Source organism: Culex quinquefasciatus, chromosome 1, assembly GCF_015732765.1.
Source record: "Culex quinquefasciatus strain JHB chromosome 1, VPISU_Cqui_1.0_pri_paternal, whole genome shotgun sequence".
Lineage (NCBI taxonomy): Eukaryota > Metazoa > Arthropoda > Insecta > Diptera > Culicidae > Culex > Culex quinquefasciatus.
Window position 1 is genome coordinate 67719994 of NC_051861.1, and position 144179 is coordinate 67864172.

The following is a 144179-nucleotide window of genomic DNA, read 5'->3' on the forward strand; positions in this document are numbered from 1 at the left end:
CAAAATTCGTGGTTTTTGATACTGAACATGAAAATGGCAATTTCGACAGTAGTGGCCACAACCTGGAGAAGCCGGTGCCCTCATGGAAGGTTCACCTTGGGGCAAAATAAAATAATCTTATTCTAAATTTCACTAGCAATCCAAAAACATCAACAATATCATTAAAATTGTTTGGTCCTATATCTTTCGCTTATGTCTCTGACATACCATCTTGAACTTTTTCAGCTATGTTGCTAAAATGCCAAAGAGATTTTTAAAAAACGATATGAAAAATTTGAATGGAGGCGCCATAATGACTAAAACATTTTTATGAAAACTATGAAAATTTAACTCGAGGCGCCCCTAAGACTTATTTTTTTCAATACGAATATGCAATATAAAAATTTGACTGGAGGCGCCCTACTACGCCTTAAAAAATCATGCAAATTCTCGATATGAATAATTGAATGGAGGCGCCCTACGACTTTAAAAAATCATACAAATTTTGTTATTAAAATTTGACTGGAGGCGCCCTTATGACTTTAATAAAATCATGCAAATTCTCCATATGGAAATTTGAATGGAGGCGCTCTAATGACTAAAGTATTTTTATGAAAATTATGAAAATTTAACTGGAGGCGCCCTAAGACTTGATTTTTTCATTACGAATATGCAATATAAAAATTTGACTGGAGGTGCCCCTACGACTTTAAAAATCATACAAATTTTGTTATGAAAATTTGACTGGAGGTGCCCTGATAACTTAAAAACTCATGCAAATTCTCGATATGAATAATTTGACTGGAGGCGCCCCTATGACTAAAATTTTTTATGAAAATTGTGAAAATTTAACTGGAGGCGCCCTAAGACTTAATTTTTTCAATACGAATATGCCATATAAAAATTTGACTGGAGGCGCCCTTATGACTTAAAAAAATCATGCAAATTCTCGATATGAAAAATTTTACTAGAGGCGCCCCTATGCCTAAAACATTTTTATGAAAATCATGAAAATTTGACTGGAGGCGCCCCTACGACTTAATTTTTTCAAATACAAGTTCACAATATATAAATTTGACTGGAGGCGCTCTTATGACTTAAAAAATACCATGCAAATTCTCCATATGAAAAATTGAATGGAGGCGCCCCTACGACATTGAAAAAATCATATTAATTATATTATAAAAATTGATTGGAGGCGCCCTTATGACTTTAAACAAAAACATGAAAATTCTCGATATTAAAATTTGATTGTAGGCACCCCTATGACTAAAACATTTTTATGAAAATTCTTGATATGAAAATTGAATTGGAGGCGCCCCTACGACTTAAATAAAAATCATGCAAAAACGATATGAAAAATTGAATCGAGGCTCCCTACGACTTTAAAAATTCATGCAAATTCATATGAAAAATTTGACTGGAGGCGCCCCTATGACTAAATTTTTATGAAAATTATGAAAATTTAACTGGAGGCGCCCCTAAGATATATTTTTTCCAATACAAATTCTCAAAAAATGAATGGAGGCACTCTTATGACTTAAAAAATCATACAAATTCTTATTATGAAAATTTGACCTATGACTATGAATGATACATTTTATGAAAATTCTCAATATGAAAATTTAACTGGAGGCGCCACTACGGCCTAACTTTTTAAACATATTCTCAACATTTAAACTTTGACTAGAGGCGCCCTACGACTTAAAAAATCATGAAAATTTTCGCTATGAAAAATTTAATGGATGCATCCCTACGACTTTCAAAAAATCATACAATTTCTTATTATCAAAATTGACTGGAGGTGCCCCTATGAATTAAACATTTTTTATGAAAATTTTCAATATGAAAATTAAATTGGAGGCGCCATTATATATCTATCGACGGTTTTGTTCGAACGCGAATCAGTTCAATACGGAGCGTCGGATCGAGTAGCTTTTTGATGCGTCTAATTGAAAACTAAACTAATTGACATTTTGGCCACTCTGGAACCGATTCCGGAGCCTCTGCAGATTGTATGGGAAAAGCTGCGTAAAATAAGCAAACAAGCAAGAAACGTCAGCAAACCAAAAAAGGGCAGGACGAAGTTTGCCGGGAAGTGCTTGTGACTTAAAAAAAATCATGCAAATTCTCGATATGAAAAATTCAATGAACGACTTACAAAAAATATTATAAAAATTGACTGGAGGCGCCCTTATGACTTTAAACAAAAACATGAAAATTCTCGATATTAAAATTTGATTGTAGGCACCCCTATGACTAAAACATTTTTATGAAAATTCTTGATATGAAAATTGAATTGGAGGCGCCCCTACGACTTAAAAAAGATTGTGCAAATTCACGATATGAAAAATTGAATCGAGGCTCCCTACGACTTTAAAAATTCATGCAAATTCTCAATATGAAAAATTTGACTGGAGGCGCCCCTATGACTAAATTTTTTATGAAAATTATGAAAATTTAACTGGAGGCGCTCCTACGATTTAATTTTTCCAATACAAATTCTGAATATAAAATTTTGACTGGAGACGTCCTAACGACTTAAAAAAAATCAGGCAAATTTTCGATATGAAAAAACGAATGGAGGTGCTCTTATGACTTAAAAAAATCATACAAATTCTTTTTATGAAAATTTGACCTGTGACTATGAATGAAACATTTTTATGAAAATTTTCAATATGAAAATTTGACTGGAGGCGCCATTACAACCTAATTTTTTTTTAAACGTATTCTCAACATTAAAAAATTGACTGGAGGCGCCCCTACGACTTAAAAAAATCATGCAAATTCTGGATGTGAAAAATTGACTGGAAGCGCCCCTATGAATTATTTTTTAAAATACATATTCCCAATGTAAAAATATGACTGAAGACGCCCCTACGACTTTAAAGGCATATTCTCGATATGGCAACTTGGATTGAGGCGCCCTTATGACTTAAAAATATCATACAAATTCTTATTGTGAAAATTTAACTGGTTGCGCCCCTACGACTTAATTTTTTTAAACAAATTTTCAATATTAAAAATTTGACAGGAGGCGCCCCTACGACTTAAAAAATCATGAAAATTTTCGCTATGAAAAATTTAATGGATGCGTCCCTACGACTTTAAAGAATCATACAATTTCTTATTATGAAAATTTAATTGGAGGCGCCACTACGACTTTAAAAAAATCATACAAATTTTGTTATGAAAATTTGATTGGAGGCGCCCTTATGAGTAAAAAAATCATGCAAATTCTCGATATGAAAAATTTGACTTGAGGCGCCCCTACGACTTAAAAATATCATGCAAATTCTCGATATGGAAAATGGAATGGGGGCGCCCCTATGACGTAAACATTTTTATGTAATTTCTTAATATGTAAGTTTTACTGGAGACGCCCTTATGAGTGAAGAAAAAAAATGGGGAAAATATTGAAAAAAAAAAGTTGAATAATCGGTGCCCAAAACAGCTTAAAAATGATAAAAATATTTTAAAAATAAGATTTTACTGGAAATGATATTATGACATAATTAAAACATTCAATAAAAAAAAGTTTGACTTTTGACGCCCCTTTAGCATCATAAAGAGTGTTTAATAAGAGCCAAACAAAGTTTGGCGTGCGGTAACATAAAACATAAAAATTCTGTTTAGCGTTCTAGCTACAACAATTTTTGCGCGGGTTGGCAAACTTTGTTTGACTAATTTCGAACAGTCTTTATAGCTTGAGAAGCGCCGATTGTCAAATAGATTGGCAACCCGGCCGTCTACGTGCGCGCACGCGATTTTTCTTTGTTCCTCAGACCCGATTTTGTTCGTGTATTTTTGTGTGATAATCGGCATTTTTAGTCAAATTCCGTAAAACAACTAATTGGCTAATAAATAGTGCTTGGAGGAAAATATAAATTTCGAGGAAATACCCACAAAAAAAGTGCTTTTATACAATTTCCTTTCCCCCTGTGAGGAAGCAAAAATCATGGCGTCTCTGCTGGCGCTGCGCCCTCCGGCTGGCAGTCAACAAAGTGTTTAGTGGTGTTGGTGACATGTGCTTTTTTATCCAAAGAAAAAAACAAGGACGAATAAGAAGAAGGAAACAATCAACAATCAGAATAAGCATTCGGACTAAGCCAGGAAATTTTGAAAATCTGTCCGAAATTCATAGAAAAATATTATTTTGGTTTAATTTTTGGCCGTTAGACTTTATCTCGTGGATCGACGCGTATGTGTGTTTGCTGGAGTGGTCTTGGTGTTCGTAGTGTCACTGGAGCCGTTTGAGAATGGGAGCGCAGGTGGCGAGCTTCTGGCCGTTGGCTGGCCACCTGGGATTGCGCCTGCTAAAAGCAACGGACTGGTCCCGGAAAGGCACCGGCTCATGATCGTCACTGCTCTGTACACAGGCTGGTTTTGTATTTTGGCCTGGTGACAGCAGATGGATTCTGCTGCTGGATGACATTTGAAGATTGAAGAGCAGTTTTTGAAAAGGGACAAATGGGTGCATGCAGACTTTTTGCATAACTCGCAGATTTTTGTTTTGTTTTGGAGTTTGGGTTTGTGCGTGGTGGATAGTGTGATAAGCGAGTTGTGGCGCTATAACCACGGAATATAATGTCCTGGGCATTTGTGGAAATACAATGTCCCATCCCTGAGGGTCCCGGAGCACCAAAACTTCTTAGCATGGTGCTCCCAACGATTAATGGCCTAAACAAACAGGAACGTGAGCGGGGGATCCCCACGTTTCTTCCTCCCCTGTAGATTCAGAACTGTATTGCTGTTTGAACATTCGTGTTCAAATCAATCCAATTCAACGAATCATCTTTGCGGTTAACTTTACGCAGTTGGTCTGGCCGCTTTAACGTTTGTGATGTTTCAAAGCAATTTATTGCATTGGGGCACTGCAAATGTTAATAATGACAAGAAGAGTGCTAGGCGTTAATCAACCTAAGGCATTTTCCAGGATGCCCTCGAAAGACTGGCTGCGATAGGGTTAGATTAGATTAGATTAGATTAGATTAGATTAGTGCGTGGTGGATAGTGTGAGGAGGATGGGGTTGTGAGCATACACAATACACGGAGCTGTGAGGCCAACGACAAGCGGATTTGTGCGGTGCTGCAATCGTCGGGCGGTGTGATCGGGTTGCACCCGATTTCGATGCTGCGGCGGCGGATGTAGAATGGCGAGCAGTCTCCAGTCTTCAAGACCCCAGTGAGCTCGTTCCTTGATGACATCTCAAGCATGTGTGTGTGTGTGTGTGTTTTTTTTTTACAGGGGCGGAATCTGCTACCAGAGACCTGAGAATTCATTTCTCAGGTAGTGTGGGGTTGAGAAAAACGAATTTCCCGACCCACTAAACCAGTCCTTGAACGCCATGCCCTTTTCCCCCCGGGACCACCTTGCGGTATAACTTCGGGGGGAGGCGTTGCATTTTCTGCACTAGTCTACTTACAGGATCCATGCCGGGTACTAGAACCATTTCCTGTTCATATGAGTCACATGCGAGGGTTTAACCGCGCCCAAGAATCGCGTTGCTTTTGATCGGCTAGTTAGTTGGCCTTCGACTGCTGAAGCGTAAACAAGTCGGTAACGTTTGCTCCGCACTTCTCGAAACCGTGTAAAAAGCGTTGCGTTTTTCGCGTAAGTCCGCGTCCCGAGGCGGACTAGAGGTAGCTGGCTGGAGATTAAAACCCGTCATCTCAAAACAGCGAGATGAACAACCGCCGTTTCCGTGAAAACACGTTTCTGGTGGACTTTGGGAATATCCCAAAGAAACCATCCTCTGAGGAGGTCCATACCTTTATCGGCCGCGAGCTTGGCGTCACTCGAGAGCAGCTCGTCCAAATACAATTACATCACATCGATGATTGTGTGTACGTGAAGCTAACCAACCTGCTGCTGGCTCAAAAAATCGTGAGTGACCACGACAACAAACACGATTTCGTAGTTAAGGAGTCAAGTACAAACTTCGTCTCCGTATGGCCGATGGGGCATCGAGGTCAAACTGCACGATCTTTCGGAGAACGTGGCGAGCGAGCAGATTAGCAGGCACATGACAGCATATGGTGAGGTCCTCTCCATTGACTGGTTGGTGTTTGGTGACAAGCACCACTTCCCAGGATTGAGATCCGGAGTGCGACAGGTGAAGATGGTGCTAAGGGAGCTCATCAAGTCGTACGTAACTATTGCGGGTGAGACTACGCTTGTGACCTATCCCAAGCAACGGCAAACTTGCCGTCACTGTACCGAGTATTTGCACATCGGAATTTCTTGCGTACAGAACAAGAAACTCTTGGCCCAAAAAGTCGGAGTGAACGAGCGTCTCAAACCCAAATCGTACTCGAGTGCTGTGCGTGGGTTTGGTTCGGAAATGTCTCCGCCGATAGTACTCGCTGAGCAAATCAGCACCGAGAGCGTAACGCCGGCGTCAGAGAGTTGCGTAGAACAACTCTCCGCCAGGGCAGCCGGATCGACGCTGCAAAACCCGTTGGAATTAAGACGCCCAAGGCCAACAATCGATCTGGACAGCTCACCGCCACCAAGCACGATGAGAGACGTCTCGCGCTCTCCCATCAGATTGGTGGCTACGACTGCCGAGGGGAAGAGGACCACCGACCAGACAACTACTGAGCCGAATGAGGAGATAGCAAACATCAAATTTGCGGCTTACCAAGCCGGAACGGCGACAACAGCCCCTGCCACGAAGGACTTTACCGCGGCGACAGAGGGACAGGAGACGATGGAGTTTGCTGAAGGGAAAAGTAATGACCCGCCGGCCACGGTGAGTGCCGAAATGGCAAATCGTTCTCTACTAGTTGCACTGCCCGGGGACGGATTTGCAATTACAGAACTTACGTTCAAACCACCGAGTCAGGGCTCCCAGGTGAGGTAAGCGACGAGTACGTCGAAGTTAAGCGGCGCCCACGAGGTCGCCCATCTGCGGGACAGCGAAAGAAGTAAAAATGGCTACACAAAGTTACAATCTCGCATCTATTAACATTAACAATATTTCCAATACTAACAAATTAAACTGTCTGCACAGTTTTTTTGCGTACACACAACGTAGACATTGCTCTACTTCAGGAGATAGAAAGCTCATAATTCTCTATTCCTGGCTATACCACTATCACTAATGTTGACAATACTAACAGAGGTACAGCAATAGCTCTCAAACCTCACATTCGCTTTTCACACGTAGAACGAAGTCTTGACTCTCGATTAATTGCTCTCAAAATCCATGATTCTGTAACCCTAGTGAACATCTACGCGCCTTCGGGTTCTCAACACAGAGTACAAAGAGAAGAGTTCTTTAACACTACACTATCTTACTATCTCCGGCAAAAGGCTGAGTTTTGTGTAATTGGAGGTGACTTTAACGCGGTAGTACATGCGAAGGATGCCACAGGGGAGAGTAATTACAGCTCAACTCTCAAGAACACTACCCAACAGCTACGGCTAGTAGACGTCTGGGACTCTCTTCATCCAGGAAGAACTCAATACACCTACGTTACACATAACTCTGCCTCACGAATTGATCGAGTTTACGTGAGTTCCAATCTGGTGAGTCAGTTGAGAGAATCAGCTACTCATGTTTGTTCTTTTACTAATCACAAAGCGTTTTTTTTTTAATTTATATTTATTAAAATTATCGTTCTCTACTAGTTGCACTGCCCGGGGACGGATTTGCAATTACAGAACTTACGGGAAACGTTCAAACCACCGAGTCAGGGCTCCCAGGTGAGGTAAGCGACGAGTACGTCGAAGTTAAGCGGCGCCCACGAGGTCGCCCATCTGCGGGACAGCGAAAGAAGTAAAAATGGCTACACAAAGTTACAATCTCGCATCTATTAACATTAACAATATTTCCAATACTAACAAATTAAACTGTCTGCACAGTTTTTTTGCGTACACACAACGTAGACATTGCTCTACTTCAGGAGATAGAAAGCTCATAATTCTCTATTCCTGGCTATACCACTATCACTAATGTTGACAATACTAACAGAGGTACAGCAATAGCTCTCAAACCTCACATTCGCTTTTCACACGTAGAACGAAGTCTTGACTCTCGATTAATTGCTCTCAAAATCCATGATTCTGTAACCCTAGTGAACATCTACGCGCCTTCGGGTTCTCAACACAGAGTACAAAGAGAAGAGTTCTTTAACACTACACTATCTTACTATCTCCGGCAAAAGGCTGAGTTTTGTGTAATTGGAGGTGACTTTAACGCGGTACATGCGAAGGATGCCACAGGGGAGAGTAATTACAGCTCAACTCTCAAGAACACTACCCAACAGCTACGGCTAGTAGACGTCTGGGACTCTCTTCATCCAGGAAGAACTCAATACACCTACGTTACACATAACTCTGCCTCACGAATTGATCGAGTTTACGTGAGTTCCAATCTGGTGAGTCAGTTGAGAGAATCAGCTACTCATGTTTGTTCTTTTACTAATCACAAAGCGTTTTTTTTTTAATTTATATTTATTAAAATTTCTTTTCCATGTACATTCATTCAGTTAAAATATTATTGAGTGTCCAATCACAAACGATGACTTTTCATCTCAATTTTAAATACTAGCAACTTTCATTTATTCATGAAATATTGTAGCTTTCGCTATTCAGTGATTTCAAATGTAGGAGGTCCTTGTAACTATTGGATAACTAGGCCAACGGCTAACTCAGGTTAAGGCATGTGGCACTTGAGGGATTATCTAAGGGTCGGCTGCGCTACGGTCGTCAAACAGAGGAGATCGCGGACAAGGACTTAAACGTTCACTTTTCTTTGTAGGTCGGGTTCAATAATTTAACAAATAGTAATTCGTTTTAAAGTGTTTAATTGTAAGTGTATGTGTGTGTATGTGAAGGGAGGGGGTTTAGACGCTGCCGGTACGTACCGCTGCTACCTTGACGACAACGACTTCTGGGCCGAATCCGTTCGACCGGCGAGCGCTCGCGTACTGGTGGACACCGGTTCTCCGGAACAGTGTCGACGGTGGTGGTGGTGGTGGTGTAGAGCACGGCTAGAAACACAGGCCTTCCCTCTTTGGCGCAATCGGGCGACCTGGGACCTGCCCAATCTGGCCAACCCGAGAGGGGAATAACGCTCCTTGGGAATTAGGACCAGTTCCGGTGTGAGCGTGCTCCTTGGTGATGATGGCCACCCTGGCCAGAGCGAAACGACGATCCTTGACGGGTTAGACGTAGCAGCTGGCTCCTCCGCTCTTACTGCTGCTAGGCCGAGAGTGTGCGATCGGGGTGTCGGACCAGCTTCCTGCTGACCGACAAAATGGCCGTTAAACGGCAACACAAAAGGTCCTGAACGACGTGAGGTGTGAACTTCCGGAATTCCACCAAATCACTCTCACTACTTTAGTTTAAGCTCCACAAAATGACTTGTTGATCGCACACTTGCCTGATTGGAATCGACCGATGGCGGTCTTCCAAAGATTCCTTGAAGCCTCTGATGCCAGTGACACGGCATGACGTCACAGAGGGAGGTCACACCACCCTCTGGAGTCGTTCCATTTTCCACCCACCGGAGATAAATTCTGTAGTTTGTTATTCTTGTTGATATTGGTCCCACCTTGTTGTTGTGTTGTATCAGTGTGTTAACAAATTGTGTTTTTCAATCGTTTTGTACCAAATCCCTACTAGCTGGTTTATAATATTTTTCATTTCCCTGTTTCCCTACTAACCATAACCTCAAAGATCGTGAACGTTCGTATTTAAATATTTATAAATTAAGGAAACCTGTAACAACGGTTACACTATCCCCACTTCGGTTAATAATTGAACTGGTTAAGTTCAATTATTATAACCAACGGAAAACTATCACTCAACTTTGAAAGCTATAAAATGGTTAAGTAGAACTTGTTTTACCGCGTAGTAGTTGAAAATCGATGAAAACAATAACACTCACTAAATAAATAACGAATTAAAATGAATAAATAAACTGAGCATGCAAACAAACAAATTTAAAATACTTATAAAAATAATCCCGAAAATTGGGTAGACAACTCCATTTTATGCTGCGCAGCAAACTACAAACATGCAATATCTATGATTAATTTACATTTTAGATCACTGTCGATCCGCGAGGGGTGATTCAGATCAAAATAATCTAAACCCCTGCTGCACACTGTCCTGCAGTTGACAGAGTGCAAAACGTCAACGTCACTGTCACACCGAACTGTCACCAGCATAACTGTTTGTAAACAAAGCAGTTAGCTGTAGTTCGGTTCGATATGTGACCGCGAACATTTTTATCGGTGGTTTATGGCCAATAGCCACCGATTTGACGAACGGTATGTTCTGGTAAGTACGTACTTTCATTGATTCACACGAAGAACCTCTTCGTTAAAAACGTTTTCTTCACATTTCAGCTCAATTAATGAGTGAAAGTGGCGGGTGTTTTGCTGCCAGATCTGGTTCTTCCCGAGGAAGAACAGACTGCAGAAACCCCAATAATCCCGGGATTACCGTGATGGCCATCTTGCCAAGCAAGAAGCACAACAGGTAAGTGTTTACAAATTAAAAGTTGCAACTAAAATTTGATCAATTAAGATCGTAAAAATGGTGATTTAATGATCGTAACCATTTCAATTTTGACCATGCAGGTCGTTAGGCACTTCACTCGCGACAGCTCCACAGTCGACACTCAGACAAAGGGCGAACATGACAATCCCTTAGCCTTCTGTCGATCTGCCAGTGCAACTATGAAGTCCCAACATAAACATAGTTGGCACGCTCTCTTTGTTTACAGCGGTACCACTACTAAACTGATTGACTCATTTATCACGACTAGGGTGTTCAATACCCACCAGTCTTATGAGTAAAAAGTTCACAAAATGTTTTCAAACAAACAAATATAAAAATCTTTCAGACAAACAAATAAATTAACGAATATTTCAATAAATTAACACAAATGCAACATTTATAGTACGGTGTAATGAATTTTTGCTTTTTCTATCTTTCAGATGCAATCCGGTAATCACTCCTGGAACTGGCCGGTCGGTGAACGATCGAGGACTATGACGAGTTCCGAGGGAAACAATTTAACCCCTCGCCAACTACTAACGCCCTGTCTCGCCAACCTATGGCCAACCCAGAGGATCACTGCGGATGCTCCTAGATTTAATTGAGAAAATTTAATAAAGTTTTTGAATAAATTTGGCGGAGAACCTTTCCAGTTCTTCTGCAATCGGGTAATCGGGATCAACGACGAGCAACTCCGAAATCATTGCCCTAATCTTGGCGTAATCCGGGTCCTCATCTTCAGTTCCGTTCAACAGATTGTTGACGAATTCTTTGGCTTGTTCCTTGATTTCGTTAGTAGGTTCCTTCTTTTTCTTGGTTTTGCGGTGTTTGGATTCGTTCGTGGGGTTTGGTCGGTTCATCGGGGAATGTACACCCGAATCAGACGACCTTTCCTTTTCATTCTTAGTTTTCTTTTTCTTTCCTTGTTGTTTCTTAAGTTCCGGTCGCTTCTTCGGGGACATTCCCACCGATTCCGGCGACTTAATCTTCTTCTTCTTGGCCTTCGTGGCCGGCGATCTCTCCAGGGTCAGACGATCGTCCTTCGACGATCGTCCTTCGCCGGTATCCGACCGACGGTTCCTACCTTGGGCCTGGCACACGAATCGTACCGCCCGTGCGTCCCGATCCCCAGAATCGGAACCAGAGGTCAATGAAGGACCTCGCTGTTCCGTGGGTGGATCATCGGACGAAGCCGACACCGATGTTGGCGGCTGTCTTGAGGTGACGGCCTCAAGAGCTAAGTTCAGCTCGCGCCGGAACATGGTAACCAACCGGGTAATCTTGGCGACGTCCACCGGCTTCACGGTTCCTTCCGCGCGTAGTTGCTGGAGAAACTCCAGACTGAATTCCACATCTTGTACTGCCCTGTGAAGAGGGTAATTCTTGTGGCCTGGGTCGACTGGACAGGCCATCTCGGACGAACCTTCCACGTCCGAGCAGTCCGCGTCGTACTCCTGTTCTTGCCACTCCATCTTTCCGTATTCTGTTTTGTTCTTCTCTTTCATCGTTCGTACTCGCGTGAGTAGGACTAGTGTGCACAATAAACAATATCAATTACCGACGGCCGATCGGCGGCTAAACGATCGGTGCTCGTCGCGAAGTGCAACGCAAGATTTTGTTGTTATCTTTATGTTTGCTCTTCGTGTGCTGATTTATCAGTATGTATCGCTCAGGACCTTTTTGTTAATGAAATGCTATTCAATTTTAATTTGTTATTCTAGGGATGTTCATTAAATCACTTTTAAACTTCTAAATAAATATTTTCGTGTTCAAATACCACCACTTTACCACAAACAAAATTAAATAATATATTTTCTAGGCAACCTAAGTAGAAGTTAGAGACGGATCCGACTCATCAAATGAAGTTTGATGAGTATTCTCCTCCCGCTCGAGTTGAAAATTTGATTAAAAAATTTGAATCGATCCTCTGCTGATTTTCGCGATTTTGTGTTGGGTGCCAATTGTAACTATTGGATAACTAGGCCAACGGCTAACTCAGGTTAAGGCATGTGGCACTTGAGGGATTATCTAAGGTTCGGCTGCGCTACGATCGTCAAACAGAGGAGATCGCGGACAAGGACTTAAACGTTCACTTTTCTTTGTAGGTCGGGTTCAATAATTTAATAAATAGTAATTCGTTTTAAAGTGTTTAATTGTAAGTGTATGTGTGTGTATGTGAAGGGAGGGGGGGGGGGGGGGGTTTAGACGCTGCCGGTACGTACCGCTGCTACCTTGACGACAACGACTTCTGGGCCGAATCCGTTCGGCCGGCGAGCGCTCGTGTACTGGTGGACACCGGTTCTCCGGAACAGTGTCGACGGTGGTGGTGGTGGTGGTGTAGAGCACGGCTAGAAACACAGGCCTTCCCTCTTTGGCGCAATCGGGCGACCTGGGAGGTCACACCACCCTCTGGAGTCGTTCCATTTTCCACCCACCGGAGATGGATTCTGTAGTTTGTTATTCTTGTTGATATTGGTCCCACCTTGTTGTTGTGTTGTATCAGTGTGTTAACAAATTGTGTTTTTCAATCGTTTTGTACCAAATCCCTACTAGCTGGTTTATAATATTTTTCATTTCCCTGTTTCCCTACTAACCATAACCTCAAAGATCGTGAACGTTCGTATTTAAATATTTTTAAATTAAGGAAACCTGTAACAACGGTTACATCCTACATGTACAAAAGGAAAAGGGATAGCTTAAAACTAACTTATAAACTATATAAAGAGCGGATCAATGCAGCTGAAGACTGCAATGATTTTTGTCGAAATGCATCAATTATCTTATTGGACATAACATCCAAAGTGTCAACTTCGGCTAATTGATGAAGTTCACTGGTGCAGAACCAGGAGGAAGTTTCAGAATCATTTTCAAAATTTTGTTCTGAATCCTCTGAAGTTTTTCTTCTTGGTTAAGCAACAGCTTGTCCAGATCGGCACAGCATAAAGCATGGCAGGTCTGAAAATTTGTTTATAAATTAACAGTTTATTCTTGAGACAAAGTCTAGAATTCCTGTTTATAAGTGGATACAAACATTTAATATATTTGTTACATTTAACCTGGATACTTTCAATGTGATCCTTGTAAGTAAGGTTTTTGTCAAAAGCAAGTCCAAGATATTTCACTTGATCCTCCCACTTTAAATTTACCTCATTCATCTTTTGTTGGAGCCAACTGAAACAGTGGATGGTCGCACCTTTTCCACACGCCACTGGACTCGCGGTTGACAGCCAAGCCTGTCAAGCCTCGACTGTCGTGACAGTGCGTTGAGCAAGATTGACAGTTGTCACCAAGAGGAAATAAATCATTACAGTTTAGATAGAGAACAAATAACACGCGTTTTATTACTTGGACAAGTCTCGTCCTTTTAATTGTTAATTTAATTATCTTTGTGCCCGCGTACCACCTCGGCCACCGTGGGTACGTTTGGGGCTACAAAAGTGGCGACTCGGTGATTGTTTTGACCGAGTTTTCTCGGTCGAAATTTCGCCCACGCGGAAAAGTTTTCTCCGGGAAGATCCGGACGCGAGATGGACGGTGCGTCCTCCATGGACCAGCAGCCGGCGGGTCAGCAGCAGCAGATGCCGGGCGGCGTTGCGCCAGTGGAGCAGCAGCCGGTGCCGGACGGGCAAGTCGCGGCGGGGCAACATCAGCAGGCGTTCATCCGTTCTCCTCTCCATCCTCCGCCAGAACTCCAACGCTTGCTGGAACAACAGCGAGGTTATGTGCACGAGATGTTTCGGCAGCAACACGAGGTGGTCAGACTTCAGCTGGCACGGATTCAGCAGCAGCAGCTGGAATTTATGCAGCGCCAAGGCCACATTCTGCGAAACATCGTCGCGGCGGTGAACGAGCAGGTTTCGCCGCACCCGGAGGCTCAGGAGTGCGCAAAACTGAGCCACACGATGGGCAACTCCAGGAGGGCTGAGGAGGTTAGGTTCGAGCAGCAGGAAAGCAACATCGCCAGTTCGATCGTTGAGGGTGTCAACACGGGCAGTGATGGAGATCGCCGTAAGTTTGTGCCGATTGTAAACAACAAGTCGGCTCGTGTAAATCTTGACACGGGATCTGCCACCACTAAAGCATCGACCGGAACGTGGCGCAAAGTCGGCTGTCAGCCGATGTCAACATCCGTAGCGGAAGCGGTTGCGGCCCAGATGCTGGAGGTTGACGGGAAGTTTTACTACGAGATGACCGTCGGCGGGTGGACATTCGTTGGTCTGGCCCGGGCGACGCGAAAGCAGTTGTTTGGTTGCGACACGACTGACGGTTTCGGACCGTCGCAGGTGCCGAACGTAAACATCTTGCAACAGGGTGGCAACTCATCTCCAATCGGTGGTATTTTCAAGGCGGTGATGAAGGTGGACTCCGGCTGTTTGAGCAGTTTCGTCGACAGAAAGCTGGCAGCGGACGTGGTACCTGGGTTCCGGAGTGCGGAACGCCGAACAACCGCAAAGTATCGACCCCTGGAAGACGTGCTGGACCAGCTCAAGCAAGATCTGTTCTTCTCACCCGAGGCCATTCCGGAGCGATTTCTGGTTGTGCGGGAGGAAGGTGAGCGGCTCCAAGGCAAGTACACATGTCGTCGCCAGTACAAACATCAACAACCAGGCACGACGGCAGTGTTGGAAGCGTCGCAGCAGCTGACTGAACCGAAGCTGGCTGGACCGTGGAGAATTTCTGGTCTCCTTGATGACCTCGAGGAACCGCTAGCAGTGCACAAGAACGAGGCGGGGAGGAGCATCACCACAATCCAAATGCAAGTGCTGGTAGTCTGTCCGAAGGCGTACGGTAGCATACCGAACCGACAGGGTGTCGGCTGTGCTTCGCCTTCTGAAGCGGTTTTGGAGCGCATTCGAACAAAATTGGAATTTGAACCGCCACCATCAACAATGTCATCAGCTCTTGCAAGCGAGCGAACGAAGCGAACTCGAATGTTTGCGCGACATGATTCGGTGTATTCGAAGTACACTGACAGCAAGAGGCAGTGGTCAACAGGTGTGGACTACGATCGAAGCAACATGGTGATGGACGACCGACGACAGATTGAACCACATGCTGCCCAGCCACGCAGTTCTGCCGATTGGGATCCAGGACCAGAAACTGTGAGGAAAGCGGTCGCAGCGGCCGGGGAGACTGGAACGTTTCTTGCGCTCGGGCTCTGGCTGTCTCAACAACCTCTTACCAACATCACGATCACCCCAGCAGTCCGTGTCGTCAAGGAACGGACCTGCGCCATCGGTACCGGTGCCATGCTGTTCTTCAAGGTTGAAGGAATCTGCAGTGGTTCGACCCGTACCAGTTCAATTAAAGCGGGGGGATGTTGGAGCCAACTGAAACAGTGGATGGTCGCACCTTTTCCACACGCCACTGGACTCGCGGTTGACAGCCAAGCCTGTCAAGCCTCGACTGTCGTGACAGTGCGTTGAGCAAGATTGACAGTTGTCACCAAGAGGAAATAAATCATTACAGTTTAGATAGAGAACAAATAACACGCGTTTTATTACTTGGACAAGTCTCGTCCTTTTAATTGTTAATTTAATTATCTTTGTGCCCGCGTACCACCTCGGCCACCGTGGGTACGTTTGGGGCTACAAAATCTTTATAATGTGATGACTTTTGGTTTAAGAAAATCAGCCCTTGGTTTGTGAGGGAAAATAATAAGTTGAGTTTTTGCAGCATTTGGAGTAATTTTCCATTCTTTCAAATAAGAATTGAAAATATCCAAGCTTTTTTGTAATCTTCTTGTGATGACACGAAGGCTTCTACCCTTGGCGGAGATGCTTGTATCATCAGCAAAAAGTGATTTCTGACATCCTGGGAGCAAATCAGGCAAGTCAGAAGTAAAAATATTGTATAAAATTGGACCCAAAATGCTTCCTTGAGGGACGCCAGCACGTACAGGTAGTTGATCAGATTTGCTATTCTGATAACATACCTGCAGAGTACGATCCGTCAAATAATTTTGAATAATTTTTACGATATAAATCGGAAAATTAAACCTTTTCAATTTCGCAATCAATCCTTTATGCCAAACACTGTCAAATGCTTTTTCTATGTCTAGAAGAGCAGCGCCAGTAGAATAGCCCTCAGATTTGTTGCTCCGAATTAAATTTGAAACTCTCAACAACTGATGAGTAGTTGAATGCCCAAGGCGAAATCCAAACTGCTCATCAGCGAAAATTGAATTTTCATTAATGTGCGTCATCATTCTATTAAGAATTATTCTTTCGAATAATTTACTAATAGATGAAAGCAAACTAATGGGCCGATAGCTTGAGGCTTCAGCAGGATTTTTATCCGGTTTCAAAATCGGAATTACTTTGGCATTTTTCCAACTACTGGGAAAATATGCCAAATCAAAACATTTGTTGAAAAATTTGACCAAGCTACTTAAAGTTGCTTCTGGTAATTTTTTAATTAAAATGTAAAAAATGCCATCCTCACCAGGGGCTTTCATATTTTTAATTTTTTTGATAATAGATTTTATTTCATTCAGATCCGTATTAAAAACTTCATCTGATGAAAATTCTTGTTCAACAATATTCTGAAATTCTATTGAAATTTGATTTTCAATAGGACTCAAAACATTCGAGTTGAAATTATGAGCACTCTCAAACTGCTGAGCAAGTTTTTGAGCTTTTTCCCATTAGTTAATAGAATATTATCACCATCTTTTAAAGAAGGGATGGGTTTTGAGGTTTCTTAAGAACCTTTGAAAGTTTCCAAAAAGGTTTGGAATAAGGTTTAATTTGTTCGACATCTCTTGCGAACTTTTCATTTCGCAGGAGAGTGAATCTGTGGTCAATAACCTTTTGCATAGATTATTAATTAGCTAGATGTCTCACTTCGGGATTTTTCGATACATCAAGTTGGCGACACCCTTTAGCGCTCCGAGCGCCACCACAGTCGAGTTACAGGTACTAAAATGTTTGGAAAAATCTAAGCATCCTGTGCATTTGCCTTGATGAAAGTTTGTTTTGTTTTTGACAAAATGTCATCGGTTTTTTTTTTCACCCTAGAACAATCTGTTTTTGTAATTATTTTTGTCAATCCCGAAGCATGGTATATCTCGCCCGCTAGTCGTACAACGATCTTGACGACGATTCCTAACAGCGAATCAAAACACGATCTGAAGGAGGTGACCCACCTTAAGACGATCACGAACAATGCCCGCTCGATTGCAAACCCGCTTTGAACTGTGCTGCTCCTGTGTGGTCCCCACCAGCTGGGAGAAAACGTCTCGTTTGGTGGCACCGACGGTCACCAAGCTGAAAAACAATCCGCGCTACGTGAAAATGTTTGTTTGATGAGGGTGGTTTGAAACAGCATCTCTACAGCTACATTTTACTTTCTTTCAGATAAAAAAAGGCAAAAAACTTTAGCAAGGTCATGCCTTTATGCTGGCACATCAAGAAAACAATAAGCTTTGACACTGTGAATCGTAATGAGAGCGTCCGCCACCGTCTCCCACACAATAAGGCTGACCAGTTGAAGCTCAGAAATCATATAGAGCCTCAAAATGGAAAATATGAACAGCTTGATATTATAATTCATCTTTTTATTATAAACGCTTACTTTTTTAAAGCAAAATAATAAGAAAACATTGTAAGAGAAATTAATTCTGCATAATGTGGTTCTTCCCAGTCACGAAATATTCTAGCAGAGCAGGTTCTGTCAGAATCCTGCTAGATTGGTGGAACATTTCTGCTAGAATGCTCTAGGAATATCCAGCTCAGTAAGAACTGTGCTAGAATTCAGCGAGAATGCCGTGGCTGGGTTGGAACGTAAAGCCTCGACAAAGACTGCCGCAGAGTATAATTATTGAATGGCGACTTGTTGTTCGTTAGTGTTAAATGTACAGATCCTTTTTTAACACTCTGGTTCGTTCCATTTCCGTAAACCGCACTTCTTGCTAGTGTTTAAGGTTGGTGACGGGTTTCCGCGTGCCTGCAGTCGGTAATTATATACTTCTTGGGCTTCGATCGCAGTGGGACACTACTTGGTGCCTGTTGGGGAGGATTTCGGACGCCGTCTTTTCAGCGGATCACACCGGGTTTAGTTGGTAGGTAATCGCTAAAAGCTAATAAGTTTTATTAGTAATAATTCTTCTTTCTTTACAGGTTTTACTCACTATTGGTTTCCCTGCTCCAATCCTCGGATCTACCAACGTGAGCCGTGCCAGCAATAGCGACTGTAGGTAAGTTAATTCAATTATAAATAAGTTCATTTTTCTATTTCTAACCTAACATTTTTCGCTCTTCTCTAACTTACAATTTCCTTCTTCTTTCAGGACCGTTCCCGACTTTCCGTGCAGCTACACCGTCACCTGGAGTCGCAGCAGCTCCGTATCAATCACGCGCAAACTAAACATTTCAATAATTAAATAACTGAATCTACAAATGTGGTTCTCAATTTTACCTTTTTAAAGAAAACCAAATTTCCACCACTTTCTACCTTGGCTGTATGTTTACGTTTGATTTTTCCTTTCCCTACGTCACTCGGTCAGACAATTCTTCGCGCAGATGTAAATCGGCATAGCGGTCAACTTCACGATTGTTGATCGGGACGAGGGGCTTCGTGCGTTGACATTGGTTGCGCCGCGCCGGAACAGTTCCCCGACCCGTTAAGCTGGTCCGAAACTTCCGGTTCAGGCTTACACCCTTCCAGATCCAAGCGCGCCAGTTTTGCCACCGGTCGTCGTAAGAAACCATCCACCGTCTGCACAACCGCATCACGTACTCTTCCATCTCGTCCAGGGCTGACCTCCACAACCCGTCCTCGGATCCAGCCGTTCCGTACCTTCTCCTCCACCACGATCACCAAGTCGCCCACCTCGATCGGCTTGGCCTCCTCCAGCCACTTCGTTCTGCGAGCAATCGTCGGGAGATACTCGCGGATCCATCGCCGCCAAAACTGATCCAGCATCATTTGACAAAGCTGCCAATCTCCTCTGCATGCCAGCCTTGGTTCTATCGACGTCTTCGGGGGCTGGACCACTCCGCGGGAGCTTAGCAGTAAGAAGTGGTTTGGCGTCAAAGCCTCTTGCTGTTCCGACTGCAATGGGATGAACGTAAGCGGCCTTGAGTTGACGATGCTCTCTGCTTCCACCAGCAGAGTCGCCAAAGTCTCCTCGTTTGGTACCCTGGAGGTGTACATCGCTGCCAACGCCGTCTTCACTGACCTCACTAGCCGCTCCCAAGCGCCTCCCATGTGGGGCGCAGCTGGCGGGTTGAAAACCCATCGCGTGTTGGTGTTGGTGAACGTTTCCGCCAGTTGACCGTCCAGCTTGTTCATCTCCAGTCGCAGCTCGTTGTTCGCTCCTACGAAGTTCGTTCCTCGGTCGGTCCGTATCTCCGCCGGCGCGCCCCTGCGTCCAATGAACCGCCGAATTGCTTGCTTGCAGGACTCGGTTGTCAGCGTGTGCACCACCTCGAGATGCACGGCACGCGTAGTGAGGCACGTGAACAATGCGATCCACCTCTTTGGCGTGCTGCGATTTACTCGTACGGCGATCGGTCCGAAGTAATCTATACCAGTGCAGGAGAACGGCCGCTCGAAGGCCTGCAGCCTCGCTGCAGGGAGTGGGGCCATGCGTGGGATAGCCAAAGTTTTCCCTTCCATCGCTCGCTTCAGCTTGCACAGTGGACACTTCTTTGGAATTTTTCGCACCTCCGTACGCAGCATGGATACGAAAATCGCTGTCTCACTTCGTTCACGACCGTTTCGCCGTTGGAGTGAAGAAACTTCCGATGGTACCAAAACAGCAGCACGTTCGTCACCTGATGGCCTTTCGGTAGGATAATCGGAAACCGAGTGTCGTGCGACGCAAACGTAGCTTCGGAAATCCGAGAATCCGACCGAATCACTCCCGCTTCGTCCATGAACGGCGACAGCTTCCGGATCAGACTGGTTCGCTCCAGCTCCACCTGACGTCTCGGCGTCCGCTTTCCGCGCGCTACGGACAAGGTGGCCACCTCGTCTGGATACGCTTCACTCTGCACTGTCCGGAAGATCGTCGTCTCCGCCACCAACAGTTCCTCCTGCGTTAGCAGTCCTTCGTTAGCGGTTGCTTCCGGTAGTTCTCTACGAAGTTCTGCTTGTAACGGAGAGCGTACGCCACCGCCCGCAGCAGCCGCGTCCAGTCAGAGAAGCGTTGCCAGTCGATTGTCAGCTTAGTCACCGCTTCGCTGTGGACCAGACAGGCACGCAACTCTTCCTCCGTCGTCTCCTCTGTGGGATTCACGTCCATGGGCCACTCGATTTCCCGCGACAGGATGAAGAAACGTCCGTACCACGGGTAATCCGGCGAGAAACTTGGACCCCTCGGGCCCCACTTCGTGGCCAGGTCCGCTGGATTCAGTTTTCCAGGACAGTGGCGCCACTCCGCGGCGTCCGACTTCGACAGGATCTCACCTACCCGACACGCCACGAACTGCCGGTAGTTCCGATGGTCCGAGTTGATCCAGGCCAGCACCGTTCTCGAGTCGGTCCACATCACGGTCTTGTCACTCTTCAGGCTGTGGCCATTCGTGATCGACTTCCGCAACCGTACTCCGATAACCGCACCGTTCAGTTCCAATCGGGGTATAGACAATGCCTTGAGAGGAGCCACTTTAGCTTTTCCCCCGATCAGCGCTACTTGAATCGTCCCGTCAAAGTACACCGCGCGAAAGTACGCTACGCACGAGTAGGCTTCCTCGCTGGCGTCACAGAAAACGTGCAGCTGGAGCGACACAATGTCAGCGATCGAGTACTTTGAGAAGTAGCAGCGGGAATGCGCACCTCGCTCAGATGCTTGAACATAGCAATCCACCGCATCCAGCGCTCCTTCAGCTTGTCCGGAATCTTCTGGTCCCACTCGGTCTTCGCTCGCCACACCTCTTGGATCAGGATTTTGCCGTGGATGATGAAAAAGCAAAGCAATCCCGCCGGGTCAAAGAGCGACATTACGATCCGCAGCGCTTGCCGTTTCGTAGGAAGATCGGCATCGAACGTTAGCGTCATCGTGAAGGTGAAGACGTCTTCGTCCGGCTTCCAGTACATTCCCAGCACTCGCTCCATCGGGTCGTTCTTGTCCAACTGCATGCACTTCTCGAGAGCAGGATCGTTCTCCCCGACCCGTGCGAGAACCTCCTTGGAGTTTGACAGCCAGTTCCGGAGATCAAAGCCGCCTAGAGAGTGTACGTGCTTCACTTCCAACGCCAGCTTCGTCGCCTCTCCCACCGAATCGGCACTGTCCAGGTAGTCGTCCACGTAGTGCTTTCGGATGATGGCTTCCGCAGCTTCGGGGTAGTCGTGCGCGTGCTCCTCTGCATTCCGGTTCTTGACGAACTGCGTCGAGCATGGCGAACATGTGGCCCCGAACGTCGCGACGTCCATCAAGTAGACTTCTGGTTCCTTCGTTGAGTCGTCACGCCACAGCAGACGTTGAGCGTGCCGGTCTTCCTTCCGAATCTTGACTTGGTGAAACATCTCCTTGATATCGGCGCAAAGTGCCACTCGCTTCTCCCGAAAACCGAACAGCACGTGCAGAAGGGTCTTCAAAAGATCCGGGCCTTTGAGCAGCATCGTGTTCAGCGAGACTCCGTCCACTTTGGCGGCAGCATCGCAGAAAATGCGGACCTTCGACGGCTTCTTCGGGTTCAGCGCGACACCTAGCGGTAGGTACCATGTGCGCCGAGGGTCAGCTTCTTCCAGTTCTGCCGGGGTGGCCTTGTGGATGTACCCTTTTCCTGGTACTCGGACAGCTGCCTCACGACACTCGCCAATCACCGGATCCTTCTGGATTCGTCGTTCCAAGCACTGCAGTCGACGCTTCGCCATAGGATAGCTGTCGGGAAACTCGAAGCAGTCGTACTTCCACAGCAGCCCCGTTTCGAATCGCTGGCCGACCCGCTTCGTCGTTTCTTGCAGGATCTTGTTCGCTCTCTGGACTTCATCAGATTCCGGACCTGCTGTCGCTTCCACACCCAAGCTTTCAACCGAGAAGAACTCCTTCACCAGTTCGTGCAGCGTTTGGTCGTCCTGGCATTCGCACACGTGAAAACTGTGTACGCGTCCAGCAGTATGGTCCTGCTTACCGTACACTGTCCACCCGAGTCGGGATCGCGCCGCAATCGGTTCTCCAGGCTGTCCTTCTCGGACCTTCAGCATCGCCGTGACGTGAGCGTTGTCATTCCCAATGAGAATGCGTGGATCAGCGTTAGCGTAGTCCTTCACCGGCAGGCCTTGCAGATGTGGAAACGTCTTAGCCAGTTCTGCGTACCGCAAAGACTGTCGTGGCAGATCCAGCTTCTTCACCGTCCGCACGTCGTTAAGCGCAAACCTGGCCTCGTCTTCGCTACCGGAAATCTCCAGCGCGATCCGCTGAGACTCCGATTCGGTGCGCTTCACGTTCGCCGTCCACTGTAAGCACAGCGGAAGCACCTCACCGTCGACGCCGAGCTCCTTGGCGATCTCCTCGTCCACCATCGTCCTCGACGATCCGTCATCCAAGAATGCGAAAGCTGACACCGTACGGTTGTTCCCGTGCAGCTCTACTGGGATGATTCGGAACAGCGCCGTCTTCCCGGCGTAGTGATGGTTGGTAATCGCGTTCGCTCCTGACACCTTCGGTTCGTTCTTCTCCCGCTTCTGCTCAGCGCGCTTCGACTCCGTGGCTCCCGACTTCTGCTTAAAGTGCAGCAGAGCATGATGCTGCTGTTGGCACCCGTCAATGTCGCATTTGTCGCTGCTTCGACACGGCTTCTTCCCGTGAACACCTAGACAATTGCCACACAGTCTGTATTCGTCGACTATCCTCCGACGTTCTTCCAGCGTCTTCTTCCCGAACTCGGCGCAATCCTTCACGCGGTGTTTGGGGTCCTTGCAGACGAAGCACGCCGGCGCCGCTTTCTTCTCCGTAACCTCCTTGACTGGCGTCCGTGACACGTCTTCGGAGGAGTGCGCGCCGCAGAAGTTCTTGTCCTTGCTGCTCTTGTCCAGTTTCGCAACCCGCGCCTGCTGTTGTTGCTGCTTGGACCCATAGCTAAGCGTTACGTCCGAGGCTGCCTTCACCAACGCTGACATGTAGCACGCAAACGTCGTCAGGTTCACCTGGCTGCAACGCTCCTTGTACAGCGACCAATCCAGCTTCGCGTTCGCAGGCAGCTTCTCCACCAGCTCGAACAGCAGCATCGGGTTGTTCAGGTGTGCCTCGTGTCCTCCAGCTTCCAGATGATCGCAGAGCAGCTGAACCGCCAACCCGAAATCGATGTAGGTCTCAAGCCGGTCCGGCTTTGGCGCTGGCGCGTTGTGCACCTTCTGCAGCAACGAGTGAATCAGCATCTCCGGCCGTCCAAAAAAGCATCTCCAACGTGGCCATAGCGTGCGGCACTCCCCGCCGGATGAAGCAAGCGTCCTTGCACCCTTTCGTACGCGTAGCCTCGAACATACTTCTGCAACCTGGCCAAATTCTCTGCATCCGAAAACCCGCACGCGTTCGTCGTGTTGACGTACGCGCTTATGAACAGCGGCCAGTCCTCAGGATTTCCCGTGAACACGGGCAGCTCCTTCGAGATCACCTGCCTGGCAGCGAGCTGTTGCGGAGTCGGTCCGTAGTAGTCCGGTGTGTCATCGTTGCGTTCCACCTGGTTTCCATCTACCCGTGGTGGTTCTTGCAAACCCGGAAGCTTCGTAAACGACTGCGGTCGCCTCCCAGTTGTCTGCCCTCCTCCGGTCCCAGTGTGCGTCTGCGTAGTTCCTCCTGCTGACTGCTGCGGACCCGGTTGAGTTTGCGATTGTCCTCCAGGATTCATCTGCTGACCGTTCCCTTGACCACTACTCGCACTCACTTCCGAATTCAACACTGGCTGTCTTGACAGAAGACTCTGGATCAGACTAGTGGGGGGTTGGGGTTTCCCGTTCGCGGGAGTCGGAGAAGACTTAATTGGACTTGGAGAAGATTCCGCGTTATTTGTGCCCGGTGCAAATGGATTTTGAGTGGCATGCTTCGAAACTACAGTCTCTGAGACTCTCCCAATAAAACCTCCTAACGTAGACTGCGCTACTGTGTCGTTCAGGGAAATCCCGTCTAACGCCCTATCTAAAACGGTTCGGTTTCCACCGGCCGGTTGTCCCACCTGACCAGCGACTGTTCCAGATGTCGTCGGGTTCCCCGCTCGTTGACCAGTTCCAGCTGAAGTCTTCGTTGGTCTCATCAGCGTCGAGCTCTTTACTTCCTGGTTCTGCTGCCACCTCGTCACCTTGCTGCGCGAACTTTGCTCCGAAGCCACGCTTCTGCCATCGCCGTCCTCATCTCCGATTTCCAACTCCTCGAGCAGTCGGAACGTCTCTTCCAGCGCCTCCGTTTCAACCTGTAGCTTCAACGCCGCTAGCTCCGCTTCCTGCACCTGCTTCTTGGCAGCCATCTCCGCGTCTCGCTGCTTGCTCTCCAGCTCCAGGCGTTGTAGCGCTAGCTTTTTCTGCTCCTCCAGCTTTTGGATCTTCAGCTGAGCCAATCTGGTTCGTGCACCGACGCCGGACTGCACCGAACTTGCCTTGGAACCCGCCTTCGATCCCGCTTTCGACCCCGCCTTGGAACTCTTGGCCTTGCCATCGTGTTTCTTGCCGAGTTCTTCCACCAGTGGCTGGGGTTTTGGTGTCGGCCTCTGGCATGGAGGGCAGAAGAACGAACGACTATGCGCCGCGACGCTGTCGTTGACGCCCACGCACTCGTAGTGCATCCACGATCCGCAGACACAGCAGCCCACCATCCGGTCCGTGTTCGGAAAATTGCACAGCTGGCACTCCATCCTTCCAGTGGACAATCGGGCAATACTTTTAGATTTGTTGGGGAGGATTTCGGACGCCGTCTTTTCAGCGGATCACACCGGGTTTAGTTGGTAGGTAATCGCTAAAAGCTAATAAGTTTTATTAGTAATAATTCTTCTTTCTTTACAGGTTTTACTCACTATTGGTTTCCCTGCTCCAATCCTCGGATCTACCAACGTGAGCCGTGCCAGCAATAGCGACTGTAGGTAAGTTAATTCAATTATAAATAAGTTCATTTTTCTATTTCTAACCTAACATTTTTCGCTCTTCTCTAACTTACAATTTCCTTCTTCTTTCAGGACCGTTCCCGACTTTCCGTGCAGCTACACCGTCACCTGGAGTCGCAGCAGCTCCGTATCAATCACGCGCAAACTAAACATTTCAATAATTAAATAACTGGATCTACAAATGTGGTTCTCAATTTTACCTTTTAAAAAAACCAAATTTCCACCACTTTCTACCTTGGCTGTATGTTTACGTTTGATTTTTCCTTTCCCTACGTCACTCGGTCAGACAATTCTTCGCGCAGATGTAAATCGGCATAGCGGTCAACTTCACGATTGTTGATCGGGACGAGGGGCTTCGTGCGTTGACATTGGTTGCGCCGCGCCGGAACAGTGCCTGATGAACCGCTCCTGGAGTGGAGCTAGGATTTCGGTTGGGGGAAAGGGGGAGCACAAAATTGCGTCAGTGTTGATGAGGATCCGTTCAGCCGAGCGAAATCCCTGACACTCCCGACTAGCAAGTCCGAGCACCTCGTCCTGGTGGTCACTCCTGGTCTGGTTGACCTTGAGAATGGGTTGAGTTTCGTATGAATGCATCGATGTGCGCAGTGTTTCGTGTTCGCTCGACGGCCTGGGCTTCCATTCCAGTCCCAAGCTTGTCCCCTGACACCGAAAGCGCTAGTTGCAATACACGTCCCACTCCGCTGGCGGTGCTCGGTTATGGTTCCCTGGCGTCGTACCCGTAGCGTCGCGATGGACCGATTCCCAGTCTAGGAAGGGGGGAGTTTAGACATCATCGCCATAGATAGATCTCTCATACTCATACTCATACTCATACTTACAGGTGTCTCTGTATGAGGTTTGCGGCGTGCCGATTTCTCCTAGTTGGGTTCTTGTCCTCCACGTGGTGTTCTTGCACGTAGAGCCACACTCCTGGTCCAAGTCTCTGCTGGTAAGCTCGCCGGGAAGGACTTCAGCTGGCTCATGTATTGGGCACCCTCTCGAGCCGACGAGTGACTAGGGATCCGCATTCGTATGATGCTTGCAGGCACGAGGCGGGGGAGGGGGTGGAAGCCTGGAAGTCATCCCCTGGCTACGGCACTGAACCGGGCATTACCAAATTACTCTTGTTGGAGGTGAGCACATCGTCGAGGAGTTTGTCCCTAGGAAAATTTTAAAGAAGGCGGCAGTGGTTTCTCGATCCTGAAAATGCGAGACGGCTTATAATTTTTAAACGTCCTCGGATTTTTTTTGTTGAGTTTTCTCCTCACACATCTGCATGATCTGCATACACGGCTCACACGGATTCATTGGCAGCAATTGGATTGGGAACAATTACAGAAATTTGGCAGGAACTTAAATAAACGGCTCACTGGAACATTCGAGCGAACTCTCGACTTTTAACACAACAATGTCAACAAAGTTTCGAAATAGCAGCCATGGTTGCTATGATATTATAGAACACTGAACTAAAACCGGGGAGAAAAAATTTTCCCTTCGGAAATATCCAAAATAAGTACCTGTGAATTGCCACCAGGTGCAATTTTGGCGTGGCGGTAGTGTCACCAGTCCCAACAGGGGAGTGGCGTATCTATATATAATTAGTCTATGCCTTTTGCAAATCTTTTTGAATTCTCTTCAGTGCAGGATCACGAGAACGTTGATACTGTCTTCGGCGAACATTTTTCAGACGAATCAGAAGCCTTATTCTTCTTATTCTTAAATTCTTAAATTCTTAAATTCTTAAATTCTTAAATTAATAAATTCTTAGATTTTTAAATTCTTAAATTCCTAAATTCTTAATTTTTTAAATTTTTGGTTTTTAAAACTTTTGAAATTTTAATGCTTAATTTTTTGAAATTCCTTAATTCTTTATTTTAGAATTTAAAATTTGTGAAAAAAATAGAGTTGGATGTAAGAATTTCTTTATTTCAGATTTTTAAAACTTTGGAAGTTTTGACATGCAATTTTCGAATTTTAATATGTTTGAGCTCACGTTTGAGCTAGTAAATTTATAAATACTATAATATAAAAAATATTATTCAATTCTCCATATTTTTTGAATTGCCTAATTTTTTTAAAATAAAAATGGTTGAAATTTCCTTTTTTTATTTCTGACATTTCTGAAATGTTTATTGTCCGTTTCTCGCAAAGATACACGCCGCGCAGCATTTCAGAATGTACCGCAGACACTGTTGTCAGCGGTTTTCAGCGATTTTCCATTTTTTTTTTTCATATTTTATTATATTTTTGTTTTTTTTTTTTTTAAATAATTATTTGTACTGTCATCGTCATCAATAATGGGAGAATCAAATTTGACTTGGACTTTTGGAATAGCAATATTCCTGACATCCAAAATTGCATTAGTTAAAGATTCCAAGGCTGAATCAATATCAGCTTTGGTTCCTAAAACAAAATCATGATTCAAATTATTCTCAATATGATGCTGATACCTGTCCCAATTAGCTTTGTGGTAATTAAACACAGAACTATTGGGTCTGGTAACTGCTTCATGAGAAAGTGAAAAAGTTACTGGAAGATGATCAAAATCAAAATCAGCATGAGTCACTAAAGGACCACAATACTGACTTTGATTTGTCAAAACCAAATCAATAGTTGATGGATTTCTAACAGAAGAAAAGCAAGTTGGCCCATTCGGGTATAATACCGAATAAAGACCAGAAGTGCAATCTCTGAATAGAATTTTACCATTGGAATTTACTTTTGAATTATTCCAAGATTGGTGTTTGGCATTAAAATCACCGATGATCAAAAATCGAGATCTATGCCGAGTAAGTTTATTCAAATCCCCTTTGAAATAATTTTTATTTTCCCCAGTGCATTGGAAAGGCAAATATGCAGCTGCAATCATAATTTTCCCAAAAGAAGTTTCAAGTTTAATGCCCAAACTTTCAATAACTTTTAACTTAAAGTCACGTAACGTGCTATAAGTCATACTACGGTGGATAACTATTGCAACTCCACCGCCATTTTGATTCATTCGGTTATTAGTTATAACTTTATAATCTGGATCACTTTTCAAATAAGTGCCAGTTTTTAAAAATGTTTCGGTTATAACAGCAACACACGTTATGAACTCGTAAAAAGTTGAAAAATTCATTTTCTTTCGCTTTTAAAGAGCGAGCATTAAAATTCATAATATTGATGGAATTACTTAGATCCATGATTAAACTTCAGGGTAAGAACAACATCATTCGCAAATTTAAATCCAATCTGGATAGCTTCCATCATGGATGTAGCATTACTCATTGTTTGAATCAAACCAAACAGTGAGTTTTGCAAAAAAGTCATTTTTTCAAACGTAACATCGCCGAGATCAGAAGATCCCAAAGCGTTGCCAGCAGAAAAATTTTCAAATGATATTTGAGGTACCTGCCCAATTTCAGAAAGATTGGTAGAGGATTTAAAATTTGTGGATGAACCCGAACCCGAAACGACGTTAGCATAAGAAATGCCATTGTTGTTACCTAACTTTTCCACGGTAGGGGTATTTCTAGCATTGTTCGAGTGAGACAGCACGAACGTTTGATTTAAAGATGCAGGTACAACCTGACTTTGAGAAAATTTCTGTTTGGATTTCGGCTGATGCTTAGCACGAGAATCCAAAACCTTTTTTCTGATGGGGCAATCCCAGAAATTTGATTTGTGATTTCCACCACAATTTGCACATTTAAATTGGGTGACTTCTTTCACGGGACAATTGTCCTTGTCGTGAGAAGAATCCCCGCAAACCATGCATTTTGGAACCATGGCGCAATGATCAGTACCCACTTTACCCGTACATGGAACAAAAACTGAACTTTGTCCAAAAGTTTCAAATTGTTGATTTCATTTCTGTTGAAATGAATCAGATAAAATTGTGAAATCAAACCAAAGCGAGAAATATTCCCGTTTGATTTTTTCTTCATTGGTATTACTTGGGATGGGGCAAAGCCAAGCAACACCTTAAGTTCGTTTTTGATCTCATCCACCGACAAGTCGTTGGAGAGACCTTTCAAGACCGCCTTGAATGGCCGAGCATTCTTGGTCTCATACGTGTAGAAATTGTGTTTGTGGTTTTCAAATAACCAACAAAAGTTTGGTGATCTTGTAAAGATTCCGTCAACAAGCGACATTCTCCTCTTCGACCAAGCTGGAACGAAACCTTCAAATTGCAAGTTTCCTTGCAATTCTTCAGTTGCGTTCGAAAGCTGGCCAAATCGGAGACGGAAGTCACTACAATTGGCGGTGCCTTTACTCGTTTCTCGACGGCAGAAGGCTCAGTACGAGGAGAAGGTTCCTTGTCATCAGTTTCGGATAAAACACCGAAACTGTTTGTCAATGGAATTGGAGGATTGACCTCACATTCAGAATCAGACCTCAGAAGAGGCTGTTTTCTTTTTCTGTTTCCGTTAGCCGGTTTAGCGTTCAAACGCTTCACCGACGTAACGACCAAATCTTCAGAAGATTTGCGTTTACCTTTGTTTTGACGCATTTTGCAAGCAAAGTTCTCTTAAAATGATGGCTTCGTTTGTAAAATACAACAAAATTTCAGGTGGTGTTAGTCTTGAAAAGACTGTTTAGAATTTTGGAAAATAACTCAGGTAGTCTTTAAAAAGACTGTGAATTTTGTTTTGAAATAACTCTGAGCTTAGGTAGTAACAAATACCGCAGCTCTAGTGTCCGTTCACCACGAAGGTTCGCAAGACACTGATCACAAAGCGTTGACGGTTCGCGTATGCCTACCATATCTTGGTCGAGAGAAGGGTCGAGGGTATTGGTCAATACGGCCTCACGTTCTCACAAGAGAGAATATGGATGAGTTCCAACACAAATGGGATTATTGGACTAGACTGAGACGAAACTACTCATCGTGGATGAATTGGTGGGTCGAGCTGGCTAAGCCGAAAATCAAAAGCTTTTTTCGATGGAAAACAAGTCAAAAATATGCGTTTTTTAACAACGAACAGCAACGGTTATACGTTCAGCTCAGGGAGGCTTACGATCAGTTGTACGGTAACCCATCAATTCTCTCTACAATCAATCTTATCAAGGGCAAAATGTTACGTCTACAACGACAATTCACTGAGCTTTTTATGTTCATCAACGAAACTTATGTGTCAGGTGAACCCCTATCTCCCTTTCAGTTGGGTGAACGCCAAAAAAAGAAAACTGCCATCACCCGACTTGAACTACCAGACCGTGTTCTGGAAAAATCTGAAGAAATTGAAGAACATACGTTCCATTACTTCCGTAACCTCTACGCGGAACAAGAACATTTGCGAACCGACGATTTTCACTGTGGTAGACGAATTCCACCGGACAGTATATCTAATGCGAGTTGCATGAATGAAATCACTACCGGGGAAATTTTCTCTGCAATTAAAGCAAGTGCATCTAGAAAATCTCCAGGGCCCGACGGAATACCAAAAGAATTTTACGTTGAAGCTTTTGATATTATTCATTGTCAACTTAACCTCATTATGAACGAGGCTTTGAGAGGAAATTGTCCTGAAAAGTTTGTTGAGGGGTCATTGTTCTCGCGAAGAAAAAGGGCACAGGCAATACATTCAAATCATTTCGTCCGATCTCTTTATTAAACTTTGACTTTAAGCTCCTCTCGCGGATGCTAAAACTACGCCTTGACAACATTTTCAGAGAGCACTCACTCATCAACAACTCTCAAAAATGTTCGAACGGAAATCGTACTATTTTCCAAGCGACTCTCTCCATCAAAGATAAGCTTGCTTGTCTGCGTGCGAACAAACGAAAAGGTAAACTGATTTCGTTCGACCCCGATCACGCCTTCGATCATGTTGATCGCCGTTTTCTGTTTCGTACGATGACTTCGCTTGGGTTTAAGCCCGAATTTGTTGAGTTGCTCTCCAAAATTGGCTCTGAGTCATATTCCCGAATGCTCATTAATGGACACCTCTCACCTGCTTTTCACATACAACGTTCTGTACGACAAGGCGATCCCTTATCTATGCATTTGTTTGTGCTGTACCTTTTTCCTCTACTCTCACGACTTGAACAACTTTTGAATGGACCAGATGATCTCCTGGTCGCTTACGCAGATGACGTCACATTGATTTCCACAAGTCCTAACAAAATCGAGAGAGCAAAACGGTTGTTCGACGATTTTGGCGAGTGTTCGGGAGCTGTTTTAAATCTAAATAAAACAGTATCACTCGATGTCGGATTGATCAGAGAGAACGATCGCCTAACGATTCCATGGCTCCAGACAGCTGATAAAGTTAAAATCCTTGGAATAACTTACGCTAACTCAGTTCGTTTGATGGTTACACTGAATTGGGATCAAATGGTAGCTAAATTTGCTCAAAAGCTCTGGATGTGCAAAATGCGTACTCTTACATTACACCAATAAGTAATTGTTTTGAACACCTCTGTCACTTCACGCTTATGGTACGTTGCATCAATCGTCCACATAAACAATGTTCACATAGCCAAGCTGACTTCTCTAATGGGGTCATATCTGTGGATGGGCCACCCAACAAGAGTTTCGATCAATCAGCTAGCCTTGTCGATCGAGCAAGGTGGCTTAGGCCTCCAATTGCCGGCATTTAAATGTAAAGCTCTACTACTGACACGTCATCTACGAGAAACTGAAGAAATGCCTTTCTATAAATCATTTTTAGAAGTCGTGCAAAATCCCCCAAACATTTCCCAAATTCCTCCAAATTGTCCTTGCTTGCGTTTTCTTTGCCAAGAAATTGCTTATTTGCCAAGGGATGTCTTGGATAGACAGTCTGCCCTTAGTGCCCACTCTCACTACTTAGCTTCGATCGACGCACCTAAAGTGATGCGTGAAAACGTGTGCGATGGTTGGAAGCGTATTTGGCGGAACATATACTCACGACAGCTCTCATCGTTCGAAAGAAGTTACTATTATTTGTTAGTAAATCAGAAGCTAGTACATCAGACACTACTGCACGGAATGCAGATGACTAACTCACCTATTTGTATACATTGTAGCTTAGAAGATGAAGACTTACCCGAGCATGGGTAAATAACAAGGGAAATGCGTAATAATACCTTTCTCTGGTATCAATACCAAATTTTGGTATTCCTGGACCCTTAAAAATTTGTCTTAAGGATTATGCAAGAGCAAAATGTGGTATCATACCAATTTAAGGTATTGTTTTAATATTGCAAAATTGCAGAATTTTTCAATGGTCGAACACCACATTTTGGTATTAAAGTGTTTTACCAAATTCCTCTGAAACTATGGGAAAATTTTGACCAATTTTGACAAAATAATTAATTTTGCGCTAAAATGATGTCTCAAAGCGAATGCTTTCATTGAAAACCGGAAATTTCAAACTTGATTTTAAACATTTTTGATATACCCCCTACAGAAATGACTTAAAATTGTGGAAAATTTTCTAAGTCAGGATGGCACATTTTGGTATTATTTTGGTATTAAAGTGTTTTATCAAATTCCTCTGAAACTATGGGCAAATTTTGACCAATTTTGACAAAATAATTAATTTTGCGCTAAAATGATGTCTCAAAGCTTTCATTGAAAACCGGAAATTTCAAACTTGATTTTAAACATTTTTGATACACCCCCTACAGAAATGACTTAAAATTGTGGAAAATTTTCTAAGTCAGGATGGCACATTTTGGTATTATTTTGGTATTAAGGTGTTTTATCAATTTCCTCTGAAACTATGGGAAAATGTTGACCAATTTTGACAAAATAATTAATTTTGCGCTTAAATGATGTCTCAAAGCGAATGCTTTCATTGAAAACCGAAAATTTCAAACTTGATTTTAAACATTTTTGATATACCCCCTATAGAAATGACTTGAAATTGTGGAAAGTTTTCTAAGTCAGGATGGCACATTTTGGTATTATTTTGGTATTAAAGTGTTTTATCAAATTCCTCTGAAACTATGGGAAAATTTTGACCAATTTTGACAAAATAATTAATTTTGCGCTAAAACGAGGTCTCAAAGCGAATGCTTTCATTGAAAACCGGAAATTTCAAACGTGATTTTAAACATTTTTGATATACCCCCCTACAGAAATGACTTGAAATTGTGGAAAATTTTCTAAGTCAGGATGCCACATTTTGGTATTATTTTGGTATTGAAAGGTTTCATCAATTTTCTCTGAAACTATGGATTTTTTTTTAATTTTTGACGAGATAATTAATTTTGCGCTAAAATTACTTGAAACCCAAAAATGTTAAAGCTGATTTAAATTTTTTTTGTGATGTACCCGCTAATATTTTTTTTTAAAAACGTTGAAATTTTTCTAAGTTGGGAAAACCAAATACTTTGAAAAACGAGTCAATCAACAAATTATTGAATTTTGGAGAATTTCAATCCAGTTTCATTTTAATAATACTTATTTTTCAATCTTGTTATTTTTCAGAAGCTTCAAGAACTTCAAGTACAGCCGTTCATCAATGACAAATGCATTCGGTGTGGTGAAGAATATCACTAAAATCAACATGGAATCATCAGGTGAGTAGATTTGGTTGTTGCATAAGGATCATTTACGTTTTTTTCACTAACTGCAACTGCTGCACTAAAAATGGTATGAAAATAGCAAATTTTGGTATTACTTGTGCAAATAACAGCGACCAAAATGTGCTCTTGGTTGCCCAGTAATAGATGATAAAATACCATGAAATCAAACCAATATCATGTTTGTGGAAGACCACAGGAATACCAAAATATGATTTTCCAAGGGCAGGAATACCTAAAATTAAAACCATGACAATACCAAGTTTTGGTATTCAAGCAATGTTCAAAAATCCAGAAGACCTCAACTTGGTATTGAAATGATTTTATTTTGTGGTATTATTTTACCTTTGGAATAACATGGTATGGTATTGTTGTGCCCTTCCACATACAAGCTTTTGGTATGATTTCATGGTATTTTACCATCTATTACTGGGCAACCAAGGGCACATTTTGGTCGCTGTTATTTGCCCAAGTAATACCAAAATTTGGTATTCCCGTGTTATTTACCCCTGCTCGGGTAGCACACCGGTTTGTTAGTTGTTCACGAGTAACTGCTGCTTAGACAGTCTTGCAAACAGAAGTAGCCAGACTGCAAAGTACCACTTTCTCTTTTGAAAGTTTACGTTTCCCAGATTTAAAATTACCTAATATTGTAAAATTTAAAATATTAAAACTCTTTATAAATTATATTATTTTTGGCAACCAAGGTAGCACTGAAGTATTGTTTGCGCATCTAAATATGCAATCAGGTTAAATTATCCTATTTATCAATGTTTTCAAAATAATTGTTACTAACTTTTGAAACGAGTCGGAGTTAACCATTTGTTGAAAGCTGGAGTCGGAGTCGGAGTCGGCTAGAGTTTGTAGGCCGTTAAGTTTCGAGCTGAAAGCCGGAGCCGGAGTCGGCTAATTTCAAAGCCGGAGTCGGAGTCTTTGAAACAAGTCCCGACTCCGCAGCCCTGACTATATCTACGCTTCGTTTTTAAACTTTTTTGGAAACTCTAATATAAATCCACGAATTCAAAACAAGATGGTTTTTGTTAAGTTTTCTTAAGGTCACTAAATGTATTTTTCTCGAAATGTCAGAAACCTTAAAAAAAAGATTTTGTCGAGCGAAAATAAAAAACAGAGCAATTCCTTTTGAATCTTTTATTTATTGCTGACTCAATCCTATTCTCTCACGAGTTATATGAAAACCATGAACTTAGATTTTTTTTCAAATTCATCCTCCCTTTATTAAAAAGCTTTAGCTTTGCTTGAGTAGGAACTAAACATAATTATTAATTCGCGATTAAAAGCTTCATAATTCCGACAGATGGCGCAAAGCATCGAAGAATGACGATTCAAATTTTCGCTGTTCGGTTATATAGGAATGCAAACTTAAACTTGAATTTACAGCTCTTAGAACATCTTCTGAGAAAAAATTCAAGTAGTATGAGTGTAAACTTTTCCCCTTTATAAATTAAAGCAATAAAAAAGATTTTGGAAAAAAAATTGTTTAAAATGATAGAGCATCAAAAATAACAAAGTATAAGCTCGAATTTTTGCTCAAAAGTTGTTTTGAACGCTGAAATTTAACAAAACAAAATTCGAATACATAACCTCAAAGGGCAAAAATTTCAATCGACATCCTTCGCTCTGTTCTGCTACTCAACACTAGATGTCGCATGTCGTCTAGCTTATGAATGCCAATCGCCAGATAATATTTCCATATGTTAACAAACACCCGCTAAAGAAATAATGTAAAAATATTTGACTTTTCGTTTCATTTTCACTTCACTCGAGTAAATTACAGCTTTTATTTGTCCTTATTACACTCCTTATCGTATTCCACTCCGTCTTTTTTCTCAGTTTTGTCGTCCTGAAATTATGGTTGAAATGTTAGTTTAAAAATTTGAAAAACATAATAATGATGCTGATAAATCCTTACTTTGTTATGCTGACGAGCTTTCATGGCCCATGACAAACTCATTAGACGATATCGCTCCTTTATTCGTCCACGTAGTTTTTGTGGGATCACAAGCATAGTTGTTGTTGTGTTTCCAACGAATAAAATAAGGAACAGTATGCTTAAAACTGCAATCTGCAAAGGCAAGAAAAAAATTTAACAGTTGTAGAACGGAAAAAATCCTGAAAATCTCTGTTTGAAATCCTGAAAATCTCTGGACATAATATTTGAACAAACCCAAACCGAAAAAAAAGTTCTAAGATCCTAGGGTGGTTAAAAAATAGCAATTTTCGTCATTTTTCGCAAAAACAACTTTTTTCAAAAAAAATATCACCGCGCCATTACATCCGACTTTAGCTGTCTTAGATGCAAAAGAAAGGTGATGAGTTTGGCTTTTTGGGACAAATAGTAAGAAGTTTCAAAAATCTAGCTTAACAGTTAAAAAAGAAAACTTATGAAAACTTAAAATGGTGTTTTGACCGTGTCTGGACCAAAAATATTTTTATCGGATTCCTCGGAAAATTTCACAAAACTTTTATGAAAATAGTAACTTACCAAAACAAAAAATAAATAAAATAGTGTTAATATGTTGAAATATGACACTATTTTTACAAATAAGCATCAGAACAACTAAAAAATCAACCAATGTTGCATTAAACGTGATTTGTGAACCTACCAGAAGCGACATAATCTATTTTACCAAAATTTCATAACTTTGAATGTTTTCATAAGGCAGGAAAAGGGTGGTCCATTCTGGGTTGGCGAATGACTGGACATGGCGTACCATAGGTACTTCGAGTACCGCAGGAATAAAATAGACCCACCAAGCGGTCCATTAGCCTCTTGTCCAGTAACTCCGATACCCTGGCCTCCCCGCGGCGCTAGCCGGGATACTAGTAATCATTGGAGAGATCGGGTAACCAACCCCGGTGGGAACTATGGTAGTATGCTGACAGGGAAGGGGGGCTCCATCCTCTTCGGAGGGTGTAGCTATGCCGTTAGGCCTCGTGAGAAAGCTGGGTCTGGGTAGCTTCAAGGTGGAAGCCCCACCCCGAGACTAGGTATCACAGCCCCAATCCGGCTGCATACCGAAAATCATATCATTACGAACAATCAAGAAGGAATAAGGATCCGGAACAAACGGCATAGACCTAGGCATGAAAAGGACACCGATTGGAAACTCGGAACATGGAACTGCAGATCGCTACGTTTCGATGGGTATGAGTACGCTCTGTTGAACGAGCTCAAACCCCGCAACTTCGATGTTGTAGCACTGCAGGAGATGTGCTGGAAAGGAGCGAAGATGTGGGAGGACGCTGCTTTGGAGCTCACCATGTACCAGAGCGGCGGAGCCGAAAACAATCATATCCCGAGCATGGGTAAATAACAAGGGAAATGCGTAATAATACCTTTCTCTGGTATCAATACCAAATTTTGGTATTCCTGGACCCTTTAAAATTTGTCTTGAGGATTATGCAAGAGCAAAATGTGGTAACATACCAATTTAAGGTATTGTTTTGATATTGCAAAATTGCAGAATTTGTCAATGGTCAAACACCACATATTGGTATTCTTTTGGTATTACAGTGTTTAATCAAATTCCTCTGAAACTATGGGAAAATTTTGACCAATTTTGACAAAATAATTAATTTTGCGCTAAAATGATGTCTCAAAGCGAACGCTTTCATTGAAAATCGGAAATTTCAAACTTGATTTTAAACATTTTTGATATACCCCCTACAGAAATGACTTGAAATTGTGGAAAATTTTCTAAGTCAGGATGGCACATTTTGGTATTATTTTGGTATTGAAAGGTTTCATCAATTTTCTCTGAAACTATGGGATTTTTTTACCAATTTGGACAAGATAATAAATTTTGCGCTAAAATGACTTGAAAAAAAACCAAATACTTTGAAAAACGAGTCAATCGAAAGATTATTGAATTTTGGTGAATTTCAATCCAGTTTTATTTTAATAACACTTATTTTTCAATCTTGTTATTTTTCAGAATATTCAAGAACTTCATGCACAGGCCGTTCATCAGTGACAAATGGATTCGGTGTGGTGAAGAATATCACTAAGAACAACATGGAATCATCAGGTGAGTAGATTTGGCTGTTGCATATGAATCATTTCCGTTTTTTCACTAACTGCAACTGCTGCACTAAAAAATGGCATGAAAATACCAAATTTTAGTATTACTTGTGCAAATGCCAGCGACCAAAATGTGCCCTTAGTTGCCCAGTTATAGATGGTAAAATACCATCAAGTCATACCAAAATCATGTATGTGGAAGACCACAGGAATACCAAAATATGATTTTCCAAGGGCGCGGGAATACCTAAAATTAAAACCATGGCAATACCAATTTTTGGTATTCAAGCAATGTTCAAAAATCCAGAAGACCTCAAATTGGTATTGAAATGGTTCTATTTTGAGGTATTATTTTACCCTTGGAATATTGCGCGTATTCCCGAAAAGACACGCGGCATACCAGCCTCGAAACGACGCGCCGCACTTTCGGCAAATGCGCGCTGTCAAATCCCATACTGTGCGTTTTATTTTTGTTGATCTTCTTCTTCGAATTGCATGGCATTGTTGCCGGGAATGTTTTTTATTGCACCAAAAGTGCAGAAAATCGCTGGCAACAGTGTCTGCGGCACATTCTGAAATGCCGCGCGGCGTGTTCCTTCGAGAGAAACGGACAATAACATGGTTTGGTATTGTTGTGCCCTTCCACATACACTCAACCCCGGTGGTTGGTCACTTTTTCGTTTGACACTTTTTAGTTTGTACCCCGTTAGTTGGTCAAAGTCAAACTAAAAAGTGACGAACTGTCACTTTACACGGCGCTCACGCACACTATCAAAACAAGCGTTTGGTAGTTTGTGTGAACTCCGTGTAAAAAGTGTCAAACAAAAGTGACCCCGTTCGTTTGACAACAGTTGGTGTCAAACCATCGGGGTTTGAGTGTACAAGACTTTGGTATGATTTCATGGTATTTTACCATCTATTACTGGGCAACCAAGGGCACATTTTGGTCGCTGTTATTTGCTCAAGTAATACCAAAATTTGGTATTCCCGTGTTATTTACCCCTGCTCGGGATAGCGGACCCCTTCCAATCGCACCAAGGGTTACGACAAGGTGACGGCTTATCCAATGCGCTGTTCAACATCGGACTTGAGGAGTTGTGTGAAGAGCGGGTATAGACACGAGAGGCACGATTTGAAACAGGACAGTCCAACTTCTTCCTTATGCGGACGACATTGACATTATAGCGAGAGACTTTGAGACGGTGAAAGGGGTTTACACCGCCTTAAAGACGCAAGCAAGACGAATTGGATTGGCCATGAATACGACGAAAACAAAGTACATGAAAGGGAGGGCTCAAAGGACGTTAACCCCCAAGACTCACCCCTTTAGCTGTGGATGCCCTGACTGAAAAGTCCGTCGGACGTCCGTCGTTTGTCATCCGTGCAATCGTACGACGTCGCACGAGAATGTCGCGCGACTATCGCACGAATGTCAAACGTTTTTGCACCAAAATGTCGTATTTGTCGTGCGATCGATAATCGAAATTGTACGACATTGTCGTACGACATTCGACCGACGTCGCACGGTTTTGTTATTTAGAATGTCGTGCTATTGTCGTGTGCTGTCATTTCAGATTTTTGGGTTATGTTGCAGTTGAAAAACTGTTGTTTTGTTTTATTGATTTTTTTATTCCAGCTGTCAAAATTTCACAAAAATATTTATTGTACACTTAATTTCACTTGTGGATCGCCGATTCTTCCCCAACTTGGCTTCCTTCTGGATTTGCCTTGACCGCAGCTTCCGGCTTGGGTGTTGGTGTTCTTCTGAGGCGGCCGTGGCAGCATCTTGGTCGTGTTCCTCGACGAGCTGATCAAAACTCGGATGCGACGCCTTGGCGACGATCTTGGATCTCCGACGGATTGATGTTTACCGGAGTACGAGGAAACGTGGGTTTTGTGGAGTACGAGTACGAAAAAACGGGCTGCTTCCGTGGATTCTACGGAAGCCACGAGAGACCACACGGGAACGCATTCCGGTTTCCGGCAGATTCAGATTGGAATATGTTTGTTGCCTGAAAAAAATATATCATCAATCAACAATCGGCAAGAATTTATAAATTAAATTCAGATTTCAATAATAATAATAATTATAAAAATTTCAATTCAATAAAATTTCAAATATGTTGTGAACTTTCAAAATTTAAACATTTAAAAATAATTATAAATAATAGATGTCTAGATAGATGATAGATTTAAATTTAAAATTATTGCAATTAGTTTTGAAATCCGAGAATATTATTATTTGAAAATTGTACCTGATTTAAGAATGCTAAAAAATTCTAAAATTCTAAAATTCTAAAATTCTAAAATTCTAAAATTCTAAAATTCTAAAATTCTAAAATTCTAAAATTCTAAAATTCTAAAATTCTAAAATTCTAAAATTCTAAAATTCTAAAATTCTAAAATTCTAAAATTCTAAAATTCTAAAATTCTAAAATTCTAAAATTCTAAAATTCTAAAATTCTAAAATTCTAAATTCTAAAATTCTAAAATTTAAATTTAAAATTTAAAATTCTAAAATTCTAAAATTCTAAAATTTAAAATTCTAAAATAAAATTCTAAAATTTAAAATTCTAAAATTTAAAATTCTAAAATTTAAAATTTAAAATTCTAAAATTTAAAATTCTAAATTCTAAAATTCTAAAATTTAAAATTCTAAAATTCTAAAATTCTAAAATTCTAAAATTCTAAAATTCTAAATTCTAAAATTCTAAAATTTAAAATTCTAAAATTCTAAAATTTAAAATTCTAAAATTCTAAAATTTAAAATTCTAAAATTCTAAAATTTAAAATTCTAAAATTCTAAAATTCTAAAATTTAAAATTCTAAAATTTAAAATTCTAAAATTCTAAAATTCTAAAATTCTAAAATTTAAAATTCTAAAATTTAAAATTCTAAAATTCTAAAATTTAAAATTTAAAATTCTAAAATTTAAAATTCTAAAATTTAAATTCTTAAAATTTAAAATTTAAAATTTAAAATTCTAAATTCTAAAATTCTAAAATCTAAAATTTAAAATTAAAATCTAAAATTTAAAATTTAAAATTTAAAATTCTAAAATTCTAAAATTCTAAAATTCTAAAATTCTAAAATTCTAAAATTTAAAATTCTAAAATTCTAAAATTCTAAAATTCTAAATTCTAAATTCTAAAATTCTAAAATTTAAAATTTAAAATTCTAAAATTCTAAAATTTAAAATTTAAAATTCTAAAATTCTAAAATTCTAAAATTCTAAAATTCTAATTTAAAATTCTAAAATTCTAAAATTCTAAAATTCTAAAATTCTAAAATTCTAAAATTCTAAAATTCTAAAATTCTAAATTTAAAATTTAAAATTTAAAATTTAAAATTCTAAAATTCTAAAATTTAAAATTCTAAAATTTAAAATTCTAAAATTCTAAAATTCAAAATTCAAAATTCAAAATTCAAAATTCAAAATTCAAAATTCAAAATTAAAAATTCAAAATTCAAAATTCAAAATTCAAAATTCAAAATTCAAAAATTCAAAATTCAAAATTCAAAAATTCAAAATTCAAAATTCAAAATTCAAAATTCAAAATTCAAAATTCAAAATTCAAAAATTCAAAATTCAAAATTCAAAATTCAAAAATTCAAAATTCAAAATTCAAAATTCAAAAATCAAAAATTCAAAATTCAAAATTCAAAAATTCAAAATTCAAAATTCAAAATTCAAAAATTCAAAAATTCAAAATTCAAAAATTCAAAAATTCAAAATTCTAAAATTCTAAAATTAAAATTCAAAATTCAAAATTCAATAGTTCAAAAATTCAAAATTCAAAATTCAAAATTCAAAATTCAAAAATTCAAAATTCAAAATTCAAAAATTCAAAATTCAAAATTCAAAAATTCAAAAATTCAAAATTCAAAATTCAAAAATTCAAAATTCAAAAATTCAAAAATTCAAAATTCAAAATTCAAAATTCAAAATTCAAAATTCAAAATTCAAAAATTCAAAATTCAAAATTCAAAAATTCAAAATTCAAAATTAAAATTCAAAATTCAAAATTCAAAATTCAAAAATTCAAAAATTCAAAATTCTAAAATTCTAAAATTCTAAAATTCTGAAATTCTAAAATTCTAAAATTCTAAAATTCTAAAATTCTAAAATTCTAAAATTCTATAATTCTGAAATTCTTAAAATTTAAAAATTTTAAGTTCCGAAATTCGAAATTTTTAAAAATGAAAATTTACTGAATTATAAAATTTTTGAATTTTAAGGTGCCTCAATACCAAAATCATTTATTTCAATTCGTGATATTTTTTAAAATTTTGACCTTGTAAAATCCTTGAAAATTTTCAAAAGTTAATAGATTTTTTTTACTATTTAAAAATTTAAGAATTTGTCGAATTTTTTTTTCTGAATTTTTAAAACTTTTCAATATAAAAAAAAACAATTTTAAAACTTAAAACAAAACTTGAATTTGTATTTTTTTTAAATTTTGTAATAATTTTTTTAATTTTAGTTTGTTAAAGTACTTTTAATTTATTGAAAATTTAAAAAAAAAATAAGATCAAAAAATCATTTTTTTTTATTTTTAAAATTTTAAGAAACTTATTAAGTTTTCAAATGCGTAGAATTAAAAAATAATAATCTTTGAAATTTAAGAATTCAAAAATATAAATTATTTCAATTTTAGAATTTACAATTTTGGAATTTTAAAACTCATAATTTTTAGAATATTAGAATTCAAAATTCCATTTCGTGCGTCCAACGTTTTGGGAATTTAAGAACTTTATAATGTTAGATTTTTTGTATTTATAAATTGAAGAATTTTAGTACTTAAGAATTAAGGAATTTTAGTGTTTAAGTTTTTGTCAATTAATTTTTTTTCTTATTTTTGAATTTCAAATTTTTTCAAAAATATTTGAAGACTTTGAGAATTTGAAAAAAAAAATTTAGAATTTAGGAAAAGAATACTAACAATTTGCATAATATCAAGAAATTAAATAAATTTAGAATTTTCGAATTCTTACATTTTTATGTTCTGAAATGCTAGAATTTTACAACTTTACAATTTCAGCGTTTAAGTTTTTAAAAATTTTAGTATTTTTGATTTTTTATTTTCAGTTTGGAATTATTGGATTGAAAAGTTGAGAATTTGTTATGTTCCATTCATCCTATTTTTAATTTCGATTGTCCAATCGCACTTCCAGCACACCTCCATCGTTTCTAAAACATGACTCACCAGTTCCATTAGGTATGCGTCGCAACCTCCCGCGGACGGTAAAACACCAAACACCAAACACCAACCGCTTCCACGATCGCAAACTGGTTCCTTCCCGTCCCGTCTTCCGGAATGGCCCGCCGAGTAAACCATATTTCCCGTCCTCCTCCTCCTCCGCCACGAAGACCGAAATCTGGAACAAAAGACACTTTGATTCGGTCGCTCGCCCACTCCGGCCGGAACTTTCCGGCAGAAAAGTAATTGAACCTAGTAAACAACTTACCTATTAACTGTCCAAAATCCTCCAAAAGCCTAAAAGCAACAACAACTGGTTCGACTCGGTTGCAATCAAGTCCGAACAAGATCAACAGAAGAGAACTGTCAAACTGTTTGCGTCGACGATAATCGACGTCGAATTGAAGGTAAATCGATTGAAAAAACCATGTCGAGCATGTCGAGTGTTTGTCGTCCGTTTGTCGTCCTTTCGACCAATCGATATCAAAACGGTAAAATCGCAACCGTGCGACAACTCGTACGACGTGCGACATTTTTCAAACAGGGTGGCGATGTGCTGGAGGAGGTGAGCGAATTCGTGTACTTGGGATCGCTGGTAACGGCCGACAACGACACCAGCTTAGAGATCCGCGCCTTCTTTGGATTACGGAAAACCTTGACATCTGATCGAGTGTAACGCGCCACGAAGCTTACCCTGTACAAGACACTGATTAGACAGGTTGTCCTCTAAGGCCAAGAGACCTGGACGCTGCGGTAAGAGGACGAACGAGCCCTTGGAGTTTTCGAACGGAAGGTGCTGCGAACGATCTACGGTGGAGTCCGTACAGCTCAGAACGAGTACGTACTCGTTTCACTCTCTATTGACGCCATTTATTTTTTATTTATATTTATTCCGTTTTTTTTTCTTCCATGTACATTCATTCAGTTAAAATATTATTGAGTGTCCAATCACAATTGATGACTTTTCACCTCAATTTTAAATACTAGCAACTTTTATTTATTCATGAAATATTGTAGCTTTCGCTATTCAGTGATTTCAAATGTAGGAGGTCCTACATGTATAAAAGGGAAAAGGGATACCTTAAAACTAACTTATAAACTATATAAAGAGCGGATTAATGCAGCTGAAGACTGCAATGATTTTTGTCGAAATGCATCAATTATCTTATTGGACATAACATCCAATTATCTTATTGGACATAACATCCAAAGTGTCAACTTCGGCTAATTGATGAAGTTCACTGGTGCTGAACCAGGGAGGAAGTTTCAGAATCATTTTCAGAATTTTGTTCTGAATCCTCTGAAGTTTTTTCTTCCTGGTTAAGCAACAGCTTGTCCAGATCGGCACAGCATAAAGCATGGCAGGTCTGAAAATTTGTTTATAAATTAACAGTTTATTCTTGAGACAAAGTCTAGAATTCCTGTTTATAAGTGGATACAAACATTTAATATATTTGTTACATTTAACCTGGATACTTTCAATGTGATCCTTGTAAGTAAGGTTTTTGTCAAAAGCAAGTCCAAGATATTTCACTTGATCCTCCCACTTTAAATTTACCTCATTCATCTTTATAATGTGATGACTTTTTGGTTTAAGAAAATCAGCCCTTGGTTTGTGAGGGAAAATAATAAGTTGAGTTTTTGCAGCATTTGGAGTAATTTTCCATTCTTTCAAATAAGAATTAAAAATATCCAAGCTTTTTTGTAATCTTCTTGTGATGACATGAAGGCTTCTACCTTTGGCGGAGATGCTTGTATCATCAGCAAAAAAGTGATTTCTGACATCCTGGGGGCAAATCAGGCAAGTCAGAAGTAAAAATATTGTATAAAATTGGACCCAAAATGCTTCCTTGAGGGACGCCGGTACGTACAGGTAGCTGATCAGATTTGCTGTTCTAATAACATACCTGCAGAGTACGATCTGTCAAATAATTTTGAATAATTTTCACGATATAAATCGGAAAATTAAACCTTTTCAATTTCGCAATCAATCCTTTATGCCAAACACTGTCAAATGCCTTTTCTATGTCTAGAAGAGCAGCACCAGTAGAATAGCCCTCAGATTTGTTGCTTAGAATCAAATTTGAAACTCTCAACAACTGATGAGTAGTTGAATTCCCAAGGCGAAATCCAAACTGCTCATCAGCGAAAATTGAATTTTCATTAATGTGCGTCATCATTCTATTAAGAATTATTCTTTCGAATAATTTACTAATAGATGAAAGCAAACTAATGGGCCGATAGCTTGATGCTTCAGCAGGATTTTTATCCGGTTTCAAAATCGGAATTACTTTGGCATTTTTCCAACTACTGGGAAAATATGCCAAATCAAAACATTTGTTGAAAATTTTGACCAAGCTACTTAAAGTTGCTTCAGGTAATTTTGTAATTAAAATGTAAAAAATGCCATCCTCACCAGGGGCTTTCATATTTTAAAATATTTTGATAATAGATTTTATTTCATTCAGATCCGTATTAAAAACATCATCTGATGAAAACTCTTGTTCAACAATATTCTGAAATTCTATTGAAATTTGATCTTCAATAGGACTCAAAACATTTAAGTTGAAATTATGAGCATTTGCAAACTGCTGAGCAAGTTTTTGAGCTTTCTCCCCATTTGTTAAAAGAATATTATCACCATCTTTTAAAGAAGGGATTGGTTTTTGAGGTTTCTTAAGAACCTTTGAAAGTTTCCAAAAAGGTTTGGAATAAGGTTTAATTTGTTCGACATCTCTTGCAAACTTTTCATTTCGCAGGAGAGTGAATCTGTGGAATCCTTTTGCAAATCTTATTGAATTCGCTTCAGTGCAGGATCACGAGAACGTTGATACTGTCTTCGGCGAACATTTTTCAGACGAATCAGAAGCTGAAGATCGTCATCAATAATGGGAGAATCAAATTTGACTTGGACTTTAGGAATAGCAATATTCCTAGCATCCAAAATTGCATTAGTTAAAGATTCCAAGGCTGAATCAATATCAGCTTTGGTTTCTAAAACAAAATCATGATTTAAATTATTCTCAATATGATGCTGATACCTGTCCCAATTAGCTTTGTGGTAATTAAACACAGAACTATTGGGTCTGGTAACTGCTTCATGAGAAAGTGAAAATGTTACTGGAAGGTGATCAGAATCAAAATCAGCATGAGTCACTAAAGGACCACAATACTGACTTTGATTTGTCAAAACCAAATCAATTGTTGATGGATTCCTAACAGAAGAAAAGCAAGTTGGCCCATTCGGGTATAATACCGAATAAAGACCAGAAGTGCAATCTCTGAATAGAATTTTACCATTGGAATTTACTTTTGAATTATTCCAAGATTGGTGTTTGGCATTAAAATCACCGATGATCAAAAATCGAGATCTATGCCGAGTAAGTTTATTCAAATCCCCTTTGAAATAATTTTTATTTTCCCCAGTGCATTGGAAAGGCAAATATGCAGCTGCAATCATAATTTTCCCAAAAGAAGTTTCAAGTTTAATGCCCAAACTTTCAATAACTTTTAACTTAAAGTCACGTAACGTGCTATAAGTCATACTACGGTGGATAACTATTGCAACTCCACCGCCATTTCGATTCATTCTGTTATTGGTTATAACTTTATAATCTGGATCACTTTTCAAATAAGTGCCAGTTTTTAAAAATGTTTCGGTTATAACAGCAACATGCACGTCATGAACTCGTAAAAAGTTGAAAAATTCATTTTCTTTCGCTTTTAAAGAGCGAGCATTAAAATTCATAATATTGATGGAATTACTTAGATCCATGATTAATCTTCAGGGTAAGAACAACATCATTCGCAAATTTAAATCCAATCTGGATAGCTTCCATCATGGATGTAGCATTACTCATTGTTTGAATCAAACCAAACAGTGAGTTTTGCAAAAAAGTCATTTTTTCAAACGTAACATCGCCGAGATCAGAAGATCCCAAAGCGTTGCCAGCAGAAACATTTTCAAATGAGATTTGAGGTACCCAATTTCAGGAAGATTGGTAGAGGATTTAAAATTCGTGGATGAACCCGAACCCGAAACGATGTTGGCATAAGAAATACCATTAGTGTTACCTAACTTTTCCACGGTAGGGGTATTTCTAGCATTGTTTGAGTGAGACAGCACGAACGTTTGATTTAAAGATGCAGGTACAACCTGACTTTGAGAAAATTTCGGTTTGGATTTCGGCTGATGCTTAGCACGAGAATCCAAAACCTTTTTTCTGATGGGGCAATCCCAAAAATTTGATTTGTGATTTCCACCACAATTTGCACATTTAAAGTGGATGACTACTTTCACGGGACAATTGTCCTTATCGTGAGAAGAATCCCCGCAAATCATGCATTTTGGAACCATGGCACAATGATCAGTACCGTGACCGAATGCCTGGCAACGCCGGCACTGGGTCAGATTCTGGCCATTACCGCCATGTTTCTTAAAATGCTCCCACTTTACCCGTACATGGAACAAAAACTGTACTTTGTCCAAAAGTTTCAAATTGTTGATTTCATTTCTGTTGAAATGAATCAGATAAAATTGTGAAGTCAAACCAAAGCGAGAAATATTCCCGTTTGATTTTTTCTTCATTGGTATTACTTGGGATGGGGCAAAGCCAAGCAACACCTTAAGTTCGTTTTTGATCTCATCCACCGACAAGTCGTTGGAGAGACCTTTCAGGACCGCCTTGAATGGACGAGCATTCTTGGTCTCATACGTGTAGAAATTGTGTTTGTGGTTTTCAAATAACCAACAAAAGTTTGGTGATCTTGTAAAGACTCCGTCAACAAGCGACATTCTCCTCTTCGACCAAGCTGGAACGAAACCTTCAAATTGCAAGTTTCCTTGCAATTCTTCAGTTGCGTTCGAAAGCTGGCCAAATCGGAGACGGAAGTCACTACAATTTGCGGAGCCTTTACTCGTTTCTCGACGGCAGAAGGCTCAGTACGAGGAGAAGGATCCTTGTCCACAGTTTCGGATAAAACACCGAAACTGTTTGTCAATGGAATTGGAGGATTGACCTCACATTCAGAATCAGACCTCAGAAGAGGCTGTTTTCTTTTTCTGTTTCCGTTAGCCGGTTTAGCGTTCAAACGCTTCACCGACGTAACGACCAAATCTTCAGAAGATTTGCGTTTACCTTTGTTTTGACGCATTTTGCAAGCAAAGTTCTCTTAAAATGATGGCTTCGTTTGTAAAATACAACAAAATTTCAGGTGGTGTTAGTCTTGAAAAGACTGTTTAGAATTTTGGAAAATAACTCAGGTAGTCTTTAAAAAGACTGTGAATTTTGTTTTGAAATAACTCTGAGCTTAGGTAGTAACAAATACCGCAGCTCTAGTGTCCGTTCACCTCGAAGGTTCGCAAGACACTGAGCTCAGAACGAGTGGTGAAGGCGCATGAACCACGAACTGCACGCGCTGCTGGGAGAACCGACAATTATCACCCTGGCGAGAATCGGGAGGCACAGGTGGGCCGGACATGTCGCGAGGATGGACGAAGACCATCCTGTCAGGACGCTTTTTGACCGCGCGCGACCGGATGGCGGCTCAGGCCGAAGAGCAGGAGCACAGCGTGCACGATGGGGAAATCAGATAGAGGCGGACCTAAGAAAGATCTGCAACCTAGGAGACTGGCGAGCTGCAGCCCAGAACCGAGCAACATGTTCTAAGCTGATTGGTATGGTATGGTATTCTGCCCCCAAGTGGATTTTAATTTAACACTCCCACCACCAAGCCTCCAAATGATATGAAGGTTCCGTTGGTTTTTGATTGAAAAAACGGAATCGACGTAACACCTTATAATCCTCTTAAACCTTTTGCGGTTTCGTCAACGGATCCACAGGCGTGTATCGTTCTTTTTGCGACAAGACTCCGCCTCCCGGGTCTCCTAAGTGTGAAGGTATGGCACGGGGAGAGGGCACCGAATACCTATTACTTACACTTAGATTTTTATTGCGTCTGCCTCGGGATTCGAACCGGCGACCTCTGGATTGTAAGACCAGTGCGCGGTCCGATTGATCCACATTAGGGTGCCCAGAATATGGGACTTTTTTTCAAAACCTCGCTCCACAAGCTGAATATTTTTCCTTGACCTATTTTAGGACTCTGGGCCAAATATGAGCAAAATCGGTCATCATTTACCCATTGATACTCGGAGGTGAAGTTTGTATGGGAAAAATCGAAAAAATGTATGGAAAACCCAAGATTCTTACGGTTTGGTCTGCATGGGGCGCTACTTCCATCCAAATATTTCCAAAAGTGAGATTCTTATTGAAAATTTAATGCTCTACAACTTTGTAGAACACACCAAAGCTGTAAAACTCGATCCTGAAAAGTTATTAGCGCTTTAAAAAAGACATTTTTGTATGAAAAACATTTTTTTCGCCGACTTTAGGCTCGGGTATCAATGGGTTAATCTCATCCAATTTCGCTCAAAATTTACACAGATGCTTAAAATAATCCAAAAAACCCTTTTTCGCTTGTGGAGCAGGGGTCATTTTTCTGGGCACCCTAATCCACATTGGTTTTTGATTACCTTCGTAATAGCTCCTGGTAACATTATAAACATTGAACAAACTTATCCAAACAATCTAACTTTCGAGAAAGATTATTTAAGAACCTCGAAATAAACAACATTTGCGTGGTTTTGTCAATAAATTTACATTTTTGCTTTTAATTCGAAAAATACAATGAATTCAAACGTCGTTTTCGGTGTGGTGATGTTATTTGACGTCCTTTATAAGACCCTTGCCTTACAGTTGGTCTTAATACATTCTACAGCCCAAAACCAAGGTTGGCCCATTCTGCCCCCATGGTCCATTCTGTTTAATTTTTCATACGATTTTTTTAAATGTTAAGCTAGATTTTAGAAACTTCTTACTATTTTTCCCAAATAGCCAAACTCATCACCTTTCTTTTGTGTCTAAGACAGCTAAAATCGGATGAAATGGTGCGGAGATATGATTTTTTGGGAAATGTGTTTTTTGCGAAAAATGACGAAAGTTTCCATTTTTTGACCACCCTAACACGATGTAAAAAAAAAAAAAAATACGGGACTAATTATTTTGGCCCAGGAACCCCCACAAATTTTTTTATCCCTATCGGAGACCTTTTTTTTTGGTTTAGGGGAATTGCTGTATAGGTAGATGTTACCTGCCAGGTTGCATCTGGATGTTCAGTTAGTTTGTATAATGTCCAAGCATTGTATGCCTGGAAAATGTATCCGATGAAGAGGAATGGAATAAGAAAGCTCAATCCGCGCCACATCCATGAATGGAAGCCTTCAATTGTAATGTCCATATCATGTCTCTCGCCAAGTGCTTTCAATCTGTACAACACTCCTTTCTGGTAGCCGAACTGCATGTACTGTACTAAACTTATGTAAACGTTAAAGTACATGAACTGAGTCCGGAAAAGTTGCCAAGGTTCCCCTTGTGGCCAGATTAGTAGAACTCCGGCACTTGCAGTAGAAATAAAGTGATGTAATCTCCACCATCCTTTGATTCTTGATCCGTTCACCTGTAATTTTAAATAAAAATATATTGCACAAGAAATCTCACAATTTTTCTATGCCATTAATCTTAACGTTGTATATCAAATTTGCCCTTCATGACGAGTCATTTGAAAGCATTAGGTTAAAGATCCCAAGAATCGCCTTCTGTGGAATGTCTTTGAAAATTAGACTGGAGACGAGCAGCATTGTACAGAATTAGTTTGGATAAGATTTGCTCGGCACTTGTACTTTTTTTTTTAAGAAAAATTCCAATAGAAGGTGACAATATGACAACTTTTATGAAGCTTATGAACTGTATGATGAAAAAATACAATTACCTTCAAGATAGATTCCCTGATTGTCAGTGTACAGTAGTACCATACCAGCAAAAATATGAAGGCCAGTTCCAACGCTCTAAACCAATAAATAAGAATGTGTTATGTAGCTTTACAAATATTGTGTTCATACTAACCGATAGTTAATAACAATGTTTAAAAATGATAGCAATAAACCTATCACATTTAGAATAAGTTTAAATTTTTCGTAGTCATCTTTGTAGCGCACTTTGTCACTTCTATTTAGGATAGAGACATTCACATCACCAAGAATTATGTTTAGATAGAGGCTGTTTTTCTGGGGCAGTCCTTGTTCGATTTCATGCAATTGAGCTTTCCGTTTTAAAATATTTTTGTTCAGTTCAGCCAATTTCTCCGATTCTTCTGGTGTACTCTTTTTGGTTTTAACATACCTGAAATTAAAAATAATAAATATTGTTCATACTTTGATTTAGAATATTATGCTTATAATGCATGTTACTGACCAAAAACCTCACGTATATGAGGTTTTTGGCCAGTAACATGTTTTTAAGTGAGTGTTGCTCGTAGTTTTCGTTGTATAGCTTGTGGAAATTAGAAATATAAATTAAAAACAAATGAACTTACATTTTTTCGTTTTTAATCAAAGGCATGAGATATCCCAAGTAACCATCTAGCACTAAAAGAAATCATAAATGAGCTGCTAAACAGCATTCACCAGCTTATCAGTCATAAAACAGCTAAGGCGATTGCAAATTAGTTCTAAAACAACTGCTCTAGTAATAGCCGGAATAGTGCTGATTTGATGCTGCTACTAGCAACACTGCAACAAAATATTTCATCAAACTGGCAATACGATTTTGTTCCATATAAGAGCGAAAGAGAGAGCATCAACAAACAAAATAAAAAATATTGCTTACTCTCTCATCCATTAAACCAAAACAAATCGTTCGAGGAGAAAAATGCAGTCTGCTGAGAATTTTGTTTAATGATTGGAAAAAAAGTTTGAATCATGTTGGTATGATGTTGGTAAGTTTAATTTTATTATTTTTAATTCATAATTATAAAAGAACTACTAGCGTTCTTCTACTACCGTTGCAGTGGCCACCAGCAGGTGACGTTAACTTACGGATACGGAGGAATAGTGGCACATTAATGCATATTTCGTGAAACCAGGAACATCCGGCTTCGTGTACTCAACATGGGCATTTCCCGGTTGTCCAGAGTAGTGATTAAAAGTGGCGATTGAAGGGAACATCCCGAGGAACGTCCTCCAACTCTCCGAGATGCGGTGGGTCGGTGGGGTGGAAAAGTAAAATTAAACGGCTTAAGCAGTTATGGAGGCTGTGAAATGATTGTATTTAAATTTTAATGAATTATCCAGAATCTACAGAGAAATGTCTTTAAAAATGCATAGAGAAAATCCCTAGTGAAATGGTCGACTGGATTATGTCCATATTTAGTAGAGTCCATGCATTTAACAGCCAAGGCAACAGCACTGTTTATGTAGCTCTGAAAACCATCCTGGGAATCCATACCTCAAATAGCCGTGAGGACACGGGCTCAGGATTCATCGAACAACAGCAGCATCCAGCATCATATCGACATCACCCGCAAATTCAATCTAATCTAATCTAATCTAACCCTAGCGCAGCCAGTCTTTCGAGGGCATCCTGGAGAATGCCTTAGGTTGATTGACGCCTAGCATCTTCTTGTCATTATCAACATTTGCAGTGCGCCATTGCATTAGAATGCATTGAAACAACACAAACGTTAAAGCGGCCAGGCCAACTGCGTAAAGTTTACCGTAAAGATGATTCGTTGAATTGGATTGAGTTTGAGCACGAGTGTTCAAACAGCAATACATTTCTGAATCTACAGGGGAGGAAGAAACGTGGGGATCCCCCGCTCACGTTCCTGTTTGTTTTGGCAATTTATCGTTGGGAGCACCATGCTAAGAAGTTTTGGTGCTACGGGACCCTCTAGGATGGGACATAGTATTTCCACAAATGCCCTGGACACTATTTGCCATGGTTATAGCGCCACAACTCGCTCTCTGTTGATGAGATAATATTGGAATAATTATTAAGAAAAGACATAAATAAACAGAACATACACATTTCAGCCAGATTGAACTGATTAATAAAAAAAGATTTGAAGTATAAAAAACAAATATTATAAAGTGTACACATAAAATTAACTGAAAAAACTGGACTAACCTTGGTAAATAAATAAAACGCCAAATCACTCTGAAAACTAGAAAAACTTACCTCTAATCACAGGTCTTCTAGTCCCTACCGTTGTGAATTTCATCCATCTCTCGCTCACCAACTTTGAATCGGTTATCCAGTCAAGGAACTTTTTTTGTAATTTATCGCTGCCTTCGGACTGGAAAGCTCCTTTAAACACAGGCTCGCCTCTTCCGCCTTCGCACGACTTGAGCAGTGTAAACGCTGAAGCCCAACACAGCAAATAAAAATTGCTTCCAGTGCACCCTTCCGATGCCGACTTTGCCCCACACTCGCGAAAAAAATATTTACCTTCGACGGCCTACACGATTTAAACGAAACTTCTTCTCTAGTGAAACTCCTTCCGTTCAAGTAGGGGAAATTCTCGTATGTTTGGCAGGTTAAGCACTCGCTCCTAACTCCGTCCAATTGGCTGATTTTCACTATTTAAACAACAAATTTTGCAAAACTTTTTGAAGAAACTTGCTTGCTCACTTCCTATTGAGCTATTTATCACTCGATTTCAGTTGAAAACGCTTTTAATGAGCTGTAATTGAATGTCAAAGAGCTGATATGGCAACATTACAGGCACGCTGGAATTAGATGCTGTTCCCCTATTTTTATTTATTTTCACAATAATTCAAATCGCACTCGTCGATAGTTTGTTTACCTAAAATAAACGTCACGTGCTGACACTTTGCCCCACAGCAACTGAGCAACCCATCATAGACTTGCTCGCTCGGCCTTGAAGTTAGCCCCTGACAGTCGACATAGCTGCCGACAAAGTGAAAAGATTGTTTAGGGACTAAGAAGAAGAAGACCTTCTCTGCCCAACAATTCAATGCTGAATTTAACAAATAATCCTGCCTAAACGGTCAAAACTCCATGCAACCAGGCAAAAAGACACTTCAAACTTTTCTCTAACAACACACTCGCGCCCGAAAAATCAAAAAAAAACACGCAAAAACGCGAAAAACTTATCGGAGTGACAGTTCAATAAACCAGCACCGATCACAGACATGCAGACCCTCCCTATCGACATCACCCGCAAATTCAAGCAAATAATTCAACTTCCCCTCTCAATCAGCTGAGTCGACAAAGTAGAAAACAATCCAAAAACAGAATTAAGTTGAAGCAGAGACGAGAGAGGGAAAGGGACAACAACTCTTAGATTTTTTGACATTTTGCAAGGGTGGAGCAACAACAGTAGAGGCTCAGCTGTAAAACAGAAATATAAAGTCCAAAACCAGCTGCAAATGTGTTGTAAAAGCGAATTTGGTGCAGATGTCAAAACAGTTTAGCTTTTTTTCCCGCAGCTGTAGGGGAGAGTGGGAGACTTGATCCCCGGGGACACTTGATCCCAAGCCTGTATCTCATCAGCATGTGGGTAAAATAATTAGCTTTGTTCTAGAAAGTTGTGCGAAATTAACTAAAACTCATTATAGAAAACAAAGAAAAAAATTAAAAAATGTTTAGATTGAGTTACACACATTTTTCTAAAACGAGCTGCAAAAAACTTCCAAGAGATCTTTTTTTCTTTTTCTGATATGCATAAAAAACACTAAAAAAATATTCAAAAAAATATTTTTTGTATATGAATTGTTTGATAAACTTATCAACTTCAAAACCCTTACGCATTTGATGTTAAATTTATCGTCATACTATTTTTACAATCAATTGTTTAAAAAGTGCGTTTAGGAGACTTGATCCCTGCATTTTTGCAGTCACTGGAATCAGCCTCAAGATTAATTAATGGAACACCTGACGGGGTGTTTCACCAAACTGCCGCCAGGTTCGCATATTTTGTACGCTACATCCCTCTGGTGGTACATTTGATGAACTAAATTTTAACCAATAGATAGCACCACTGTGGCGTAAACAGTTACCGTACGGAGTAGTTACATTGGTTTTAAGTAAGTTTAATCAAATTCTCTATTTTTCAAACAATTTTTAAAATCAGCTATGTAAAAGTTTGCAGAACTGACATATCTACAGTGCAATATTTTTTTATTATCATATTATCGTGATATTTCCTTAAAACAGAAAAACATATTTTTTATTTCAATGCCGTATGGTGGTACTGTACGGTAGGATTTGTTTATGTTTATACTGCTGTTGTTGTTTTTTCTCATTAAATTTTCAGAAGCTGTGCTTTGAGTTGGTGGCCAAGGATGCGTCGGAGAATGTGATTTACCGGATCGATATTCCTACCAACCGATCTGCTGTGCCTAGAGGGACTGGCGCGTGTGTGACATACAACCGCATCCCGAAGACTTTTCCGGCCACAATGCACATCGCCCGGCAATACCCCCTGAACAAACTGACCGAGCAACTCCGTGAACAAAATGGCCCAAGCTGGATTCACCGACGGCCTGACCTTTACACTGTCCTCGCGGGACGACATCGCCGGCAAGCTGAACCGGGACATCGAGAAGATTCCGGCCATTCACATCGCCAACCTAATTTCAAGTCGTGCGAACCACGCTCATCCCCGGACTGCTCAAACCCCTGACCGCGAACCGCAAAATTCCCCTTCCCCTTAAGCTGTTTGAAATGTCCGACATGGTCCTGGCGGATTCCAAGGCCGAAGTCGGGACCAAGAACGAGCGTTGCGTTTGTGCCGTCAACTGCAACAAAACGGCTGGCTACGAGTTCGTCCACGGGCTGCTGGATCGCGTCATGCTGTTGCTGGGATGCCCTGGGATAAGGAGCAGGGTTACTTCCTGAGGGGGAGGGGGTTGGGGGCGTTCGAGCTGACCACGCCCTGCTCGGTCGACATGGAGTATTTCGTTAGTAATTTAATCGGAGTTGCTTTCGAAAGTTGAACAATCGCGTTTTCCCCAAGTTCTGCCGCGTGTTTAATTCCCCCGATTGGACGTTCCCCGTAAGGTAATCTATCACCCGGCCTCGCTAGTGCTCGCCACGCAGGTGCACTCCTCGAACTCGCCTCCTAGTGCTAAGCTGGTTTCAGATCTACCAGCCCAGTTTAATTGCCCCAAAAATTGCGCCACGCTGAAATCGGTCATCCCCCACGGAAACGCTCCCGAATGGTGATAAGGTTACCCAGCCCGTGGGCTGCCCCCCGAAACCCCGCACCCGCAGTGTCCCCCATCACAGAGAGTTTGTACCGTTGTACTTCCTACGCATCATTTTCCTACCGGTGGATTGTCGCTGAGACGCAACTTACGGTTTCGTTTCGCCACCTGGTTCTACCGGAGAAAAACCGACGCAGTTTATAACAGTAAGGATTATTTGTTGGGGCGTCGACCGAGTTGGGCAAAGATGACGATTGCGGAATTTACAGCAGAATCCGCACGATCGGGTTGTTCATTTCCAGAGTGGTCTCGCGAAACGCTCTGGCCGAGGTGATCTCCATGGATTGGCACCAGAAGTTTGGCCACAACTCGGGATGTAAGGTGGTCAAGCTGACGGGGGAAACCGGAACGGACTTGAAGCTGATCGCCAAGGGACAAATTATCGTGACCACGGCAGACAAGTGGAACACTTTGTCGCGACGTTGGAAGCAGGGGAAGATCTGGATCATCGCCATGTTGACATCGCTGTCGTCCGACAGCGTTTCAACTTTACGTACAACGCGTCGAGGATTGCGGCCATGTCCAAACCGGTGTACAACGCCGTAACCAAGTTCAGTCCTCACAAACCGGTGTTTGCGAGGTCGCGAAAGCTGGATCGCATCACGGACCGTGAGTCACGGCGATTGATGTTTTAACGCACTGCGCGGCCGAACTCCAACCGAACTGGTTCGTCTACGCCGAGAAGGTGAACACAAGCCGTTCCTGGATCGCATGGCGAATAGAACGCTTAAGGAGACACTCTCGCAAGGCGTTGCGTACATCCATGAAGGCTTGACAGAGTCGGATCATCACATCGTGGAGCAGCTGTTCGATTTCGGAGCGGTGTAGATTTCCGTCGTCACGCGCGATCTGTACTGGGATTTGAACATTTCCGCCCACTTGGTGGTCAACATGATTTCTACAACGACTACCCAGTCACGGATGTGTCGAAACAAACAGGACGCCGTTGATTACCGTTCCTGTACCGGCGACTCACCCAGAACCCCAACTCTCCGATCTCGAGCAGTCCAAGTGCATCAGCGTGGAGGATGAAATAGACTGCCGCTGAACCCGGGCAGTACTACTACATAAACTTCACCACGATCGAGCTGTTCAACTTGTCGTTGAATCCAAGGCCTGCTGGAGATCATCTCAAGGACAACATTTTGATGAGCTTGGCCGCGCGGCTGCCAAACAAGCTGACCGGATCGATGGCAACGTTACGATCTATCCGATGTCCAAGGACTGCGTGGACGAGATTCGAACTGACTGGGTTTACCCCCGATCAGGTGCATTGCTGCCGCCTCGATGCGTTAGTTGTGTTGTCCTCTGAACAGCAGCTGATTATGGCACGTGTTCTGCTGGGTCTCTCTTCCTGGAGAGTCGTGCATTAGCATGGGTTCACCAACGTCCGACAAAGATTCGGAGTACGATCCGCTGGCGGATCTGCATCACGAGGATCCGGAACGGGTTTCGACACCAACAGCGGCCGCAGCTCGAACTCCGCTGGACTGGAATTCAGCGACGCATCGTGGTTGAGGCACTCCCCCTGGCGGGAAGTGACGAAGGCCCGTAAGAATCACATTTTGTTCAATAATAAAACAAAAGAAGAAAACAACCTTGAGACCCCCCCCCCCCCTCTCCCTTCTTCCCCGCTCATATTATTTTAATATTTAATATTAATATTTAACAAGTAAGCACACATTTAGGTTACGAAGATCGCGGCGCGGATGATCAGCTTCGCGATGGCGATCGTGTACAGCTTGAACTAGGCTCGAAGGAAGGTCGTTGAACGCCTCGAGGAGCTCCTGGCGGAGGCAATTCAGTTCATGTTTGGTTGATCATGAAGCTGAGCTCTTTGCAGTCATTGCTGAGGAAGTTGATGTCTGGCGGAAGCTTCGCAGCAGGTCCAGAATATAGTGGCCGGTCATCGTTTTCGAAGATTCTCTGGACTGGTCCTGATCCACGCTCGTGGCATTTGGAACATTTTCCATTTGTGCCCGTTTGAAAGTTGCGACGACTCGCCTTCCAGATGAGCAGCCTGATATTATGACAACGGCGCGATTTGCGACAAAAACAGCTTCGACTTGTCTTCTTCTTCATCGTTCTTAGAGCAGTTCTCTCAGATTTCGGTCATTCGATTTTATTGTATTTTTAATCCGACTGAAACTTTTGTGGTGCCTTCGGTATGCCCAAAGAAGCTATTTTGCATCATTAGATTGTCCATATAATTGTTCATACAAATTTGGCAGCTGTTCATACAAAAATGATGTATGAACATTCAAAAATCTGTATCTTTCGAAGGAATTTTTTGATCGATTTGGTGTCTTCGGCAAAGTTGTAGGTATGGATACGAACTACACTGGAAAAAAAATACACGGTAAAAAAATGTTGATGATTTTTTATTCAACTTTTTGTCACTAAAACTTGATTTGCAAAAAACACTATTTTTAATTTTTTTCATTTTTTGATAAGTTTTAGAGGACATCAAATGCCAACTTTTCAGAAATTTCCAGGTTGTGCAAAAAATCTTTGATCGAGTTATGAATTTTTTAATCAATACTGATTTTTTTTTTTAAAGTCGAAATACTGTTCGCAAATTTTTTTCAACTTCATTTTCCGATGTAAAATCAAATTTGTACCTTAGTGAAATTTTGATAAAGTGCCCCGTTTTCAAGTTAAAGCCCTTTTCAGGTGACTTTTTTTACATTTTTTAAAATTAGTGCACATGTTTGCTCACTTCTGAAAAAAATATTTTTGAAAAGCTGAGAAAATTCTCTATATTTTACTTTTTAGAACTTTGTAGATACGACCCTTAGTTGCTGAGATATTGCCATGCAAAGGTTTGAAAACAGGAAAATTGATGTTTTCTAAGTCTCACCCAAAACCCACTATTTTCTAACGTCGATATCTCAGCAACTAATAGTCCGATTTACAATGTTAAAATATGAAATCTTCGAAAAAAATATTTTAAAAATTTTGAAACCAAAACTAACATTTTAAAATGGCGTAATATTGAATGTTTGGCCCTTTTGAAATGTTAGTCTTGATTTTAATTTTTTTTAAATATTTTTTTCGAAGAGATCGGAAAATTTCACATTGTAAATCGGACCATTAGTTTCTGAGATATCGACATTGGAAAATACTGGGTTGTTTGGCTGAGACTTAGAAAACATAAATTTTCCTGTTTTCAAACCTTTGCATAGCTACATCTCAGCAACTAAGGGTCGTATCAACAAAGTTCTAAAAGGAAAATATAGAGAATTTTCTCAGCTATTCAAAAATATTTTTTTCAGAAGTGGGCAAACATGTGCACTAATTTAAAAAAATCTAAAACTGCGACTATTTTCAAAAAAGTCACCTAAAAATGGCTATAACTTGAAAACGGTGCACTTTATCAAAATTTCACTAAGGTACTTTTTGATTGCAAATTTGATTTTACATCGAAAAATGAAGTTGAAAAGTTTTTGCGACCAATATTTTGATTGTTTTGAAAAAATAGTATTGATTAAAAAAATCATAATTCGGTCAAATATTTTTTGCACAACCTGGAAATTTCTGAAAAGTTGGCATTTGATGTCCTCTAAAACATATCAAAAATAAAAAAATTAAAGTAGTGTTTTTTTTGCAAATCAAGTTTTAGTGACAAAAAGTTAAATAAAAAATCACCAAATTTTTTTTACTGTGTAACATTTTTTTCCAGTGTAGTCCGTATCCATTCCTACAACTTTGCCGAAAACACCAAATCGATCAAAAAATTTTTTCGAAAGACACAGATTTTTGAATTTTCATACATCATTTTTGTATGGACAGCTGCCAAATTTGTATGGAAAATTATATGGACAAACTAATGATGCAAAATGGCTTCTTTGGGCATACCGAAGGCACCACCAACGTATCAGTCGGATTAAAAAATACAAAAATTAAAATTGAAAAAATACCGATTTCGTAGAGAATTGCTCCTTAGCGGAATCGGTGCTAGGTGACATTCGAGCAAGACCTGGCCGATCATGATCAGGTTCATCTCCACCACCATTGACTCCCCGCAGAATGCTCTGCAATCAAATTGAATAAATATATATTTTTAATTTTAACTACTTCCATTCAACTCACCAACTTGTTCTAAGCGCTAAAGATCTGCTGGAATCAGGCGAGCTTCTCTGGACGCTCTGCATGCGCTCGATCTCGTGTGCATATTGCGGCACAGATTTTGATCAGAACGATGTACTCGAGGCACGAGTTGAATAGCAGCGTTAGCTTGTCTGAAACGAGCATCTCCGTGATGGGTTTCAGCGAGATCAGCAGGTCGTGAAGTCAGCTCGATGCGATGGCCGAGCACGGTGAAGAAGCCCAGCTTGAGCTGTTTGGCGATGTGGGGGTCCGTGAGTACTTTTACCACTTTGATGACCTGCTTGAAGTCGTTCTTGGCCTCCGTCAACGTGTACTTGATGGGGACGATTCTACGACCGCGCATGACAGAGCCCATCTCGACGACGGCCTGCATCCGAGAAACGGCACGCTCAATCGGCAGGTCGAAGTACTTCCTATTTGAAGTGAACATCATCTGGAAGTGCACACTTCCTCGATATTCTCCATGTTCAGCTGGCGCAACCGCTGAAAAAAACTCCGTCAGGAAGGGCGTAAACGGTCATTTGCACCATAGCCATCAACACGTCGTACAGCGTATCCAACTCGTGGTAGTTATCCTCCACGCCAAACTCGCCTTTGATACGCTTGCGGTTCATGTGCACATACCAGTCGGTCAGCTGATCGATGGACTTGGTCAACCGCGGCACGACCGTGTACAACTGGTACGCCTTCATCTCCTTGGCCACAAACTCCAGTAGCGACTCTTTGAACGATGTATCCACACGTCCATCACCTTCGTCAAGCTCTTGCTTGCGTGACGACCCGCGTCATATCGATAAACAATCTTGTCCTCCTTCTCGAACCGATCAGTATTCTGCAACAGGAAGCGGAACGCGTTGAACCACGGCAGGAACACGTCCTTGATGATGTCCTTGAAGCCGTCTTCCTTGAAGCTGAAAGAATCATCATTATAAGCAACGACTTCTAAAGCAACGCTCAAGATTACAAACCCACTGCAAATTCTCCGCGCGCACAACCGGCGAATTGATGAGGTACAGTCGCAGCTCGTCCGCCCCGTATTTGTGGTGCACCTCCAACGGGTACGGGTAGTTCTTCTTGCGCTTGCTCATCTTCTGCCCGTCGGCGGCCAGCACCAAACGGGTGCAGTTCGGTCTGGGTAAATCTCAGAATTCCATAAAGTTTGGCTGGTGCGCCATCGTCACCTTCAGCTTCTGTCCCTCCACTAGGCGACCGTTCATCTGGACCATGGCCTTGGCGGCATCGGCCGCCTCCACGTACTGGATGTTACCGAAACCCTTGGAGCGTCCCGTCTCCTTGTTAATCACGAGCCGGAGCGCCGTAACGGTTCCGAACGGAGAGAATTTCGCCGCCAGCTGCTGGACGTTGATGTTTCGCTTCAGATTTCCCACAAACAGGACCTTTCCCTTGGTGGATTCCTTCGGGGCCTTGGCCTTTGCAGCAACGGGACTGGCAATCGGAGCAGGAGCCTTCCGACTTCAAGACGGGCGCCACGACGGATTCCGGTGGTTAGAGCGGTCATGCGCACGAGTCCATCATCCGTAAAGGTGGCCAAAACAATCCGACTGGACGTGCCATCGAACCGAGCCTGAATTAACTTAAATTGGTTAAATTTCTCAAGTATTTCAAACTTTTTAGCAAACTTACGTAGGGGAGAAAACTCGCGAGCAGCAAAACGAAAATCGTACGGAAGCAATCTTATCCTCCTTCTCGAACCGGTTAATGTTCTGCAACAGGAAGCGGAACGCGGATCTTTGAGGCCAATTCGGAAGCGTGTCAGTTAGACGAAACTGAGGATTACTTTCGCGTAGCAGACCTTGCGGTGGCCACTTTCTTTTGCATTTTCTTCGACGCTTCCGCCAGTTGCTGGCAAGTTACCTTCCTGCAGCCACCTTCCCGTAGATTATGCCCATCTTTGGCAACCATTAATCAAGATTTTTTGTCGATTCCGACCAGTTAGAGGTTGATTCCAGTGAGAAAATTGTAGAAGAATCACAAATATTTTTTGCCGGACACATTCAAAACAAAAACAATGGTTTGACAGATCTAGCTGTCAAGAGCGGGGAGAGAAAGAGAAAAAATGATGATGGCGGCTGCTGTCACGCTGGTAGTAAGCGATTTAAAAAATGTATGGGGGAAATCAATTTAAATTCAATATTTCCCAAATTAAAGGTCAGTTAGAGATAAAATTTGACCTGGTGAAAGCTAATTTTTTTGCGAATCAGCAGGTCAAATTTTGTCACCCTACGATTTGTAGTTGCTGAGATATTCACTAAAAAGTAAATTTCTCAGAGCAAATTTGAATTTCTTACTACCAAACGAACAACGCCATCTATGAGAAATTTTGGCCCGTCGGGTAATCCATTGGGCTGGGATTTCATACTTAGTTTCCTTTAGTATAGTTGTACATAACTTACTGCAGTTTGAACCTTTTTTCAAAAGTTTTGTAAACAAAAATTTCCAGCTTTTGTAAACATGCTTAATTTTGATCTAAAAAAAATATTTTAAGTTTTTAAATATTTTATATACTAAACTTGTTAAATTTTGAACACAAACGTACAGGTTTAATGTGAAATTGCTGTAACTTATAGGAAATTAAAAGTTTGGATGAAAAAGAAATATTTTGCTTAAGATTTCTTCAAAATGTTGAAAGGGGGATCAAGTTACCCCTAACATTTTTAAAATGCCGGTTTAAAATATTTTTTTAAAACGCTTGGCATGATTTGAAGAGTTCATCTGATGAAATACCCTTATTAGCCAAACATAGATGAATGTTTAAGCCAGTGTTCCCACGAGCCTGAGCCATCGGCTCGGCTAGGTTCATTTTTCTGGCTCAGGTTCACACCACGCGTCGGCAAGCATCGTCGGCTCAGGCTCACCGAGCGCCGTGAGCCATGGTTCATTTGGTTCAAATCAGGCAAGCTAGCCAAAATGAACCATTGGCTTGAACCAGGCTTGAACCTTATCAAAGAATGTTAGGCTAAACGGTGAGCTGTGTTAGACCGTGACACCGTAGCATTGTTACACCGTATCATTGTTACACCGTAGCATTGTTACACCGTAACCGTGTTACACCGTAACACTGTAACGGATGTCACGGTGTAACGGATGTTACGGTGTAATGAATATTACGGTGTAACAATGTAACGGTGTAACAGTATTGCAGTGTAACGAATGTTACGGTGTAATGAATGCTACGGTGTAACAAAGTTACGGTGTAACAAAGTTACGGTGTAACAAAGTTACGGTGCAACAAAGCTACGGTATAACAAAGTTACGGTGTACCAAAGTTACAGTGTAACAATGCTACGGTGTAACAAAGTTACGGTGTAACAAAGTTACGGTGTGACAAAGTTACGGTGTAACAATGCTACGGTGTAACAAATGTTGCAGTGTAACCATTGCCGTAACATTTGTTACACCGTGACATCCGTTACACCGTAATATCGTTACACCGTAACATTGTTACACCGTATCATTCGATACACTGTAACATTGTTACATCATCAATTTGTTACACGGTAGCATTGTTGCACCTTAACACCGATGCATAGTCATGGTTTTCATTAGCCTGGTTAGCCTGGCTTAAGCCATGGTTCATGGTTCACTGAACCAGGATTGAACCACAAAGGGAGGTTTAAGCCGAACCAATTTTATTGGTGAACCTAGCCTAACCGGTTCATTTGGGAACTCTGGTTTAAGCTTTCAATTTATGCAAAAAGTTTTTAGTTTTGTGAGTAATTGACAGAGTTATGTGCGATACAAAAAAGGGGATCAAGTCTCCCACTCTCCCTAAATGCGCTGTGTCCCTCCCGTGTGGATCAATCGGACCGCGCACTGGACTCACAATCCAGAGGTCGCCGGTTCGAATCCCGCGGCGGACGCTCTATAATTCTTTGTGTAAATATGGGTATTCGGCGTCATAGCTCCGTGCCATCCTGGCGAAGTCCTTGTAGATAAAAAGGAAGACACTAGTGGTTGGTACTAGCAATGGTGGCCGACAGCTATAAAGTCAACTTCGTTTTTGTAAATGCGCTGTTAGTGCTGAACAGAGACTTTGTTTAGTGCTGGATGGTTACTTGGGTAAAGATAGTTTTAAGAAAATAATTAGAAGTTAGAAAACAGTCTGTTCAAGATGAAGATAAATTAATAAATAAATTAATAAAAAATGTCGGTGAGCATGAGCATGGTTGTCCTTCTTCGTTGCTGAACAGGACCGTAATATCCTATCAATACAACCGACCGTACGCTTGAACGATCTAATTGTGTTTCCCTTATCAACAGCATGTACGAATGCGCTGAAACTAGATCTGGAGCAAATAGGTAACAGTCATTGGCAACCAACGGCGCCCGCCATGTCAGTTTGTAGATCTCGGGGGGATTGGAACGGAAATGTTAGTTAGCATAGGTTGCTACAAAGGGTGGGTTCTATACGATATCCACACCCCACGTGTGCCGAAAAAAAACTACTTCTACTTGGGATTTCATTAGTGGGTAAGGGTAATGGCCAGGAATCATCATAGAGGATGATGCGAATCAAAAAATGTTGTTTTATGCTGTGATGTATTATGCATTCTTAAGGCAAACAGTCGGATGATGGGGATGAGACTATTCCCGGTTATTTGGTGTTGATTAAGAATAAATGATTCAATCTTAGACAGCCGGCTGTGGAAAGATCAAACCAAAAAATATTCGAAAACACGAAACCACCCGGATCACAAAACACTCACAATCGGGGAAACAACAAAGACGGAAACGGCAACGAAAATTTTGCGTGATGACCGCGACGTGCACTGTTCAAAATCTCCAACGCAACTGTCAAACTTCGCGAAACCGCCCAGATCGAAAAACAAACACAATCGGAGGGACAACAAAGACGGAAACGGCAACGAAAATCTTGCGTGATGACCGCGACGTGCACTGTTCAAAATCTCCAACGCAACTGTCAAACTTCGCAAAGCCGCCCAGATCGTAAAACACACCTAAATTAATTTAAAATGTCGGTGACAATTTTAACTATACCCCAACATTTTCAGTTTATTTTTTTTACAGAACGATTTGCACGATATTTTCACATTTGCTCGGTTAAGTATCAATCACATTTTAAACATTATATTTTTGCTTTGAGATGTTTATTTTAAATCAATGTATGACTTATGTGCAAACAAGAGAGTCTGCTTGTCTGTGAAACGAGAAAGAAGCGCGTTCGATCGGTCTGCGATTTTAAACGTTTTTCGGTGTGTTTTTCACAGCCTTCAAAGCATCCGCTGGCGTTTAGTGGTAAAAAAAGGCACCAAGATTAGGAAATCAGTGAAGTTCAGTGCAAATAACAGCATTTTTGCAATAATTTTATAATTTAAATTTGTGAATTTTTTCTTCATATTTGTTGTTGTTTTGCTTTGGTTTGCACAGCCCGCCACTCTTTCAAACGTCAGCGGGGCTCTAACGGAACTTACATTTCCCCGTCAAATATGAGTGCATGACAGTTTAGATACAGTTTTGCGGAATGAATTGTTTTTTTTGACGCGGAGTTTTGTTTTGTGAAAATGTTTCAGTCAAAATTGATCATGTTAATCAAAGAGTTATGTGAACTTTTGTAAGCTTGTATCATGTTAAAGAGTGAACCAACATAAGTTCCGGTGAGCTCTTTTCGGGGGTTTTCGTAAATCCCGATTTCCTGTTGAAGATGAAACCGTAGGATCGTGTTCGTAGCTGCCAAGGAAAATCATCACAAGACGCTCGCCAGGATATGTGTCGGATCGGCATGAGGAAGATCAAGCTGTCCGTGATTGAGGACCCGCAACTGGACGTCCGGAGACGTCCCCTGCGACTGAAACACGTTCGAATGCTTTGAAGCAACAGATAAAGAGGGCTACCGGAAGTTCCAGAAACTTGGTGAGATTTGACTATTTATTTATTTGTTTATTTGTTTATTTGAATCATCCGACAACTTGTGGTCTTAATGATAAAACTTAACTTAACTAAAGACAAATGCTAACAACACGAAACACAAAAACAGATTAAAGCTGATGAGAGTACCAGAGTCGGGCTCGTTGTTGAAACTGCGGGGTGGAGATGTTGGGATCGTACAGGTGAGAAAATACGTTGAATCGACTACACATGAAACAAACTGGTTCGTGCTGTCCATAGTTGGTGTTGCGGTGAGCAAGTTGTAGATATTGGCGTTGACGAAGTGGCCGAGCAGGTGTGTAGATTTGAATTTGAGCGCGAATCCAAGGAGTGTCAACTTCACTGGCCAGTAATTTGGCAACAAACGTTACTTGTGAGACGTGCCGCCCCGCTCGAGAGTCTCTAGCTGCAAGACACGACAACGTTCTTCGTACGTGTTCCAACCGGAGGACTCCTTGCACGGCGAAGGGCAAGCCGGGTGAATTTTCGCTGAACTGATTCGATTCTAGCAGTCCAAGTGCTCTGGTACGGACACCACACTACGGAGCAGAACTCGAGGATGGATCTTACCAGCGCGCAGTATAATGAACGTAGGCACGCGACTTCTCGGAAGTCATCAGCGATCCTGAAGATGAATCCAAGCTGTCGATTGGCTCTGGACACGATGTCATGGAGGTGGACAGTGAAACACAATTTGCTGTCAAGGGTAACGCCCAGGTCACGTACTGGGGTTACCCGAGCAAGAGTGTTTCCGGCGATGGCATAGTCGAAGACCACGGGTTTGAGTTTACGGTGGAAAGAGATTGTGCTACACTTTTCTATGCTAATCGTCACCATTTCACACAGTTAAAGTGGTTTAACTGTCTTTGCAGAGCTGAGCAGTTCAAAACGCTTCTAACAACGGTGATGATTTTAGAAGCGTTTTGAACTGCTCAGCTCTGCAAAGACAGTTAAACCACTTTAACGAATGGTGCGTGCGAAACTGAAACTGTAACATTTTGCCTACTTATTAAACATTAAATACGCGCTGATCTCATGTTTGCCTTATGAGATTGGAAGTCTAAAGATAGGACGAGGACTCTTCTGGTTCTTGGTCTATATTTGAGCGGGGCCAGACAATGCCCAATGACCTCGGAATTGGACCGCAAGGAGCCCTGTCATTCTGAAACGGGTCATTGGAAGCAGCACGAGGGCTAACACCACCTAAAGTCCGGGACTGCGATAAGCTGTATCAGCATAAAACAAGACTGATACAAATTATACTTTCCCATAATTTCGTAGCCGGCCTACGGATATTGGATTGATTGAACACACACACACACACACACACACACACACACACACACACACACACACACACACACACACACACACACACACACACACACACACACACACACACACAAACACACAAACACACACACACACACACACACACACACACACACACACACACACACACACACACACACACAACTAAAGAGGAGTGCAGAGAGGAGTACCGGTCTGCAAAGGCCGGGCTCAAGAAAGCGATCAAATGCAGCAAGACAAACTGCTTCAAGGAGTTATGCCAAGACGCTGATGCAAACCCTTGGGGGAGCGCATATCGTGTAGCGATGGCGAAGATCAGAGGCCCATCGATGGTGGCTGAAACGTGTCCCGACAAGCTGAAGGTCATTGTGGAAGGGCTCTTCCCAAGACATGACCCAACGACATGGCCTCCTACACCGTACAACGACGAAAGGGGTAGCAACGCCGAAGGTCATCTGATCACCAACGAAGAACTTGTGGCAGTAGCGAAGAGATTGAAGGTGAAGAAAGCCCCCGGCCCGGATGGAATCCCGAATTTCGCCCTGAAATCGGCGGTTCAAGCATTCCCGGACAGGTTTCGAACAGTCCTGCAGAAATGCCTGGACGAAGGACACTTCCCCGACCCGTGGAAGGTTCAAAAGCTCGTGTTGCTGCCGAAGCCAGGCAAACCACCGGGGACCCATCATCGTATAGGCCTATATGTTTGCTGGACACCCTCGAAAGCTTCTGGAACGGATCATCCTTAACCGGCTGACCATGTACACGGAGAGCGAGCATGGCTTAGCAGCGAGGCAGTTCGGCTTCCGTAAAGGGAGATCCACGGTGGACGCCATCCGGAAAGTGGTCGAGAAAGCCGACGAAGCGCGGAGGAAAAACGCAGGGGAACCGTTGCTGCGCAATAGTCACGATTGACGTCAAGAACGCGTTCAACAGTGCGAGCTGGGCGGCCATAGCAGCAGCGCTGCACAAAATTAAGGTGCCTGACTATTTGTGCATGATCTTGAAGAGCTACTTCGAGAACCGCGTGCTGGTCTACGACACTGCCGATGGACAAAAACCGTTGTTGTTACCGCGGAGTTCCGCAGGGATCCATTCTGGGTTCAGCACTGTGGAACGGAATGTATGACGGAGTGTTGACACTGGTACTACCCAACGGCGTAGAGATTGTTGGCTTTGCAGACGACATAGTGCTGACGGTAACCGGCGAAAATGTCGAGGAAGTCGAAGTGCTGGCTATGGAGGCAATCGCAATGATCGAGAACTGGATGCTCGAGGTGAAGCTGCGGATCGCTCACCACAAGACGGAGATGGTGCTGGTTAGTAACCACAAGAAGGTGCAGCAGGCCCAGATACACGTTGGAGAACACGTCGTGCACTCGAAGAGAGCGCTCAAGTACCTCGGGGTGATGGTGGATGACCGGCTGAACTTCAACAGTCACGTCGATTACGCCTGCGAGAAGGCAGCTAAGGCGATCATGGCACTGTCGAGGATTATGCCGAACAACGCTGGACCCAGGAGCAGTAGGCGCCGCCTCTGGCAAGTGTCGCGACGTCCATACTTAGGTACGGCGGACCGGTATGGTGGACGGCGCTGGGGACGAAGCGAAATCGAGCGCTGCTCGACAGAACGCTGAGACTGATGGCCATGCGGGTTGCAAGCGCGTACAGGACCATTTCGTCGGAAGCAGTTGGCGTCATAGCCGGAATGATCCCCATCGGAATCACACTGGAGGAGGACACCGTGCGCTACACCCGGAGAGGCACGAGAGGTATCCGGGAAGCTGCGAAAGCCGAATCGCTGGCAAGGTGGCAACGTGAGTGGGACACCACGGAGAAAGGCAGATGGACGCATCGGCTTATCCCGTCCGTATCCACGTGGGTGAGCAGAAGGCATGGAGAGGTCACCTTCCACCTCACACAGTTCCTGTCGGGCCATGGCTGCTTCAGGAAGTACCTGCACAGGTTTGGACATGCAGAGTCTCCTCTCTGTCCGGACTGCGTCGATTGCGAGGAAACACCGGAGCACGTGGTGTTTGGCTGCCCTCGCTTCGAGGCAGCGCGAAGCGAAATGCTCGCCATTATCGGAGCGGACACCAGCCCGGATAATGTGGTGCGAAGAATGTGCAGCGACATCGCCAAGTGGAATGCGGTCGTCGGAGCGGTGACGCAGATCACTTCGGCTCTCCAGCGGAAATGGAGAGACGATCAGAGGAGGAACGACTAGGAGCCTAGTCGAAAACCCACGAGTGTGGCTGTGAAGGAGAGCACGTTATGATGGTCGGCTCTACCAAATCGGTACACGTCTCGATGGTCACAGGAGTCGAGAACCCACGAGTGTGGCTGTGAAGGAGAGCACGTTATGACGGTTGGCTCTACCAAATCGGTACACGTCTCGATGGTTCAAGGAGAGGGCTGCATATGACTAGCCGATCAAAAGCAACGCGATTCTTGGGCGCGGTTAAACCCTCGCATGGACTCATGTATGTAGAACAGGAAATGGTTCTAGCACCCGGCATGGATACTGTAAGTTGACTAGTGCAGAAAATGCAACGCCTCCCCGAAGTTATACCGAAAGGTGGTCCTGGGGAAAAGGGCACGGCGTTCAAGGACTGGTTTAGTGGGTCGGGAAAACTCTTTTGTTTTCCCAACCCCACACTACCTGAGAAATGAATTCTCAGGTGTCTGATAGCAGATTCCGACCTTGTAAAAAAAAAAAACACACACACACACACACACACACACACACGACACTGCCGATGGACAAAAAACCGTTGTTGTTACCGCGGGAGTTCCGCAGGGATCCATTCTGGGTTCAGCACTGTGGAATGGAATGTATGACGGAGTGTTGACACTGGGACTACCCAACGGCGTAGAGATTGTTGGCTTTGCAGACGACATAGTGCTGACGGTAACCGGCGAAAATGTCGAGGAGGTCGAAGTGCTGGTTCTGGAGGCAATCGCAATGATCGAGAACTGGATGCTCGAGGTGAAGCTGCGGATCGCTCACCACAAGACGGAGATGGTGCTGGTTAGTAACCACAAGAAGGTGCAGCAGGCCCAGATTCACGTTGGAGAACACGTCGTGCACTCGAAGAGAGCGCTCAAGTACCTCGGGTGATGGTGGATGACCGGCTGAACTTCAACAGCCACGTCGATTACGCCTACGAGAAGGCGGCTAAGGCAATCATGGCACTGTCGAGGATGATGCCGAACAACGCTGGACCCAGGAGCAGTAGGCGCCGCCTCTTGGCAAGTGTCGCGACGTCCATACTTAGGTACGGCGGACCAGTATGGTGGACGGCGCTGGGGACGAAGCGAAATCGAGCGCTGCTCGACAGAACGCAGAGACTGATGGCCATGCGGGTTGCAAGCGCGTACAGGACCATTTCGTCGGAAGCAGTTGGCGTCATAGCCGGAATGATCCCCATCGGAATCACACTGGAGGAGGACACCGTGCGCTACACCCGGAGAGGCACGAGGTATCCGGGAAGCTGCGAGAGCCGAATCGCTGGCAAGGTGGCAACGTGAGTGGGACACCACGGAGAAAGGCAGATGGACGCATCGGCTTATCCCGTCCGTATCCACGTGGGTTAGCAGAAGGCATGGAGCGGTCACCTTTCACCTCACACAGTTCCTGTCGGGCCATGGCTGCTTCAGGAAGTACCTGCACAGGTTTGGACATGCAGAGTCTCTCTCTGTCCGGACTGCGTCGATTGCGAGGAAACACCGGAGCACGTGGTGTTCGCCTACCCTCGCTTCGAGGCAGCGCGAAGCGAAATGCTGGCCATTATCGGAGCGGACACCAGCCCGGATAATGTGGTGCGAAGAATGTGCAGCGACATCGCCAAGTGGAATGCGGTCGTCGGAGCGGTGACGCAGATCACTTCGGCTCTCCAGCGGAAATGGAGAGACGATCAGAGGAGGAACGACTAGGAGCCTAGTCGAAAACCCACGAGTGTGGCTGTGAAGGAGAGCACGTTATGATGGTCGGCTCTACCAAATCGGTACACGTCTCGATGGTCACAGGAGTCGAGAACCCACGAGTGTGGCTGTGAAGGAGAGCACGTTATGACGGTTGGCTCTACCAAATCGGTACACGTCTCGATGGTCCAAGGAGAGGGCTGCATATGACTAGCCGATCAAAAGCAACGCGATTCTTGGGCGCGGTTAAACCCTCGCATGGACTCATATGTATGTAGAACAGGAAATGGTTCTAGCACCCGGCATGGATCCTGTAAGTAGACTAGTGCAGAAAATGCGCCTCCCCGAAGTTATACCGAAAGGTGGTCCCGGGGACAAGGGCACGGCGTTCAAGGACTGGTTTAGTGGGTCGGGAAAACTCTTTTTTGTTTTCCCAACCCCACACTACCTGAGAATTGAATTCTCAGGTGGTTGGTAGCAGATTCCGACCTTGTTAAAAAAAAAAACACACACACACACACACATACACACACGCACACACACACATACACACACACACACACACACACACACACACACACACACACACATGGCTCTTCCCAAGATATGACCCAACGACATGGCCTCCTACACCGTACAACGACGAAGGGGGTAGCAACGCCGAAGGTCATCTGATCACCAACGAAGAACTTGTGGCAGTAGCGAAGAGATTGAAGGTGAAGAAAGCTCCCGGCCCGAATGGAATCCCGAATTTCGCCCTGGACCTGGACGAAGGACACTTCCCCGACCCGTGGAAGGTTCAAAGCTCGTGTTGCTGCCGAAGCCAGGCAAACCACCGGGGACCCATCATCGTATAGGCCTACATGTTTGCTGGACACCCTCGAAAGCTTCTGGAACGGATCATCCTTAACCGGCTGACCAAGTACACGGAGAGCGAGCATGGCTTAGCAGCGAGGCAGTTCGGCTTCCGTAAAGGGAGATCCACGGTGGACGCCATCCGGAAAGTGGTCGAGAAAGCCGACGAAGCGCGGAGGAAAACGCAGGGGGAACCGCTGCTGCGCAATAGTCACGATTGACGTCAAGAACGTGTTCAACAGTGCGAGCTGGGCGGCCATAGCAGCAGCGCTGCACAAAATTAAGGTGCCTGACTATTTGTGCATGATCTTGAAGAGCTACTTCGAGAACCGCGTGCTGGTCTACGACACTGCCGATGGACAAAAAACCGTTGTTGTTACCGCGGGAGTTCCGCAGGGATCCATTCTGGGTTCAGCACTGTGGAACGGAATGTATGACGGAGTGTTGACACTGGGACTACCCAACGGCGTAGAGATTGTTGGCTTTGCAGACGACATAGTGCTGACGGTAACCGGCGAAAATGTCGAGGAGGTCGAAGTGCTGGCTATGGAGGCAATCGCAATGATCGAGAACTGGATGCTCGAGGTGAAGCTGCGGATCGCTCACCACAAGACCGAGATGGTGCTGGTTAGTAACCACAAAAAGGTGCAGCAGGCCCAGATTCACGTTGGAGAACACGTCGTGCACTCGAAGAGAGCGCTCAAGTACCTCGGGGTGATGGTGGATGACCGGCTGAACTTCAACAGCCACGTCGATTACGCCTGCGAGAAGGCGGCTAAGGCAATCATGGCACTGTCGAGGATGATGCCGAACAACGCTGGACCCAGGAGCAGTAGGCGCCGCCTCTTGGCAAGTGTCGCGACGTCCATACTTAGGTACGGCGGACCAGTATGGTGGACGGCGCTGGGGACGAAGCGAAATCGAGCGCTGCTCGACAGAACGCAGAGACTGATGGCCATGCGGGTTGCAAGCGCGTACAGGACCATTTCGTCGGAAGCAGTTGGCGTCATAGCCGGAATGATCCCCATCGGCATCACACTGGAGGAGGACACCGTGCGCTACACCCGGAGAGGCACGAGAGGTATCCGGGAAGCTGCGAGAGCCGAATCGCTGGCAAGGTGGCAACGTGAGTGGGACACCACGGAGAAAGGCAGATGGACGCATCGGCTTATCCCGTCCGTATCCACGTGGGTTAGCAGAAGGCATGGAGCGGTCACCTTTCACCTCACACAGTTCCTGTCGGGCCATGGCTGCTTCAGGAAGTACCTGCACAGGTTTGGACATGCAGAGTCTCCTCTCTGTCCGGACTGCGTCGATTGCGAGGAAACACCGGAGCACGTGGTGTTCGCCTACCCTCGCTTCGAGGCAGCGCGAAGCGAAATGCTGGCCATTATCGGAGCGGACACCAGCCCGGATAATGTGGTGCGAAGAATGTGCAGCGACATCGCCAAGTGGAATGCGGTCGTCGGAGCGGTGACGCAGATCACTTCGGCTCTCCAGCGGAAATGGAGAGACGATCAGAGGAGGAACGACTAGGAGCCTAGTCGAAAACCCACGAGTGTGGCTGTGAAGGAGAGCACGTTATGATGGTCGGCTCTACCAAATCGGTACACGTCTCGATGGTCACAGGAGTTGAGAACCCACGAGTGTGGCTGTGAAGGAGAGCACGTTATGACGGTTGGCTCTACCAAATCGGTACACGTCTCGATGGTCCGAGGAGAGGGCTGCATATGACTAACCGATCAAAAGCAACGCGATTCTTGGGCGCAGTTAAACCCTCGCATGGACTCATATGTATGTAGAACAGGAAATGGTTCTAGCACCCGGCATGGATCCTGTAAGTAGACTAGTGCAGAAAATGCAACGCCTCCCCCCGAAGTTATACCGAAAGGTGGTCCCGGGGGGAAAAGGGCACGGCGTTCAAGGACTGGTTTAGTGGGTCGGGAAAACTCTTTTGTTTTCCCAACCCCACACTACCTGAGAAATGAATTCTCAGGTGTCTGATAGCAGATTCCGACCTTGTAAAAAAAAACACACACACACACACACACACACACACACATACACATACCCCGTGAACCGTGGGGACAGGTGAGGGTCCCTGCGGAGCTTAGCTGCCAGCTACCGGGCGGGTTGCAGTAGGCGGATAGCTGTCGGCGATTGCATACATTCATTGCATCGCCCCCGGACCAGCAGCGGGAGGATGTCTAGGACGTGGCGGAATTGAACAAGGGCACTGTTTAATTTCTTCGAAAAAACCACATGGGTCCGTAAACACCTCTGTCAAGCGATCGAACGCCGCTATAAGTGTTTTAGCCCAAAACCTCACCAAACCCCGAATCCAAGATGTGACGCGACCCGTGTCGAGGGATGCATGGCTGGGGGGGGGTTCAACAAATTCCCAGTCGATAACGGAATCTGCGGGGCACAGGGGCGAACCCCACACGTAATTTGCCCTTACTGCGTCACGGCAGGGCACTGGCGCAGCGGACCGTATTTCCCTAGCGACTCGTGGGATTCAAAATGAAGACAAGTGAAACAAACCAACAAAAAGGGTCCCGATGCGCCCCAAGCATCGGAAAACACGGAGGTAGAAGAGGACGCAAACGTCGAAATGGCAGGAGGCGAGTCAAACGGCGGCGACACAGCAGGCGGAGTGGCGAGCGCGTTCCGTGGAAGCGGGAAGGTGTTGAGATCCCCAGTGTTGAACCAGGCGGCTGCTTCGAGTCAGCAGATAGGAGTAATTGGAGAGGAGACTCCCAAGTCATCCTTGTTGAACTTCGCCGGCAGTACCCCTCAGGACGGAGTCCTGCTTGGAAGGACCGCGTTACAGGAGGTCAGGAGGAGGGTCAACGAACTCTTTGATTTCATCAAGGACAAAAACAACGTCTACACCAGAATCAAGCAGATGGTGAATGGAGTCAAGGCAGCCATGAATGCCGCAAAGCGCGAAAACAACTCGCTGGTGGTGACGCGGAATTCACTGAAGCTCAGAGCTGAAAGAGCCGAAGAAACGCTGAATGCAAAACTGGAGGAGGAAGCGCTACGGGAGAAAGAACCGTAAACGCCGCCCGGCCCAAGCTCTAAAAGGGACAGGAAACGCCTGGAGAGGAGGAGGGCGCAAAGAAGCAGGAGCAGGGGAATGGAGACAGTCCGGACTCAGCGAAGGAGCCAGAACCAACCCCAGGGAAGGAGAAGGAATGGGAGAAGGTCAAGAAAAAGAAGCGGAAGAAAAAGGGAAGCAGAACGAGAACACCCAAAACCCAAGTTTCGCAGGAGCGTAACAAAGGCGAGGCATTGGTGGTCGAGGTGAAGGAAGGTGTTTCGTACGCAGACCTCCTCCGGAAAGTACGAACCGATCCGGAACTCAAGGAGCTTGGCGAGAACGTGGTTAAAACCAGGCGCACCCAAACCGGAGCGATGCTTTTTGAGCTGAAGAAGGATCCCGCGGTCAAGAGCTCAGCTTTTAAGTCCCTCGTCGAGATGATCGTTCTTCTGAATGACCGTACGACACCGATGGCAATCCGGTTGAGGAAAGCCTACGGCGGCACGCAAATTGCGTCGATCCGACTATCGACGCCTTCGGCGTCTAAGCTGCTGGAAACCGGCAAGGTCAAAGTAGGGTGGTCGGTGTGCCCGCTGAGGCCTGTTCCTCGAGTGACCCAGCAGATGACGAGGTGTTTCCGCTGTATGGGTTTCGGCCACCAGGCGAGAAATTGCGACGGTCCCGATCGAACCAACAGTTGCAGAAGGTGTGGTAGAGAAGGCCACATGGCAAGAGACTGCAAAAATCAGCCGAAGTGCGTGCTCTGTAAAGAAGGCGACGGCAATAGCCATGCGACGGGTGGCTTTAATTGCCCGGTGTACAAAAAGCTGGCCTCGGGCGAAAAGTAATGGAGGTGTCCCAGGTGAACCTCAATCACTGCGACACTGCACAGCAACTGCTGTGGCAGTCGACCGCGGAGACGGGTGTGACATGGCAATTATTGCAGAACCGTACCGAGTTCCACACGACAACGGAAACTGGGCCGCGGATACAGCAAGAATGGCGGCGATACACGTGATGGGGCGGTACCCCATACAGGAAGTGGTCTCGAGGGCGTTTGAAGGATTCGTGATCGCCAAAGTAAACGGAACCTTCTTCTGTAGCTGCTATGCTCCCCAAGATGGACCTTGGAGCAGTTTCAGCAGATGCTGGATAGTCTGACCGATGAACTGATCGGACGAAGCCCGATCGTTATCGGAGGTGACTTCAACGCGTGGGCGGTCGAGTGGGGTAGCAGATGCACCAATGCTAGGGGCATAGCCTAATGGAAGCTCTGGCAAAGCTAGACGTTAGGCTGGCGAATCGCGGAACCAGCAGTACCTTCCGCAAAGACGGTCGTGAGTCCATTATCGACGTTACGTTCTGTAGCCCGCGACTGGCGGCCGACATGAACTGGAGGGTGAGTGAGGACTATACCCATAGCGATCACCAAGCGATCCGGTACAGCATCGGGAGACGAGCCCCTGTACCAGATAGGAGCAGCCGGTCCTACGGAAGGAAATGGAAGCTGCAGTACTTCGACGAGGGTCTTCGTGGAAGCGCTCCATTGGTGTGATGGTCCCCAAGACTTGAGTGCCGACGCGCTAACAGCACAACTGGTGACAGCATGCGACACAACCATGCCGCGGAGACTGGAGTCAAGGAACTGTCGTCGTCCAGCCTACTGGTGGAATGAAAAACTCGGTACCCTTCGGGCAAGTTGCCTCAGCGCCAGAAGACGAGTCCAGAGAGCAAGATCCGAAGCAACTAGAGAGGAGTGCAGAGAGGAGTACCGGTCTGCAAAGGCCGCGCTCAAGAAAGCGATCAAATGCAGCAAGACAAACTGCTTCAAGGAGTTATGCCAAGACGCTGATGCAAACCCTTGGGGGAGCGCATATCGTGTCGCGATGGCGAAGATCAGAGGCCCATCGATGGTGGCTGAAACGTGTCCCGACAAGCTGAAGGTCATTGTGGAAGGGCTCTTCCCAAGACATGACCTAACGACATGGCCTCCTATCTACACCGTACAACGACGAAGGGGGTAGCAACGCCGAAGGTCATCTGATCACCAACGAAGAACTTGTGGCAGTAGCGAAAAGATTGAAGGTGAAGAGCTCCCAGCCCGGATGGAATCCCGAATTTCGCCCTGGAATCGGCGGTTCAAGCATTCCCGGACAGGTTTCGAACAGTCCTGCAGAAATGCCTGGACGAAGGACACTTCCCCGACCCGTGGAAGGTTCAAAAGCTCGTGTTGCTGCCGAAGCCAGGCAAACCACCGGGGGACCCATCATCGTATAATCCTATATGTTTGCTGGACACCCTCGGAAAGCTTCTGGAACGGATCATCCTTAACCGGCTGACCAAGTACACGGAGAGCGAGCATGGCTTAACAGCGAGGCAGTTCGGCTTCCGTAAAGGGAGATCCACGGTGGACGCCATCCGGAAAGTGGTCGAGAAAGCCGACGAAGCGCGGAGGAAAAAACGCAGGGGGAACCGTTGCTGCGCAATAGTCACGATTAACGTCAAGAACGCGTTCAACAGTGCGAGCTGGGCAGCCATAGCAGCAGCGCTGCACAAAATTAAGGTGCCTGACTATTTGTGCATGATCTTGAAGAGCTACTTCGAGAACCGCGTGCTGGTCTACGACACTGCCGATGTACAAAAAACCGTTGTTGTTACCGCGGGAGTTCCGCAGGGATCCATTCTGGGTTCAGCACTGTGGAACGGAATGTATGACGGAGTGTTGACACTGGGACTACCCAACGGCGTAGAGATTGTTGGCTTTGCAGACGACATAGTGCTGACGGTAACCGGCGAAAATGTCGAGGAGGTCGAAGTGCTGGCTATGGAGGCAATCGCAATGATCGAGAACTGGATGCTCGAGGTGAAGCTGCGGATCACTCACCACAAGACGGAGATGATACTGGTTAGTAACCACAAAAAGGTGCAGCAGGCCCAGATACACGTTGGGGAACACGTCGTGCACTCGAAGAGAGCGCTCAAGTACCTCGGGGTGATGGTGGATGACCGGCTGAACTTCAACAGCCACGTCGATTACGCCTGCGAGAAGGCGGCGATCATGGCACTGTCGAGGATGATGCCGAACAACGCTGGACCCAGAAGCAGTAGGCGCCGTCTCTTGGCAAGTGTCGCGACGTCCATACTTAGGTACGGCGGACCGGTATGGTGGACGGCGCTGGGGACGAAGCGAAATCGAGCGCTGCTCGACAGAACGCAGAGACTGATGGCCATGCGGGTTGCAAGCGCGTACAGGATCATCTCGTCGGAAGCGGTTGGCGTTATAGCCGGAATGATCCAAATCGGCATCACACTGGAGGAAGACACCGTGCGATACACCCGAAGAGGCACGAGAGGTATCCGGGAAGCTGCGAGAGCCGAATCGCTGGCAAGGTGGCAACGTGAGTGGGACACTACGGAGAAAGGCAGATGGACGCATCGGCTTATCCCGTCCGTATCCACGTGGGTGAGCAGAAGGCATGGAGAGGTCACCTTCCACCTCACACAGTTCCTGTCGGGCCATGGCTGCTTCAGGAAGTATCTGCACAGGTTTGGACATGCAGCGTCTCCTCTCTGTCCGGACTGCGTTGATTGCGAGGAAACACCGGAGCACGTGGTGTTTGGCTGCCCTCGCTTCAAGGCAGCGCGAAGCGAAATGCTTGCCATTATCGGAGCGGACACCAGCCCGGATAATGTGGTGCGAAGAATGTGCAGCGACATCGCCAAGTGGAATGCGGTCGTCGGAGTGGTGACGCAGATCACTTCGGCTCTCCAGCGGAAATGGAGAGACGATCAGAGGAGGAACGACTAGGAGCCTAGTCGAAAACCCACGAGTGTGGCTGTGAAGGAGAGCACGTTATGACGGTTGGCTCTACCAAATCGGTACACGTCTCGATGGTCCAAGGAGAGGGCTGCATATGACTAACCGATCAAAAGCAACGCGATTCTTGGGCGCGGTTAAACCCTCGCATGGACTCATATGTATGTAGAACAGGAAATGGTTCTAGTATCCGGCATGGATCCTGTAAGTAGACTAGTGCAGAAAATGCAACGCCTCCCCCCCGAAGTTATACCGGAAGGTGGTCCCGGGAGGAAAAGGGCAAGGCGTTCAAGGACTGGTTTAGTGGATCGGGAAATCTTTTTTTGTTTCCCAACCCCACACTACCTGAGAAATGAATTCTCAGGTTTCTGGTAGCAGATTCCGTTCTTGTAAAAAAAAAACACACACACACACACACACACACACATGTATGACTTATGCGCAAACAAGAAAGTGCTCAACTTAATTTGAATTACAGTGAAACCTCGCATATGCAACTCATATAGGGGTTTCTTAGGCGAAGCACGCATATGCGAGGTACAGGGCTTATGGGATTTTGGCTATATGGGAGACATGCGCTATATTTTTATGAAAAATCATCTTCAAATTTATAGTGTTTTGGAATCGTTATGAAGTCAGCTATATGACTACACCAAATTAACAAGGTTTACGATGTTCTAGGCCAATGTGTTCACCGCCGTACTAGTATGAGGTAGGCGATTTCCAACCTAGATTTCATGTTCGCGTAGCTTCAGGATGTCCCAGGGACTAAGAATTTGATATGCTGAGATGTTCTAGGTCATCCACAGATGCTATATTGTTCCTGTTGAGATGTTTAAAGTTGTCCAAGAACTTCCGGAAGTTACGACCGATAGGTCTACCGCCGTAACAAGGCAAAGGTCGGTGGTTTTTGACCTCAGATCATATCCGGATAGCCTCAGGGAGGTTCGGGGCTAGTCAACCGATATGTGGTGATGCTCTGGGTCTCCTGTAGAGTCCCAGGAGTTACGGCCGATGGGTCTACCGCCGTAACAGGACAGAGGTCTGTGGTTTTTGACCTCAGATAATATCCGAATAGCCTCAGGGAGGTTCAGGGAATAGTCCACCGATATGTAGAGATGTTCTGGGTCGTCTGCAGAGTCTCGAGAGTTACGGCCGATGGGTCTACCGCATTAACAAGACAGAGGTCGGTGGTGTTTGATCTCAGATCATACCCGAAAAGCCTCAGGGAGGTTCAAGGACTAGTCTACCGATATGTGGTGATGTTCGGGGTCTTTTGTAGAGTCCCGGGAGTTACGGCCGATGGGTCTACCGCCGTAACTAGACAGTGCTCGATGGTTTTTGGCCTCAGATTATACCTGGAAAGCCACAGGGAGGTTCAATGACTAGCCTACCGATATGTGGTGATGTTCTGGGTCTTCTGTGGAGTCCCGAGATTTACGGCCAATGGGTCTACCACCGAAACAAGGCGGAGGTCGGTGGTGTTTGACATCAGATCGTATCGTGATAGCCTCAGGGAGGTTCAGGAACTAGTCTACCGATATGTGTTGATGTTCTGGGTCTTCTGTAGAATTCCGGAAGTTATGGCCGATGGGTCACCGCCGTAACTAGACAGAGGTCGGTGGTTTTTGACCTCATATTATATCCGGATAGCCTTAGGGAGGTTCAGGGACTAGTCTACCGATATGTGAAGAGGTTCTGGGTCTTCTGTAGAGTTCCAGGAGTTACGGCTAATAGATCTACCGCCGTAGACACGAAGGCCGTAACTCCTGAGAGTCTACAAACTTCCCTGAAGGTATCCGGATGTGACCTCTGTCTTGCTACGGCCATAACTTCCGGAATTCTACAGAAGACCCTGGTCATCAAGACCCAGAACATCACCACATATCGGTAGATTAGTCCCTGAACCTCCTTGAGGCTATCCGGATATGATCTGAGGTCAAAAACCACCGACCTCTGTCTTGTTACGGCGGTAGACCCATCGGCCGTAACTTCCGGAAGTTCTTAGACAACTTTAAACATCTCAACAGGAACAATATAGTATCTGTGGATGACCTAGAACATCTCAGCATATCAAATTCTTAGTCCCTGGGACATCCTGAAGCTACGCGAACATGAAATCAAAGTTGGAAATCGCCTACCTCATACTAGTACGGCGGTGAACACATTGGCCTTAACTTGAGGAAGTTTTGGATGACCTAGAACATCGTAAACCTTGTTAATTTGGTGTAGTCATATAGCTGACTTCATAACGATTCCAAAACACTATAAATTTGCATAGTTAAGATGATTTTTCATTAAAAAAATAGCGCATGTCTCCCATATAGCCAAAATCCCATAAGCCCTGTACCTCGCATAAGCAACTCTTGCGACTTAACCGAATCAGGTGGAATGACTCGTATATGCACAGTTGCATATGCGAGGCGCTCTTATGCGAGGTTTGACTGTATACGTATTAAAATTAAATTAAATGATTGAGCGTCACGTGTATAATATTTAAGGGGTTACATTCGTGTGTGTGTGTGTGTGCAACCAACCAAACGGGACCACGCGGCCGCTTCTTACAAATTGAGTTGTTTCCATGTATTTTAAGATCTACATTCTATACATGCAAATAACTCGCATAGGCATTTGGAAGGTGTTAGCTCTGCCGAGCTTCGGTGACCTATTTCTACGCTGGCTAGCCGAGCGCGAGGTACTTCAGCTTTATCGACAAGCCCCGCCCTGGAGAACGTTTGCACCAATCGGGTTCAAACGTTATTTAGAACTTCCGAACCCTTGTCAAATGGACAAGGACCCAGCGCGTATATAGTTGATAGTAACAGTATTCCTAATTCCATTCATAGCTCACCAAGCCGTGATGGCCTAGTGGTTAGCATTTTTGCTTACCAATCCAAAGGACGGGGGATCGAACCCCGACTCGAGCGACTTTGATTTTTCGTTCATGTTCAGAGTTTCAAGATTTATATTTCCTATACTTTCTCATAGGGAGCAGATGGGTATCGAACCCAGGACCATTCGCTTACAAAGCAAACACCGTAACCAGTCAGCTACGGCCGCTCCCTATAATATATATATATATATATATATATATATATATATATATATATTTTTTTTTTTTTTTTTTTTTGATGATTTTCAATCACTCCTGGAAGTTTCATGAAGATATTTCATGATTTAAATGAGTTAGAGACGATATAAGCTCAGAATTTTGCCATGCGCAAAGCCAACTGTCTAACTTGAACTTGAACACCAAGTTGATTTACGGGTGCCACGATATCTCGAGATGGGATTGACCAAATTGGCTGAAATTTTGGGTGAAGACTCCCAAGACATGTCCCGTGTGCATGACGAAGCCCGATTTTAAAATTTTCTATTTTCAAAAAATACAAAAATCAAAAACTGGAGGTTTGTTATATGAAAAACTGAAAAATATTTTTATCTTTTTTTTAAATAAACTTTTTGAAAATCGGCCTTCGTTATGCACACGGGACCGGTTTAATGAGTCTTTACCAAAATTTTGAGCCGATTTGGTCGAAGCAATGTTGAGATATCGTGGCATCCGTTTTCTGAAACTGCTAACTTCAAATAGCTATATTTCAGCAATGATACAACCAAATGTCTTCAAATTTGTTTTGTTAATAGATGAAAATGTATATTTTAATGCCCTGAAAAAAGTTTAATTGTGTGCTCAAACCGACCTCTGACATTTTTCCCGATTTACATGTATGTAACCCCTTAAGAACTTTATCAATTTAATCGGGATGAAATTGAATGCTCGTTCTAGTTCAACTATCCATTTGAGATCTTCCTGTAAGGCGCCATCCATAAAGTATGTCACGCTAAAATCATCCAAAATGTAACGCCCTTCCTCCTATGTCACACTTTGTCACGCTGACTCCAACCCCTCCCCCCCCCCCTTGAAAAGTACGTCACGTTTTCTCAATCCCCCTCCCCCATCGTTTTGTTTTGTACAATTATGGCATGATTTACTAATAGGATTATTGTTTGAAATTCGGAATCAAATCGAGAAAGATTTTAATTTGTAAAGGTTGTGTTTTGATTTTTATTTAATTTGGCGAATGTTGTACTGTTCCCAAGCATGTTCACCCAAACGGCGGTCGCATGATTGTGATGCATGGCGGCATGAAAGTATGTCAGAATCTGCATGAAAACTGTCCTCATGCATTTTTTGCGATATAGGGGTATGACATTTTTGCCCGTTATCGACAATTATCGATATTACCGACGGCTTTTTGGTTGTATTTCACAAAAAAAAACCATAACAGAACGAGGATTGAACCACCAACTTCTTAGTTATTGATCCGACACGCTACCACCGCGCCATGGACGCTTGATGAAATGAGTGAAAGAGCATCAACATATGCCACTCTTTGGAGTGTTGCTCGGGGACGGGCCAGCATTATATGTATTGGTGAGAACTGCAGATCGCTGAAATGTTTACACGCGGGCAAAAATGATCTAGGGGCTTGCTGCAAAAAATGTTATAAAATGTGACATTTTCTGCAGCAAATCCACTGTTGCAGACTTTGAGGTATATGTTTCCTTTGGGTGTTGCGACGAACGCGTCCCTCGTACGCCCCCTGTATGACGTCAGTGTTAGTGTTTGTTTTCGTTTTGACTGGTGCCCTTGCTGTCGCTTGGCATTCAATCAGAAGTTGAAAACAATCTGGGCAAGCAGGAGCACGGGTGCAGTTGGACAGGTCAGCTGCGTAAAGACACCCAATCTGTGAGTAAATGTAATATTGTGAACTGTTGAATGTTATTAATAAGGAAATAAACAGTTCCCGAGCATGGGTAAATAACAAAGGAAATGCGTAATTATACCTTTTTTTCATAACTTATTTTTATTAGGTCCTTTTTGGTGCTACGACCAGGATAGGACCGAGGGTCAATGGTACAAAAATAATAAAAGAAAAAAAAAGTAACATAAGTAGATGATCATTTTCCCGCTCCATGTGTCAACAAGTGTGCGATCACATCAATCTGTTCCTCGGGTGTCTTGCACTGCCTCAAGCGTACTCTGTATTCTCGGTAAATGGCCCACAGCTCCGACTCGCTGTACAGCTTCCGTTCGCCTTGTTGCTCCTGCGGAGTTGCACCGGCGCCGGCGCCAGTATCTTCTCGACTTCTTCCTGCGGGACGAGGATGTTTATTTCCCGGTTCAACGGACGGCACCGCTCCAGGTAGCGGAGGAAAATCCGCCGCGGTGAACGCGGCTCCTGCCGGAGTCTGTTTGTCCTTCTTCCATGCTGGCGGCTTCGGCGTGGACGCCTGCTGCCTCGACTGGATGAACTGCGCACGTTTGGGACAGCTGCGGTCCAGACCCTCGTGAGATCCAGAGCAGTTGACACACTTCTTGGCTTCCGTTTCTTCTGCACTTTTCCGTGCTGTGGGCACCCCCACAGCTGCTGCACCTGGGCTTGAGATGGCAGTTACTGGTTCCGTGACCGAACTGCAAGCAGTTCTTGCACTGGGTCACGTGCGGTTCTTTGCTCCGGTAGGCCACCCACCGGACGACGACTGGTCCACTTTCTTTACCTTGCTACTCAACTCCTTGAGACTGGTGCCCAAGTAACATTTTTAAACCAACTAGCCACCACCAAGTTTTATTAAGGGTTTATTGTAGCATCTTGATTGCCTTATAGTTTTATTTGGGCATTCACCGCAACCAACAAGCAAGAGCTAATTAATAGGTTCTAACAGGGTTTTATGCCTCGGACATAAAACCGGGTAGAAATAAAAGCCGACTGGCTTTCAATAAGGTTTTATGAAAGTTTTAATAAAGGCTTGAAAACCAGATGGCAATGCCATGCCAAACGGTTTTATCGCATGCTTTGTTAAAACCTAGGGTGTTGTAGCTGTCAAGTGCCTATAGGCATGTAAAAAGCTCACTTAAAACCATAAGCTCCTTAAAGAGCATTTATCGCGGTCAAATAGCAGTGCATAAAAATGGCGCTAAACGCGTGCTCTGACTGAATATGATTGACCGCCATCTTGATTGAAAAAATAGAAAACTGAAAAATTTGATTTAAATTTGATGAAAACACACATTTTTGCTGAATTTCTGGTATGATTTATATAGCGATAGATGTTTAAAAATATTTTAAACATTTTTTTGCAATAAAATATTTTTTAACATTAAACACTATGATTACAAAATATTGATTTTTGATGAAGCGAGTTGAATTTTTTGGCTCTATCTCCCCTACATTTATCAATAAAATTTCAACCGCAGCTGAATTTGAGCCATCAATTGCGAGAAATGAGCTTTCAAATTATTTGGATTACCTCTAATATCTATTATTTATCATCGCCATTTTTGACAACCATCTCCATAATTTCATTTGGCAAGACGAAGACTTATTTTTGCCAAAATAAAACCTATTTGGCATAAGACGTTTGAAGACGTATGAAATGTCATTTTCCATAACTCCTGACTAGGTTTTAACAAAGGTTTTATCAAGGCTTTGAGGATGTTGTTAGGATTCAGTTGTAAAGCCTTGAACTCCTATGTAGGTTTTATAAATAGGCCGTAACAACCTTTTGCGGAGGTCCTTTTGGGTTTTAAGTGGGGTTTATCAAGGTTCTGGGGAGTTTGTTACGACTAAGAGGTTTTAATGTTGGTTTTGGCTGATAGGTTATATAGCGGTTGTGACAGCTTTGATAAAGCTATAACAACTTGAGGTTGCTGAGCTGTGCTTCCAGTAGGGTAGAGCTAAACACGGATGGGACTCTACAATTACACTCAGAATCGGCATGACGCTCGAGATTTCCTAAGCCAAGAAAACACTGTGTTGCCTAAGGGAAACTACAGTTTATTTCCGGTTTCAGTCGACAGGTTTATTCAGGGATCCCTTCCTCTCCTCTAGCACTCGTTTCCCGTCCCACGTCCTTACATACTATCTCCTACCTCACTCGTCCTTCTTCTTTCTTCCTTTACACTTCCGGTACACCGTTGACTCGTTCGGGGCCCCGGATCGCCGCTCTGCCGTAGTCGCTGCTCCTTCCTGCTGACGTAGACGCTCCTCCTGCAGTTCGCCAATGGGGGTGGCCTCTTGTCAGTCGGATGGACCCTCCGACGCTTTGGCTGCAGCCTTCGAGGACCCTCGCCTGCCGTCCGCGCCCTTCCTGTGCTTGGTAACGGGCAACAGGCTTCGACGGTGTCCAAGGACTCCGTCGGTACAGTCCGGGTTTCGGGTCGCGGAGTTGACGGTCACGGCCAGGCGCACGAACAGTGTCAAACGGGGACGCTGACGGTTCATAGGGTGGTTCACCGGTCCGGAAATAGCACGGCCAGGGTGAAAACCATAAGTGTTCACAAAGTGAACCGTGAAACACAAAGGGTCCTACGCGGGACAAAATGGCGGTTAGATTGCTAATGCTGGGGATCTGGGCTCGTATTGGGATGCTTCTGGGATGGCACATTCCTACCTGGATGTCCAAAACACACGAGTAGCTCCTGCTCTCGTCTCTCCTCGGAACGTAGCGAGTTCCGGGCGCTGTCCTGATGGTATCAGGTTCCACTGGTCCGTCCAACGGACACTCTACCAACGCTGGTATTGCGGGTTGGTACTCACTTGGTTGCGGACAACCGTTCGCAACTTGATCACCGGACTTTCTGATCCAGCAATCGCGATGGTGGTTCCCAGAAGCCCCCTTTAACCTTCACGTGCCAACTCATATCACCCGTCATTGCATCCTTCGAACATTCACCACCCCCAATGGCCGCCCATGCGATGTTCTTTAGCGGCGACATCTGGTGGTGACTAGCGGCATCAACGCACGGTGTGGGACGTGCAGCTACGGGTTGCTGCCTTGTTGAGAGACTTCCTCGTTCCCCGTCGACAAACACAACGTCTTCTTGGCAATATTTACACAAAAAACTATACAAAACGCGACGATTCACACCGATATTTAACACTACAAACACACTGGTTACACTCTCCCCCGGCTCGGGTTAAAAAAATTGCAAACTCCAGAGAGTTAGCAAGTTTTTTTTACACACTACATGTAATAAACTGCCACGTCTCTCTGAACCCAAAACTAATAACTAGTCCAACTTGCAAAGATCTTCTCTTTTTTTACTTGCTGTAAGTTGCTAGCTTTATGAAAACCATTCTGGATCTTACTAAGTCCCGTTCATGAGCCAAGGTCAAGAAACATTTCATACAGTGTGGGCTTGAATTGGGGTCATAAGACATCATCATCGGTCGAAACCAACTCCGTTCTGTTTAGAAGCCGTAGCTTTTACTGGCCTTCAACGTTTATACAACTCTAGCCTCCAGCAATTCAAACACTGTACTACTTCCAATATCGATGAGACACAAATTAAAACTGGTAATAAATATTTACAAAAATACAACACAAAAATATTTACACATTAAAATTATATATACAAGTCAAGACTAAAGAAAAGTCTGACAAAGTTTTCAACTCTACGCATGCAAATTTTTATTGGATTTTATCATTTTTCAAAGCATGCAAATAAATAACCAATAATCAAACTACTAAATCAATCAATAATACATCAATCCGGATTAATTACAAAAAAAATATTTACAAATTTCAAACTACCGCCAAAGTACGGTTTGAAATGTTTCACACGCGTTACGATTCACGCGCGGCGCGATGCACTGTCGGAAAGTGCGCTACCGATCTAGTACTTCATTCACTGATACTGTTATCATTCTTCATCTGTGTATGTGCGAACTTTGCCGAACGATCGAACTGTCAAACTGTATCAAAACAAATTAAAAGTGATTATGGACAAACGTGGTGGGTTTTTTAAGATTCAGTCCTAAAATATTCAAGTTTTGGGCACTTTTGGGCTGTAATTATCAATATTTGTTGATCATCGATCGATTAGTGAGCCCTTAGATCATTTCAATGAAAAGTTTTGCCCAAAAGCTGCTATTCTTGTTTATTTTATGAGTGGTTCTTTTTCAGGGATTTGTTTCTTTTTTTCAGGTTATGTTATGATATTCAATTATGAGGATTTTATGCGAAATAAGGTAAGTAAAGTGAAATTGTAATTAGTGAAGTGATTTTGCGATCATCTGATCAACTTTCACGGAAAAAAAAACTATTCTGTGGGTTCTACAAGTGCTTTACTTTTATATTTTTTTTGGATATACGATTGCTTAGTGATGCAAAATTTACGATTGTTTCAAGGTCATTTTATTTCATTCATTGTTTTGCACATACATCGTCACAATTTAGTTGATTTATTGTTTACTCACCATGCCACAACTCTAAAAACTTTTTAACAGTGTCATGACTAGGTTTGAAAAACTTTCAATCAACCAAACGTGAATTTTATTCATTATTCAAAGTTCATTCATTCATTCATACTATTTTCATCCATTCAATTCCAAACATTCATAAAATTTTCTTGCAGTCTCCTCAATTTCCTATTCCTCTTCTTCAAATTTCAATCAGCATTGACACTGACAACTACTACATTCTCACATTTGCACGTAACACACGTGACTTCACCTGTTACACCTGGCGTTATGATTAGGGAAAGACTGGTAGTGTTGCTAGACAAATCTATTAACAGCAACGACTACTTCGATCCAAAATCCACCAAGTTTCACATGGCCTTCTACTACCTCAACTCTTCACAGGTACAACATACCCAACATTGCGGCTCAGTACACCAGCATAAACGCGCAGCATAACTTGACGAAGCTGTAACAGTCATGCTCGCAGCTGGGTCCTGCAGTCCGCCTCCACATTTGAGCACTGACTCGCCATCCCGTCGAATGTTCAACGAGCAGCCTCGAAAATCGGCAACCTGTGCCTTTCAACAAACATCTTTAACATTTGTCCCGGGACTTCCACTATCATCTTTGCCACTCATGGGCTAATTATGGGTCCTGCAACTCGCAGTACTGACCCTGGAGCAAACGGACACAGACAACTAGACTGGTTTGGAGTGACAATGTACAACCTTGGACATCATAGACCTCTAGATGAACTCTTAGCAGAGGTAACTATGCACCAAGTGTACCACTTTCCGTCCCCAACTAATTTCTGTTCCTAATCTCCAATTTCAGGGATAATTTGGCCGAACATTCGCACCTCCCTATTACTCCTACACACAACAACACTCACCAACAGGTAAGTAAAACGTAACATTCAGTTACACATTCTACAACACACATCTACAAACACCTAACACGTTCCTAGACACCACAATGAAGTTGTCAAGAATCACTGAATGCTCACCTAGCGAACTGAATCAGCTTTAGAATCGAAGAAAAATACTTTTTAACTTCCTCGAATCCCACTGACCAGTCTAACAGTTTGCAAACAGGATTCTGACTGAAACTTACAAATTTTGAGGGCTTTTCAGTAGTTCTAGTACCTCGTTATTTTGCCTCACAAACAACAACATAAACAATCCACTACACGTGGACAAAACACTCTATCGAGCTCTCCTACAATCAGCCTTCTGCTGACATTCTTACTTTTGAACAAAATTTGGTGGAAACATCTAGGAACTCTTATTAAAGAATCAGACTTTCATGTAAAAATTGTTCTACGGTAAAAAAAACTTCTTCCTGTCTCTCATAACCCAAACATAATTTGTGTTATGGAAACTCTTACAACATTCATTCATCATCAACGACAAATCTCTCACAACACTTAAGCGCTTCTTTTGCTCTAAATTTCTATTCCTTTTTTACTGTGCAAAGTTTCAAAACTCTCACAGTTCCTCTAAAGCTTTCGTTTTGTTTATAATTCTTCATTCTAGTACGTTTTATTTTCATGTTTATCAAGACTAAGACACTTTTTAGTACACATTCGGTTCCTAGTACATAACTTGTACACACATACATAAACAATATTATGTTTTCCAGGGGTGGTGGGTGGAAAATTCTTTGAAATATTTCATTCTAGGGTACGATCATCAATTGTCGCATCATTCATTCTATCCTTTCATTCAAACACACTAAAAATTGTAAAAAAAAAAACACTCTCGCTTTCGTGCAACAACAAAGATAAAGTTTTTAAAGCTTTCAATTGTACTAAATATTTATATTTTCTTCTCATTTCAGCAAATATCACAGATGTTTATCACAGATCAACATGATCACAGATGTCTTGCCACAGATGTCGGGTTGCAGTCAACTCATCGATCATCGTGAATGCAGTTCCTCGAAAATCAACTTCTGCACTTGAAGCAAATAGAAAAAGAAAAGAACCAATATGATTCGCTTTCGTGTTAATTTACTATTCTAGTTTAAGGCAATCGCCTGTTAATTTGAAAATTTCTAGTTATGGTTGCGCTTGGCGAAAGCGTAATTAAAATATTCTAGCTGAAGTAATCTCAAAAGAGACAAAAATAATTGGAAAATCCTACAATTCGTTCATGCTGCTAATGTTGTTAATCACAGTTTATCACAGTTAGTTTCATTTTATATTAGGTTAAGTTCCAAATAAATAATTTTGTTTGTCCGGTGTTTTATTTACAGTCTGGAAAAATCGCACTCCACAGATCAAGAATGATCCGGATTTTGGGTAAATTTTAAAATTAATGACTAGAATTTGTAATTTCCGACTTCTTTTTTAAGTTGTGTCTTTTCTCAATTGACTGTTAACTTTCTCTTTTGAACATCAACAAGACCCCTCAAATACGAAACAGTTTTAGATAAATTTTGTAGCTTACAGTAGCTTAAGATTTTTGAAAATTGTGCTAGTTGAGTTGCGGAAGTTTTCCCAGAGAATCTGTCGACCTCCTATCAATGTAGCGTTTTCCCGAGCCTGCGAAACCTAAGCTATTTTGGTTGGGCGCCAAGTATAACAACTTGAGGTTGCTGAGCTGTGCTTCCAGTAGGGTAGAGCTAAACACGGATGGGACTCTACAATTACACTCAGAATCGGCATGACGCTCGAGATTTCCTAAGCCAAGAAAACACTGTGTTGCCTAAGGGAAACTACAGTTTATTTCCGGTTTCAGTCGACAGGTTTATTCAGGGATCCCTTCCTCTCCTCTAGCACTCGTTTCCCGTCCCACGTCCTTACATACTATCTCCTACCTCACTCGTCCTTCTTCTTTCTTCCTTTACACTTCCGGTGCACCGTTGACTCGTTCGGGGCCCCGGATCGCCGCTCTGCCGTAGTCGCTGCTCCTTCCTGCTGACGTAGACGCTCCTCCTGCAGTTCGCCAATGGGGGTGGCCTCTTGTCAGTCGGATGGACCCTCCGACGCTTTGGCTGCAGCCTTCGAGGACCCTCGCCTGCCGTCCGCGCCCTTCCTGTGCTTGGTAACGGGCAACAGGCTTCGACGGTGTCCAAGGACTCCGTCGGTACAGTCCGGGTTTCGGGTCGCGGAGTTGACGGTCACGGCCAGGCGCACGAACAGTGTCAAACGGGGACGCTGACGGTTCATAGGGTGGTTCACCGGTCCGGAAATAGCACGGCCAGGGTGAAAACCACAAGTGTTCACAAAGTGAACCGTGAAACACAAAGGGGTCCTACGCGGGACAAAATGGCGGTTAGATTGCTAATGCTGGGGATCTGGGCTCGTATTGGGATGCTTCTGGGATGGCACATTCCTACCTGGATGTCCAAAACACACGAGTAGCTCCTGCTCTCGTCTCTCCTCGGAACGTAGCGAGTTCCGGGCGCTGTCCTGATGGTATCAGGTTCCACTGGTCCGTCCAACGGACACTCTACCAACGCTGGTATTGCGGGTTGGTACTCACTTGGTTGCGGACAACCGTTCGCAACTTGATCACCGGACTTTCTGATCCAGCAATCGCGATGGTGGTTCCCAGAAGCCCCCTTTAACCTTCACGTGCCAACTCATATCACCCGTCATTGCATCCTTCGAACATTCACCACCCCCAATGGCCGCCCATGCGATGTTCTTTAGCGGCGACATCTGGTGGTGACTAGCGGCATCAACGCACGGTGTGGGACGTGCAGCTACGGGTTGCTGCCTTGTTGAGAGACTTCCTCGTTCCCCGTCGACAAACACAACGTCTTCTTGGCAATATTTACACAAAAAACTATACAAAACGCGACGATTCACACCGATATTTAACACTACAAACACACTGGTTACAAAGCCTAAAATGTTACTTGGGTGTGCCCCTTGGGGAAGAGCACGATGAAAGGCGTCTCATCGATGGCGGGAAGCTGCTGCTTCCACCTGATGGCGTGTACTGCCAAAACGTCCAGCTGATGTTCCGTCTTGAGCAGCTCCTTGACGTGATCACGGTGGGCTTGCACCGTGTCGAAGTCGTCGCTCGAGAAGCACGTAATTTTGGTGCCGTACCGCGTCAGTTTGTGTTCCGGCTGGACATCACATGTCGACATCACCTTCGCAGGGCGGGCGAAGCTCGTTTCTTTCACCACCAGCGGCGGCTGCTTCTTCTCCCGGCCGACTTGCCGGGTGCTGGTACCACGGGGTGGTTTTTCTGCTGCTGGGTTCGTATTGTTGTTGTTGTTGCTCTTCTCCGCTAGCGGGCTGAACTTGTTGTTGCTGAGCAGTTTCTCCACTTCCTGGCCATTGCCGTCGTTGATCTCCTCCTTAGCCTACCTGCGCCGAACCTTGATCATGAGACGAAATTCGCCCCCATCCTCTCCTGCTCCTTCGGAGTCTTCCACCTCCATGCCCGTCGCCGCCTGCGTTTTGGGTTGGAAACCGTCTGGTTTCTCCCACACACTTTTCTTCATGGCCGCGTTCCAGTAGAACAGCCTTCCATCCTCAGCCCTATGCTCCGTCCACTCACTCTCCGCCGTCGCGGCCGCCGCCATGGCCGTCGGCGAAAGTTAAAAAAAAAACACCGTCAAAAACGCGCTCAATGGACACACGTCTGCTCTGGGCAAGCTGTCAAACTGTAATAATACCTTTCTCTGGTATCAATACCAAATTTTGGTATTCCTGGACCCTTTAAAATTTGTCTTAAGGATTATGCAAGAGCAAAATAAGGTATCATACCCATTTAACGGTATTGTTTTGATATTGCAAAATTGCAGAATTTGTCAATGGTCGAACACCACATATTGGTATTCTTTTGGTATTACAGTGTTTTATCAAATTCCTCTGAAACTATGGGAAAATTTTGACCAATTTTGACAAAATAATTAATTTTGCGCTAAAATGATGTCTCAAAGCGAATGCTTTCATTGAAAACCGAAAATTTCAAACTTGATTTTAAACATTTTTGATATACCCCCTACAGAAATGACTTAAGGAGCGGCCGTGGCTGACTGGTTACGGTGTTCGCTTTCTAAGCGAATGGTCCTGGGTTCGATTCCCATCTGCTCCCAACGAGAAAGTATAGGAAATATTTATCTTGAAACACTGAACATGAACGAAAAATCAAAGTCGCCCGAGTCGAGGTTCGATCCTCCGTCCTTTGGATTGGTAAGCAAAAATGCTAACCACTAGGCCATCACGGCTTGGTGAGCAACGCCTGGAATTAGGAATACTGTTACTATCAAACTATATACGCGCTGGGTCCTTGTCCATTTGACAAGGGTTCGGAAGTTCTAAATAACGTTTGAACCCGATTGGTGCAAACGTTCTTCAGGGCAGGGCTTGTCGATAAAAGCTGAGGGACCTCGCGCTCGGCTAGCCAGCGTAGAAATGGGTCACCGAAGCTCGGCAGAGCTAACACCTTCCAAATGCCTATGCGAGTTATTTGTATGTATAGAATGAAGATCTATAAATACATGGAAACAACTCAATTTGTAAGAAGCGACCGCGTGGTCCCGTTTGGTTGATTGCACACACACACACACCCCCTACAGAAATGACTTCAAATTGTGGAAAAATTTCTAAGTCAGGATTCCACATTTTGGTATTATTTTGGTATTGAAAGTGTTTTATCAAATTCCTCTGAAACTATGGGATTTTTTTAATAAATTTTGATGAGATAATTAATTTTGCGCTAAAATGACTTGAAACCCAAAAATGTTAAAGTTGATTTTAATTTTTTTTTATATACCCACTAAGATTTTTTTTTAAACGTTGAAATTTCTCTAAGTTGGGATAACCAAATACTTTTAAAAACGAGTTAATCGAAAGATTATTGAATTTTGGTGAATTTCAATCCAGTTTCATTTTAATAATAATTATTTTTCAATCTTGTTATTTTTCAGAATCTTCAAGAACTTCAAACACAGGCCGTTCATCAATAACAAATGCATCATCAGGTGAGTAGATTTGGCTGTTGCATATGGATCATTCCCGTTTTTTTCAGTAACTGCAACTGTTGCACTAAAAATTGTATGAAAATACCAAATTCAGGTATTTCTTGTGCAAATACCAGCGACATAAATGTGCTCTTGGTTGCTCTGTAATAGATGGTAAAATACCATGAAATCAAACCAATATCATGTTTGTGGAAGACCACAGGAATACCAAAATCTGATTTTCCAAAGGCGCGGGAATACCTAAAAATTAAACCATGGCAATACCAAGTTTTGGTATTCAAGCAATGTTCAAAAATCCGGAAAACCTCAACTTGGTATTGAAATGGTTTTATTTTGAGGTATTATTTAACCCTTCGAATAACATGGTTTGGTATTGTTGTGCCCTTCCACATACTAGACTTTGGTATGATTTCATGGTATTTTACCATCTATTACTGGGCAACCAAGGGGCACATTTTGGTCCCCTGTTATTTGCCCAAGTAATACCAAAATTTGGTATTCCCGTGTTATTTACCCCTGCTCGGGTTTTCAGTTTTGTAGCATGTGGGAAATAAAAGAATTTTATTTTACCCTGCTTACGAAAACGGTGCCCGGAGGATGTCAATCCATCCAGCAGGGCAATCTGGCCAAATCAAAAATCCGAACATGGTTTAAGCATGTACCAAAGTGGTACATATGTGTACCTTTAAGGATTTTGATGTACTTCAAAGGTTCGATAAGTAGCCTTGCCCTGCTGGAAAGATAGCTGTTTTTAGAAAACGTCACCAAATCAACTTCTTTATTACAGGAAAGTTATGTACCATCGATGTACCTAACGAATCTGTGTTCAGATTTTACCTAAACTTCTTATAAGTAGTACTTCCCTTTATACTTAACTTTTGAAGTACTTTATATATTGATTTTGACAACGGGATCGTGTTCCTTGGAAAATTTTAAGTAAGTTTGAGTATAAAACGTCCATACTTAAGTTGATTTAGGCCAACTCTGGAACAATTTATCGATTTTTTGAATATAAAGTACCATGCGCCTCCTTAAAAATGAAATTACACTGAATAATAATAAAACCAACATGTATTACAATAAAAACTAAAAGAGAAAATGTTTTTCTAATGCTTTTGCAAGTATTTGAACATAAATCAATATGTGCATACATACAAATAAGGATTTATAAAACAATAAATTTAAAACTTGGAGAAGTTGAAAGAAATATTAAAAATAAACATCAAAACTAAAATAAAAGTTGCCCGCTGTCATCACAGACAATTGTACCAATAGAAAAATGTGTTTCTGTTGTCTGTGAACAATGAACATCGCATGTACCAACTTGTACTTGCATGGAAATAATTATTTTCTAATAAAACAAATCGAATATTTGTGAAATTTGATGAAAATCCAAAATAAATCAAATAAACTCAAATAGCAGCTGCCTGTTGTTATCACAGACAATTGTACCAATAGAAAAGTGTGTTTCTGTTGTCTGTGAACAATGTACAACTCATGTACCAACTTGTACTTGCAAGGAAATAATTATTTTCTAAAAAAAAAATTCTAATATTTGTCAAATTAAATGAAAATCCAAAATAAATCAAATAAACCCAAATAGCAGCTGCCCGTTGTTAACACAGACAATTGTACCAATAGAAAAGTGTGTTTCTGTTGTCTGTGAACAATGTACATCGCATGTACCAACTTGTACTTGCATGGAAATAATTATTTTCTAAAAAAAAATTCGAATATTTGTCAAATTAAATTAAAATCCAAAATAAATCAAATAAACTCAAATAGCAGCTGCCCGTTGTTATCACAGACAATTGTACCAATAGAAAAGTGTTTTTTGTTGTCTGTGAACAATGCACAACACATGTACCAACTTGTACTTGCATGGAAATAATTATTTTCTAAAAAAAAATCGAATATTTGTCAAATTAAATGAAAATCCAAAATAAATCAAATAAACTCAAATAGCAGCTGCCCGTTGCTATCACAGACAATTGTACCAATAGAAAAGTGTGTTACTGTTGTCTGTGAACAATGTACATCGCATGTACCAACTTGTACTTGCATGGACATAATTATTTTCTAAAAAAAATCGAATATTTGTCAAATTAAATGAAAATCCAAAATAAATAAAATAAACTCAAATAGCAGCTGCCCGTTGACATCACAGACATTGTACCAATAGAAAAGTGTGTTTCTGTTGTCTGTGAACAATGTACAACACATGTACCAACTTGTACTTGCATGGAAATAATTATTTTCTAATAAAACAATTCGAATATTTGTGAAATTTTATGAAAAACCAAAATAAATCAAATAAACTCAAATAGCAGCTGCCCGTTGACATCACAGACAATTGTACCAATAGAAAAGTGTGTTACTGTTGTCTGTGAACAATGTACATCGCATGTACCAACTTGTACTTGCATGGAAATAATTATTTTCTAATAAAACAATTCGAATATTTGTGAAATAATTAATTTTCATTTAATTTGACAAATATTCGAATTTTTTTTTTTAGAAAATAATTATTTCCATGCAAGTACAAGTTGGTACATGCGATGTACATTGTTCACAGACAACAGTAACACACTTTTCTATTGGTACAATTGTCTGTGATGTCAACGGGCAGCTGCTATTTGAGTTTATTTGATTTATTTTGATTTGCATCAAATTTCACAAATATTTCAATTGTTTTATTGGAAAATAATTATTTCCATGCAAGTATAAGTTGGTACATGTGTTGTACATTGTTCACAGACAACAGAAACACACTTTTCTATTGGTACAATTGTCTGTGATGTCAACGGGCAGCTGCTATTTGAGTTTATTTGATTTATTTTGGATTTTCATCAAATTTCACAAATATTTCAATTGTTTTATTAGAAAATAATTATTTCCATGCAAGTACAAGTTGGTACATGCGATGTACATTGTTCACAGACAACAGAAACACACTTTTCTATTGGTACAATTGTCTGTGATAACAACGGGCAGCTGCTATTTGGGTTTATTTGATTTATTTTGGATTTTCATCAAATTTCACAAATATTCGAATTGTTTTATTAGAAAACAATTATTTCCATGCAAGTACAAGTTGGTACATGCGATGTACATTGTTCACAGACAACAGTAACACACTTTTCTATTTTACAATTGTCTGTGTTAACAACGGGCAGCTGCTATTTGAGTTTATTTGATTTATTTTTGATTTTCATCAAATTTCACAAATATTCGATTTGTTTTATTAGAAAATAATTATTTCCATGCAAGTACAAGTTGGTACATTCGATGTTAATTATTCACAGACACCAAAAACACACTTTTCTTTTGATTTAATTGTCTGTGATAACAACGGGCAGCTGCTATTTGGGTTTATTTGATTTATTTTGGATTTTCATCAAATTTCACAAATATTCGAATTGTTTTATTAGAAAACAATTATTTCCATGCAAGTACAAGTTGGTACATGCGATGAACATTGTTCACAGACAACAGTAACACACTTTTCTATTGGTACAATTGTCTGTGATAACAACGGGCAGCTGCTATTTGAGTTTATTTGATTTATTTTGGATTTTCATCAAATTTCACAAATATTTCAATTGTTTTATTAGTAAATAATTATTTCCATGCAAGTACAAGTTGGTACATGCGATGTATATTGTTCACAGACAACAGAAACACACTTTTCTATTGGTACAATTGTCTGTGATGTCAACGGGCAGCTGCTATTTGAGTTTATTTGATTTATTTTGGATTTTCATCAAATTTCACAAATGTTTCAATTGTTTTATTGGAAAATAATTATTTCCATGCAAGTACAAGTTGGTACATGCGATGTACATTGTTCACAGACAACAGAAACACACTTTTCTATTGGTACAATTGTCTGTGTTAACAACGGGCAGCTGCTATTTGAGTTTATTTGATTTATTTTGGTTTTTCATAAAATTTCACAAATATTTCAATTGTTTTATTAGAAAATAATTATTTCCATGCAAGTACAAGTTGGTACATGCGATGTACATTGTTCACAGACAACAGAAACACACTTTTCTATTGGTACAATTGTCTGTGATAACAACGGGCAGCTGCTATTTGAGTTTATTTGATTTATTTTGGATTTTCATCAAATTTCACAAATATTTCAATTGTTTTATTAGAAAACAATTATTTCCATGCAAGTACACGTTGGTACATGCGATGTACATTGTTCACAGACAACAGAAACACACTTTTCTATTGGTACAATTGTCTGTGATGTCAACGGGCAGCTGCTATTTGAGTTTATTTGATTTATTTTGGATTTTCATTTAATTTGACAAATATTCGAATTTTTTTTTAGAAAATAATTATTTCCATGCAAGTACAAGTTGGTACATGCGATGTACATTGTTCACAGACAACAGAAACACACTTTTCTATTGGTATAATTGTCTGTGATAACAACGGGCAGCTGCTTTTTGAGTTTATTTGATTTATTTTGGATTTTCATTTAATTTGACAAATATTCGAATTTTTTTTTAGAAAATAATTATTTCCATGCAAGTACAAGTTGGTACATGCGATGTACATTGTCCACAGACAACAGAAACACACTTTTCTATTGGTACAATTGTCTGTGATGTCAACGGGCAGCTGCTATTTGAGTTTATTTGATTTATTTTGGATTTTCATCAAATTTCACAAATATTTCAATTGTTTTATTGGAAAATATTTTTTTTTTTAATTAAATATACTTTATTGAATCTTTCTTATAATAATTACATTTGGTTTACATAATAAGTGGTCAGCTGTGGCTCTTCAGCTTTAGTTTGCTTTTCGTGATTTAAACACTGTTCATTTTCTTAACTTTAAAAGTATATGATTTATCATTTTTGTAACACTAGGTACAATGAGGAAAAAAAAAATTTTAGAAAACATAACCTAACCTAAAACTAACTTAATCTTACCTTAAACTAAATCAATCCTTGAATCAAGGGGTATTCAGATATAGCACATTTTTCCCTGAATTTCAAACATTTTTCTTGAATCTTCTGATCCAACATTTTTACTTCTGCTAATTCATGAACCTCACTTGATCTTGTCCAGCCAGGAACATTCAAAACCATTTTGAGTACCTTGTTTTGGACACGCTGGAGCTTCAATTTATGAGTTCTAGCGCAACACTCCCAAACAGGTAGGGGAGAGGGGAGACTTGATCCCCTTTTTGTATCGCACATAACTCTGTTAATTTCTCACAAAACTATGATCTTTTTGCATGAATTGAAAGCTTAAACATTCAACTATGTTTGGCTGATAAGGGTATTTCATCAGATAAACTCTTAGAATAATGACAAGCGTTTTAAAAAAATATTTGAAACCGGCATTTTCAAGATGTTGGGGGTAATTTGATCCCCCTTTCAACATTTTGAAGAAATCTTAAGCAAAATGTTTCTTATTAATCCAAACTTTTAATTTTGTATAAGATACAGCAATTTCACATAAAACCTGTACGTTTGTGTTCAAAATATAACAAGTTTAGCATGTAAAATATTTAAAAACTTAAAATTTTATTTTTTAGATCAAAATTGAGCATGTTTACAAAAGCTGGAAATTTTTGTTTACAAAACTTTTGAAAAATGGTTCAAACTGCAGTTTGTTATGTACAACTATACTTATGGAAACTATGTACGAAAACCCAGCCCAATTATTTAATCTTGAGGCTGATTCGAGTGACTGTAAAAATGCAGGGATCAAGTCTCCCTCAACGCACTTTTTTAAACAATTGATTGTAAAAATAGTATGACGATAAATTTAACGTCAAATTTGTAAGGGTTTTGGAGTTGATATGTTTATCAAACAATTCATGTATAAAAAATATTTTTTTGAATAATTTTTGAGTGTTTTCTATACTTATCAAAACGAAGAAAAAAGATCTCTTGGAAGTTTTTTGCATCACTTCTTCGAAAAATGTGTGTAACTCAATCCAAACATTTTTTATTTTTTCTTTGTTTTCTACTATGAGTTTTAGTCAATTTCGCACAACTTTCTAGAACAAAGCTAATTGTTTTACCCACATGCTGACGAGATACAGGCTTAGGATCAAGTCTCCCCGGGGATCAAGTCTCCCCACTCTCCCCTACTGCATACTCAAAAACGTCACCAAATCAACTTCTTTATTACAGGAAAGTTATGTACCATCGATGTACCTAACGAATCTGTGTTCAGATTTTACCTAAACTTCTTATAAGTAGTACTTCCCTTTATACTTAACTTTTGAAGTACTTTATATATTGATTTTGACAACGGGATCGTGTTCCTTGGAAAATTTTAAGTAAGTTTGAGTATAAAACGTCCATACTTAAGTTGATTTAGGCCAACTCTGGAACAATTTATCGATTTTTGAATATAAAGTACCATGCGCCTCCTTAAAAATGAAATTACACTGAATAATAATAAAACCAACATGTATTACAATAAAAACTAAAAGAGAAAATGTTTTTCTAATGCTTTTGCAAGTATTTGAACATAAATCAATATGTGCATACATACAAATAAGGATTTATAAAACAATAAATTTAAAACTTGGAGAAGTTGAAAGAAATATTAAAAATAAACATCAAAACTAAAATAAAGTTGCCCGCTGTCATCACAGACAATTGTACCAATAGAAAATGTGTTTCTGTTGTCTGTGAACAATGAACATCGCATGTACCAACTTGTACTTGCATGGAAATAATTATTTTCTAATAAAACAAATCGAATATTTGTGAAATTTGATGAAAATCCAAAATAAATCAAATAAACTCAAATAGCAGCTGCCTGTTGTTATCACAGACAATTGTACCAATAGAAAAGTGTGTTTCTGTTGTCTGTGAACAATGTACAACTCATGTACCAACTTGTACTTGCAAGGAAATAATTATTTTCTAAAAAAAAAATTCTAATATTTGTCAAATTAAATGAAAATCCAAAATAAATCAAATAAACCCAAATAGCAGCTGCCCGTTGTTAACACAGACAATTGTACCAATAGAAAAGTGTGTTTCTGTTGTCTGTGAACAATGTACATCGCATGTACCAACTTGTACTTGCATGGAAATAATTATTTTCTAAAATTCGAATATTTGTCAAATTAAATTAAAATCCAAATAAATCAAATAAACTCAAATAGCAGCTGCCCGTTGTTATCACAGACAATTGTACCAAAGAAAAGTGTTTTTGTTGTCTGTGAACAATGCACAACACATGTACCAACTTGTACTTGCATGGAAATAATTATTTTCTAAAAAATCGAATATTTGTCAAATTAAATGAAAATCCAAAATAAATCAAATAAACTCAAATAGCAGCTGCCCGTTATCACAGACAATTGTACCAATAGAAAAGTGTGTTACTGTTGTCTGTGAACAATGTACATCGATGTACCAACTTGTACTTGCATGGACATAATTATTTTCTAAAAAAATCGAATATTTGTCAAATTAAATGAAAATCCAAAATAAATAAAATAAACTCAAATAGCAGCTGCCCGTTGACATCACAGACATTGTACCAATAGAAAGTGTGTTTCTGTTGTCTGTGAACACACATGTACCAACTTGTACTTGCATGGAAATAATTATTTTCTAATAAAACAATTCGAATATTTGTGAAATTTTATGAAAAACAAAATAAATCAAATAAACTCAAATAGCAGCTGCCCGTTGACATCACAGACAATTGTACCAATAGAAAAGTGTGTTACTGTTGTCTGTCAACAATGTACATCGCATGTACCAACTTGTACTTGCATGGAAATAATTATTTTCTAATAAAACAATTCGAATATTTGTGAAATAATTAATTTTCATTTAATTTGACAAATATTCGAATTTTTTTTTTAGAAAATAATTATTTCCATGCAAGTACAAGTTGGTACATGCGATGTACATTGTTCACAGACAACAGTAACACACTTTTCTATTGGTACAATTGTCTGTGATGTCAACGGGCAGCTGCTATTTGAGTTTATTTGATTTATTTTGGATTTGCATCAAATTTCACAAATATTTCAATTGTTTTATTGGAAAATAATTATTTCCATGCAAGTATAAGTTGGTACATGTGTTGTACATTGTTCACAGACAACAGAAACACACTTTTCTATTGGTACAATTGTCTGTGATGTCAACGGGCAGCTGCTATTTGAGTTTATTTGATTTATTTTGGATTTTCATCAAATTTCACAAATATTTCAATTGTTTTATTAGAAAATAATTATTTCCATGCAAGTACAAGTTGGTACATGCGATGTACATTGTTCACAGACAACAGAAACACACTTTTCTATTGGTACAATTGTCTGTGATAACAACGGGCAGCTGCTATTTGGGTTTATTTGATTTATTTTGGATTTTCATCAAATTTCACAAATATTCGAATTGTTTTATTAGAAAACAATTATTTCCATGCAAGTACAAGTTGGTACATGCGATGTACATTGTTCACAGACAACAGTAACACACTTTTCTATTTTACAATTGTCTGTGTTAACAACGGGCAGCTGCTATTTGAGTTTATTTGATTTATTTTTGATTTTCATCAAATTTCACAAATATTCGATTTGTTTTATTAGAAAATAATTATTTCCATGCAAGTACAAGTTGGTACATTCGATGTTAATTATTCACAGACACCAAAAACACACTTTTCTTTTGATTTAATTGTCTGTGATAACAACGGGCAGCTGCTATTTGGGTTTATTTGATTTATTTTGGATTTTCATCAAATTTCACAAATATTCGAATTGTTTTATTAGAAAACAATTATTTCCATGCAAGTACAAGTTGGTACATGCGATGAACATTGTTCACAGACAACAGTAACACACTTTTCTATTGGTACAATTGTCTGTGATAACAACGGGCAGCTGCTATTTGAGTTTATTTGATTTATTTTGGATTTTCATCAAATTTCACAAATATTTCAATTGTTTTATTAGTAAATAATTATTTCCATGCAAGTACAAGTTGGTACATGCGATGTATATTGTTCACAGACAACAGAAACACACTTTTCTATTGGTACAATTGTCTGTGATGTCAACGGGCAGCTGCTATTTGAGTTTATTTGATTTATTTTGGATTTTCATCAAATTTCACAAATGTTTCAATTGTTTTATTGGAAAATAATTATTTCCATGCAAGTACAAGTTGGTACATGCGATGTACATTGTTCACAGACAACAGAAACACACTTTTCTATTGGTACAATTGTCTGTGTTAACAACGGGCAGCTGCTATTTGAGTTTATTTGATTTATTTTGGTTTTTCATAAAATTTCACAAATATTTCAATTGTTTTATTAGAAAATAATTATTTCCATGCAAGTACAAGTTGGTACATGCGATGTACATTGTTCACAGACAACAGAAACACACTTTTCTATTGGTACAATTGTCTGTGATAACAACGGGCAGCTGCTATTTGAGTTTATTTGATTTATTTTGGATTTTCATCAAATTTCACAAATATTTCAATTGTTTTATTAGAAAACAATTATTTCCATGCAAGTACAAGTTGGTACATGCGATGTACATTGTTCACAGACAACAGAAACACACTTTTCTATTGGTACAATTGTCTGTGATGTCAACGGGCAGCTGCTATTTGAGTTTATTTGATTTATTTTGGATTTTCATTTAATTTGACAAATATTCGAATTTTTTTTTAGAAAATAATTATTTCCATGCAAGTACAAGTTGGTACATGCGATGTACATTGTTCACAGACAACAGAAACACACTTTTCTATTGGTATAATTGTCTGTGATAACAACGGGCAGCTGCTTTTTGAGTTTATTTGATTTATTTTGGATTTTCATTTAATTTGACAAATATTCGAATTTTTTTTTAGAAAATAATTATTTCCATGCAAGTACAAGTTGGTACATGCGATGTACATTGTCCACAGACAACAGAAACACACTTTTCTATTGGTACAATTGTCTGTGATGTCAACGGGCAGCTGCTATTTGAGTTTATTTGATTTATTTTGGATTTTCATCAAATTTCACAAATATTTCAATTGTTTTATTGGAAAATATTTTTTTTTTTTTTAATTAAATATACTTTATTGAATCTTTCTTATAATAATTACATTTGGTTTACATAATAAGTGGTCAGCTGTGGCTCTTCAGCTTTAGTTTGCTTTTCGTGATTTAAACACTGTTCATTTTCTTAACTTTAAAAGTATATGATTTATCATTTTTGTAACACTAGGTACAATGAGGAAAAAAAAAATTTTAGAAAACATAACCTAACCTAAAACTAACTTAATCTTACCTTAAACTAAATCAATCCTTGAATCAAGGGGTATTCAGATATAGCACATTTTTCCCTGAATTTCAAACATTTTTCTTGAATCTTCTGATCCAACATTTTTACTTCTGCTAATTCATGAACCTCACTTGATCTTGTCCAGCCAGGAACATTCAAAACCATTTTGAGTACCTTGTTTTGGACACGCTGGAGCTTCAATTTATGAGTTCTAGCGCAACACTCCCAAACAGGTAGGGGAGAGTGGGGAGACTTGATCCCCTTTTTTTGTATCGCACATAACTCTGTTAATTTCTCACAAAACTATGATCTTTTTGCATGAATTGAAAGCTTAAACATTCAACTATGTTTGGCTGATAAGGGTATTTCATCAGATAAACTCTTAGAATAATGACAAGCGTTTTAAAAAAATATTTGAAACCGGCATTTTCAAGATGTTGGGGGTAATTTGATCCCCCTTTCAACATTTTGAAGAAATCTTAAGCAAAATGTTTCTTATTAATCCAAACTTTTAATTTTGTATAAGATACAGCAATTTCACATAAAACCTGTACGTTTGTGTTCAAAATATAACAAGTTTAGCATGTAAAATATTTAAAACTTAAAATTTTATTTTTAGATCAAAATTGAGCATGTTTACAAAAGCTGGAAATTTTTGTTTACAAAACTTTTGAAAATGGTTCAAACTGCAGTTTGTTATGTACAACTATACTTATGGAAACTATGTACGAAAACCCAGCCCAATTATTTAATCTTGAGGCTGATTCGAGTGACTGTAAAATGCAGGGATCAAGTCTCCTCAACGCACTTTTTTAAACAATTGATTGTAAAATAGTATGACGATAAATTTAACGTCAAATTTGTAAGGTTTTGGAGTTGATATGTTTATCAAACAATTCATGTATAAAAATATTTTTTGAATAATTTTTGAGTGTTTTCTATACTTATCAAAACGAAGAAAAAGATCTCTTGGAACTTTTTTCACTTCTTCGAAAAATGTGTAACTCAATCCAAACATTTTTTATTTTTCTTTTTTCTACTATGAGTTTTAGTCAATTTCGCACAACTTTCTAGAACAAAGCTAATTGTTTTACCCACATGCTGACGAGATACAGGCTTAATCAAGTTCTAGCGCAACACTCCCAAACAGGTACTGCATACTCAATAACGGGGTAAATTATTTGTTTGTAAACTGCTAGCTTATTTTTCAAAGATAGCTTTGATTTTCTGTTAATTAAAGGATACAAACACCTGATGAGAATGCTGCACTTGTTCAATATTTTATCTACATGCTGCCGAAACAATAGTTTCGAGTCAAGTATGAGACCTAAATAGACAACTTCCTTTGACCAGGGTATTGAAACATCATTCATTTTAATCAAAACATCATCCTTTGGGACAAATCGGGCCGATTTGGAAAGTGGAAAATGATGGTTTGAGTTTTGGCTGCATTTATGCGAATTTTCCAGTCGCCAAAGTATTCGGAAAGAACGTCAAGACCCTTCTGAAGACGGCCAACTAAATATCTGGTTATTTTACCCTTATAAATAACGGCAGTGTCATCAGCAAAAAGTGACAACACACCATTACCAGGAAGAGTAGGCAAATCAGATGTAAAAATATTGTACAGAAGTGGGCCAAGAATACTTCCTTGGGGAACCCCAGCATCAATGTTGAATAATCCAGAAGCAATCCCATTCAGAAAAACCCTGAACGATCTCTCCGAAAGATAGTGCTGGATAATTTTGATAAGATACATTGGAAAACCGTATAAATACAGTTTATGTATCAAACCATCATGCCAAACATTGTCAAAAGCCTTCTCAACATCCAACAAAGCCATAGCAGTTGATTTAGACTCAAGCTTGTTCTGCTTGATGATTTTAGTTACTCTCGTAAGCTGATGAGCAGTATTATGTCCCTTTCGGAAGCCAAACTGCTCGTTCAAAATTATATTATTATCGTTGGTAAAATCCAAAAGCCTTGAATAGATGACCTTCTCAAAGAGTTTGGACAGACTACTCAAAAGACTAATGGGACGATAACTTGTTGGCGATGTTGGATCTTTTGAGGCTTCAAAATTGGTATGACTTTGCCCAGCTTCCAATTGGTGGGGAAGTAACCAAGTTGCAAACATTTATTGAAAATATTGGCTAGATGTTGAAAGAACTGATCACTCTGTTTTTTCAACACCAGATTGAAAATGTTATCAAAGCCAGGAGCTTTCATATTTTTCATTTGTTTAACTGCAACTTTGACTTCCTCACCAGAAACATGGGAATCTGCAGGAAATTCAAAGGTAGAGTTATTAATTGTTGAAATACTATTAGCAACTGATGTTTCTTTGCGGCTGGTCATGGAAGCGCCAAGATTATGAGAACTAACAAAATGAAGCCCAAGTGCATTTGCCTTTTCCTCGGATGTAATCAAACTAGAATCCTCAACAATAAGAGGAGGAATAGGCTTTGGTTTGTTTTTAAGAACTTTTGAAAGTTTCCAAAATGGTTTTGAATAATTCCCCAGCTGGCTTACATGTTTTGAAAATTCTTGATTTCTGATATTGTCAAGTCGGTCTTGTATGATTTTGTTCAAATTGTTCACTGAAATCTTTTTGTCATAGTCCCCAGTCCGTTGATATTGTCTCCTATAAACATTCCTAAGTCTAATCAAGTGTTTAGTATCTACGTCAATATCAGTTACCTTAAAATTAACAGGAACCTCCCGAACGTTGGCAGCCTCTGCTTGGTTGATAGCCTGCTGGATCACCTCCAGCGAACGATCAATATCGGCAGAAGTTTCCGGGTGTTGATCATAGTCGATGTTGCTGTCGACCACTTGCTGAAACTGCTGCCAGTCAACGTTGTGGTAATCTTTCCGGGTTGGTTGCCGCTGCGGAGTAACGGAAGCTCCAACCTCCACAACCACCGGATAGTGATCAGAACTCAACTCTTCAAACACCTCAGGATGAGCCACGTTCTCAGCCATATTGGTAATGAAGAAGTCGATGATTGAGTGATTCCCAGACCGAGCCACCCTCGTTGGACGATCTGGACTCACAACGTTGTAGTATCCGTTTTGCAGATCGTTGTGCAGAATCACTCCGTTCCGATTCCTCCTGCTGTTGCCCCAAACTTCATGCTTCGCGTTGAGGTCACCAGCGATGATGTACTTTGCGCTTCGCCGTGTCAGCTTCTGGATATCGCTCTTCAGTTTTGCTGCTGAACCATCTCTGGCATTCACCTGACGTGGGCAGTATGCAGCAATGAAGAGTACTGGGCCAACTGAAGTGGGAATTTCCACCCCAACGGCCTCGATGATGTCCAGCTTGAAGTGTGGCAGCCGGCGTGGCTTGAGGTCACGATGAACAGCGACAAGCACACCTCCTCCTCCAGAGGTGGTCCTGTCGAGCTGCGTCGCGATCTTGTAGTTTTGCAGATAAACTTTTTCACCGGGCTTCAGATGAGTTTCCGTGATGGCAGCTACGTCGATCTCCTTCTCGCGAAGAAAATCCACCAGCTCTAAATTCTTTCTCCTAATGGAGCAAGCGTTCCAATTCAGCAGCTTGAGGGACCTACGATCCATACTGGATGACGAACGAGGTCAGCACTTCAATCTGCTGGGTCTTGGTTTTGCATCCACGCAGTGCAGCGGACATCTGTTTGAAAATATTGAGGAGTTCGGTTGAGGTGTAAAGATCATTACCATTTTCCTCAACTGCTGGTTCTTGGGTTGGTCTTGGCTCCTGGCTGAAGCCCGGTGGTGGCGGTCTCGGCTCCTGGCTGGAACCCGGCCGTGGATGATTCATCTCAGCTCTCTTCCTGGGATCCAACGGCAACGGTGCCAAGTTCGGGACCTGGCGTCGCGGTTGAAGAGGTGGAAAATTTTGCTCCACCAGGGCTGGAGGAGTTCTACGACGCTGAGGCTGATTCTTCGTCGATGCTTGCTGCCGAATTTTCACGAACTCAGCTCTCTTGGGGCACTTTCGGTCGGTTGACGAGTGCTCACCGTTGCAGTTGAGGCACTTCACCAGCGAATCTTGGATGCACTGGGATGTGATGTGCGCATCGGTACCACATTTGGCGCAACGACGCTTCAGGTGGCAGTTCTTACCTCCGTGCCCGAAACACAGGCAGTTGAAGCATTGTGTGACGTCACGATGCACTGGTCGGTATCGCTCCCACGACACGATAATGTTGAAAACCGCTCGGATTGCCTTCAGCTCAGGAAGCGTCGTCGATCCCTTAGCCAAATGCAGCAGGTAGAGCTGGTCACGGTACTTGATGTCTTTGTTGCGTCGGCTCATTTTGTGCACGGCCAACACATCCAGTTTCAAAACTTTTAGCTCGGCAGCTAATTCCTCCACTGGCATGTCGTACAGACCTCTGACGACGATTTTGAACGGCTTATCCATGACGACATCATGGGTAAAGTACTCCGCCTCGTTTTCGGTCAAGTAATCCTTGACCAGTTGATAGTGCTGCCTGGATTGCACCAGCACCTTAAATCCGTCCTGACACAGACGAATGTTGCCTAGGACTTTCCCAGACTTGATGAGTTCAACCAGCCCCGCTCGAAAGTCGATCGTTGCTGCTGATTGCCGCACATAAAAAGGAGGCAGTTTCTCCTTTCGCTGTTTCACTTCATTCTCCTTTGCTTCCGCTACCTGGTCCTCGTCAGGCAGTCCAGCGAACTTGTTGTTCTTCAAAAGCTGCTCCTCGTGCGATGAAGAGTTCTCCTCCTCCTCATCCATCGGTACAGTACCGTCGCTCTTTTTCGTCTTTTTGCTGTTCGATGTCACTTCCAAAAGCACCTTCCTTTTGGAAATTCCCGGTTTTTGGCCATCAGTTGAGGCCTCAACCTTCCTTTTGGAAATTCCCACTTTTTTGCCTGCTTGAGCCGCAGGTAGGGCAATATTGCCGGCGTTTTGCGCCGGGACGCGACGAGTCATGTTGATTCAGACAACCTTCACCAACGAATGCTCGGATAACAATCTATTGGAAAATAATTATTTCCATGCAAGTACAAGTTGGTACATGCGATGTACATTGTTCACAGACAACAGTAACACACTTTTCTATTGGTACAATTTTCTGTGATGTCAACGGGCAGCTGCTATTTGAGTTTTGATTTATTTTGGATTTTCATCAAATTTCACAAATATTCAAATTTTTTTTTTAGAAAATAATTTTGTCCATGCAAGTACAAGTTGGTACATGCGATGTACATTGTTCACAGACAACAGAAACACACTTTTCTATTGGTACAATTGTCTGTGATGTCAACGGGCAGCTGCTATTTGAGTTTATTTGATTTATTTTGGATTTTCATCAAATTTCACAAATATTCGAATTGTTTAATTAGAAAATAATTATTTCCATGTAAGTACAAGTTGGTACATGCGATGTACATTGTTCATAGACAACAGAAACACACTTTTCTATTGGTACAATTGTCTGTGATAACAACGGGCAGCTGCTTTTTGAGTTTATTTGATTTATTTTGGATTTTCATTTAATTTGACAAATATTCGAATTTTTTTTTAGAAAATAATTATTTCCATGCAAGTACAAGTTGGTACATGCGATGTACATTGTTCACAGACAACAGAAACACACTTTTCTATTGGTACAATTGTCTGTGATGTCAACGGGCAGCTGCTATTTGAGTTTATTTGATTTATTTTGGATTTTCATCAAATTTCACAAATATTTCAATTGTTTTATTGGAAAATAATTATTTCCATGCAAGTACAAGTTGGTACATGCGATGTACATTGCTCACAGACAACAGAAACACACTTTTCTATTGGTACAATTGTCTGTGATGTGAACGGGCAGCTGCTATTTGAGTTTATTTGATTTATTTTGGATTTTCATCAAATTTCACAAATATTTCAATTGTTTTATTGGAAAATAATTATTTCCATGCAAGTACAAGTTGGTATATGCGATGTACATTGTTCACAGACAACAAAAACACACTTTTCTATTGGCACAATTGTCTGTGATAACAACGGGCAGCTGCTTTTGAGTTTATTTGATTTATTTTGGATTTTCATTTAATTTGACAAATATTCGAATTTTTTTTTAGAAAATAATTATTTCCATGCAAGTACAAGTTGGTACATGTGTTGTACATTGTTCACAGACAACAGAAACACACTTTTCTATTGGTACAATTGTCTGTGATAACAACGGCCAGCTGCTATTTGAGTTGATTTGATTTATTTTGAATTTTCATCAAATTTCACAAATATTCGAATTGTTTTATTAGAAAACAATTATTTCCATGCAAGTACAAGTTGGTACATGCGATGTACATTATTCACAGACACCAAAAACACACTTTTCTTTTGATTTAATTGTCTGTGATAACAACGGGCAGCTGCTATTTGAGTTTATTTGATTTATTTTGAATTTTCAGCAAATTTCTCAAATATTCGAATTGTTTTATTAGAAAACAATTATTTCCATGCAAGTACAAGTTGGTACATTCGATGTACATTGTTCACAGACAACAGAAACACACTTTTCTATTGGTACAATTGTCTGTGTTAACAACGGGCAGCTGCTATTTGAGTTTATTTGATTTATTTTGGTTTTTCATCAAATTTCACAAATATTCGATTTGTTTTATTAGAAAATAATTATTTCCATGCAAGTACAAGTTGGTACATGCGATGTACATTGTTCACAGACAACAGAAACACACTTTTCTATTGGTACAATTGTCTGTGATGACAGCGGGCAACTTTTATTTTAGTTTTGATGTTTATTTTTAATATTTCTTTCAACTTCCCCAAGTTTTAAATTTATTGTTTTATAAATCCTTATTTGTATGTATGCACATATTGATTTATGTTCAAATACTTGCAAAAGCATTAGAAAAACATTTTCTATTTTAGTTTTTATTGTAATACATGTTGGTTTTATTATTATTCAGTGTAATTTCATTTTAAAGGAGGCGCATGGTACTTTATATTCAAAAATCGATAAATTGTTCCAGAGTTGACCTAAATCAACTTAAGTATGGACTTTTATACTCAAACTTACTTAAAATTTTCCAAGGAACACGATCCCGTTGTCAAAATCAATATATAAAGTACTTCAAAAGTTAAGTATAAAGGGAAGTACTACTTATAAGAAGTTTAGGTAAAATCTGAACACAGATTCGTTAGGTACATCGATGGTACATAACTTTCCTGTAATAAAGAAGTTGATTTGGTGACGTTTTCTAAAAACAGCTATCTTTCCAGCAGGGCAAGGCTACTTATCGAACCTTTGAAGTACATCAAAAATCCTTAAAGGTACACATATGTACCACTTTGGTACATGCTTAAACCATGTTCGGATTTTTGATTTGGCCAGATTGCCCTGCTGGATGGATTGACATGCCCGGAGGAGCATCTTCCCGCCTGTCTCAACAGGTAAATAACAAGGGAAATGCGTAAAAATACTTTTCTCTGGTATCAATACTTAATTTTGGTATTCCAGGACCCTTTAATATTTGTCTTAAGGATTATGCAAGAGCAAAATGTGGTATCATACCAAATTAAGGTATTGTTTTCATATTGCAAAATTGCTCAATTTGTCAATGATTGGACACAATAGGTATTACTTTGGTATTAATGTGTTTAATCAAATTCCTCTGAAACTATGGAAAAATGTTGACCAATTTTGACAAAATAATTAATGTTGCGCTGAAATGATGTCTCAAGGCGAATGCATTTATTGAAAACAAAAAAATCAAACATCAAACTGTCCATACGCCTCCTTGTAATCACGGAGATTGTACTGCAGCATTGCCGTGCTGCATTCTTCTCCTCCAAAATCGCTCGACACTCTTTGTCGAACCAATCGTTCCGTCGTCCCCGTTCCACAAATCCGATGGTGCCTTCCGCTGCGTTGGTGATGGCTGCCTTGACGCTCCTCCAGCAGTCTTCGAGGGGAGCTTCCAACAGCTCAACCTCCCTTGGCAACGCAGCCTCCAGCGTATGCGCGTACTGGGATGCGACTTCCGGTAACTTACTGTAAGCCGTCCCTCACCGGGGATACAGACGCTTACAAGAGTGGGAATTAGACACCAACCTTTTAAGCCGTCCCTGACCTGGGGAACAGACACAGGGGGAGGAGTGAAGGGAGGAGGGGGGGGGACTGATGTGTGCGAGGTGGAACACTTCAACTTTTTATTTATTTATTATTATTTTTATTTTTTTTTTTTTTATTTATTTCTAATCAGACCCTAGAGCAGCCAATCTTTCGAAGGGATCCTGGAGAGTGCCTTAGGTTTATTTATTTATTTTTTACAAAAAATTTCGACAACTTTTTTTCGCACTCAAGATACAACCCTGCTTTGGGTGTCTTCTACGCATTCCCCTTCCTTGCGCACTTTTTGCACAGTACACGACGACGACGATAACGATGACGATTACCGCGTCACTCTAGCACTGGCTCTGCGGCGATTTTTTTTCTATTTTGGCTCGCGATGATCGCAAATTAGGAGCCGAAATTCCTTAATTAACCACGAAAACCGGGCTTGATATCAGGCGCAAACGGTTCACTATATGTTCCGACGGCTATTTACGGACACTCACGCCGGGTTGGAACCGGATTACCGCAGGTTTCAAAAATACGCGCCCGTGCTTCAACTCACGCACTGTATCAAAATTAGTGGACAAATCAAATTTCTATCAATGTCACCCCGGGCTATCAATCTCACCCCAAGTTACGGTACTTTGAAAAACGAGTCAATCGATAGATTATTGAATTTTGATGAATTTCAATCCAATTTCATTTTAATAACATTTCTTTTTCAACCTTGTTATTTTTCAGAAGTTTCAAAATTTCATGGATAAGCCGTTAATCAATGACAAATGTATTTGATGTGGCGAAGAATATCACTGAGAACAACATGGAATCATCAGGTGAGTAAATTTTGCTGTTGCATATTGATCATTTCCGTTTTTTCACCAACTGCAACTGCTGCACTAAAAAATGGCATGGAAATACAAATTTTTGTTATTACTTGTGCAAATACCAGCGACCAAAATGTGCCCTAGGTTTCGCAGTAATAGATGGTAAAATACCATGCAATCATACCATAATATTGTGTGAAAGACCACAGGAATACAAAAATATGATTTTCCAAGGGCGCGGGAAAACCTAAAATTAAAACCATGGCAATACCAAGTTTTGGTATTCAAGCAATGTTCAAAAATCCAGAAGACCTTAACTTGGTATAGAAATGGTTTTATTTTGAGGTATTATTTTACCCTTGGAATAACATGGTTTGGTATTGTTGTGCCCTTCCACATACAAGATTTTGGTACGATTTAATGGTATTTTACCATCTATTACTGGGCAATCAAGGGCACATTTTGGTCTCTGTTATTTGCCCAAATAATACCAAAATTTGGTATTCCTGCTCGGGTTAGAAACCATCATCGATTGATTTTTTTAAATCTGCTGAATTAAATATAACAAATCTATTACAAAAAACTCGGGATTTCAAAGCCTTGTATCATGTTTGGTTATGAGTTAAATTTATTAAACATTAAACAACTTTTTTTGAATCTATTTCAATCCTGAATTTTCAAGTGTAATTATCTTTATTATCTTTACACAGCGAGTTGCATATGCCTAGCTGACTAATTTAAGAACAACCAATTTGTTCGGTTTATGAAATTACCGAAACTCTTCAAAATTATCTGTCATTCAGTAGAAAGCATCTAAACTTTCGGTTGATTTGGTTGAAGAGTGCTCAAAATAAAAAAGAAAAAAACAAAATGTTATGCAAAAAATTAAAATACATACGTCAATTAAAAAAGTATTGAAAAATAACCTAGCGTGACGGCACGCTTTTACGGAGCCCCCTTGTCACACTTTGTCACGCGAATACTTGCCCCCTAAAGCGTAACATACTTTATGGATGACGCCTAAAGAGAATTATGAACTTGTGTGTCAAGCTGTCTGCTCAAGTTAATCCCCGTAACGCTTATGAAAACGCAACGTTGCTTTCAAAGTTGCTCCAAAACACCTGCAATTAGTTATTGCAGTCTTTCAAAGAGAAATAATTATCTTATCTGCTCATGGGCTTTTGATTGATGCCTATTTGGTTAACTCTCTCAAACGATCTTATCAGTAAAGGCAATACATTATCAATTTTGTGCGACTTACTGCTTGATATTTTTGGAAATCTGTTGCATGCGGTAGCGTTGATGTTTTATTTGCTTCGTACATTGCTCCTGCTGTACCTCCAAATTTTCGAGAAGATCCAAATAGGTGGAGTTTGTAGCCTGCAATCAGTGAAAATGACAATTGTCCTAGCACCAAAATAATGTGTAAGAAAGATGCCTACCTCCAGACTTTTATACTCGTTTGACAATTCAGTCCACTCCTTTACATATTCATCCAAGTTCAGCTCCATATTGTATTAAAATAAGGTTTTTGATATTGATTTCAATGGTTTACTTAGGTTGCTCTAGGGCGAAAGTTGATTTGTTTTGAATGACAATGGGTTCATTGTTTTAAACTATTCAACGGCATTTTGGCAAATCTTTTTTCCATCCCCAGTTAAAACAACACTTTACTGACCGCAAGAGACTTTCCAAAAGAATGAGAAGAAATGTTGAACGAAGCTACGCGTTTCGGTTACCTACACATCAAATTCAGGTAATGTGTTTTTTTGACATTTGTCAAAGCACGAGAATTCACATATTGCTCAACGCGCCTGTTCCATCACCATAACGCTTACCCTAAGCCTATGCTTACCTTTTACACAACAATTCGATGACTGTTTTAAGCACGGTTCTAATAAGATTTTAATTTTTTTTATTATGATTTTTTCTGCCATCACATGAAGATGGCGCTGTTTGTTAAACTGAATAAATAATCGCAAATGAGCAACTCTCTACGATATCAGCCAATTTCGACCATTTTCATTTTTTGTTTTATTTTATTTGACTCAAACTTTGTGAGGGCCTTCCCTATGACCAAATAAGCTAGTTTGCGTCACTGGTTCACCCATACAAGTCTCCATACAATTTTGGCTGCTGTCCATACATAAATGGTATGTAAATATTCAAACAACTGTAACTTTTGAGCGAACTTTCTTTTGAGTTGCTGAGATATCGTCATTAGAAAATGGTGGGTTGTTTTGGTGAGATTTAGAAAACTTCAATTTTCGTGTTTCTCTTTCTTAAAGCGGCTCTATCTCAGCAACCCGAGGTCCAATCTTCAATGTCTCTTAGTCAATTTTATAGCAAATTTTCTGAACTTTAAAAAAATATTTTCAGAAATGGTCACTCATGGTCACTATTTTTTAAAATCGAAAAACTGCAAATATTTTGCTACAATAAAACTTTCGGTGGCTATATCTTGAAAACGGGGTTCTTTTTCAAAAAATCTGTAAAGTACTTTTCGATTGCAAATTCAATTTTGCATTAAAAAATAACGTCAAATTTGTTTTTGCATGAAATTTCGATTTTTTTTTCCAAAAATCACTATTTTTTCAAAAAATCATAACACGGCGGCAGATTTTTTAACCATGTTTCTCTATGGCTCAAAAGTTGCGGATTTTTGTCCCCTAAAACATATCAACAAATCTCGAAAATCGAAAAATACGTATTTTGGGAAATTTAGTTTTTGTGAAAGATAAGTTGATTAAAAAATCTGCAATTTTTTTTCCGTGTACCTATTTTTTTTCAAAAGTCCTCAAAAATACCTACAACTTTGCCGAAGACACCAAATTGATTAGAAAATTCACTCAAAAGTTACAGCTGTTTGAATATTGACATACCATTTTTGTAAGGACAGTAGCCAAAATTGTATGGAGACTTGTATGGGTGAACCAATGACGCAAAATAGCTTATTTGGTCATAGGATCCCCCACAAAGTATGAGCCAAATCAAAAAATACAAATAAAACCCATTTCCGGTTTTGGTAGAGAATTGCTCAAATATGCCTTTAAAAGAATGCAACAATGAAAATGCAAAAGAAACGAGTTGTTCCTTTAAATCTCGCTATTAATAGTCAAGACCCGGTGCCTGCAGTTCCCGTTACAGTTTATATGGAATTCCAATAAGGCTGGTACAAATATTTTTAAAAGTTTTTGTCACCCCCCCCCCCCCTTCAAAATTGGCCCGAAAAATCAGGGGCAAAAAAAATATTTTTACAATAAACTTCAAAATTTCAATGAAAATTCAAGTGCAACCAGCTGAAATCAAATTAAAATACCGTCAGTGGGGGTGACTATGGGTCAAAAAACGAAACACCTCTCGAAATTTCTTAATAACAAAAACAATTTAAACAACATCGAAAATCTTTCAACGTAGATTTGTTCTTAGATAGTTTACTAACATTTTCCCAAAATATGGTGGATTTTGATGAACTCTACCTTAAATGCCTATTGTTTGAAAATTGACCCAATATCACCCCTTAGAGGGGGTGACATTGGGTCAAATAAAACTAAAATGATGCTGAAATACAAAGATATGGTAAAAACAAGTCATCCAACAGCGTTTCTTGTTCGAGGGAATCGTATTGACATGATACAATGTTTGAAGTGGTGATTTTCAAACATTTGGGTAGTTTTCGAGCAATTCTAACAAAAATATTAGAAAAATGATTTTTCGAGAGGTCATTTTTGGCCAAAAACGTACCCCAACTTTAGACATCTGCCAAAATAACAGGATTTGTTCTAGGAACGAGATTTTTTTCAGCAAAGTCATCTTAAGATGTCCCCTACACAACCCCTTTAACAGAATTCAGTTTCATTGATAATAACCTGAGAAATAGTAAAATCCGTAAAAAATCACTTTGACCCAATCTCACCCCCCAGACCCAATGTCACCCCCACTGACGGTACATTCTCCTGCGTTTAAAATCATTTTTAACATGTTTGGGTTTATTAAAAAATCTTATGATTTTTTGAAAATTTTTGATGCAAAATCTTTTTTTTTCGATACAATTTTTGTTTTTGTCAGATCTTAGATTTTTTGAAAACTAATGATTGCAAAACAACTGAACTAGTGTAAAATGCATTTTAAAACACTTTTTTCATTTAAATGTGAAGACTATGGCTTGCTATTTAAATTTTTATATTTTTTTATTTTTTTGCCCCCCCCCCCCTTGACCTCGGCCAGGGCCGAGGGACAAAAACTTTTTTAAATATTTGCATCGGCCTAAGAATGTAACAGAAAAATTAGGCTCCGGGTCCAGACTGTTAATTTAATGTCTTGAAATGATTAAGCCTGCAAGTATTTGACGAAATACGTTTGTCATTCTGACCAAACAGCGGCATTGAAAGAAACATCTTGTCTTTGTGTGATTTTCCTCTAATATTGCGAGTTTCATTCAAAATCATTTTTTCAACAGGTCTTTCGATTGAACAACGGATAAACAGACTTGTACAGGTCATATTTTAGTTCGGCAATACATTATGTTAGTCTCTCAGGCATGGCAAACCCTCAAATTCTGTCTTAATATTCTTCTTCTGAATTAGAACAAATTCCGTTTCAACAACCGGTTCGAACACGGAACCGGTTGTTGCGTTGAAAATTTGTATACGATTCATAGATTCCAGAATAAGATGACTGAATATTGCTTCTTCAGAACAGAGAACATTGCACAGTTCAGATCGCAAAATTAAGTGGAAAATGGATTTTCCGAAAAATGGATAAGTTTTGGAGCTTTGGTGTCTTCAGAAGAGTTGTTGCATATGAAAGGGCAACTTTTGGTTTGGTTGAAAATTAGGGTGATTTTGGAAATCTAACTTTACAGGAATATTTTTGGGATTTTTTTCGTCTTCTAGAAAGTTGACGGGCTTGCAAAATTTTATCTCGTAATCTACTCCTTCTACGACCAAATTTATAGAAAGCATCTGAGCAAAACCTCAAAAATCAGTTTTTTTAACGTGGCAATTCAGGGTTAAGTTTTAGAGAAAAGTGGTATTCGGGGCACTTTTAGAGCTCTAAAAAACAAACATTTTTATTATCTAACAAGTCAATTTAGACTTAAGGGTCAAAAGTTACAGCGATTTTAAGGTAAAAAAGATGCAAATTTAAAACTTAAATATCTCGAAAGGCGCAAGCCAAATTTTAAGCACTAGGTTGCATTTGAAAGAGGAGATCCAGCACTACAAACGCTGAAAAAATCTCAGGGTATTTTTCTTTAAACTCGAGATATCTTCATTTCAAAAAGTCTAACTTTCAAGGGAAAACCTTATGGGACCACCCTAACGAATTTCGAAAATTGTCCAAATACATGTTTTTCCATGTAATTTTGCCCGCTGAATCTGAATCTGCCCTCAGAATTGACCCAAAGTGTCGAAAAATCGATTTTTGGTCATATTTTGGGTTTCCATGTAAAATTTAAACCCAAAATATGACCAAAATCGATTTTCAACACTTTGGGTCAATTCTGAGGGCAGATTCAGATTCAGCGGGCAAAATTACATGGAAAACATGTATTTGGACAATTTTCGAAATTCGTTAGGTGGTCCCATAAGGTTTTCCTTGAAAGTTAGACTTTCAAATGAAGATATCTCGAGTTTAAAGAAAAACACCCTGAGATTTTCAGCGTTTGTAGTGCTGGATCTCCTCTTTCAAATGCAACCTAGTGCTTAAAATTTGGCTTGCGCCTTTTCGAGATATTTAAGTTTTAAATTTGCATCTTTTTTACCTTAAAATCGCTGTAACTTTTGACCCTTAAGTCCAAATTGACTTGTCAGATAATAAAAATGTTTGTTTTTTAGAGCTCTAAAAGTGCCCCGAATACCACTCTTATCTAAAACTTAACCCTGAATTGCCACGTTAAAAAAACTGATTTTTGAAGGTTTGCTCAGATGCTTTCTATAAATTTGGTCGTAGAAGGAGTAGATTACGAGATAAAATTTTGCAAGCCCGTCAACTTTCTAGAAGACGAAAAAAATCCCAAAAATATTCCTGTAAAGTTAGATTTCCAAAATCACCCTAATCGTGAACCACCCTAATTTTCAACCAAACCAAAAGTTGCCCCTTTTCATATGCAACAACTCTTCTGAAGACACCAAAGCTCCAAAACTTATCCATTTTCGGAAAATCCATTTTCCACTTAATTTTGCGATCTGACCACTGTAAATTGTGTGAAGAAAGGTACTACTACTTTTTTTCTTTTTTGCAATTAACGTTCATTCTGACTTTGGCATGTCTTATAGTCGAATTGGTTTGAAATAAACAATGATAATACAATTTACTATGTATTGTTAAATATAAAGTACCGTAAAACGGGGTGACTTTGATAGCCGGGGTGACTTTGATAGGTTCGCGATTTTTCCGCAAAATGAAGAGTATAATTAAAATATTAACGGAATTGTTTAGAATCATTCTGACTATGGTAGAGAAGTGTTCAAAGAACCTCAAAAAGAACTTTTCATAAAATTTTGGAAACTTTAAAAAGTTAGTTAACTATAGTTAAGAAAATGTTGATGAAAGTAATTATTTTAAACTTCTCAAAGTGTCATGATTTTCTCAATGAACATGATTTTGAATCGGAAAACGGAATGCATTTTAGGATTCTTTGGACAATTTTCCACTAGGAGAAGGTAAAATAAGTTTGTAAATGATAAATAATATGTGTTTTGAAACACAATTTAAAAAAATCTCCAAATTTATGGACAACTTCAGTTGAACAAATTTCATGTAAAATGTGAAAACTTGTGATAAGTGCTTCGAATTCAGTATAACATGCAATATAAATCGATAATTTTATAAACAAAACTAGTTTTAACAAATTTCAGGCAAAATTCCGACTTTTTAACAATTTTACCTAAAATTTATATTTATTTTGTTTAAAAGCTTATAAACTTAAATATCTAAATATAAACATTATTTTTTTACTTAAAAACAATACCAGCAACTTCAGTGATGGTACATTTAACGTACACATAAAGTTTGAACATCTTAAATATGATTTTAAGAACAAAAACTATGACTATCAAAGTCACCCCGGAATTTCAACTAAGAATTTTTAAAGTAACTTTTTTTCTAAACACTATTGAAAAAACGTTTTTTTCCAAAATAGTGCATGGACTTTGTGTGGCCTGCCCCAGTACATGTTTTAAAAATAATAATCTTGAGTAAAACCTTACCTATTGAAAAATATTCAAAAAACAAATTGCAATCCTATCAAAGTCACCCCGGTTTACGGTAGCAAAATCAAACATATTTTTTTCTCGATGCATACAACACGGTTTTTTTTTAATTTTCAGAGGGTAAATGTATGCTAAACATTTATTTTTGCAATTCCATCGTGAAACTACTTACTTTTCCCATCATTCTTGAACGACGAAATAGCCTACTATTCTGTACCAAAAATAACAGAATCGAATAGCAACACTTTTCAAAATAAATGCTGAAAAGTTCTACTTTTCAGCACTGAAATGGTTGCTGAAAAGTTGAACTTTTCAGAACTTGTTTCGAAAAGTTACACCTTTAAACTTTTTTTTGATTTACGATTTATTGACAAAATACATGAAAATTTGACATAAAATTTCACTCAATGGGTGTTTTTCGGAATTGCAAAAAATGTTGTGTGGAACTCGTTGCAAAACTTGATTTTTCAGTGCTATAAAATCACTCGAAAAATGAACTTCTCAATTAGACCTCCTAGACCCACCTTTATGTTTATCTATCGACTCAGAATCAAATTCTGAGCAAATGTCTGTGTGTGTGGAGGGATGTTGATCAAAAAATTGTCACTCGATTATCTCGAGACTTTGCCCGTTTTGGCCTCATTCGATCCGTCTTGGGGTCCCATAAGTCGCTATTAAAAATTATGCAGTTTAATTAAGTACTTCAAAAGTTATGCTAAATTTTTTTGACTAAAGTTCGAAAGATTGTAAAAAGGGTGGGTTTTGTAAGAAAACCCGTAATGTTATACATTTTCAGAAAGGTATTTGACCTTTCCAACGCGTCCAAAACATTGAAATCTGACAAATCTATCAAAAGTTATAAGCACTTAGTGTTATTTAAGCACTTTTTTGGAGGACGGATTTCAAATATTTTGATGAAAACGTAGTCCGGATCTCCCATGCGATCAATCGTTAGATGGGTCATTCCACCTGAAGTGTGCAAGAAAAAATGCAAATTTGAAAATTACCATCTCCGATTCTGCTTAAATTTGGCAGAGCTTTTGAGACTATCAAAACATGCAAAACCCCGAATTTCATCCAAATCGGACCACCCCCTCCATTTTTGGACCCTCCCAAAAAATCGACCTTTTGGCGATTTTTGAGCGAAACCCCTATCTTCAAACGACGATAACTCAGGAACCACAAATCTTAGAGAGTCGATCTTTGGCTCAATTTTAAAGGAAATTGGACGTAGAATCCATTTCCGTGATCAAAATTTGGATTAAAATAATTTGTCTACCTGTATTGCGCAATTGAAAACTTTAAATGGCCGTATCTCAAAACAGCCCTATTTATTTTTAAATTTGACCTCACCATCGTATTCCCCGTCCAATTTTACATAAGAATCACTTATCGACAGAAAGGAATATGTTTCGTTCCAGAGAAATCGAATTTTAAAGTTTTAAGTATACACCATATTCTTGATTTACACAACGAAATGGGGGTGTTTAAATCGAGAATCGTTTAAAAAAAGAATGTCCATGACTTAAATTAAGAATATGACTTAAATTAAGAATATTTGTGATTTCGTAATTTTTCGGAGAATTTTCAAAATGTATCAATTGAATTTTGTTAAGGAATGTAATTAAAACATTTTATTATGGTTTTGGAACACCTGGGATGTTCTAGTCCATCCGAAACATCCGGAAGTGTTGTGCAACAGGCTTACCAAAGAAACAAGTAGAAACTTCAAGATTTTGACAACGGATCCTACCCAGACTGCTTCAGTGAGTGTGATAGGCTACAGATCCTTATTGTAACAACTTATTGGGATGATCTGGGTTGTTGGAGTGGTCACGATTAACAACCCTGTATCTACTGTCGGGTCACCACTGTCGGGTCAACTGTGACCATCCAACGCGAGTGACCACTCTTATCACGGCTGCACGCGACCTACAGCAGCTGATCGCGGTATTGGTGATCGCGGTAATCCTCTCGCGAGATGGACGATCGTGATCGCTGATAGGACCAACACCAACAGCAGGATGCACTTTTCCGGGGTCGATGACCGCCAGGCCGGGTTGATGACCTGACCTGCCTCAACGAACGACGGGAGCAGCTGACCTGCTGCGATTTTTAGTTTTAAGATTTAGAACCCTCGTACCTGCAGATCGAAACGGTCGATTCTGCGCCCATCAGGCAATTTATATCTGTTAGCGTATTTTTCAATAAATGTAGTCCTTTTTAGTTCGTGTATTTAAGTAAAAATTGTGTTTAAATTAAAGAATTGTGTTTTACTGTGATTTCGTGTTGTTTTAATTGTGAAACCCGAATTTTCGGAAGCCACCCAACGCACGGACTACCTACGGCCAACGAACCAGGACCGGACCAGCCACCCCAATCCGATCCGGTCGATGATGGGGGCCACCAGAGCTGTCGAAGGCTAGGTTGTACTCCGGCTCCCCAACATTCTGGTCCTTCGAACCGGATCGGACGGATCCTGGTTCGCGGGAGGAAGGACGGTTGGACGCTACATTGCCGTTTGTGGACGAGGTTCGTCGCCATTGGACTGTGGCGTGGCACGGTTCGCCATCGCTGCTGGGAACAATCAAAGCGCGCCAACGGTTTGGCCATTCTTCCCTGGGACAATAGGACATTGTACCCTCAACCCGGACAACGAACTTCACGCTTGGACATCTACGCGCCAACGTGTTGCGTTTGCTACGCTGTGCACATTCCGCTGGAGCGAACCGCTGCGTGCGTCCCATTGGATCGAGTGAGCGGCGAGAGCGCGTCTCCGGTCACGGTCAGCCATTTTCTGGGACATCCGGTCAGCCATTTCCTGGACCATCCGATTGCTGCGTTGATGCCGGAGCCATCCGACTGCTGCGTTGAAACACTGTTCCAGAAAGGACACCTTTTGCCCAGGTAAAATATTCTAAGCACAGTGTATGTCGAAGCCGAAGCGAGTCGCTACCGTGAAACTAACACCGATTTTCGACCACCCAACTCATTACTACGCCCGAACCGGCTGGACGCCGGTGATTGCACGTGCTGTGACCACGTGGAGGTCGCTGACCATCTGCACGACTCCAAGCCGACACGCGGCGACTCCGAGGTCACTGGAGATCTACACGACGATCTGCACGACTCCAAGAGGACATCTAACGGTGGCCACAACCGTTTGCTACCGTTCAGACAACCCGAGAAGGACGACATCAACGTGACTGACACGTGCCAAGACGGATCGCCACGTGGACTGAAGAGGCTGCGCAACTGTTCGTTTCTACCGGTGAGTGCTAAAGAATAGTATATTGCCGAAGCTAAGACGACAGAAATACACCATTTTAAATCGAGTTTGTATCCTCTTCGCTTACACCACGCATCCCTGAGGTCATCCCATTCGCTGATTGATTTACGATCTGATCTGGTTCACGTTGTTTTTTGGTTGCTGCTACTGTTTCTCCAGGTGAGATACACTAGCAAAGTATATGGCTTGCCGAAGCCAAGGCACCGTTGATACTACATGTCGTTTTCCACCTCTTCTTCGCACACCCACGCATTCAATTTGAGCTGCCCACTTGACCGCTAAGGACATTCTGATTTGACGTCTCGAGTTATCTGGTGCTTCCGGTTCTGATTGAACTCCCAACTGCTTTGGGTACGATCAGTTACTGCTAAAAGTAAGTAATTTGCTACAGCAGTATATGTTCTTGCCGAAGCCAGGACGAAACGGAATACTACAGCACCACACTTTTTCGCTTTACATTCTCTGACGTCATGGCACCCCGGAAGTCCTTGTTAGGACCGACGCTGAAGGCGTTGACCGTTAAATACCAAGAGTTACAAGCAGCGCTCAATGACATCTTCAAATTTGCTGAAAAATTTAAGGCGGAAACAACCGCTTCCCAGGTGAGTGTGCGCTTGGAAAGTCTCAACAAGCTGTGGGATGTTTTGTGCACTACCTTGGTGGAAATCAAATCTCACAAAGACTACAACCCTGAGGATGACCCTACCTACAAAAAAGGACCGTGAAACGTTGACTGAAGGCTACTACCGAGTAAAATCCCTTCTACTGGACAAGTTGAAAGAACGACAGGAAGTTCCTTGTGAACCGACCCACAACGACACGATTGTTGGGGGGACTGATCACGCCCGTTTGCCTCAGATCAAGCTTCCTATGTTCAAGGGGAACATCGACGAGTGGCTGAGTTTTCGTGACTTGTTCCTCTCACTCATCCACTGGAAGTCTGACTTACCGGATGTGGAAAAGTTCCACTACCTAAAGAATTGTCTTGACGACAAGCCCAAGAGGATCATCAGTGGACTTTCAACCACGTCGGTCAACTACAAGCTGGCATGGGATCGTTTGCAGAGGTACTACAACAACCACAAGGTACTTAAGCAGCGACTGGTGCAATCGTCGCCGAGGAATCTGCCACCGATTTGCATTCCCTCGTTGATGAGTTCGAGCGTGTTCTGAACACCCTCGATCAGGTGGTCTCACCCGTTGACTACAAGGATCTTCTGCTGGTGAATTTACTCGTTACGCGTCGCGCATGGGAGGAAGTATCTACGGCGAAAGATTTGGTTAGAGATTCGCTAGGTGATTTTGCAGATGATTCAAGGGAGGAATCTGCTAACGACACGACGAAGGACACGTTGAAGGACTTGTGCGATTTCCTAAACCGACGCATTCGAGTTCTGGAGAGTTTGCCACCGAAAACTGTGAACAGTCGGGCTGTTCAACACCAACAACAACAGTACGTTCCCAAATCCAAGGCAAAGAAGGTTAGCTACAGTACGGTGAAACATGCTGGCTACTCGTGCGTGGCTTGTAAGGACAACCACTTACTCTACCAGTGTTCTGCGTTCCAACGGTTGGCGGTGTCGGAGAGGGACGCATTACTCAAGACTCATTCCCTCTGTCGCAACTGCTTCAGAACTGGTCACCAAGCCAAAAACTGCACGTCCAAGTACAGTTGCAGGAACTGCAAGGGTCGGCACCATACTTTGGTATGCTTCCAACAACAACCGGAAAGGGACAACGCGGTGACGGCACTCGCGGTTGCAGGGAGCAACAACCCTTCCAACTCCAAGGAAACCCAAGGTCCGACAACATCCCACGTGGCAAACATGGCAGCCACGAAACCATCCGTATCAGGCGCAGCAACCCAAGCTGCATCCCAAGTGCTGTTGGCTACAGCAGTGCTCATTGTCGAGGACGATGATGGCAATCGGTACCCTGCTCGCGCACTCCTCGACTCGGGGTCGGAGAGTAACTTCATATCAGAGCGACTGGCGCAGCTGATGAAAGTCACGCGAGAAAAGGTGGACATTTCCGTGCTAGGAATCGGTCAATCTGGCACAAAGGTTAAGCACAAGATTCACGCAACGGTGCGGTCTCGGTTATCCAACTTCGAGCGAGACATGAACTTCTTGGTGCTCTCCAAGGTTACGGTCAATCTGCCAACAACAACAATTGCAACAAATGGATGGTCGATTCCGGACGGAATTGAATTGGCAGATCCAGCATTCTTCCAGTCCAAGAAGGTGGACATCGTCCTTGGCATTGAATGCTTTTTCGAGTTCTTTGAAACCGGTCGGAGAATTCCCCTGGGAGACAATCTACCAGCGCTGAACGAGTCGGTGTTCGGCTGGGTGGTATCCGGTGGTCTCTCGGTTCCATGCAACTCCACGCAAGTGAAGTGCAACGTGTCAACCTCAGAGAAGATGGAAACTCTGATGGCACGGTTCTGGTCGGCTGAAGACGTCGGTTTGGACGACGCATTCTCTCCCGCTGAAAGACGCTGCGAAGAGAACTTCCAACACACGGTTCAACGGTTATCCGACGGTCGGTATTCCGTCTCCATGCCCAAGGTCGAAGGTGGAATCTCCAGGTTGGGCGAATCCAAGGAAATTGCGTTGCGACGGCTGCACGCAACCGAGCGCAGACTGGCAAGGGACGCCAATTTGCGGAAACAGTATACAGATTTCATGGATGAATATCTGGAACTGGGTCACATGTCCAAGGTCGAAGAAACAACTCCAACCCAGGTCAACCGGTGTTTTCTACCGCACCATCCGGTGGTCAAGGAGGCCAGTACCACCACCAAATGCAGAGTTGTTTTCGACGCTTCTTGCAAAACATCTTCTGGAGTCTCGCTGAACGATGTGTTGCTGGCAGGGCCGGTAATCCAAGAAGATTTGCGCTCTATCATTCTGCGGAGTCGGATCAAGCCGGTTATGCTTGTGTCTGACGTAGAGAAGATGTTCCGTCAGATCATGGTCCACCCAGAGGAACGGCCATTGCAATCCATTCTGTGGCGTTTTTCTCCGGACGAGGAAGTTGGCATCTACGAGCTGAAAACCGTCACATACGGCACCAAGCCCGCTCCATTCCTCGCGACCAGGACGCTAAAACAACTAGCGACGGATGATGGACCTCGATTTCCGCTTGCTGCACGGGCAGTCAACCAAGACACCTACATGGATGACGTCATTACCGGAGCTGAGGACGTCCAATCAGCAATCGAACTTCGGAAGCAGCTAGACGAGATGATGCTACGAGGCGGTTTCAAGCTTAGGAAATGGGCATCAAATCGACAGGAAGTGCTAACTGGAATTGCTGAGGAAAACCTAGCGATTAGCATGGAGGAAATCAACCTTGACACGGACCCTGGAGTGAAAACTCTTGGTCTCACATGGATGCCGAAAACGGACACGCTAAAGTTCCAGTTCAACGTTCCCGATTTGGACAAGGTGCCTGAGCTCACCAAACGCTTCATTTTGTCAACAATTGCCCTTCTTTTTGATCCTCTTGGACTGCTAGGACCGGTCATCGTAACAGCCAAGATTTTCATGCAATCTCTCTGGACGTTGCTGAACCCGAACGGAGAACGTTTGGATTGGGATGAGGCGGTACCTGAAATGGTGGGTGAGGTCTGGAGGAGATTTCATTTTTTTTTTTTTTTTTTTTTTTAATTTATATTTATTCAAATTTCTTTTCCATGTACATTCATTCAGTTAAAATATTATTGAGTGTCCAATCACAAACGATGACTTTTCACCTCAATTTTAAATACTAGCAACTTTCATTTATTCATGAAATATTGTAGCTTTCGCTATTCAGTGATTTCAAATGTAGGAGGTCCTACATGTACAAAAGGAAAAGGGATACCTTAAAACTAACTTATAAACTATATAAAGAGCGGATCAATGCAGCTGAAGACTGCAATGATTTTTGTCGAAATGCATCAATTATCTTATTGGACATAACATCCAAAGTGTCAACTTCGGCTAATTGATGAAGTTCACTGGTGCTGAACCAGGGAGGAAGTTTCAGAATCATTTTCAGAATTTTGTTCTGAATCCTCTGAAGTTTTTTCTTCCTGGTTAAGCAACAGCTTGTCCAGATCGGCACAGCATAAAGCATGGCAGGTCTGAAAATTTGTTTATAAATTAACAGTTTATTCTTGAGACAAAGTCTAGAATTCCTGTTTATAAGTGGATACAAACATTTAATATATTTGTTACATTTAACCTGGATACTTTCAATGTGATCCTTGTAAGTAAGGTTTTTGTCAAAACCAAGTCCAAGATATTTCACTTGATCCTCCCACTTTAAATTTACCTCATTCATCTTTATAATGTGATGACTTTTTGGTTTAAGAAAATCAGCCCTTGGTTTGTGAGGGAAAATAATAAGTTGAGTTTTGCAGCATTTGGAGTAATTTTCCATTCTTTCAAATAAGAATTGAAAATATCCAAGCTTTTGTAATCTTCTTGTGATGACACGAAGGCTTCTGCCTTTGGCGGAGATGCTTGTGTCATCAGCAAAAAGTGATTTCTGACATCCTGGGGGCAAATCAGGCAAGTCAGAAGTAAAAATATTGTATAAAATTGGACCCAAAATGCTTCCTTGAGGGACGCCAGCACGTACAGGTAGTTGATCAGATTTGCTATTCTGATAACATACCTGCAGAGTACGATCCGTCAAATAATTTTGAATAATTTTCACGATATAAATCGGAAAATTAAACCTTTTCAATTTCGCAATCAAACCTTTATGCCAAACACTGTCAAATGCTTTTTCTATATCAAGAAGAGCAGCGCCAGTAGAATAGCCCTCAGATTTGTTGCTTCGAATTAAATTTGAAACTCTCAACAACTGATGAGTAGTTGAATGCCCAAGGCGAAATCCAAACTGCTCATCAGCGAAAATTGAATTTTCATTAATGTGCGTCATCATTCTATTAAGAATTATTCTTTCGAATAATTTACTAATAGATGAAAGCAAACTAATGGGCCGATAGCTTGAGGCTTCAGCAGGATTTTTATCCGGTTTCAAAATCGGAATTACTTTGGCATTTTTCCAACTACTGGGAAAATATGCCAAATCAAAACATTTGTTGAAAATTTTGACCAAGCAACTTAAAGTTGCTTCTGGTAATTTTTAATTAAAATGTAAAAATGCCATCCTCACCAGGGGCTTTCATATTTTTAAATTTTTTGATAATAGATTTTATTTCATTCAGATCCGTATTAAAAACTTCATCTGATGAAAATTCTTGTTCAACAATATTCTGAAATTCTATTGAAATTTGATTTTCAATAGGACTCAAAACATTCAAGTTGAAATTATGAGCACTCTCAAACTGCTGAGCAAGTTTTTGAGCTTTTTCCCCATTAGTTAATAGAATATTATCACCATCTTTTAAAGAAGGGATGGGTTTTGAGGTTTCTTAAGAACCTTTGAAAGTTTCAAAAAGGTTTGGAATAAGGTTTAATTTGTTCGACATCTCTTGCGAACTTTTCATTTCGCAGGAGAGTGAATCTGTGGTCAATAACCTTTTGCAAATCTTTTGAATTCGCTTCAGTGCAGGATCACGAGAACGTTGATACTGTCTTCGGCGAACATTTTCAGACGAATCAGAAGCTGAAGATCGTCATCAATAATGGGAGAATCAAATTTGACTTGGACTTTAGGAATAGCAATATTCCTAGCATCCAAAATTGCATTAGTTAAAGATTCCAAGGCTGAATCAATATCAGCTTTGGTTTCTAAAACAAAATCATGATTTAAATTATTCTCAATATGATGCTGATACCTGTCCCAATTAGCTTTGTGGTAATTAAACACAGAACTATTGGGTCTGGTAACTGCTTCATGAGAAAGTGAAAAAGTTACTGGAAGATGATCAGAATCAAAATCAGCATGAGTCACTAAAGGACCACAATACTGACTTTGATTTGTCAACACCAAATCAATTGTTGATGGATTTCTAACAGAAGAAAAGCAAGTTGGCCCATTCGGGTATAAAACCGAATAAAGACCAGAAGTGCAATCTCTGAACAGAATTTTACCATTGGAATTTACTTTTGAATTATTCCAAGATTGGTGTTTGGCATTAAAATCACCGATGATCAAAAATCGAGATCTATGCCGAGTAAGTTTATTCAAATCCCCTTTGAAATAATTTTTATTTTCCCCAGTGCATTGGAATGGCAAATATGCAGCTGCAATCATAATTTTCCCAAAAGAAGTTTCAAGTTCAATGCCCAAACTTTCAATAACTTTTAACTTAAAGTCACGTAACGTGCTATAAGTCATACTACGGTGGATAACTATTGCAACTCCACCGCCATTTCGATTCATTCGGTTATTAGTTATAACTTTATAATCTGGATCACTTTTCAAATAAGTGCCAGTTTTTAAAAATGTTTCGGTTATAACAGCAACATGCACGTTATGAACTCGTAAAAGTTGAAAAATTCATTTTCTTTCGCTTTTAAAGAGCGAGCATTAAAATTCATAATATTGATGGAATTACTTAGATCCATGATTAAACTTCAGGGTAAGAACAACATCATTCGCAAATTTTAATCCAATCTGGATTGCTTCCATCATGGATGTAGCATTACTCATTGTTTGAATCAAACCAAACAGTGAGTTTTGCAAAAAATCATTTTTCAAACGTAACATCGCCGAGATCAGAAGATCCCAAAGCGTTGCCAGCAGAAAAATTTTCAAATGAGATTTGAGGTACCTGCCCAATTTCAGAAAGATTGGTAGAGGATTTAAAATTCGTGGATGAACCCGAAACGACGTTAGCATAAGAAATGCCATTGTTGTTACCTAACTTTTCCACGGTAGGGGTATTTCTAGAATTGTTCGAGTGAGACAGCACGAACGTTTGATTTAAAGATGCAGGTACAACCTGACTTTGAGAAAATTTCGGTTTGGATTTCGGCTGATGCTTAGCACGAGAATCCAAAACCTTTTTCTGATGGGGCAATCCCAGAAATTTGATTTGTGATTTCCACCACAATTTGCACATTTAAATTGGGTGACTTCTTTCACGGGACAATTGTCCTTGTCGTGAGAAGAATCCCCGCAAACCATGCATTTTGGAACCATGGCGCAATGATCAGTACCGTGACCGAATGCCTGGCAACGCCGGCACTGGGTCAGATTCTGGCCATTACCGCCATGTTTCTTAAAATGCTCCCACTTTACCCGTACATGGAACAAAAACTGAACTTTGTCCAAAAGTTTCAAATTGTTGATTTCATTTCTGTTGAAATGAATCAGATAAAATTGTGAAGTCAAACCAAAGCGAGAAATATTCCCGTTTGATTTTTTCTTCATTGGTATTACTTGGGATGGGGCAAAGCCAAGCAACACCTTAAGTTCGTTTTTGATCTCATCCACCGACAAGTCGTTGGAGAGACCTTTCAAGACCGCCTTGAATGGCCGAGCATTCTTGGTCTCATACGTGTAGAAATTGTGTTTGTGGTTTTCAAATAACCAACAAAAGTTTGGTGATCTTGTAAAGATTCCGTCAACAAGCGACATTCTCCTCTTCGACCAAGCTGGAACGAAACCTTCAAATTGCAAGTTTCCTTGCAATTCTTCAGTTGCGTTCGAAAGCTGGCCAAATCGGAGACGGAAGTCACAACAATTGGCGGAGCCTTTACTCGTTCTCGACGGCAGAAGGCTCAGTACGAGGAGAAGGTTCCTTGTCATCAGTTTCGGATAAAACACCGAAACTGTTTGTCAATGGAATTGGAGGATTGACCTCACATTCAGAATCAGAATCAGACCTCAGAAGAGGCTGTTTTCGTTTTCTGTTTCCGTTAGCCGGTTTAGCGTTCAAACGCTTCACCGACGTAACGACCAAATCTTCAGAAGATTTGCGTTTACCTTTGTTTTGACGCATTTTGCAAGCAAAGTTCTCTTAAAAGATGGCTTCGTTTGTAAAATACAACAAAATTTCAGGTGGGGTTAGTCTTGAAAAGACTGTTTAGAATTTTGGAAAATAACTCAGGTAGTCTTTAAAAAGACTGTGAATTTTGTTTTGAAATAACTCTGAGCTTAGGTAGTAAAAAATACCGCAGCTCTAGTGTCCGTTCACCACGAAGGTTCGCAAGACACTGAGGAGATTTCATTCACAGCTCGCTTTGCTCAATGAACTTCGCATCACTCGTTGCGTCGTCTGCCCTGAAGTGTTCAAGATGGAATTGCACTTCTTTTCTGACGCATCTGAGAAGGCCTTTGGAAGCGGTGCGTATTTGAAAAGCGAAGATCCAAAGGGCAGGATATTCGTGAACTTGCTCACATCCAAAACCAAGGTGGCACCGTTGAAGAGCCAAGCGATGCCAAGATTGGAACTTCGCGGTGGCGTTTTGTCTGCTGAACTCTACGTGCAAATACTGCAATCGCTGAAGATCAAAATTCCAACCTTTTTCTGGGTCGACGCCATGTGCGTGTTGTACTGGCTACAATCACCACCATCAACATGGGTCACATTCGTCGCCAACAGGGTGGCCAAGATTCAAGCTCTCACGGAAGGCTGTGTCTGGGGACACGTGCCTGGAGTTGAAAACCCCGCAGATTTCCTGTCACGTGGAGTCATGCCAGCAGATCTCATCGACTTGGTATCATTCTGGAAGCCAGGCTGGGTGAAAAAGACGAATGAGCAACGCCAACCACAACCGAAGATCGTGACGACGGAAGAAGCAGAAGAAGAGCGAAGAAACACTGCGGCATCGGTAGCTGCAGCAACTACGGCTGAGTTCAACGTTTGGTTCATCTCTCACTTCTCTTCGTATCCCGATCTGGTCAGGCGTACGGCGTATTGGCTACGCTTGAAGGATCTACTTCGCATGCCAAAGGAAAAGCGGTTCAAATCGGACTTGTTGACGGTTGCGGAGCTGAAAGAAGCAGAGTTCGCATTAATAAGGCTCGTTCAGAAGCAAGCTTTCGCTGATGAATGGAACAAACTAACCAAGGGGAAACCAGTTGCGAACAGTTCACCACTGCGGTGGTTCAACCCGTACATTTCCGATGAACAGCTCATTCGAGTGGGAGGACGCTTACGTCATTCATTGGAATCCGAGGACACGAAACATCCCATCGTACTTCCGGCTAGGCATCAACTCGCACGACTTCTTTTCCGACATTTCCACGAGAAATTGCTTCACGCTGGTCCACAGCTGGTGTTGGGAGTCGTTCGATTACGCTTTGGCCACTTGGGGCAGAAGTGTGATCAGAGAGGTGATCCATCACTGCAAGAGTGTTCCGGTCGAAACCCGTGGCTGTTCAGCAGTTCATGGGAGAATTGCCTTCTGCTCGGGTTACCACCTCGCGACCGTTCGCGCGTACAGGTGTGGACTACTTTGGACCACTTTATGTGCGCCCAGCCCCAAGACGACCTGCAGTTAAGGTTTACGTGGCACTGTTTGTATGCCTCTGCACCAAGGCTGTCCATTTAGAGTTGGTAACAGACTTATCCACAGAGCGTTTCATCCAGGCACTTCGACGATTCGTAGCCAGGCGGGAATCTGTGACGACATCTATTCCGATAACGGAACGAACTTCGTTGGTGCTCGTAATAAAATGGCTGAACTCCTGTTGCTGCTCAAAGACCGTAAACATCGCGACATCGTCTCCAAGGACTGTTCAAACCAAGGAATCAAATGGCACTTTAATCCACCCAGCGCACCACACTTCGGAGGCCTCTGGGAGGCCGCGGTTCGATCTACAAAGAAGCTATTATTAAAAACAATCGGCGAAACACCCGTTACCGCAGAGGATCTCAACACGTTGCTGGTCCAGGTGGAAGGCTGCCTCAACTCTAGGCCGCTAACTCCGATGTCCGATGACCCTAATGACCTGGAACCATTAACACCGGCACGTTTTCTCGTGCAGTCATCGCTGCAAACAGTTCCCGATGTTGATTTGTCAGCAATTCCGATGAACCGGCTCGACAAATTCCAGACGATGCAGCGCATGCTGCAAGATTTCTGGACTCGATGGCGGAGGGAGTATTTGTGCCAGCTACAGGGACGGGTCAAGCGCTGGAAGCCACCAATACAGATCGAGGTCGGTAAGCTTGTGGTCATCAAAGACGAGAACTCACCACCAATGCGATGGAAGATGGGAAGAATTTTCGAGGTACACCCAGGCGAAGACGGAGTGGTTAGGGTAGTAACGCTGAAAACCGCCGACGGCTATCTCAAACGACCGGTGGAGAAACTGTGCATACTGCCACTTCCGGAGTACAGCGACGCCATGGAATCAACGGATGCAGATCTTCAAACCCAATCCTAACTTCCTATCCCTATTCCCACATCCCCGAAGAGGTTTTTTGTATCTTTTCAGAAACTGGTCATTTCTGGGTGGGTGAGATGTTGGAGTGGTCACGATTAACAACCCTGTATCTACTGTCGGGTCACCACTGTCGGGTCAACTGTGACCATCCAACGCGAGTGACCACTCTTATCACGGCTGCACGCGACCTACAGCAGCTGATCGCGGTATTGGTGATCGCGGTAATCCTCTCGCGAGATGGACGATCGTGATCGCTGATAGGACCAACACCAACAGCAGGATGCACTTTTCCGGGGTCGATGACCGCCAGGCCGGGTTGATGACCTGACCTGCCTCAACGAACGACGGGAGCAGCTGACCTGCTGCGATTTTTAGTTTTTAAGATTTAGAACCCTCGTACCTGCAGATCGAAACGGTCGATTCTGCGCCCATCAGGCAATTTATATCTGTTAGCGTATTTTTCAATAAATGTAGTCCTTTTTAGTTCGTGTATTAAAGTAAAAATTGTGTTTAAATTAAAGAATTGTGTTTTACTGTGATTTCGTGTTGTTTTAATTGTGAAACCCGAATTTTCGGAAGCCACCCAACGCACGGACTACCTACGGCCAACGAACCAGGACCGGACCAGCCACCCCAATCCGATCCGGTCGATGCTGGGGGCCACCAGAGCTGTCGAAGGCTAGGTTGTACTCCGGCTCCCCAACATGGGTCATCCAAGAACTCCCTGGAGTTAAGATCTGTGGGTCTACCGCCGTAACAAGCAAGAGGTCGACGGTTATGGACACCGGAACATATCCGCATAGCTTCAGTGAGTATGGTAGACTACTTTGCTGATGTGTTGGGCTGTTCTGGGACATCCAAGGACTCCCTGGAGTTAAGATCTGTGGATCTACCGCCGTAACAAGCTAGAAGTCGGTGGTTTTTGAACCCGGAACATATCCGCATAGCTTCAGTGAGTATGGTAGACTACTTTGCTGATGTGTTGGGATATTCTGGGACATTCAAGGACTCCCTGGAGTTAAGATCTGTGGGTCTACCGCCGTAACAAGCTATAGGTCGATGGTTTTTGACCCCGGAACATATCCGCATAGCTTCAGTGAGTATGGTAGACTACTTTGCTGATGTGTTGGGATGTTCTGTGACATCCAAGGACTCCCTGGAGTTAAGATCTGTGGATCTACCGCCGTAACGGGCTAGAAGTCGGTGGTTTTTGAACCCGGAACATATCCGTATAGCTTCAGTGAGTATGGTAGACTACTTTGCTGATGTGTTGGGATGTTCTGGGACATCCAAGGACTCCCTGAAGTTAAGATCTGTGGGTCTACCGCCGTAACAAGCAAGAGGTCGACGGTTATGGACCCCGGAACATATCCGCATAGCTTCAGTGAGAATTGTAGACTACTTTGCTGATGTGTTGGGATGTTATGGGACATCCAAGGAATACCTGGAGTTAAGATCTGTGGGTCTAGTATCGTAACAAGCCAGAGGTCGACGGGTTTTGACCCCGGAACATATCCGCATAGCTTCAGTGGGTACGGTAGACTAGTTTGCTGATATGTTGAGATGTTCTGGACCATCCAAGGACTTCCTGGAGTTAAGATCTGTGGGTCAATCGACGTAAAACGCAAGAGGTCGACGTTTGGGAAATACTCGCAGAGCTTCAGTGAGTATGATAGACTACTTTGCTGTTATGTGAACATCCCATTCCAGTAAGTTCTTGTTACAGCCGTAGACCCTCGTGTTATAACTCAATGGGGTTCTTGGAAGACCTAAGGCAGTCCAATACATTAGCAAAGTAGTCAACTATACTCACTAAAGTTATGCGGGTTTGTCCCAAGGTCAAAAACCGTTGACCTCTTGCTTGTTACGGTGGTAGACTCATAAATCTTTACTCCAAGGAGTCCTTGGATATCCCATAACATCCCAACACATCAGCAAACTAGTCTACCATACTCATTGAAGCTAAGCGGATATGTCCCGGGTTCAAACCCCGTAGACCTCTTGCTTGTTACGGCGGTAGATTCACAGATATTAACTCTAGGGACTCCTTGGATGACCCAGCACATCCAAACACATCCCAACACCCCAGTAAAGTAGTCCACCATACTCACTGAAGCTATACAGGTATTTTCCGCGTTCAAAAACCGTCGACCTCTTGCTTCTTACGTCGGTAGATTCACAGATCTTAACTCTAGGGACTCCTTGGATGACCCAGGACATCCAAACACATCCCAACACCCCAGCAAAGTAGTCTACCATACTCGCTGAAGCTATGCGGATATGTTCCGGGGTCAAAAACCATCGACCTCTAGCCTGTTACGGTGGTAGACCCACAGATCTTAACTCCAGGGAGTCCTTGGATGTCCCAGAACAGCCCAACACATCAGCAAAGTAGTCTACCATACTCACTGAAGCTATGCGGATATGTTCCGGGGTCAAAAACCATCGACCTCTAGCCTGTTACGGCGGTAGACCCACAGATCTTAACTCCAGGGAGTCCTTGGATGTCCCAGAACAGCCCAACACATCAGCAAAGTAGTCTACCATACTCACTGAAGCTATGCGGATATGTTCCGGGGTCAAAAACCATCGACCTCTAGCCTGTTACGGCGGTAGACCCACAGATCTTAACTCCAGGGAGTCCTTGGATGTCCCAGAACAGCCCAACACATCAGCAAAGTAGTCTACCATACTCACTGAAGCTATGCGGATATGTTTCGGGGTCAAAACCATCGATCTCTAGCCTGTTACGGCGGTAGACCCACAGATCTTAACTCCAGGGAGTCCTTGGATGTCCCAGAACAGCCCAACACATCAGCAAAGTAGTCTACCATACTCACTGAAGCTATGCGGATATGTTCCGGGGATCGGAAAACCATCGATCTCTAGCCTGTTACGGCGGTAGACCCACAGATCTTAACTCCAGGGAGTCCTTGGATGTCCCAGAACAGCCCAACACATCAGCAAAGTAGTCTACCATACTCACTGAAGCTATGCGGATATGTTCCGGGTCCATAACCGTCGACCTCTTGCTTGTTACGGCGGTAGACCCACAGATCTTAACTCCAGGGAGTTCTTGGATGACCCAGATCATCCCAATAAGTTCTTACAACACTTCACTGTAGCCTACCACACTCACTAAAGTAGTCTGGGTAGGATCCGTAGTCAATATCTTGATGTTTCGATTTGTTTTTGGTAAACCTCTTGCTCAAAATTTCCACAAGTTTCGGATGGACTAGAACATCCCAGATGTTCCAAAACTATGCTTACATGTTTCAATATCATAACTAAATAACATACATTTGATACATTTTGAAAACTCTCTGAAAAATTACGAATTCCCAAAGATTCTTAATTTAAGTCATATTCCCATTTTAAGTCATGGACATTCTTTTTTAAGTCATGACTTAAAAAAGTTGCGTAAATCGAGAATCGTTTAAAAAGGTGACTTAAAAAAGAATATGGAGCAATTCTCTACGAAATCGGTCTTTTTCTTCAATTTTAATTTTTGTATTTTTAATCCGGCTGAAACTTTTTGGTGCCTTCGGTATGCCCAAAGAAGCCATTTTGCATCATTAGTTTGTCCATATAATTTTCCATACAAATTCGGCAGCTGTCCATACAAAAATGATGTATGAAAATTCAAAAATCTGTATCTTTTGAAGGAATTTTTGATCGATTTGGTGTCTTCGGCAAAGTTGTAGGTATGGATACGGACTACACTGGAAAAAATAATACACGGTAAAAAAATTTGGTGATTTTTATTTAACTTTTATCACTAAAACTTGATTTACAAAAAACACTATTTTTAATTTTTTTATTTTTGATATGTTTTAGAAGACATAAAATGCCAACTTTTCAGAAATTTCCAGGTTGTGCAAAAATCACTGACCGAGTTATGAATTTTTAATCAATACTGATTTTTCAAAAATCGAAATTTTGGTCGTAAAATTTTTCAACTTCATTTTTCGATGTAAAATCAAATTTGCAATCAAAAGTACTTTACTAAAATTTTGATAAAGTGCACCGTTTTCAAGTTATAGCCATATTTAAGTGACTTTTTTGAAAATAGTCGCAGTTTTTCATTTTTAAATTAGTGCACATGTTTGCCCAGTTTTGAAAAAAATATTTTTGAAAAGCTGAGAAAATTCTCTATATTTTGCTTATTCGGACTATGTTGATACGACCTTTAGTTGCTGAGATATTGCAATGCAAAGGTTTAAAAACAGGAAAATTGATGTTTTCTAAGTTTCACCCAAACAACCCACCATTTTCTATCGTCAATATCTCAGCAACTAATGGTCCGATTTTCAATGTTAATATATGAAACAATTGTGAAATTTTCCGATCTTTTCGAAAAAAATATTTTTGGAATTTTCAAATCAAGACAAACATTTTAAAAGGGCGTAATATTGAATGTTTGGCCTTTGTGAAATGTTAGTCTTGATTTGAAAATTCCAAAAATATTTTTTTCGAAGAGATCGGAAAATTTCACAAATGTTTCATATATTAACATTGAAAATCGGACCATTAGTTGCTGAGATATTGACGATAGAAAATGGTGGGTTGTTTGGGTGAAACTTAGAAAACATCAATTTTCCTGTTTTTAAACCTTTGCATTGCAATATCTCAGCAACTAAAGGTCGTATCAACAAAGTCCAAATAAGCAAAATATAGAGAATTTTCTCAGCTTTTCAAAAATATTTTTTTCAAAACTGGGCAAACATGTGCACTAATTTAAAAAAATGAAAAACTGCGACTATTTTCAAAAAAGTCACTTAAATATGGCTATAACTTGAAAACGGTGCACTTTATCAAAATTTCAGTAAAGTACTTTTGATTGCAATTTTGATTTTACATCGAAAAATGAAGTTGAAAATTTTTACGACCAAAATTTCGATTTTTGAAAAATCAGTATTGATTAAAAATTCATAACTCGGTCAGTGATTTTGCACAACCTGAAATTTCTGAAAAGTTGGCATTTTATGCCTTCTAAAACATATCAAAAAAAAAAAAATTAAAAATAGTGTTTTTTGTAAATCAAGTTTTAGTGATAAAAGTTAAATAAAAAATCACCAAATTTTTTTTACCGTGTATTATTTTTTCCAGTGTAGTCCGTATCCATACCTACAACTTTGCCGAAGACACCAAATCGATCAAAAATTCCTTCAAAAGATACAGATTTTTGAATTTTCATACATCATTTTTGTATGGACAGCTGCCGAATTTGTATGGAAAATTATATGGACAAACTAATGATGCAAAATGGCTTCTTTGGGCATACCGAAGGCACCAAAAAAGTTTCAGTCGGATTAAAAAATACAAAAAAAATCGAATGACTGAAATCCTAGAGAACTGCTCTATGGTGTATAAGATTACCTAAATTAGCTACACTCGCCGCATATGCTAGAAGCACTCGGGTGCGCTGATCAATAACTGCTACCTGGTTATTTTTTGAAATAAGATTTCATCCCAATTAATCATTAGCAAATTAGGCAAAGATTGTAGGAAACTGCTGTATTAATCTAAAATTAAAAAAAAAATAGTATATGGTGAATTTATGTGCTATCCCACAGGACAGAGCAAGAATGACACGCAATACAGGGCAGAATGGAATTCTCGCAGAGCTAGCAGGAAATTTTAATTGATCTTGTAAGTAACACTTAAAAAAAGTGTACGATACATTATCATGTTAAAAAATATGAATCAACATGAATAAAACTCTCGTGAAGCATGATTAAGGAGGAGGATTTCTGGAAAGTTTAAAACTGAAAAATGTATGAAAATCACAAAGATTAATCTGATTTATTATCTGATTAAGATCAACTTCAGTGGTGTTGATTTAGACACCGTCCGAACAATAATCTTTTTTTTTTGTTTGTCAACCATTTAGAAATCTTGGAAGACGATACAGCTGCTGTCCACATGTATCAGAAGTATATGGTTTTGTTTTTGAAATTAAATGTACCAGAATTGAAAAAAATCATCATTTCAGATGAAACTGGCTCACAATATAAAAATCGGTTTAATATGATCAATCTTTCAAACCGTAAGGCAAATTTTGGGGTTTTTGCTGCTCTATTTATTTTTAAATATTTTACTTCTCTACCGCACATTGCAAAAGTTCTAGAACCCATGAGAATTATTTCATCTACTACAGCCAGCTCTACATTTGTTCTCGCTTCAAATAAAGGAAATAATTTGATTAAGTGGGAAGAAATGAAATATGAAAACAATTGAAAAATGATAATTTTTAAAAATATATTGTAAAATCGTTGTAGCATTTGCAAATAAATATTAAAAGTTCAAATTTTACTTAATATGGTTAAATGACACTGAGATCAGGAAAAACAGTGCATCAAAAAATAAGCCAATGGATTGTTCAAGGTATTGATTATCTCAAAATCGTATGAAATTATAAAAATAATTCATCTTACAGAACACCAAGTAGTAATTATTGATCAGCACGACTGAGTGCTTCTAGCATGTGCGGCGAGTGTAGCTAATTTAGGTAATCTCAAATACTTAAAACTTTAAAATTCGATATCTCTGGAACGAAACATATTCCTTTCTGTCGATAAGTGATTCTTATGTAAAATCGGACGGGGAATACGATGGTGAGGTCAAATTTAAAAAATAAATAGGGCTGTTTTGAGATACGGCCATTTAAAGATTTCAATTGCGCAATACAGGTAGACAAAATATTTTAATCTAAATTTTGATCACGGAAATGGATTCTACGTCCAATTTCCTTCAAAATTGAGTCCATCCCGGTCACGAGATTTTCTGGCAGAAATAGTTCTGCTAGAATCCTGCTAGAATGATTCTGGCAGGCATGTAAGAATTTTGTTAGAAATTTACTAGAATGTTCTAGCAGAGCGAAATCTGTAAGAATTCTGCTAAAATTTTACGGGAATGTTCTGACATGAAGACATTTTTTCGCCATCCTGGTGGTGGCGAACAAAAGTTTCGCCAAAACCGCGTGTTTACCGGCGATCTTTCTTTCTTTCTGAAATGTGGGAGGAGAAAGGTGTTTTCGCGATTCTGGTAAGTTGGTGCAAACGAAATTAAAAAATGCAACTTTTGGATATCATGCTTGGTTTGGTTTGGTTTTGGAGCCGTTAAAATCTTCATAATAAATGTTTCTTTTTATTTGTTTTCCCAGGGATCTTCAAAGATGGCTGAAATCCATGGATTCACCGCAGATCATGCACAAAAACAAAAATGCGGTAGTTTGCCTCGATTATGTCGCAAGCATCGCAGGAGAATGTCGGTCGATTCCTTGCCGATGCATGGCCACGCAATCGGAACCGATGGAAGCCAGTAGTGAACATTCAAGGAAGACTCGTCGCATCGCACTTAAGGAAAATACCGGGATTTGTACTGTGTACTTTGTGAAGTGATATGAGTGATAACAAAAACGATGTTGAATAAATATACATTTACCAAGATAATTACTGAATATTTATTTGTTTTTTTCTACTTAATAATTCTAGCAAAATCTAGCAGGATTCTAACAGAATTCTCTGCCATCACATTCTAGCAAAATTCTTACAGAATTCTAGCAGCGGGCCTGTCAGAATAGTTCTAGCAAAATTCTAGCAAGATTCTAGCAGAACCGGTTGATTTCGCCGGCTCCTGCTAGAACCGGTTATTGCATTTGAGCTAGAATTCTCTGAGAATTCTTGCACAGTTCTGGCAGGATGATGGCATAGTTCTAGTAAGAATATTTTCGCTCTGCTAGAATTTTGTAAGAATCCTGTGAGAACGCCGTGACTGGGCAGGAGCCGGCGAAATCAACCGGTTCTGCTAGAATCTTGCTAGAATTTTGCTAGAACTATTCTGACAGGCCCGCTGCTAGAATTCTGTAAGAATTTTGCTAGAATGTGATGGCAGAGAATTCTGTTAGAATCCTGCTAGATTTTTGCTAGAATTATTAAGTAGAAAAAAAAAACAAATAAATATTCAGTAATTATCTTGGTAAATGTATATTTATTCAACATCGTTTTTTGTTATCACTCATATCACTTCACAAAGTACACAGTACAAATCCCGGTATTTTCCTTAAGTGCGATGCGACGAGTCTTCCTTGAATGTTCACTACTGGCTTCCATCGGTTCCGATTGCGTGGCCATGCATCGGCAAGGAATCGACCGACATTCTCCTGCGATGCTTGCGACATAATCGAGGCAAACTACCGCATTTTTGTTTTTGTGCATGATCTGCGGTGAATCCATGGATTTCAGCCATCTTTGAAGATCCCTGGGAAAACAAATAAAAAGAATCATTTATTATGAAGATTTTAACGGCTCCAAAACCAAACCAAACCAAGCATGATATCAAAAAGTTGCATTTTTAATTTCGTTTGCACCAACTTACCAGAATCGCGAAAACACCTTCTCCTCCCACATTTCAGAAAGAAAGAAAGATCGCCGGTAAACACGCGGTTTTGGCGAAACTTTGTTCGCCACCACCAGGATGGCGAAAAAAAGTCTTCATGTCAGAACATTCCCGTAAAATTTTAGCAGAATTCTTACAGATTTCGCTCTGCTAGAACATTCTAGTAAATTTCTAACAAAATTCTTACATGCCTGCCAGAATCATTCTAGCAGGATTCTAGCAGAACTATTTCTGCCAGAAAATCTCGTGACCGGGTGCTAGAACCGGTTATTGCATTTGAGCTAGAATTCTCTGAGAATTCTTGCACAGTTCTGGCAGGATGATGGCATAGTTCTAGTAAGAATATTTTCGCTCTGCTAGAATTTTGTAAGAATCCTGTGAGAACGCCGTGACTGGGTAAGACCGACCCTCTGAGATTTGTGGTCCCTGAGCAATCGCCCGGCCACCCTAAGGGAGAAGTCTAATAAAATTTACACAACAGATTATTTTGATTAAATGACATAAATTAGTTAGTCTAAAAACCAATTTTCAATACTTTTCAGGAATTTTAAAAAAATAATTGAAATCGTATATATATGAAATACGCGGGGTAAGACGGCCACCCATGTGGGGTAAGACGGCCAGTGCTATAAATTAACTTAATAACTTTGCTAAATCCACCCAAATTCCTACAAGGTTGGTTGAACAGACTTCTCTGAACATCATAACTATTTTGGTTGAAAAATCAGGTTTCAAATGTGAAGAAAAATGCTGTTTAAAAATTTTCATATTTTGGCTCAGTGAATTTCATATTATTGCGACCACATTTTATGAAAAACTGTGAATTTTACTACAAAACAAACACAATTTGATGCAAAATAATTAGTTTGTGTATTTTGATTAGAATAAGTAAATCAAAATTATGTAAACAATATTAAATTAGCGATTTTTATGAAAAGTTTGATAGGATTTCATACTATTCAATGAGTTTTGCTATATCACAGTAAAGAATGTTGTCGAAACGGTAGTTAACAGCATTTTGATTAAAAATGGATAGTTTTATTGAAAATGCTTTTCCTTATCTACAAATATGTCATAATAGTCAAAAACCGTCAAAAATATAACCTATATCAATTAAAATCTACAAATTACGGGTGGCCGTCTTACCCCGGAGGAGGTGGCCGTCTTGCCCTCAAATAAATTATTTTTTTGA

General features: G+C 41.4%; 4 protein-coding genes and 3 long non-coding RNA genes across 10 annotated transcripts; 3 read left to right on the forward strand and 4 right to left on the reverse strand.

Annotated features, from left to right (window-relative positions):
- The first annotated feature begins 13897 nt into the window (after positions 1–13897).
- LOC119771254 lies at positions 13898–18864 on the forward strand. Its single transcript, XR_005279120.1, has 4 exons — positions 13898–13912; positions 18412–18557; positions 18616–18692; positions 18786–18864. It is a non-coding gene; the product is annotated as an uncharacterized LOC119771254 (long non-coding RNA).
- On the reverse strand, positions 18484–19003 carry LOC119771253. The gene is made up of 4 exons (XR_005279119.1): positions 18914–19003; positions 18767–18858; positions 18627–18686; positions 18484–18575 (listed from the first exon to the last, which is right to left on the reverse strand). It is a non-coding gene; the product is annotated as an uncharacterized LOC119771253 (long non-coding RNA).
- Positions 19004–20022: 1019 nt separating this feature from the next.
- Positions 20023–25714, reverse strand: LOC119770200. The gene is made up of 7 exons (XM_038264650.1): positions 25587–25714; positions 25447–25506; positions 23851–25395; positions 21278–23797; positions 20583–21218; positions 20203–20535; positions 20023–20067 (listed from the first exon to the last, which is right to left on the reverse strand). Exons 3-7 carry the CDS (start codon positions 25285–25287, stop codon positions 20023–20025), a joined length of 4971 nt encoding a protein of 1656 aa, XP_038120578.1. The 5' UTR covers positions 25288–25395; positions 25447–25506; positions 25587–25714.
- Positions 25715–35163: 9449 nt separating this feature from the next.
- Positions 35164–115543, reverse strand: LOC6052646 (transmembrane protein 120 homolog). 2 transcript variants are annotated; one of them, XM_038249476.1, is made up of 7 exons: positions 115222–115543; positions 115041–115159; positions 51237–51512; positions 51103–51178; positions 50425–50790; positions 35960–36112; positions 35164–35890 (listed from the first exon to the last, which is right to left on the reverse strand). In XM_038249476.1, exons 1-7 carry the CDS (start codon positions 115288–115290, stop codon positions 35828–35830), a joined length of 1122 nt encoding a protein of 373 aa, XP_038105404.1. In that variant the 5' UTR covers positions 115291–115543; the 3' UTR covers positions 35164–35827. The 2 variants fall into 2 exon arrangements, with proteins under 2 accessions (XP_038105404.1, XP_038105405.1); XM_038249477.1 differs by lacking the exons at positions 115041–115159; positions 115222–115543 and adding an exon at positions 51706–51746 and having other exon boundaries at positions 35773–35890.
- LOC6052650 (isoleucine--tRNA ligase, cytoplasmic) lies at positions 60907–62082 on the reverse strand. Of its 2 annotated transcripts, XR_005276772.1 has the most exons (3): positions 61484–62082; positions 61136–61422; positions 60907–60994 (listed from the first exon to the last, which is right to left on the reverse strand). XR_005276772.1 is itself a non-coding variant. In XM_038249482.1 (2 exons), exons 1-2 carry the CDS (start codon positions 61597–61599, stop codon positions 61200–61202), a joined length of 339 nt encoding a protein of 112 aa, XP_038105410.1. In that variant the 5' UTR covers positions 61600–62082; the 3' UTR covers positions 61011–61199. The 2 variants fall into 2 exon arrangements, 1 of the variants encoding a protein (XP_038105410.1); XM_038249482.1 differs by lacking the exon at positions 60907–60994 and having other exon boundaries at positions 61011–61422.
- Positions 88129–90865, forward strand: LOC119765496. 2 transcript variants are annotated; one of them, XR_005276775.1, is made up of 5 exons: positions 88129–88167; positions 88360–88403; positions 89019–89383; positions 89451–89514; positions 90456–90865. It is a non-coding gene; the product is annotated as an uncharacterized LOC119765496 (long non-coding RNA). The 2 variants fall into 2 exon arrangements; XR_005276776.1 differs by having other exon boundaries at positions 88150–88167; positions 88339–88403.
- Positions 115544–124752: 9209 nt separating the features above from the next.
- Positions 124753–134587, forward strand: LOC119770210. Its single transcript, XM_038264653.1, has 5 exons — positions 124753–124884; positions 124964–125368; positions 125440–127905; positions 132526–133354; positions 134067–134587. Exons 1-5 carry the CDS (start codon positions 124753–124755, stop codon positions 134585–134587), a joined length of 4353 nt encoding a protein of 1450 aa, XP_038120581.1.
- The last annotated feature ends 9592 nt before the right edge of the window (positions 134588–144179 follow it).

Bases quoted from the DNA above. Each gene is read 5' to 3' on its own strand.
- LOC119770200 (XM_038264650.1), bottom strand. From the start codon at position 25,287: ATGGAGTGCCAGCTGTGCAATTTTCCGAACACGGACCGGATGGTGGGC. The intron at 23,798-23,850 runs GTTGGAGATGCT...TCGTTGCTGCAG, and splicing joins GTGCCGCACGCTATGGCCAC to AAGGTGCACAACGCGCCAGC. The intron at 20,536-20,582 runs GTAGAGAACTAC...CTGCTAACGCAG, and splicing joins TCCGTTACAAGCAGAACTTC to GAGGAACTGTTGGTGGCGGA.
- LOC119770210 (XM_038264653.1), top strand. From the start codon at position 124,753: ATGGCACCCCGGAAGTCCTTGTTAGGACCGACGCTGAAGGCGTTGACC. The intron at 124,885-124,963 runs GTGAGTGTGCGC...AATCTCACAAAG, and splicing joins CGGAAACAACCGCTTCCCAG to ACTACAACCCTGAGGATGAC. The intron at 127,906-132,525 runs GTGGGTGAGGTC...GCATCTGAGAAG, and splicing joins ATGAGGCGGTACCTGAAATG to GCCTTTGGAAGCGGTGCGTA.
- LOC6052646 (XM_038249476.1), bottom strand. From the start codon at position 115,290: ATGGAGCTGAACTTGGATGAATATGTAAAGGAGTGGACTGAATTGTCA. The intron at 51,179-51,236 runs GTTAGTATGAAC...TTATTGGTTTAG, and splicing joins AACATTGTTATTAACTATCG to AGCGTTGGAACTGGCCTTCA. The intron at 50,791-51,102 runs GTAATTGTATTT...TTAAAATTACAG, and splicing joins TCAGGGAATCTATCTTGAAG to GTGAACGGATCAAGAATCAA.
- LOC6052650 (XM_038249482.1), bottom strand. From the start codon at position 61,599: ATGAGCAAGCGCAAGAAGAACTACCCGTACCCGTTGGAGGTGCACCAC. The intron at 61,423-61,483 runs GTGGGTTTGTAA...TGATTCTTTCAG, and splicing joins GTGCGCGCGGAGAATTTGCA to CTTCAAGGAAGACGGCTTCA.